We start from the raw sequence: 116,248 nt of genomic DNA, 5'->3' as shown, positions 1-116,248 counted from the left end.
GTTGGATGGTTTTCTTACTGAGTTTTAGAAAGAGGATATAGGAAGGATTAGTCTGTCTTAAGTCTTGATGATATACAAATAAAAAATTGTAGAATTCTAAAGAATTTTAGAATTTTAAGTTCTAAAGAATTTTTAAATTAAAAAAAAATTTTTTTTTGAGACAGAATCTCACTTTATCGCCCTCGGTAGAGTACTGGGGCGTCACAGCTCACAGCAACCTCCAACTCCTGGGCTTAGGTGATTCTCTTGCCTCAGCCTCCTCAGTAGCTGGGACTATGCTATTTTTTGTTGCAGTTTGGCTGGGGCTGGGTTTGAACCTGCCACCCTTGGTATATGGGGCTGGCGCCCTACCCACTGAGCCACAGGCACTGCCCTAAATTGTTTTTATATCTTATTTTTTGAAGGAAATAAACTGTCAAGAGATACAAAAGGTATTACATGAGCATGCTCCTTCCTGTCCTAGGCCTCAGTTTCTGAGATCTTGGGTAACTGCCATCAGTTTCTAAACTGTGATTTTTACATATATATAAGCAATTATTAACATACATTTTAATTTCTTTTTAAAATACGTTATACTACATGTACTGCTCTGTATTTTGTTTTTTCCACTTGAACATCCAAAAGATCATTTGATTAGTATGTCAGTATATAAAACCTTTCCCCATTTTTTTTTTTTTTTTGAGACAAAGTCTCACTTTGTTGCCCCTGGTAGACTGCTGTGGCATCATAGCTCACAGCAACCTCAAAGGCTTGGGCTCAAGCGATTCTCTTGCCTGTTTTTCTATTCTTAGCAGAGATGGGGACTTGATTTTTGCTTGGGCTGGTCTCAAGCAAAAATTGGGTGAACTTGGGTGAGCTAAGCAATCCACCTGCCTCAGCCTCCCAGATTGCTAGGATTACAGGCATGAGCCACCTTGCCTGGTCTCATTCTTTCTTTTTCTTTTTTTTTTTATTTTGTAGAGACAGAGTCTCACTGTACTGCCCTCGGTAGAGTGCCATGGCATCACACGGCTCACAGCAACCTCTAACTCTTGGGCTTACGCGATTCTCCTGCCTCAGCCTCCCGAGCAGCTGGGACTACAGGCGCCCACCACAACGCCCGGCTATTTTTTTGTTGCAGTTTGGCCGGGGCTGGGTTTGAACGCGCCACCCTTGGCATATGGGGCCGGCGCCCTACTCACTGAGCCACAGGCGCCGCCCCATTCTTTCTTAATGATTGTATAGAGTGGTTGTCCCAACTGCCCCTTATAGATGAACATGTAAACGGTTACCAATCTTGCCATTATGATGAAATGAATTACCTTATATACACTTAGGGCATTTTGCACATATGTAAATAAATGTGTCTGTAGGATAAATGGGAAGATTATGTGCACTTGTGATTTCTAGCTAAAGTTAAATTTACATTTAAAGTTATTTCAGGTGGCTGTAATCCTAGCACTCTGGGCCGCCGAGGAGGGTGGATTGCCTGAGCTCACAAGGTGGAGACCAGCCTGAGCCACAGCAGAGACCTCGTCTCTAAAAAATAACTGGGGGTTGTGGCCGGCACCTGTAGTCCCAGCTACTTGGGAGCTTGAGGCAAGAGAATCACTTGAATTCAAATTCAAATCACTTGAATTTAAAGTTGCTGTGAGCTATAAGGCCATAGCACTCTACGAGGGGCAACGAAGAGAGAGACTTGTCTCAAAATAAATAAAAGTTATTTCATAGTTTGCACCAACAATGTAAATGCCATTTCCCAGTAGCCTCACCAGCACATGGCAATAGCAATCTATTTTTTTTTTCAATTTTTTTCTTTTGCCCCTTTTACCTTTTTTTTTTTTTTTAAGTACAGTGCCGATAAAACCCTAGATGTAAAAGTTCAAAATGACCCTCAATAAGCAAATTTTCATCTTACCATAACGGAAACGCACTGAAGACAGGCGAGTTGCCCTCTCCCCACGCACCCTCCTTCCCGGGACTGTGCAGGGAGGAGGGAAGGTGCAGAGAGTCTTCCTCACGACCTGAGCACGTCCCTCTCAGTGGGGCGGGCCGTGACTTTCATGATCATAATTTCCTCAGCAACTGAGGAAACAGCTGTTTTAGAAATTAAGCCCCTCATCTGGAGCCCTCAAGAAGTGCCAAGTTCTGGGAGTCCAGCAGGGAACATGTCAGGAAGACTGTAACATGCTCGCACCACGACTGCCCCGGCCCAGGAGAGTTCTCACCTAAAGATTCAGCAGCAGCGGGGGCTCAGCCTGTAGTCCCAGCACCGTGGGAGGCCGAGGCAGGGGATCCCTGAACTCAAGAGCTGCAGGCCAGCCGGGACAGCAGGGTCAGACCCTGTCTCTACTAAAAATAGAAAAACCGCGGCGTTGTGTAGGGCGCCTGCAGTCCCAGCTACTCAGGAGGCTGAGGCAAGAGGTTGCTGTGAGCTAAGACGTCGTGACATTCTACCAAAGGCGACCGAGTGAGACTGTTACCAAAAAAAGAGAAAAATAAAAGTCAAAGCCCAAATATTCATGGAACAGCCCCCACGTTTCCGGGCCAGTGCTGACCCTGACCTCCTTCAGTGCACTTGGGCCCTGTCTCCCCAGAGCTGCGGGGACGTGCGGACCAGGGTCTGTCCCCTTAAAGCTGCGGGGGACGTGCGGACCAGGGTCTGTCCCTCCAAAGCTGCGGGGACGTGCTAACTGGGGTCTCTGCACAGAACCCAAAGCCACATCTGATTCGCAGTAAGTAACCGAAAGCTGCCAAACCACCGAATTTCAGGCTTCCTTAGTCGGCTGAACGACACGGTCAACTGTATGTAATTCAACAAAACCGCTAAAAACACAGAGCTTCCAAAGTGGAAAAGGAAGAGGGCAGAGACTAAAGTCAGATCCGTGTCAACGTCTCGAAGTTGAAGTGACGGCCGCTGGTAGAACAGCGGGAACGCAAGGAGGCACGGTTACCCCACCTCACAGCCCTCTAGGAGGAAACACCTGCAAGGGTCTTAAGTCCCCAAAAGAGCGATTTGACTTTGAGACAATAAAAGACTAAAACGCAGTCGGTGTCCTTTTTCTCCTCGCTCTCGTCTTTCACTTATACTTTAGTGATATTCAAGTGATCACAATTTGCACCCGGGAAATACCTGCTGTGGCCAACAACGCCGGAGAGCGCGCCGCACACCCCGCGCCCTTTCCAGCTCCCGCCGGCTCGGGCGTGTTTTCTCGCAGACACGGCGCCTTCGGGGCCGACAGAGGGCGCAGCCGCGCGGGGCAGAGTTCCGAGGCTCCCGCCCCCCGGGCGCCCCATACCTTGTGCTGTCAGTCTGGCACGCAGCTCCCGCCCACGCCCGGGGGACCAAGTCGAGTCAAGTATCCACTTGACTGGGGTGGCCTTGAGAGGCTCGGGCTCCGCGCAGCTTCCTGCCCGCGCCCAGCAGCCCCCGCGGCCCGGGGCGAAGGTCTGGGAGCTCCGCCTGCGAGTCCTGGGGAGGGCGCGGATGGGGCCTCGGGCGGCGCGGCCAGCAGGTGCAGCAGGAACAGCGGCCCCGCCTCGCCCACCGCACCCCCACAGCCCTGCCAGCCTCTCCCCTGCTACCCCGCGGTGACCCTGCCTTCGACCTCCGGGCTCTAGAGTGACAACCTGCCTAATTAAAAAATAAAACACAAGTCTGTTAGGCCGAGGCGGGTGGATTGCGTGACTCACAGGTTCGAGACCAGCATAAACCAGAGCGAGACCTCGGCTCTAAAAATAGCCGGGCGTTGTGGCAGGCGCCTGTAGTCCCAGCTGCTGGGGAGGCTGAGGCAAGAGAATCGCGTAAGCCCAAGAGTCTGAGGTTGCTGTCGGCTGTGACGCCATCGCACTCTACCAAGGGCGACAAAGTGAGATTCTGTCTCAAAAGAAAAAAGGTATTCTCTTGTGAGGTGGCCTTTTTCATGTTTAAGAGTATCTTCATTTCCTTTTCTATGGACTGTCTTCATATCCTCCTCCCATTATCCTTTTTCTTAAAAATAAAACCCCAAAACTTTACTATGGAAAATTTTAAACATACAAAAATATAAGTGTGGGCGGCGCCAGTGGCTCAGTGAGTAGGGCGCCGGCCCCATATACCGAGGGTGGCGGGTTCAAACCCAGCCCCGGCCAAACTGCAACAAAAAAATAGCCGGGCGTTGTGGCGGGCGCCTGTAGTCCCAGCTGCTCGGGAGGCTGAGACAAGAGAATCGCGTAAGCCCGAGAGTTAAGAGTTAGAGTGTGAGCCGTGTGACGCCACGGCACTCTCCTGAGGGCGGTACAGTGAGACTCTGTCTCTACAAAAAATAGAAGTGTAATAAACCTCCCACATAACCGTCAATTACCAGTTTATGGTCAATTTTGGTTTTTTGTTTTGTTTTTTGACAGTGTCACTCTGTCCCGAGTAGAGAGCTCTGGGATCATAGCTCACAGCAACCTCAAACTCCTGGGCTCAAGGGATCCTCTCTCAGCCTCCGTAGTAGCTGGGAATCCAGGCACCAGCCACCATGCCTGGCTAGTTTTTCTATTTCTAGTAGAGACCCGGTCTCATTCTTGCTCAGGCTGGTCTCCAACTCCTGAGCTCAAGGAATCCACCTGCCTCAACTTCCCAGAGTGCTGGGATTATGGCCTTCTATCCACTTTAATTAATTTCCTCATTAATTTTAAAGCAAATCCTAAACCGCAACATTTCATCTGTAAATATTTCACTATGCCTTTCTTTAACCGAGGACTTAAAAAATAATCATTCCTAAAAACATTAATTTCTTGCCATCAAATATCTAGTGATCTGAAATGTCATTAAAAAAAATTTATTTGAATCAGCACTGAACAGTCCACGCAATGCAACTGAATACTAAGCTTATTTTTCTCGGCAACATTTTTATTTTTTTAAATAAAGAATTGGAGAGGGGGCGTGTAGCTCCCGCCTGTAATCCCACCACTCTGGGAGACCCAGGCAGAAGGATGCCTGGGATTAAGAGTTGGATGGAAACCAGCCAGGGCAATAGCAAGACCTCATCTTTACTAAAAATGCCCCTGCACTCGAGCTGGACCAACACAGTGAGACCTGGTCTCAGATGAAAAGAAAAGCTGAATTCTCTACATGCATATACCCAACTTAGATTTTATACGTATTAAAACATTTTGCCATGGCTTTTTCACACACCCTTCAATTTTACCTCTTGTCTTGATGCATGTCAAAGTTGTGGACATATATTTGACTCCTAGGCTTTTCAGTATACTTGTCACTAGAGGTGTTTTTTTTTTTTTTTTTTTGAGGGAAAACTTACAGCAGGGTGAACAAATGTTTGGGTGCCACTTGGTGAGTTCTGATGTGCTGCTGTGCAACCCACCCCTAGCAAGCAATGGAGCTTTTCCATTGGCACGTTAGGCAATTGCTGTTAGGATTTTGTTAACCACAGATTAATTTTCCTAATACACAACTTCATATAAATGGAATCATATAGCATGCATGCCCATGTTTCTTTCCCTCAGCACATTTTGATACTTATTTGGATATTTCAGCTTTTTGTTCATTTTATTGCTGAGTGGTACTCCATTGCCACAATTTACCTTTCACCAGTTAGGTGAACAATTGATGAAAGACGGGCTTTTTCTAGTTTTTGGCTATTTTGAATAAAATTGCAATAGGGGGCAGGGGTCCTGCCTGGTTCCCTGAACCCAGCTGACCTAGTTCATTGCCGAAAGTTCAACCAAGGCACAGTGGGAATCAAGAGCAAAAGTAACCCAGTACAAGTTTCAATCTAACAGAAATTTAAGAACAAAGAGAAAGCTTAGAGGACTTCCAGAGTTGCAAGTGGGTCCCTCTCATGAAGCAGAAGTGAGACAGAGTCACCAAGTCCAGGTAGAGGTACACTTTCTTTCTCTCGGTTAACCAGTGGCAACTTTCATTGGCCTCTGAGCCTCTAGGCATTATTGCCTTTTTTTACTGATTATTGTCTCTATTGCTTATTGGTTACCTCACACCCACATCTTTCCCCATTTTTGGTGGAGTTGTTGATGGGGGAATGTTGCCTGGGCCTCCAGATTTTTCCCAGTTCTGCAGGCCAGGCTTCCTCCCACACCCTCGAAGCCCCTTTTTTGCAACTAATTTATTTTGGGTAGGTACTTATAAGTATCCTGAGTTGTAATACATATTTTAAATTTTATTAGACATTGACAGACCTTTTTGCAAAATGGTAATCCTAATTTAAATTCCCACAGAATTCCACATCCTTACCATTTGGTGGTAAAGGGCCCACATCCTTACCATTTGGTGGTGTTTAGAATTCTAGGTGTTTGGTGCTTTAGTCTGTAATTGTGTAGTGGTATCTTGGCTTTAATTTCTCTGACAATTGACACTGAGTACTACTTTTTTCATAAGCTTATGGCCAAATATCGTCTTTATGAAACTGAAGTGCCTGTTTCTTATTTATCTCAACTGGTTTTGCTATCCATTCATTTTTTTCTTATCTGATGAGGAAATAAGATTAATTTCCAAAGTTCCATATCTGAATTTTGCTGATTGCCTCTGTGATGTTATTGGCCACTTTTCCGTTGGGTTTGGTCTTTTAACTAATTGGCAGGAGCCCTTTATTCTTGTGGTGAGCTTTAAATACCTTTCCTCCCACTTTATACTGTTTGTTCATCTTGGCAGAAATTTTCATGTGGCTGAATTCTTCAATCTTTTATGTTTTCTGGGTTTTGTGTCAGGACATCTTATGACACTGAAACTACTGTGATAAGGCATGCAGGGTATGACCAAGGTGAACTCTAGAACATACACGGACTCATAGGAATTATCATGAATCTGGAAGTAACTTTGGTTAATATCGGTATTTTAACAATTAGTTAAGTCTACAAACATATCTTCTTTTAACTTTGCCTGGCAACATTTTGTACTTTTCATTGTATCTTTCACCTCTTTAAGCTGGAAGTATTTCATTCTTCTTGTTGCTATTGTGAATGATGGAAAGCAGTTTTTTTTTTTTAATTGAGACTGTCTGGTTTTGTCACCCTGGGTAGAGTGCCATGGCGTCATAGCTCATAGCAACCTCAAACCCTTGGGGTCAAGTGATCCTCTTGCCTCAGCTTTCCTAGCAGCTGGGACTACAGGTGCCCATCACAACGCCGGGCTATTTTTTTGTTTAGCAGGCCCGGGCTGGGATCAAACCCACCAGCCCCGGAGCGTGTGGCTGGTGCTTTAACCACTGAGCAATAGGTGCCCAGCCTGGAAAGCAGTTTTTAAAAACATTAAGTCAAGGCACATGGTCCTGTGCTTTTGTGGGAGGCAGCACTAACTACAGATCTTGGGCTCTGTTAAAAAAAAAAATTATTTTAAAACGGCCCAATAGCGAGTGGCACCTACGGCTCAAGAAGTAGGGCACCAGTCCCATGTACTAGAGGTGGTGGGTTCAAACCTGGCCCTGGCCAAAAACTGCAAAAAATAAAAAAATAATAATGATAAATAAATATGAAGGAAGCTTAAAAAAAAAAAAAAAGCTCAATAGCTATGTGCAATTCTGAGTAGAATCTCCAGTGACTGCAAGCTTACTGTTCCTTACACTACACGATAGGAAGCTGCCTGTTGTAGATCTAACTCAAAACTAATTATAAAGTCACTTTTGCTTCTCTTCTTCCTTTGATGGAGAAAAAAAAGAAAAACAAAAAAGTTTGCTAATTTAGGAATTCCCATTTTATCCATTTTTGTTCCCTATGTTATGTGTAGCACCTAAAACAGCACCGGCTCCTCTAGGACAAAAAATAAGGAGAATGAAGACTCCCAAAAAATATTTAAGGAAAAAAAGGACAATCAACAAACTAGGCCAGCATTATTAGATTTAATTTTTTCTTTGCATTCTTAAACTTCAGCTTCATCAAGCAGAGGCCAGACTTCTGGAATGACAATTGTTTCCCAGGCTATAAACCATTTCAGGAGACAGAATTTATCTACTAATATTGTTCCAGATTATTTCAACCCAAATTCTAAACTAGTCAATCTGGACATAAGTAACATAATTGAAACAGTATATACCATTTCCTTCCTTCCCTGGTGAATTAACTTCCCTCTTTTCCCCCAAAGAGTCTGTTACCAAGAGACTTGGTTTGAGTATGGTCAGCTCCCCACATCTACCAGTTCCACATCCACAGATTCAACCAGCTGCTGATCACAGTTCCAGAAAAGCAAAGCTTGAATTCGGTGAGTATCAAGCACTACGTTGAAGTCACGCAAAGGAGATGCTGTGTAGGCACTGTCCTGGGCGTTACACGTAACCTAGAGAGAACTGGAGGACGCGGGAGACGTGCAGGACACACGCAGATGCTGCACTACGCTGTGTCAGGGACTGGAGCACTCGTGGACTTTGAATCTGTGGGAGGTCCTGGCACCAATCACCAGAGATAACAAGGGTAGCTCTGTTGCCCTTTCTAAAAAGCTTGTCTACCAGCTCTGATTCTGGGCTCACAATAAGGAATCTCTTATTCAAGAAATAATTTAGTATACTATTGGATCTGTTGGAAAAGAAAAAAAATAATTTAATATTCTGAGGTAATTGTTCTCAGGCATCAACACATTAAACTTGTTTTAATCTATACTTTTGCTTTAATCAATACCTGCTATTTGCAAAAGCCAAACCCTATGTATAAAACAATTTCCTTTATGATTTGGGAAGGGGAAGGAATTAGGGAAGGGGGTGGTTTGTTTCGTTTTAAGATTCTGAAAAGGGCAGATAGTTACTTTTGAAGTCATTAAGTGAAAAAGTCACAAACGTTTTTTCTTTTTCTGATAATGAAAACCCTTGTAGACCAAGAGCAGGATATTCTGGTCTTGAAATTTTACTTTTTTTTTTTTTTGGCTGGGGCCGGGCTAGAACCTGCCACCTCTAGTATATGGGGCCGGCGCCCTACTCCTTGAGCCACAGGCACCGCCCCTGATCTTGAAATTTTAACATATTACAATATTGTTTTTCATACATTCAGAACTTACTCTTTAATTTCTTTTCCCTGAGCTTGGGTTCACAGCGTGATAGAGATATTTTAAAAGAGGTAGTTAGCAGGGATAAAGAGGAAACATTGCTTGTATCTAACAGCACCCAGGAAAACACCTAACATCTGTTCTTTTGATCTCAATGAACATTTCTCTGTGTACCTTGACTCCGCAAATACAAGCAGGAGATGAACATATTCCTTTTTATTCTTACCTGCTTGGACACCCTCCTATTACATCCACCCCAGTAGTATCATCACTACTCAAAAAATGAATAGCCCTTCCAAAGAGAGGCTACAAAATAAACCATCCAAAGTGGGGTTGTTTAGAAGAGAAAGGCTCAAGTGAGTAACTTTTAATTCATACAGTCATTAGGGAAAATGAGCAAAATTTCCAACACCCCCAACTGCCTTTTCTCCAGGACCCAGTTACTGCAATCATTCCTATTGTGTCTTAGTTGACTCCCAGGCCTGGGCTCTAGGGGACCCTGACATCTGACACAGGCTGACAAAACTGCCTGCGGGAATGTTCCGGCGCAGGTCTCGGCCTCCATCTCATGATGGGCTGGTGGAATACTGCTTCATGAGACGCTTGTGACAGGGATTGCAAACTCGCTCTGGCTTGATGCTTGAAGGAAGAGGCAGTTTGTGTGTGGAGCAGGCATCACAGAAGGTCCCCGTGCAGTTCTGACACACGTGCTACGAGGAGAAGGGCAGGTCAGGTGGGCGCCGCAGAGGGGCCAGGCCAGGGGCGCAAGCGCTGGAAAGAACCGCGCCCGGTGCAGGCTCTGTGAAGCTCAGAGCGCAAGAAAGGACAACACAGAAATTACTCGTCTCTGGAATAACTTCCCAATTCTGTTCCCTGTACTCACTTTTGGGTGGACTAATCCTAAAGTTAGTTGCCTCCTCTGCCTGAGGGTGCAGTGAAGGGGAGACGTATTCCAAAGCCAAGAATTTTCCTCTGACGCAGTGAAGTTATTTTCACGGCCAGAATTTCATTAGCAGCTTCCTCCATTTTGGAACACGTTTTTATGAACAGCAGCTTCTAACTCTGTAAGGGTGGTTCATTGGCATCTGATTTTTTGAATTTAAGACTCGGTCATATTGTAATCTCACTTGTTCAAGTTAACATGAGCACACCGGCAGTGTGCGGGCCGCAGCCTCCCAGCGCAGGTTCAGACCCACGGCACACAGCGCTGCCGGAGCAGCCCCCGGGGGCGGCCCTCTGAGCACTCTCTCCAGCTGCTCTAGGACAGCACCGCGAGGGTGTAACGTGCACGGGAAAAACAAGTGGTCTTGTGGAGAGAGCCCTTTCCCTCTGCTCTGAGCAGGTGCAGGGCCAAGAGGAGTGCCCTAACTTTGGGAAACGCACTCACATCTCTTGAGCTCAACGTTTTTAATCTATAAAGCAACTCTTAATCTATAAAGCAACGAAGTACACGAACTTCTCAATGACAGACTTGGTCTCCTCTGTTCACTACTCTACTTCCAGCACACATTAACAGCACTTTCTATACAGCAGGAACTCCGCGCATGTCTAATTTGTTTATTCACACTACTCATTTTAACATGTCTATGTAGTCACAGTCATTTATGTTTATTTTAATGGGATTCATGACATGTACTGTCACTAGAGACATCTGCCTGCCCCACCCCCCAACTGTGCACTCTCCTGGGGAGCCAGTGTGCAGGGCGGTCACCCCAACTAAGAACCTGCTAAGAACTTCCCACCAGTCACCTTTGACAGGCTGCCTTCATCCTGGCATAGCTGACACACCTGGGGATCTTCAGAGAGCGGTGGCTGGTCCTAAACCACAGTGAGCCAGTTAGTGTCCCTTAGTGCCAGAAATGTAAATACTTTCCTAATACACATTCCCAGCAACAAAATTAATACCACCACAATACAGACTAGAAACAAATTACATACAGTTCTACGGCTTTAATACAACCCTGATAGCTAATCATTAACTTTCTACCCCTTCTAATTTATACAAATAACATGTAACTTTATTTCTAAACATAAAATTCAAGCATGTAGAAATGTGAAGTAAAAAGTTTTATAAACTGTCCCATCCTGGCTAGGCAAGGTAGCTCACTCCTATAATCCCAGAACTTTGGGAGGCTGGGATGGGTGGACTGCTTGAGGTCTGGAGTTCAAGACCAAGCCTGGGCAACACAGCAAAACCCTGTTTCTCTCTCTCTTTTTTTTTTTTGGAAAAGAGTCTCACTGTGTTGCCCCTGGGAGAGAGCTTTGGCATTACAGCTCATAGCAACTTCAAACTCTTGGGCTTAAGTGATTCTCTTGCCTCAGCCTCTCAAGTAGCTGGGACTACAGGAGCCCGCCACAACACCCGGCTATTCTCTTTTTTTTTTTTTGAGACAGAGTCTCACTCTGTCACCCTGGGTAGAGTGCTCTGGCATCAGCCTAGTTCACAGCAACCTCAAACTCCTGGATTCAAGTGATCTTCCTGCCTCAGCCTCCTGAGTAGCTGGGACTATAGGCGTCTGCCACAATGCCTGGCTACTTTTTTCTATTTTTAGCAGAGATGGAGAATTGCTTAGGCTGGTCTTGAACTTCTGAGCTCAAGGGATCATCCTGCCTCGGTCTCCTAGAGTGCTGGGATCACAGGTGTGAGTTGCCACACCCAGCCCTATGTAAGCTTATTTTTAAGTGATCAAAACATTTTTTCCTCTATTTTGTGTAAGGGAAAACCAGAGGAAAGAGAGGGACAGTGAGCTCTCCTAGGTTTCCTAGTATGTCAAAGATAATTTCAAGTAAGTGAGAGTGGCTGTTTACTTAGCAAACTGCTCCAAGCTGGGCTACATCCTGTGAGAGCTTCAGCAATAGTTTGTTGGGGTTAAAAGGAAGCTACAAGGAGGACAAGCTCATCTGTCTGTCTTCCTCCTATGTCATGTTGTTACTGGCTAGGCACGATACACCCAACTTCATAGTTTATATGAGATTTTGTAAAACAGGAGGCTCTGTTACCTGTTCATGCGTAGGACGAGGCTGTAGCCTGCAATGGAGAATTAGAGATAGTAAAAAATAGCAAGTTAGTAACTATTTCTATTTATATCATCTCAACAGAAATCTCAGAAGACAAATATTTTATCAAACAAGTAATACTGTAATTCTATTTTTTTTTTTTTGGCCGGGGCTGGGCTTGAACCCGCCACCTCTGGCATATGGGACCGGCACCCTACCTGTTGAGCCACAGGCGCCTCCCTGTAATTCTATTTTTTTTTTTTTTTTTTTTTCTTTTTTTGAGGCAGAGTCTCAAGCTGTCACCCTAGGTAGAGGGTTGTGGCGTCACAGCTCACAGCAACCTCCAACTCTTGGGCTTAAGCAATTCTCTTGCCTCAGCCTCCCAAGTAGCTGGGACTACAGGCACCCACCACAATGCCCAGCTATTTTTCGTTGTTGCAGTTATTATTGTTGTTTTAGCTGGCCCAGGCTGGGTTCGAACCCGCCAGCCTCTGTATGTGGCCAGTGCCCTGGCCACTGAGCTACGGGCACCGCCGTAATACTGTAATTCTTTAGTATAATTGGTAACAACATTAATTATTCATTTTGACTTCCAAGAAGAATTTCTTTTTTTTTTTTGAGACAGAGCCTCAAGCTGTCGCCCTGGATAGAGTGCCTCGGCATCACAGCTCATAGCAACCTCCAACTCCTGGACTCAAGCAATTCTTCTGCCTCCGCCTCCCAAGTAGCTGGGACTACAGGCACCTGAAACAACGCCCGGCTATTTTTTGGTTGTAGTTGTCTTTGTTGTTGCAGGCCTGGGCTGGATTCGAACCTGCCAGCTCAGGTGTATGTGGCGCCTTAGCCGCTTGAGCCACAGGCACCAAACCCCAAGAAAAAATTTTAGTAGTTAAAGCTGTAACTAGAATCTGACTCTTGGTCCTGACATTATGGTTCTCATTTAAGAAGCGATTTGAAGTAATATTTTACATTTCCTTTTTACTTTCAAGAAAATAGCTCATTTATGTTTCCCAATATGTAAAACTCCAGTGGCCCACTGGCCATATATTTAGCAACTTCTTTTCTATTTGATATTATGGAAATCTATCCATTATCATGTCATGTGTTAGTTTCCTCTCCAAAAAAAAATAGTGAGCTTTAGCAAACTAATCAAGGAAAGGGAATGAATGAGACTGTTGCACACAAACCCACTCAAGCTGAAATCTTTCTTTGTGAGACCGAGCTGAGCTAACCCTGACCTTCCCAACATGAAGCAGTGTCTAAGTGAGAGAAGCAAAGCCCACTCTTGGTTCTGGGGAGCAGGCAGCCCAGATTATAATGGCGCCTCCTCTCCTGGGTTAAATGGCACTGCGACCACTAGACATAAACCAAGGATGACCAGGTTTTCATATGTTCCTTTGACCACAATCCCAAGAAGACTAGTATGTTTTATTATTCCAGTGCCGGCCAGAACAGGCCCTGGAAGCTGCTGTTATGTAGTACCAAGACAAAGCAACTTAAAGACAGAAGACGTGGTAAGCAGAGGCCACCTGGCATGGCACACAGACTCTTGTGAGCTGCACAGTCTCCCCTCTTAAAGCAGGAATAGACACATACTTCTAAAGAAAGAGAACTTGGAACTAACTTTCTAAGCTGCAGAGCCCAGTACAGATAAAAGGAAGAATCGTCTTATATTCCCAGGGCCTAAATCAGAACTCGACATTTAATAGACTCCTGATTATTCAAATAAATGATCTCATTTCAGTCTGCAACTAGGCTGACCCTGGAAGGCACAAGGAAGCCCAGGTTAATTTATGGCTGTTCTAGCTCCTTTCCCTGTGGCCTGATCAGTCTGTAATGCTGAGTGGGCTGAGGTCTAAAGCTGACTGACCACACTCTTTGGGAGCAAAACTGAAGACTCTGGAATCACTCTGGCCTCTAAGGTAAGGCAGGTGCATGTAAGAGCCTGCACAAGTAGCCTGCTGTCGGGCTGTGGGAGCTCTCCTCCCACAGCTGGTCCAGCTCCAGATGACACACACCTATTTTTAAGGTGACAAAACCTGGATAGGGATGGCTGACTCGAATAGACACTCAAATTTTGAGTTCTTGCAAATTTTCTCACCACTAACTTCCTGACCCCCCCCTTATTTTTTATTTATTTATTATTTATTTTTTTTGGTAGAGACAGAGTCTCACTTTACTGCCCTTGGTAGAGTGCCGTGGCGTCACACGGCTCACAGCAACCTCCAGCTCTTGGGCTTACGTGATTCTCTTGCCTCAGCCTCTGAGCAGCTGGGACTACAGGCGCCCGCCACAACGCCCGGCTATTTTTTTCGCTGCAGTTTGGCCGGGGCTGGGTTTGAACCCGCCACCATCAGTACATGGGGCCGCCCCCCACCCCTTTATTTTTGCCTTTATTTTTAAAGTAGTTTTAGGTTCACAGCAAAACTGAGTATAGAAAGTAAAGTGTTTTCCCTTATACCACCTGCCCCACCCCAGAATCTTTATCAACACCCGCACCAAAGTGGCACATTTGTCACAACCACTGAGCCTGCAGTGACCAGTCTCATCCAGAGTCCCTGGTTGACTCAGGGTTAACACTGGGAGCTGACACTCCAGGAGTGTCTCACCTTACTGCCCTGAAACTGCCTCTGTGCTCTGCCTGTTCACACCCATTCCTCTAACCCAGTGTTTTTCTTTTCTTTTCTTTTTGAGACAGTCTCAACTTTATTGCCCTGGGTAGACTGCCAGAGCCTCACAGCTCACAGTAACCTCAAACTCTTGGGCTCAAGCGATCCTCTTGCTTCAGACTCCCAAGTATCTGGGACTATAGACACCAGCCACAAAGCCTGAGTATTTTTAAAGACAAGGTCTCTTGCTCAGGCTGGTCTCAAACCTGTGAGCTCAGGCAATCCACCTACCTTGGCCTCTCAGAGTGCTAGGACTACAGGCGTGAGCCAGCATGCCTGGATAACCCAGTATTTTTCAACCTTTTTTATCTCATAGTGCACTTGAACCTATAAACCTCCACGGTACACTTAAATATGGTGATCAAATAAAAAAAAAAAAGTTAAAAAAAGAAGATACTTACTGTGTGTGCTTTAAACTTCTTTCAAAAATAATGATCTTTAAAAATTTTCATGGCAAGGCTGGGCATGGTGGCTCAGGCCTGCAATCCCAGCACTCTGGGAGGCCAGGGCAGGTGGATTGTTTAAGGTCACGAGTTGGAGCCCAGCCTGAGCAAGACTGCAACCCTGTTTCTAGAAATAGGTATTGTGGTAGGCATCTATAGTACTAGCTACTCAAGAGGCTGAGGCAAGAGGATTGAGTAAGCCTAAGAGTTTGAGTTTGCTATGAGCTATAACACTATAACACTCTAACCCAAGGGCAAAAAGGGAGAATCTGTCTAAAAAAAGAAAAAAGAATTTCATGACATACCCAAGATCCTTTCATGGCACACGGCTCTAACAGTGAAAATCACTGTTCTAATCCCTGGCAAACACTGATTTTTTTATTTTTTTCATTGTATCCATCATTTTGCCTTTTCCAGAATGTCATGCAATGGGATCTCCCTTATTTTTTTAATGCAGTGGGACTATGCAGTATTTTGTTGTATTTCTAACCCGCTAAACTAACTGTTAAAGGTCAGCATCCTTGAAACAATCCTATGCTCTTCACAGTAAGCAAATAAGATGAGTTAAGGAAAAGGAATGAAGTTAAGCTGTCTGAGATTCTTACAAAAAGGAGAAATGAAATGAGGGAAATGAGAATACTTACATGAAATTTAACACATTGGCAGAAACAAGTCAAATCTATTAAGAACCTAAGAAATGCAATAACTTATGCTTCATTCGCTTGAGTACTAATTCAGTAAAGGTAAGAAATAATCTTTTAAGTGAAAATCTGAGTTTGAGGATTAATCAGGGAAGAATTGGAGGACAGCCTGATTACCCTTCTTTATTCTGCAGTCGCCTAAGGTGTCTGGTTTAATACATTTTTTTTTTTTTTTGAGACAGAGTGTCACTTTATTGCCCCTGGTAGAGTGCTGTGGCATCATAGCTCACTGCAACCTCAGACTCTTGGGTTGAAGCAATTCTCTTGCCTCAGTCTCCCGAGTAGCTGGGACTAGGGGTTCCTACTACAACCCCTGGCTATTTTTTTTTTTTAAGAGATGGGGTCTTGTTCTAGTTCAGCCTGGTCTTGAACAGCTAAGCTCAAGTGATCTGCCCACCTTGGCCTCCCAGAGTACTGGGATTACAGGTGTGAGACCCCGTGCCCAATCTAGCTTAATACATGTTATTTGGGTTATTATTTAATTCACTTTCCCTTCAAAATGTCTTTCTTCTTCTTTTTTTTTTTTTCCACTTGGCAAGTTATCAAAATGTCTTTCTGGTATATTAACATCCGACGTCATAGATGGGCCTACGTCTATGTCAGGGGACATCAGAAGCTCCCTCCTGCCCACCCTCCAAATTAACTTTATGGCTCAGGTGATGGTTCATCAACAACACCTGTGGTTTTCTTCCAGCAGCTTGTTTAGTTTAACATTTTCATCTTGAATTTTGTGCTTCCCAACCTGCCAAAAGAAAATAACCCAGTTTGTTTATTTATTTATTTATCTGAGACAGAGTCTCAAGCTGTCGCCCTGGGTAGAGTGCCATGGCTCTCTACCAGCTCACAGCAACCTCCAACTCTTGGACTTAAGCAATTCTCTTACCTCAGCTCCCAAGTAGCTGAGACTACAGAGCCCCAACACAATGCCTGGCTATTTTTTTGTTGCAGTTGTTTTTAGTTGGTCCAGGCCAGGTTCACCCTTGGTGTATGTGGCTGCACTGTAACCATGATGCTACAGGCGCCGAGCCAATAGCCCAGTTTATTAATCAGTCAGAATGCCAAACAATGATACTGCTGCAGACAGACATTGTTTTCTGTAATGCCTTAGTTTCAGGATAAAGCTAAGTAGCTTTTAGAAGGAAGGGAATATAACTTGTTTTCTCATTCTCTGCTCCAAGTACTGTTTAACTATTCTGATAGTTTGCAATATATGATTTTCAGAGTAGATATTTTCTTAACTTCCTGAGATTCAAATAAAACTCAGAATGTATTCTATTTTCTTACAAAGTGGGCTCAAGATATTACTTACTTTTTAAGGGAAATACATGTTTTTCCTGAGTGAGTTCGGAAAAACTGGTAAAACAAGCACAGCCACATCCAGCAGAATATGTAACCCTCTGGACATTAATCAAGATGCCCCAGTGCTTCAACAGCTTCTATAGCCTGCACAACTCACAGAGTTTTCTACTCTAAATGACCAGTCTAAGTTCCAGATTACATTTCTACCAAAACTCTTAAGCCCTGCCTAGGAAGCTTTAGGGACAAACTCTTTCTGTGGCACACACACATTACTGCCTGCCTTGCAATACTATCCACATGCAAAAGTGAAAGGATGCGGTCTTTTGTTCTTGCTGCGCTCAAACTCCTGGGCTCACATGAGCCTCCTGCCTCAGCCTCCTAAGAAGCTGGGATTACAAGTGTGTGCAACTGTGCCCAGCCTGAATGTGTGTTCTCAGACCACCCAAGCATCACGAAACAGAGGTCAGTGCAGTGTTTGCCCTCCTAGAAACTCCACTTCAGGCAAATTAAAGACTGAAAAACCTTATTAAAAAGCCATACTAAAAAATAAGATCAGGCATGGCACCTGTAACACAGTGGTTACGGCTTCAGCCACATACATCAAAGCTGTAGGATTCAAAACCTGCCTGGGCCAGCTAAACAACAATGAAACTGCAACAAAAAATAGCCAGGCATTGTAGTGGGGCCTGTAGTCCCAGCTACTTGGGAGGTTGGGATAAAGGAATCGCTTAAGCCTAAGAGTTTGAGGTTGCTGTGAGCTGTAACGCCATGGCACTCTACCAAGGGTGACATAATGAGACTCTGTCTCAAAATAAATAAATAAATAATAGGATCAGATAGGCTAAGATTTTAATTAATTTAATTTTAATTAAAACTCTGTAAGCCCTTTAGATTTTTTGTTCACTAATTGAAATAAAAAAAGACAGCATGCTAAACAGAGTAGTTCTCCACACACTTCAAATTATTACTAGTAATCATCTGTTTCTCCTCTTGTCTAACATGCTCATGGCCACAGGAAGAAGTATGTGACCCACAGAAGAACACTATAGGCCCATCAAAGTTGCCTCTGAAATCAAATTAAAATTAAGCAAATGAACAAGAGAATAACAAATATTACCATCTTGGGTTCTGGTTTCTGGGAATTCTTTCCTGAGATGATATTGCTGTTTTGTAATCTTTTTTCTTTTTCCTGTTTTAGTTCTAACTCAAGCTGGTTCCTGGGACAGGTAGAAGAAAAAGATGAAAATTTAGATTTCTATACCTACATTCTTTTCTAAAGTTCAGTAATTAAATGTTAATACTTGATTAATAACAGCTTACCAGGCACGTAGAGACAATCAGCTTTAAAGTAATAAAATACAATAAAACCATTAACACCAAGCTAAATAAAACATGGATGATTAAGAATGTACTTTAGGACCTCCCAGTGCCTGAAGGTCACTACTCTGAATATCAGTATTTTATATTAACAAGCAATAGGATTGGCTATAAATAAAATACAGTATTTCTAAATTTTTGGCAAGATACAGTATGAAAATATAGACATTACAGTCCATTTCATATCAATGAACTGTGTACCATGAGAGTCCTTAGTGGCTATTCACGTGCCTTATAGCCAACAGAAGTCTATTCTGAAGTCAGTGGCTTCAGCACAGAAGCAGGTCTCATTTAGGTATAAAATGGAAAAATGATTAAGGGTGTGAAGCTACAGGTATTTATTTATTCATTTATTATTTGTTTTTGAGACAGTCTCACTTTGTCGCCCTGGGTAGAGTGGCGTGACGCGCATCTTAGCTCCCAGCAACCTCAAACTCTTGGGCTCAAGCGATTCTCTTACCTCAGCCTCCCAAGTAGCTGGGACTTCAGGTGCCTACAACACCCGCTATTTTTTTAGAGATGGGTTCTCACTCTTGCTCAGGCTGGTTTCTTAACTTTTGAGCTCAAGGGATCTACCCACCTTAGCATCCCAGGTGTGAGCTAGGATTACAGGAGTGAGCCACCGTGCCCAGCTTACAGAAACAGGTTTTTAAATGGTAGTGTTACCACTTATTAGCTTAACTGTATGATTTGGACATATTTAACCTCTATAAGCTTTTTTTTTTTTTTTTCTTGAGACAGAGCCTCAAGCTGTCACGCTGGGTAGAGTGCTGTGGCATCACAGCTCACAGCAACCTCCAATTCCTCAGCTTAAGAGATTCTCTTGCCTCAGCCTCCCAAGTAGCTGGGACTACAGGCGCCTGCCACAATGCCCAGCTATTTTTTCGTTGTAGTTGTCATTGTTGTTTGTCAGGCCCAGGCTGGATTCAAACCTGCCACCTCTGGTGTATGTGGCTGGCGTCTTAGCCACTAGAGCTACAGGCACAGAGCCTAACCTCCATAAGCTTTAATTTCGTTTGAAGGTGGTAGTAGTGACATCACCAACTAGGGATGATGTGAAGATGTTTGGAGAGACTGCACATAAAGTACCTGCCATACAGAATCAGCAAACAGTAACTGATGATCAGTGTTTTGTTGGCTACTAATCACTATTTATCTGGGACCCTGGGCTCTAATTTCCCAATTCTTCAATCACAAAGGCTGTTTCCAGGACTTGGGAAATGGGGGTCCACACTGAGCTCTCTGAATCCCAGAGAAAGGGTGCTGTGAGGACAGAGCTAACACTCAGAGTCAGGAACCCCTTCCCCTGCAGCCTGACCTCCGAAGCACATAGACCACCCTGTGGCTCTAGTTGCCCCCTCACCGATGCCTGGTAAGCTCCTCCACTTCCAGCTGTAGACTGTTAATTTTGTCTCCGAAATCCTGCTTGAAGAGCCGGTTGTCCAACTCAGCAGACTGGCGGTCTCGCTCAGCCTGGCGCAATCTGGATGTGAGCCACATGAACTTGTGATAAAAAACAAAAGCCACGGTGGGGAGGAAGACCAAGTTCACAACACAAAATAAAGTAACCCAAGGAAGAAGGCGCAGAGACTGAGCAAGGAAAAAAATGAAGGACAGAGGGGAAGAAATCAGGGGGGGAAAAGATGGAGAAGAAATAAATTCTAAAGAAAAACAAGATGAAGGTGAACCAGGCAGAGGAAAGCTGATTTCCACTTTTTTTTTATTCTAGTGCTACAGTTTACAGCCATCAGATGATAAACAATAAAACATCACTTTAGAAAATCCATATCCAAAGCCAACCTCAAGTACACAATAATTTAAGTTAAATCCACTTTTGTGTTTTATTTCCTAATAGATTTGGTACTTTTTATTTCCGCTTAACACACATAACTGGAACTTGCAAATAGGTAACTACCTTCTTACATGTTGAATTGTAGTGTTTCTCTTGCCCTTTCTCCAAACCATATATATCTAACCATGAAACTTTGTACATCAGCCCCTACCCAGGCTTTGGGTTATTCTATAATGAAAACATTCTGTCAGAGTTTGGCTGTCTCTTTCCTTTCCATCCCATTAATACCAAGTGGGTCTGACTGTGAGGACAGAGAACTGAGCCCTGGCCCTGACCACACTCCGGGAGATCTGATGGACGCTTCCTTCTAAACATCTTACACCTCTGCACCTATAAAAACATGTGTTTTAGAAGGTAAAGCATTTGGGACTTTATATAATAGAATTTAGAACTATAATGTAGTCTTCACAAAGTTTTATTTTGGTGTTTGATCACTCCTTCCAAATGCTCATAGCAAAGGCGACTCATTACCACAAAAGGTTGAAGATAGGAACATATACTAAGAACTTTCTTTATATAGGTGCAAAATTGTAAGAACTAAAGCAAGTTCAAGAACACAGACCTTCCACAAAGTGGTTCTAAATGTATGTTACTTGACTTGATTTTGATTCAAGTCTGTATAGGGACCAACGCAAGCACACAAGAGTTCTAACTTACTCTCTTAATTCTGGTTTTGCCAAAAAGGCAAAGAAGGTGGAAGCAAACGGGTCATCTTTGCCCCCACCTCAGCATCTGAAATGCTGCAAAGCATACCAGAATGAGAAAAAAGAAAAACCCAAATATTTTGCCAAGGCCTTTTGAAGGAATGAAGGCTTATGTGAAGCCTGTCTGTCCAAACCAAAAAAAATCATCCTAAAATATCAAAGTATTTATAGGATTATTTACAATGTAAAGCCTAGAAAGGGTTAGGTATGTGGTCACTTAGAAAAAGCAGCCCTGCTAATATTGCTTGTGGGTATCTACTGAGAATCTTTATTTTCATACTAAATGATAACAAAGAATAAAAGTTTATCATGTATCTACTTTCTACTCTGAAATATTTTTTTCAATAGTGAGACTATTTGTTTTCCAGGAACTTTAGCAAATCCTCATCTAAACAAAAAGTAACAGAAACTCTTAACTAAATGCTTGTCAGTAAGGACTGACGGGCAGGGAGTGCCAGTGACATCTGCACCTTGCCCTCTGCTTCAATAGGGAAGGCAGGGTAGGTCTGAAACCGTGTGATGTGCTTACTACAGGAGAGAAGTGCTTTTTTTGAAATAATTCTCTCTGAGCTACTTAGGTCGGAAGTAGAACTGCAGGAAATGGCAAAGGCAGGCGATGACAAGTCTTAGGAGGGTCCCCAAGCTTCCATGTTATTATGTTATCACAGGCTACCTAATCACTAACTTCATCTCTGTGTACTTTAAAGAAACGTAGGGTGCTGTTTTTTAGTTCTTTTTTGAAGTCACTAAGCTAAACAGTTGTAAGCAGTCTTGGTTACCTGAGACAGGACTGCAGGGAAGTAGTAAGCACTCATCCTTGGCTTAGGGACTAAATCTATAACCCAAGTAAAAAGGGGTCATGACCTTGCAACAGGAGCAACATTAGAGCAGGGGCAGCTCACCTGTAGCCCCTCCAGCTCATCACACTGCAAGAGCAGCACAGGCTCACTAACGTGGACATGCACACCTAGAACCCACATCCCCAGGACTGGCTTGTAAAGGCATCATGAATGTTATGTACAGAGCTTCAATTCCCTACGCTTTGTTTTTTAATGATGTCTTAATTTATTGGTCAACTCAGAAGTAATTTCCCAGTTTATTTAGAATTTAGTTAGGAACTTATATCATTTTTCCTAATTTTTCCTAATTTTCTAACTCTGGGGAAAAAATAATAAAAAACCATATATCCAAGTGTTTTTTTAAAAGTCGGACAAATTCTAAGTCAAGTTTTGGTAACATTTTGTAAAGAATGAGAGCCTAAACATAATAACTTTCAGATTTCTTCCTTTTGCAAGTTAGATGTGGTATTGACTTGCAAGGCCACCAATGGCACCTTGCCTAATGATGTTTTGGGATCAGCTTATTTGCTGCACTATTTAAGGTCTTTGCCTGTTTCACCAAATCCTTCTCACTAAATAAAATAAAAATGAGAATGGAGTGAAAGGGGAATGAGAAAATGAATAAACATGAGACACAAAAATAACAAGAGAATAAGTCAGCTTATACTCGAAAAGATATGTCATTATTTCAGTTGTTTTAAATTCTAACTCAAAAAGCCACTAACAACAGACACATTTGAACACTATCTATGAACACTAAAATTGATGATATATCATAAACATGTAACTGCTTATGAGCAAGTACTTAATAACTTACTTTCAGAGACTGATAACCTTTTATCAGCCACACTAGAGTTAACTGCAATTAACTTTTGAATTAACATTAATATGTACTGTTGTTCAGGACTCTTCCGGGTTAAGAATTAGATGAGTAAAATGAGTCACCCACTCATCCATTCACTCGTGTGTCTGAGGAATGAGCACCTGTCCATTCCAGACACTGTGATAGGTGTAATGGGGAACAAAGAAGATTAGCAAAGTAACGAGGAGGAGCTTGCACTCTCCTTAGAAAAAAAGAAACACACACAAAGGGCTGCAAGGTAGCCCAGGCAGGGAGAAGTGCTCTACACATCACAGGAGAGGTCTGCATGTAAGGGATGGGGATTCCATCTACCTGGAGTGGCATTTGACCTGACCATAAAAAAAGTGTCTGAAGAACAAGGAAGGGCATTTTTTTTTTTTTTTTTGTAGAGACAGAGTCTCACTTTATGGCCCTCGGTAGAGTGCCGTGGCCTCACACAGCTCACAGCAACCTCCAACTCCTGGGCTTAAGCGATTCTCTTGCCTCAGCCTCCCGAGTAGCTGGGACTACAGGCGCCCGCCACAGCACCCGGCTATTTTTTTGTTGCAGTTTGGCCGGGGCTGGGTTTGAACCCGCCACCCTCAGCATATGGGGCCAGCGCCCTACTCACTGAGCAACAGGCGCTGCCAGGAAGGGCATTTTTAATTGGTGACTGAGTGGGCATTAAAGGCAGAAACAGCCAACAATGTGAGTGGTGTTGGATTCAATCTCGAGGTCTCAGACACTCCTCTTGGCTGCTGAGGCACCAGCAGGAACATGCTGATTTCAGACCAACAGGAGAAGTAGAGAGCAGCAGGGGAAGGTGGGATTTGGGAGGACTGAGCTGCAGACCCTGCGGGACACACCCGGCAGGGCATGAAAACTCTAGACCAGTCTCCAGATGAAGCTCAGAGCTGGAGAAGCACACTAGAGGTGACAGTGACAGCTACAGGACTGTTCAGGACAGAGCAGAGAGAAAAAAGAGCAAGGAGAGAGAAGACAAAAGGGTTAAAGTTAAGGAAGGGAGAGAAAGAGCCAGAACAGATCCTAGGCAGGCACCTATCTCCGTGTCCCAAAGTATCCAAAGACTTTAGTGATGAATAAGAAGATCACAGAATCACAAACAGGCATTTAAAAGTCCTTTCATCCTTCTAAGTCATCTCTTTCTAACACATGACACTGACATGAGTCAAGGATGAGTTCTGATGTTTAAAACAGTCATGAAAAATTGACATTTCTTTTTTTTTTTTTTTTTTTTGTAGAGACAGAGTCTCACTTTATGGCCCTCGGTAGAGTGCCGTGGCCTCACACAGCTCACAACAACCTCCAACTCCTGGGCTTAAGCGATTCTCTTGCCTCAGCCTCCCGAGTAGCTGGGACTACAGGCGCCCGCCACAACGCCCGGCTATTTTTTGGTTGCAGTTTGGCCGGGGCCGGGTTTGAACCCGTCACCCTCGGTATATGGGGCCGGCGCCCTACCGACTGAGCCACAGGCGCCGCCCGAAAAATTGACATTTCTTAAAAACATGTTCAGTCATATCTTAGAAAACATACACTAACTTAATTAGCTTTCTTTCTACCAGCACGCTGATGCTGAGTTGGAAGAATCTCATATGCTTTCTATTTTCCGAATGCATACCACATTCTCTTCACTTCCCACACACACAGCCCCAAACATTTCACGTTTACCTTTGTTCCAGCTGTTTAATGGTAGCAGCCATCTGATTAGTCTTTTCTTCCAAGCGACTGTTTAGTTCACTTTTCTGTTTTACTCCTAAGTCCGAACTCTGTTATGGAAATGAATTATAAATGACCTATATAACATAAAATACTGAAATATAATTCACATGTCTTTTTTTTGAGACAGAGTCTCACTCCACCCTGGGTAGAGTGCCATGGTGTCACAGCTCACAGCAACCTCAAACTCTTGGGCTTAAGCCATCCTCTTGCCTCAGGCTCCCGAGTAGCTGGGACGACAGACGCCCACTAAGTTTTTCTATTTCTAGTAGAGACGAAGTCTTGCTCTTGCTCGCCTAGAACTCCTGAGCACGAGCAATCCACCCGCCTCAGCCTCCCAGAGTGCTGGAATTACAGGCATGAGCCACCGCATCAGGCCCATACATCCCTTTTAAACCTAATAGTATGTGGGAAAATACAAAAATAAAAATGCTCATATGTTTATTAGATAAATCTCAAACAGAAAAAAAGCAATTTGTTTACAATCGGTGTTGCTTTATGCAGTCTTACCACAGAATCAGAAGGTCCACTGACTTATATTCCAGTATATAAGCTAACAGAACATATAACTCAGTATGTTAGGCTGGAGAACAGAAATTCTACAGGATAAAAAAGATCCTCACCCCCTATTACAATGTGAAAAGTGGCCAAGGCTTTCCAGAATAGTAGTACAGGACCCCATGAACAGTCTGACTCTTAAAAGTTGTTTATTGGAAGCTAGCATCAAGATGAGATGTGACCCTTCCCTCTTGTGTTTAAAGGGTGATTCTAGTGAACAAGAAGGGTAGAGTGAAGCCCCAGGAGCTTGGAAAGCCACTGACTCTGATCCTCAACTTTCTCCTACCTGCAGCTTAAAGGCAAGTTCATGCTTGAGAGCCCTGAGGTCATCCAGCTGCTGCCGCAGAGACACCAGGGCGTCCTGCTTCTCACAGACATCCTTCTCCAGCATCTTCATAGCCAACTCCATCTCTTGTCTCATGCTGATCTGGATCTCCAGTTCCTTTTCAACATCCTGTCCCCAAAAATAGATAAATTACTTACACTCTCTTTCCTCAATTGAGTACCAACCGTAATATTTCACAGGAAAAGACACACAGAATTTCCCAGGCCTGAATGTTCTGGCAAAATAGTTGTAAGTTATCATTCATTTTCAGAGACATTAATAATGATAATAATTAGCATATACAAGATCTACTCAATAATGTACAAATCTGACAAACTTGCTAAGCCAGAAAGTGCTGTTTAATGTCTAAAATATGCACATAGTTGATGCACTCTGTTAGACATTGAGACAACCGAAGTCACGTCCAACTGTAAATACAGATGAAGTGTCATGGTAGTCAGCACAAAGTCCAGCAGCTGATTCTCTAAATTTGAACACTGTGTGTATTTAAGAGCCCTGGGAACTTAGAAGACCCTCTTAGTACCAAGGGTAACATGGCAATTACTAGAAATAGCCAATATGGCTTAACAGAATTTTTAGATTCGCTTCACATGAAACCCCCTTTTGTTTGAACATTCTTACAGCTACATTATTCAGATGATCAAAGATACATAGACCTGAGGTCCTTCTGTGACCACACTCTACTCAGGGCACATCTAAGACACTGTCTGCTTTCTTAATTTCCTCCATTCCTAACAAACATCTTATTGTGACACAAGGATATGGAACATTTTAAGATTTTTATCATGTACTACTTAACTGGGACTCCCCCCTCTTTTGCATGATTATTAGTGTGACAGAAAATCAAACATACCACTTCTTTCTTTTTGGAGAAAGGTTCTCACTCTGTCCCCTCGGCTGGAGTGCAGGAGCCTGATCATAGATCAGACTGTAACCTCAAACCTCAGGGCTCAGGTGATTCTTTTCCCTCATCCTTCTAGTAGCTAGGACTATATCCCCAGCTACATTTTTTTTGCAGGGGTAGAGACAGGGTTTTGCTACATTGTTCCGGCTGGTCTTGAACTCCTGGCCTGAAGTAATCCTCCCACCTTGGCTTCCCAAAGTGCTAGGATTACAGGACTGAGTCATCACACCTGGCCTGCTCTCCTAGCTTCTATCAGAACAACTTCTTAGATTCCATAAATGAGTGAGATCGTACAGTATTTCTCTTTCTGCACCTGGTTTATTTCACTTAACACGATGTTGTCTAGTTTTACCCATGTGACTACAAAGTAGAGACTTTCACTGTTTATCAAGGAGGAATGTGTTCCTCTGTGCACACACCAGATTCTTATACATTCATCTACTGATGAACATGAGGTTGGTTCCCTGTGTTGGTTATTGTGAACAGTGCTGCAATACAGATAACTCTTTGATATACTGATTTCCTCCTTTTGTATATATACTTAGTGGTAAGATTGTTGAATCATACAGTACTTGGTAGTTCTATTTTTAATTTCAAGTAATATCTGCACTGTTTTCCATTGAACAGTGTCAATGTTCCCTTTCTCCACGTCCTTGCCAATACTTACCTTTTGATTTTTTGATAGTAGCCATTCTGACTGGAGATTATACTTCATATTATAAATTTATATATATATTTAATTTCTAAAAAAATTAAGGCTAATACTAGTTGACAAATTTATCCATTTATATCTAAGACCAAGAAATGACAGCTAAAAAATAAAAATATAATTCTATATTATTGGTTCTTTTTAAGAAGAAGAGGAACTGTCCGCTCCAAGGATACATATCACAATCTTTGCAGGGATGAGGATGAGGCAGGAGTGGGGATTACATAATTTAAAAAAGTAGATTCTATACACCTAATGTTTCTATAATACAAACTATAAAGGCAAAAAGGTAAAGAGTGGCAAAATATTATCACTTTTGAGAATACTCAGAAAAGAACTGAGAAAACATTACGGGGAATGTGGGTTGAAAAGAAAAACAGTTTTATAGGATCTACACAAATTTTTCAAAACACTACTGATACCCCTAATCTTAGCCTGAACAATCAAACCTCAAGTAGATCAGCAGTTCTCAACCTGTGGGTTGCAACCCCTTTGGGGGTTGAACGACCCTTTCACAGGGGTCGCCTAAGACCATCCTGCATATCAGAAATTTACATTAGGATTCACAATAGTAGCAAAATTACAGTTATGAAGAAGCAACGAAAATAATTTTATGGTTGGAGGTCACCACAACATCAGGAACTGTATTAAAGGGTTGCGGCATTAGGAAGGTTGAGAACCACTGAAGTAGAGAGTCACCTTTTCCTGTGCTCCTCAACTATTTAAACTTAGCAAACCTCACCAGTCGCAACTGGGTCTCCTCCTTTAAATGCTTCCTTGCTTCACTCAGTGCTTGGCCTTCTGGCATTCTGTCTTGCTTAGGACCCTTGAAAAGATAATAAAATGGTACATATTTAAGGATTTAAATAACCTACTTGGAATTTGCAGACACTACAACTGCTCTCTAGTTAAGGATCACATCTAAGCAGGTATAACCTCAAGACAATTTGAAGAAAGTGAATAAGTCTAGTAAATTTTAAAAGATTAAGAAGACAGTTTCCCACCACTTTACTTAAAATCCTAAGATGTGTCACCAAACCAGGTGGTAGTAGTTTTAAAAATCAGTCTTGTGGCAAACAGGAGTTGGGCCCAAGTCACTCCCCAGACACCTGACACCTGGCATCTACAGCTGTGCAGAGACCACAGCTAAAAATAAGTAGGTCAACAAACATTCTTCTGAACGATCCCAGCTTCCTCCACTAAGTCAAACATGTTCCCCATGAACTGCTTCAGCCCCAGCCAGAGCCTGGGGACAGTGCAGGAGCAGTTCTGTAACTTTGGATATTTGTATTCTCAGGTTAGAAGCATAAAGACAAAGAGAAGTGAAAAGACTTTTCTAGTGATAGCAGTACTAGTGGTAGTAAAAAGTATAGCATGAACTCACAAAAGGCAGGAGGAAAAACACCCACAGCACTCAGAAAGTATTTGAGGGTAAGTGTTAGAAGTGCATCAGTTTTAACAGCCTTCCAAAGTAGTATTGTTACAATTGAGTACAAATTGCCAATGTTGATAAATATGATCTTGGCAATCATAAACAGCTAAATGTGTTAAAAATTATGTCCTTAATCAAGAAGGTGTATGGGCTTTCCTTGTTTTTAGAGGGAAAAAAAGAAGGCTTGGAGTTGTACAGCACATAAAAGGTTTGTAAAATCAGAGTAGACAGGTATAAAAAGGCTGGTGCTCTAAGAAACTAAGTTATCTAGAAAAAATCACTTACATGGTAACTCTCAGTGACATCAAATGATAAGGTCTCACATAACAGTAACATGACGTAAAAAATAATGGCATTTATTTAACATAACAGACGTAATACTTAAATATAGCACAAATCATTAGTTTATGTAAACAAGACACTGAATTAGAGTATTTCTTAAAAGCCTCTAAACAGATGTGGTTGGCAACGAAGCCAAGTAGTACCTTGTAGAAAAGGGGTCCCCTGCCACAACTTCCATCATGCACCTGGGACATGACCAAGCCCAGCAGTGTGCTCCACCCAGACACTGCTGCTTCAGACAGTCCTCAGAGTGGCAGTCCCCAGCCTTCTTGGCCAGAGACCAGATTAATGGAAAACATTTTTTTCTGGAGAAGGTGGGGTGGGAGTGATGGGGAGATGGAAAGGTGGAGCAGGCAGTGATGTGAGCCACAGGAAGCAGCTATAAATACAGACCAGGCTTTGCTCACTTGGCACTGCTCACCTCCTGCTGTGTTGCCTGGGTTCCTAAGCTGTACTGGTCTATAGCCTAGGGTTGGGAACCGCAGCTCTAGAGATGGCCCCCTACTGCTAACACATGTTCTCTCTGAATATTTTATAAATCCAGTAAGATTAACCTTTCGATTGGATTCCAGTATGTAGGAACTCTCCTCCTTAACTCGTTCCATTTCTTCTTGCAAGGTAATAATCCTGTTGTTTGCAACTGCAAGCTGTTGATAAAAGTTCAAAAATAATCTTTTACAATTAACATAGTAAACGGTAAGTCATGATTTGCTAGGGCATAATTTTCAGTTTTGGATATCCTTAGAGGAAGAAAGCAAGCTCTCTATAACCCATCCAGAAGGTTCTAATACGGAACTCAGGAGAAATTTCCTTTTTTTTTTTTTTTTGAGATAGAGTCTCATTTTATTGCCTTCAGTAGAGTGCCATGGTGTCATAAGCTCACAGCAACCTCCAACTCCTGGTCTTAGGCAATTCTTTGGCCTCAGCCTCCCAAGTAGTGGGGACAACAGGCACCCACCACAACTCCGAGCTATTTTTTTGTTGCAGTTTGGCCCGGGCTGGGTTTGAACTCACCACTCTTGGTATATGGGGCTGGCGCCCTACCCACTGAACCACAGGTGCCGCCCAGGAGAAATATTTTTAAAGTACATGTATATGGGGCCAGTGCCCTACCCACTGAGCCACAAGCACCACACAAGAATATCTATTTCTAAAATGTTTAATAAAGAAGTCACCTCATGCCACGAGACCCATGTCACAAACCCTCCCATGAGACCTTTTATAGATATATATATATATGTATATATGTTTGAGACAGTATCTTACTCTGTCACCCTGGGGTTTGTTAGCCCAGCTCTTGGTAACCTCAAACTCTTGGGCTCAAGTGATCTTCCTGCCTTGGCCAAGTAGCTGGGACTCCAGGCACCTACCATGACACCTAGCTAGTTTTTCTATTTTCAGTAGAGAAGGGATCTTGCTCAGATTGGTCTTAAACTCCAGAGCTCAAGTGATTCTCCAGTCTTGGCCTTCCAAACTGCTGGGATTACAGGCATGAGCCATAGTGTCCAGCCAGATAATTTTAAGATTAAGAACCCAGAGTTCTCTAAAAGATCCTGTTAAGGCTCGGCGCCTGTGGCTCAAGCATCTAAGGCACCAGCCACATAAACCTGAGCTGGCGGGTTCGAATCCAGCCTGGGCCTGCAAAACAACAATGACAGCTGCAACCAAAAAATAGTCGGGGGTTGTGGTGGGCGCCTGTAGTCCCAGCTACTTGGGAGGCGGAGGCAGGAGAATTGCTTGAGCCCAGGAGTTGGAGGATGCTGTGAGTTGTGATGCCACAGCTCTCCACCCAGGGTGACAACTTGAGGCTCTGTCTCAAAAAAAAAAAAAAAAAAAAAAAATCCTGTTAAACACTGAAGAGACTTCACTTCAGCACCTAAAAAGGCGAGGTAATGTTATTAGCAGTATGCTGCTGAAAGTAACACCTATGTCCCCACTCCATAGGAGGGAAAAGAGTGGTGGAAAGGCTTTTGCTTCTCCACGCCTTCCAGACTCCCAGAAAATGTGAAGGCGCTCCCCTCAGCCAGTCCATTCCTGTTTCATCACCTCCTCTCTAGAGGGAGGTGCAGGCCTGCTCAGCTCTGGTGTGACAGGGAAAGTACAGAGAAGCCAGGCTTCAGGCAGGTTTTCTGGAAGCACACCTGGAAGCCCATTTCTCTTTTTGGTCTTTGGACCTAATAATATGTAGACCAGTAAGTCTGGGCCAGTAGGTCTGCCCTCCAGAGGCAAGCTCGCCCTCAGGCAGGTCACTCCAAGACCCTGACTGAAAAGAAAGTGTCAGGATACCTGAGGTGGCTGCAGATCCCAGGGGGCTTTTAATTCAACTTTACTGATAATCAAGTAGATTATTTGTATCTTATCTGCTTAATTCTTCACTTTGTCGTCCTAGTTCAGAGCACCTGAGGGGAGAACGTCTATTATCTTTTTTTACTAGTCCTCTTAAATCCAAAAATGGAAATAAGAACAAGCAGACCCAATAAGTTTACTTGTTCTCTGTAATGTGCACATGGTGCTCTCATCTCTACGTGTTCGGGGATTCAGAAAGTAAGTGTTGCTGGTAAAATAAACAATTATTCGAATAAATAAATATTGTTAGGGTAGTAAGTCTAAGTCAGAAGGACAAGTGTGACTGAGTGCTTATGATGTGTCAGGCCCCATTCCAGACCCCCACACATATTGAATCATTTAATTCATGCAACAACTTTCTAAAATAGTATTATTGTTACTCTCATTTTACAGGTGAGAGGAATAGAGTAGCGGTCCTCAAACTACGGCCGCAGGCCACATGCGGCCCGCCGAGGACATTTATTTGGCCCGCCGGGGTGTTTTTGCAGCTGCTGCCTGTCCTACTTAGCAGCCAACTTGTCCCGGGCCCGCAGTGCACATGTGTGGAATGTGAGCTGAACTCTCCGACTCCCCTGCATTTATATTCTGATTGCTATTCAGTTGTGTATGATGTTGTATGTTGTGTGCTGTGTAAGCCCCGGTTCACACTGTTGCAATCTCTGAGCAGTGCAAGTTCAGCCATATGCTTGTATGGCTGAACTCGCATTAGATTCGGAAGAAAAAAGGCATATGTGCCTTCTTTTTTCCTGCAGTGGAACCTGATCACAAGGGTCTTCTCACCCATGCGAACAGATTCCTGTACGAGTTCACAGATAGCAGTGCGGGTCGCACAGGGTGGTGTGAACTGGAAAGGTGGTGGAGGAACTGGCTCTGTAATCGTGCCAGTTTCCGCACTGCACCAGTGTGAGCCTGAGGTAAAAGTGGAGTTCCACCCGATGGGCACTGGCGAGGCTGAAATGATGTGGACTGGCAAGGCTGCATTGATGGACACTGATCAGACTGCATTGATGGGCAGTGAGGTCTATATGTCTCTGTGTGGGCAAAGTTATTGCTGGTATATTGTTTTTGGAGCACTGTATATATATATATTGATATTTTACTAATAGCAATTTGGAATCCCTAGGAAACAATGATATCAAGAAAGAGAAAAATTGAGTCAGAGTGTAGGATATTAAAAAAACAGTGGACTTATGATTACTTTTTCATATAGTACAAGGAAAGAGCTGTGTATTTGATATGCCAGAATATAGCGTCTGTGTTAAGAATACAATTTGCATCGACACTATCAAACTCAACATAAAGATAAATATGATTGTTTGGTTGGAGAAGTGAAAAAAGATAAAACATTAAAACTGAAAAATACATTGACAACTCAGCAAAATACTTTTGTGAAGCAGCAGCAGCTAAATATTTCATCACTGCGAGCAATTTTTCAAGTTGCCAAGCTAATAGCGTGCACTGGCAGACTATTCATGGAGGGAGAATTTGTTAAAGAATGCCTTCTTTCTGTTGCCAAAGAGATGCGTCCAGAGAAGGCCGATTTATTTAGTACAGTGAGTCTTTCAGAACCTACAATTACACGAAGGATTGAAGAAACGAGAGACAATTTGCATCAGCATTTGCAAAACTCGGCAAAAAAACTTTCCTATTTTTCCTTGGCACTTGACGAAAGTAATGATGTTCATGATTCTGCACAACTTCTAATTTTTATTTATGGGACAAATGACTATTTCAAAGTCACAGAAGAGCTTGCTGCACTGCAAAGCATCAAAGGAACAACTACAGGAGAGGATATCTATGAAAAGGTTTGCCAAACTGTGAATGGTTTGGAGCTGAACTGGGCAAAACTAGCCAGTGTGACAATTGATGGTGCTCCTAGCATGGTGGGGTCTAAGAAAGGAGTAAACCAAGAGATGGACAAACGTAACCATTCTCATCCAATAGCCATATACTGCCTCATCCACCAACAAGTGCTGTGTAGTAAATCACTGAAGTGGGACTCTGTTATGAAAATCGTGGTATCTTGTGTTAACTTCGTTAGAGCTAATGCACTAAACCACAGACAATTTCAGGAATTTCTGTCTGAGCTAAATGTTGCCTATGAAGATGTTCTGTACCACACAGAAGTCCATTGGCTGAGTTGAAGGGGAGTTTTGAAACATTTCTGAGTAATTCACAAATTACAGCTTTTCTGCTTTCAAAAAACAAAGAAGTACCAGAGCTCAATGATGCAGAATGGAAATGGCACCTTGCCTTTCTGACAGATGTAACAGAGCTACTCAACAGTTTCAATGTGCAACTTCAAGGAAAGGGGAAGCTCATCTGTGATATGCAATCACATGTGAAAGCATTTGAAGTAAAATTAGGCCTCCTCATCAAACAAGTGAAGGAGGAAAATTTCTGCCACCTCCCCACAACTCAAAATCCATTAGCGGAAAAACCATTGGTTACATTCCCAAACAAAACGTGTGGATTCACTGGAAAAGTTGCAAAAGGAGTTCCAATTTAGATTTAAAGAGCTTCATCTCCATGAACAGGACACACAGCTTTTCTGCAACCCATTTTTTTATTGACACTGAAAATGTGGATACGATTTACCAAATGGAACTGGCTGAACTGCAGAATTGTGACTCTCTGAAAGACACATTCAAGTCAAGCAGCCTTCCTAATTTCTATGCATCTCTCCCCTCTGAGACATATTCTAAATCTCAGGAACCATGCACTCAAAATGGAAACCATCTTTGGCAGCACTTATGTCTGTGAACAGACTTTTTCCAGAATGAAACATCTGAAATCTCCAACCAGATCTAGACTAACGGATGCACACTTGCATCACTTGTTACGACTAGCAGTGACGAATATGGAACTGGACATTGACCATCTCATTAGCCAAAAGCAGGTCCAGAATTCCCATTGAAATACTGGTAAGTTTGTTGATTTAACTTCACTTGTTCTTCATTTTAAATATTGTATTTGTTCTTGTTTTGTTTTTTTACTTCAAAATAAGATATGTGCAGTGTGCATAGGAATTTGTTCATAGTTTTTTGTTTTTTTTTTAAACTATAGTCCGGCCCTCCAATGGTCTGAGGGACAGTGAACTGGCCCCCTGTTTAAAAAGTTTGAGGACCCCTGGAATAGAGGAAAGAATAGAGGCTCAAGTAGTTGGCCCCGTACTGGAAAGCTCACAGGTGTCAGAGCCAGGTCATGAACCCGAGGAACCCAGCCCAGAGCCCAGCGAGTGGTCACATGCCTGGCAGGATGTTTCTGTGCTGAACACTCCCAAAAGCCAGTGGAATGATGTTCTGAGCATCATATCCATAAACTAAAATTTAAAAACTTTAATATGTATGTAAAATTTAAGAGTTTTCATCCAAAAATGAAGTCCACAGAGCTGAGTAATAAGAGAGGCATTTAAAAATTATAATAATGAAAATGTTCATTTTGAAGAAAAACTGGTTAAATAGCACTTTTCTAACTAGTGTTTTAATTTGGTTTCATTTAAGCCAAATTATCTCACTGTATGTAATAGGATCGTTACAATTAGAAATAACGAAGATAAACTCTTTGCCACCTTAATATCTTTCAAAGAAACATTTAATGCCATTTAATGAAAACACCCCTGTAGCTTATCCTTTGGTTTTTGTTAATCAGAAGTAAAACAGGAGGTTGTTTTTCTGCTGGGGAATTTTCACATACATGTCTATTTTTATCTGCTCTTCAGAGAATTACGAAGTTAAAAGGGAAGCAGAGGCAAATGCCGCCATCCTCCCAACCGGGCACGATGGTCAGGGGACTGTCAGGGGGCCTGGCTGGCTCACAGGCTGTGCATCTCAGTAGGCAGGATCACTATGCTCCTCATCTCATCTGTCTCATTGTCCCAAGGAGAAAACAAGGATGTAGGGGGTGAGAAGTCTGCCAGTCTGGAACACACAGATCAGGCCTGGCACATACCATCTCTGTCTGCTCTTGCATAGTACCCAAAACATTTTTTTGAATGAATAAATGACAAGTATCATGCTAGATGCTAAACATTGGCTTTAGGCTAGCCCAGACAAAAACTCACTCAAAAGAAACCAAGATGTTTGACCAGCCGGGTAAAGGAGACCCTGCCCACGTGCCCCCAGTGCAGTGATGGATACCCTGCATCAGGCTGACTGGCCCACTCAGCACAGAGCAAGGACTCACCCATTGCAGCAGCTGTCAGATGCCAAGTCCTTCAGGCTTGCACAGAAATTACTGGTTCTGCTAAGGTCCATTACTAAACTTTGTCAGTCAATAGAAGAATTTCCAAAATACTTACCTCCTCTGTCAGTTTAGTGTTGGATTTTTCCAATGCATCCACTTTTGCCTGGAGGTTATTTACAGTAGCACTATCAAGAGAAGAAAAACATAGGCTTCTTTTGAAAAACCAGAACAATACCCTCTATCTTCCTTTTCAGACACACTCAACACACTCATCACACACTATCGCTATCTAATGTCCACAATTCTTGACAGACTTACAGGCTCTGGGCTTACAAAGGGCACATCTACCTTACTAGCTGTATCTTTGAGATTGGAGTTTGAACTCAGTTAAGTATTTGTTCAGTGAAATAAAAAAGGAACTCACTTCACAGTGAACTTCAATCTGTCTGAATTCCCATCACAGTGAACTTCAAGCTGTCTGACCCTAACAGGCTGCGCAGATTTAGTGCTGACATGTAGCAAGCACTTTGCTAACTTACATGACTTGCGTTATTTCCTCTATTCCTTTCAACGACTCCCTTTTAGGTATTCACAAGTACAGATAAAAAAATCTGAGGCATGGAAATTGTAAATAATAGTGTCATCATTTCTATATCACTGTCAAGTGTAACCGTATCTTTGCTTGGCTAACTTCTCCACCAGTCATTATAATCATTAGCTCTTGGCCCCCAGAAAAAATGCTTACATTGTCCTTGAATTTGCCAGCTGGAACCAAGCCTACTCAAAATTTATATTGATACTAGTATAATTGTATTAGAGGTCTTATCAGAGGTCTTAAGTAAATTAAAATGGCTATCTTTCATAAGAGAACTATAAACAAGATAACTGATGAATGTATTAAAAATCACTCTTCTGAACTCTTCAGCAGTCTTTAGCATAACAAGAACATCAGAGTACCTAGGAATACCAATAGTTTTTGGACAGCCCTCCTCAGAAGAGAGAAAACTGTTCCATGCCTTGGACAGCTCTAAAATACAGTTCCCCTTATCCACAATGCTCGTTCTCCATAGTTTCAGGTACCCACTGTCAACAGTGGTCTGAAAACAGCTGAGTACAGCACAGTGAGACATTCTGAGAGAGGGGGAAACGCACACCACTGTTATGACAGTATGTTATTAAAATTGTCTTATTTTATTATTAATCTCTTATGGTCCCTAATTTATAATTTAAAGTTTATCATAAGTATGCATGTATAGGAAAAAGCACAGTGCACCAAACATTTGGGATTATCTGTGGCTCCAGCACTCAAGAAGGTCTTGGGAAGGATTCACTGCAGATAAAAGGGACTACTACTATACCTGGTGAATCACCGGTAGTGATACTGAAGAAGGGAAACTAATGTATCAATTAGTTTCTGCTCTTCAGAGAATTGGAAGTTAAAAGGGAAGCAGAGGCAAATGTTGCCATCCACCCCGGAAGGAAACCGGGGCCTCAGGTGGCCGACTGGCTTAGAGGCTGTGCAGTAGGCAGGGATCAATTCAACGTATAAATGAGAAATGCGAAGAAAAAGGATTAACCCAAAGGTACTAAAATAATGAGTGGTTTGCCCAAGATCAACCCTGAAATGTGTGGCTGTTATCTACTAAGCCAAAAGGGCCACCAATTTCAACTGTATGTCACATGATTTTTTTTTTTTTTTTGGAGACAGAGTCTCACTTTGCTGCCCTCAGTAGAATGCCATGGTGTCACAGCTCACAGCAACCTCGAACTCTTGGGCTTAAGCGATCCTCTTGCCTCAGCCTCCCAGGTAGCTGGGACTAGAGGTGACCACCACAACACCCAGCTATATTTTTATTTTTTATTTCTTTTGAGACAGAGTCTCAAGCTATTGCCCTGGGTAGAGTGTCGTGGCATCACAGCTCACAGTAACCTCCAACTCTTGGGATTAAGCTATTCTCTTGCCTGAGCCTCCCAAGTAGCTGGGACTACAGGCATCAACCAAAATGCCTGGCTTTTTTTTTTTTTTTTTTTTTAATTGTTGTAGTTGTCACTGTTGTTTTAGCTGGCCCGGGCCCTGGTTCTAACCTGCCAGCTGAGGTGTATGTGGCCAGCGCCCTACCCACTGAGCACAGATACCACCATTGGCTACTTTTTTTAGAGATGAGGTCTCGCTCTGGCTCAGGCTGGTCTTAAACTGGTGAGCTCAGGCAATCCACCCACCTCGGCCTCCCAGAGTGCCAGGATTACAGGTATGAAGCACTGGGCCCAGCCTTATGTCACATGATATAAAAATCCTTAATTGAATGGATTTTTTCACTACAGCTATAATTATATACTAATCTTAACTGCCTTTCACTAAAGGTTCCTAAACAGTTAAATGCTGTTTACTGAGTGAATAACTCAGTGCCTGGCAAGCAGGAATTCCGTATGCATCTGTTGAGTGTTGATGGAATTTATCCTCACTGCTCCACATTCTTCCCTTTCTTTTTCCCTCAACAATTTCAAAGTAATATATTTATTTATTACTTCAGGTGTCTGTTGAGTTCTTCTACATAGTTCTTCTGGTCCAGAATTGCAGTAATCTGACCATCTCTGTGAGAGAAAAAGAAGAAAAGATACAAATAAAGTAAGTAACATCAAAAATACCAAGATCCTGATACCCCTCCATCTTTTCATAAAACGCGAGGAAAAACCAGAAGATAGACCTGATGCATAATCCCCGTGACAAATCACCCAGAAAAACTCAAAAATTTAGAAACAACAACAAAAAAAACACATTAATGAAGCACTTCTTATAACTTACAAACCTTAATAATTTAGGTTATAGGGAGGACGTTATAATCTATCAGAGGCATTCTTCTTGTTAACAGGTTTTTCAGCTTTGCTTATATTATTTATAGTAGCAATTTTCCACTTGTCACAAGAATTGAATTAAGCTCACTCTAGTGGGCTCAGTGCCCGTAGCACAGTGGTTAGGGCACCACCCACATACAGCGAGGGTGGCAGTTTCGAACCTGGCTGGGCCAGCTAAACAACTGCAACAAAAAAATAGCCGGGCGTTGAGGCGAGGCTTGTAGTCCCAGCTACTTGGGAGGCTGAGGCAAGGGAATCGCTTAAGCCCAAGAGTTTGAGGTTGCAGTGAGCTGTGACGCCACAGCACTCTACCAATGGCGACATAGTGAGACTCTGTCTCAAAAAAAAAAAACCTCACTCTAGTGTAATAAGCTTGTTCTCAAAGGCTACATACTTGGCTTTAAGTGCTATTTACATTCAAAGTAAATGGTATAAAAAGCTTTCCCAAAGATCAAGTACTTTTATTACTTGACAAAATGAAGTATGGAAAAAGGGGGTTCATTTCTAGAACCAACTAACGTATAATAGGCAGAAGTTAAACAGCCAGGCTTTTCAACTAAAAGTCAAAATTAAGGTCACACACCTGTGCAATTACATAAAGAACAAGCGACATAATCTTAACTTACTACCCAAGGTTAGAAACGTTAGCGGAAGGCCAGGTGTGGTGGCCTACTCAGCACTCTGGGAGGCTGAGGCAGGAGGATCCCTTGAGCTCAGGAGTTCTGGACCAGCAAGAGTGACACCCTGTCTCTACTAAAAATAGAAAAACTAATAGGAAATGGTGGCAAGCACCGTAGTCCCAGCTACCGGAAGGCGGAAGCAGGAAGATCACTTGAGCCCAGGAGTTTGAGGTTGCTATGAGCTAGGCTGAGGCCATAGCACTCTAGCCTGGGCAACAGAGTAAGACTCTGTCTCAAAAAAAAACAACCAAACAAACCCTCATCAGACTAATTATACTTTAAACTCCTAAATTTATAAAGGGTATAAAATACGGTTTGGATTTTTGATTACTAAGCACCATAATAAGTATTTTTGAAACTTTTCATTTTGAAATAATTTTAGATTTACTGAAAGAGTTATAAAGGTAGTACAGAGATTTCCTATGGCCTTTACTCAGCTCCTCCAATGTTGATATTTTACATTAACTCCATCATGCATACTGCAAATTTTAAGCAAATGGATTTATGATGAAAATGCAAATCCTGGATGTGGAGAAGCAACACTTTTACACTGCTGGTGGGACTGCAAACTAATACAACCTTTTTGGAAGGAAGTATGGAGAATCCGAAAAGAACTCAAATTAAACCTCCCATTTGATCCTGCAATCCCATTAGTAGGTATCTATCCAGAAGAAACAAAAAAAATCCTTTTATCATAAGGACTTTAAATACTATCAAAGAGAAAAAAAGAAATGTAATCTTCTTTGTACGTACCCTTCACTCCCTTTACTGCTGTTTCCATCCTTGAGATACATTGAAAAATCTATAACTCCAACCTGCAGAGAGAATTTTCAGGATTAATATAAAATTAGACACTTTTACAAGGCATAACACAATGTCTCATTTTAGGCACTCAAAATAGTAACATAATCACGTCAATTAACAAGAATTTATCATGAAAATTTAATGTTTTACTTTCAGTATAATCAAGAATTGACAAGGAGAAGAATTAGGTAAAGATTCAAGATTAAGTCAACAAGGCCTAAAAGACTAGCTCATGATTAAGACAGTCAACAGAATACTTAATATAAATAAAGTTTAAAGTTTCTTTCTTAGCCAGGCACAGTAGTAGCTCATGTGTGTTATCCCAAAACTCTGGGAAGCTGAGGACGGAGGATTCCTTGAGTTCAGGAGTTCAAGACCAGCCTGAGCAAGAATGAGACTCTCTAATAAAAACAGAAAAATTAGCCAGCCATAGTGACCACTGCCTGTAGTCTCAGCTACTTGGGAAGCTGAAGCAAGAGGATTACTTGAGACCAAGAGTTTGTGGTTGCTGTGAGTTGTGACTCCACAGTACTCTACCCAGGGTGACTGAGACTGTCTCGAAAAAAGAGCAAACAAACAAAAAACAGTTTCTTTCTCTTTTGCTTATTTCAAATACCCTGCTACTGAATGGTCACATTTAGAAATAACATTTAAAAATTATAATTACGTGGGCGGTGCCTGTAGCTCAAAGGAGTACGGCGCCGGCCCCATATGCCATGGGAGGTGGGTTCAAACCCAGCCCCGGCCAAAAACTGGAAAAAAAAAAAAAATTATAGTTACAAAAAATACACATTCAGAGCTTGTAGCACAGTGGTTATGGTGCCAGCCACGTATACAGAAGGTAGCGAGTTCAAATCCTACTCAGGCCAGCTAAAACAACTGCAAAAAAAACCAATAGACGGGCATTGTGGCGGGCACCTGTAGTCCCAGCTACTTGGGAGGCTAAGGCAAGAGAATTGTTATGCCCAAGAGTTTGAGGTTACTGTGAGCTGTGATGCCACAGCACTCTACTGAGGGCGACACAGTGAGACTCTGTCTCAAAAAAAAAAAATACACATTCATCTATAGAAGTTTACAAAAAGAAAAAATATAAAATATCCATACTCTGAACCACCCTAAGATAACCACTGCTAATATTTTGGTATCTATTCCTGCAAACTTCCACTAATTCATGTCTCAATTTTTCAAAATTGGCATTTTATTATTTAGCTTATATCTTTTTAAAAATCCAGACCAAATATTCTACTTCCTTTTCCATTTTCCCAGAAAAAAAATAACAGAAGTTTGGTGTACTATTTCTTTTTTTTTTTTTTTTTGTAGAGACAGAGTCTCACTTTATGGCCCTGCGTAGAGTGCCGTGGCCTCACACAGCTCACAGCAACCTCCAACTCCTGGGCTTAAGCGATTCTCTTGCCTCAGCCTCCCGAGTAGCTGGGACTACAGGCGCCCACCACAACGCCCGGCTATTTTTTGGTTGCAGTTTGGCCGGGGCCGGGTTTGAACCCGCCACCCTCGGTATATGGGGCCGGCGCCCTACTCACTGAGCCACAGGCGCCGCCCTTTTTTTTTTTTTTTTAAGAGACAGTTTTACTTTGACACCCTCGGTAGAGTGCCGTAGCATCACAGTTCACAGCAACCTCCAGCTCCTCGGCTTAGGCAATTCTCTTGCCTCAGCCTCCGAGTAGCTGGGACTACAACAGCCACAACAGCGGGCTATTTTTTGTTGTTGTAGTTTGGCTGGGGCTGGGTTAGTACAATTTCTTACAGTAGGGTAAGAATTAGCTTTCTTTCTTATCTTTCTTTCTTTCGCTTTCTCCTCCCCCCCCCACTTCCCTTTCCTTTCTCTCTCTCTTTCCTTCTTTCTTTCTCTCTCTCTCTTTTTTTTTTTTTTTTGAGACAGAGTCTCAAGCTGTTGCCCTGGGTAGAGTGCCGTGGCGTCACAGCTCTTGGGCTTAAGCGATTCTCTTGCCTCAGCCTCCCAAGCAGCTGGGACTACAGGCGCCTGCCACAATGCCCAGCCATTTTTTGGTTGTAGTTGTCATTGTTGTTTGGTGGGCGAGGCTCGATTCCAACCCACCAGCTCTGGTGTATGTGGCTGGCACCCTAGCCATTTGAGCTACAGGCACCGAGCCAAATTAGCTTTCTTTATTGAGCAAGTAATATGTGTTAGACCCTATTCTAACAGCATTGCATGTACTCACTCCTTTATTCTTCACAATGACTCTATTAAATAGACACTTTTTAAAAATCCCAATATTCTGTCAAGGAATTTGAAGCAATAAGAAACTGAGCAACTGCAAAATATTTTCAGCTAGAAAAGGAGACGGCGAGAATGTAAGCCTAAGCAATTTGGCTTCCCAACCTCCTCACCTTTTTCTAACACATAAAATTGACAGGGTCTTCAGGCTCACGACTTTGCTGTGCTCCCTTTAGTTTGTATGGCTGGGCCTCCACAGCTGTAGGCCCTGGGACCTAGGGACACACAGGGCCACTGCAAGGGACTTGAGCGCCTGCACACTTGGGTGTCCACTGAGGCTCTAGAACAATACCCCTTTGATACAAGGGACAACTGAACAGCCACCCTTGAAGGACACAGTGTGAGCTGTGAGGGACACTGAGATATGGACTTTCCTCCTGTGTTGCCCTCCTCCCCTTCACCAGGCCACGTGAAGACCTCCCTGATGATCCACTTCCACTTAACAAATAGTAAATATATATTAGTAACAAATAGTAAATATATTTTTTCATCCTTATCATTTTCTTAGTGATATTTTCTTCTATCTCATTTAATGGTAAGAATACAGTATATAATACAAATACAAAATATATGCTAATCAGCTGTTTATGTTATTGGCAAGGCTTCAGTTAACAGCAGCCTATTAGTAATAAAGCTTTTAGGGAATCAAAAGTGGTATGTCTACCATGAGGGGAAGGAACCAATGTCCCCAACCCCCACACTGGTCAAGGGTCAGCTGTATATATGTATGTCTGCGTAGATGTCTCTCTCACACACACACACGCTCACCCCCACTTTACTGAGCTTCACTTTACTGCACTCTCCAGATATTCCAAGTTTTATAGATTCAAGGTCTGTGCAACCCTTCTCTGAGGAAGTCCATCGGCACCATTTTGCCAACAGCTTGTGATCAAGCTGTTGTGTCTCATTTTGGTGATTCTCACAGTACTTAAAACTATTTCAGACAGGCTCAATGGCTCGTGCCTACAATCCTAGCACTCTGGGAGGCTGAGGCAGGTGAATTGCTTGAGCTCTTGAGTTTGACACCAGCCTGCACAAAAGTGAGACCTTGTCTCTACTAAAAATGGAAAACTAAGGCAGGAGGATCGCTTGACCCCAGGAGTTGGAGGTTGCGGTGAGCTTTGACACCACGGCACTCTACCCAGGGCGACTGCTTGAGACTGTCTCAAAAAAAAAAAAAAAAAAAAAATTTTCATTATTATTATACCTGTTATGGTAATCTCTGATCAGTGATTTTTGATATTATTGTTGTAATTATTTTGGGGTACCAGGAACCACAGCCCTTATAAGATGTCAAACTTAACTGATAAACGTGTGTTCTGACTATTCCACTGACAGGCCATTCCCCCATCTCTCTCCCTTCTCCTCAGCCTCCCTATTCCTGCGTATCAATAAACAATATTAAAACAAAGCTAATTAATAATCCTATAATGGCCTCTCCGTGTTTTCAGTGAAAGGAGGAATCATACTTATCTCACTTTAAATGATTAAGCTCAGTGAGGAAGGCATGTCACAAGTCAAGATTGGAGCCGAGTATGGTGCTCAGCCTGTGATCCCAGCACTCTGGGAGGCCCAGGTGGGTGGAGCGCTGGAGCACAGGAGTTGGAAACCAGCCAGAGGAAGAGTGCAATCCCATCTCGACTAAAAATAGAAAAACTAGCCTGGTGTAGTGGCAGGTGCCTGTAGTCTCAGCTACTTGGGAGGCTGAGGCAAGAGGATCGCATGAGCCCAGAAGTTAGAGGTTTCTATGAGCTATGAAACCACAGAACTCTAGTCTGAGCGACAGAATGAGAAAAAAAGAAGTCAAGACTGGCCAAAAGCCAGGCCTTTTGTACTAGTTAGTCAAATATCAGTTAGTCAATTGAAAGAAAAAGTTCTTGAAGGAAATTAAAACTGCTACTGCAGCAAACAAATGAATGAGAAGAAAGCAAAACAGCTTTATTGCTAGTAGGAAGACAGTTTTAGTGGTCTGGACAGAAGATTAAACCAGCTACAACGTTCTCTTAAGCTAAAACCTAACCCGCAGCAAGGCTCTCCCACTCTCTAGGTTCAGAGAGGTGAGCAAGCTGCAGAAGTTGGAAGCCAATGGCAGCTGGTTCAGAAGGTTCAAACAGAGAGGGTGTGTCCATCACATAAAAGCACAGGGAAGCAAGGAGTGCCAGCACAGACTCCACAAGTTTCCCTGAAGGTCTAGCTGGGGTGGGAGGAAGGGGCTTCATACAGAACAGAGACCCCACTGTAGTGAAATCATCTTCTAGTGGAAGGTAATGCCTCTCAGGACTTACACAGCTCGAAAGAAGTCAAAGATGGCTTCAACAGGCTGACTTTTCTAAGTTGGAGCCAGTGCTCACAGCCATTCTGGAAATCCAAGGGCTTTAAAGTCATGCTAAATCTGCTCTGCCTGTGCTGTATTAATGCAGTGAAACGACTGGATGACAACACGTCTGTTTACAGCATGGCTGAAGCCTACTGCTGAGACCTGTTACTCAGATAAAAAGATTCCTTTCAAAATAGTACTGCTCATTAACAATGCACCTGGTTCCCAAGAGGTCTGAGTGACCAGGAGATGTACAAGTTGATGACCGTCTTTCCATGCCTGCTAACATAACATCCGTTTTATAGCCTAGAGATCTGAGAGTAATTCTGACTTTCAAGTCTTAGTACTTAAGAAGAAATACATTTTGTACGACTACAGCTGCCATAAATAGTGACTCCTCTGATGAAGCTGAGCAAAGTAAATTGAACACATTCCAGATGCCACTAAAAACAACTGTGATTCATGGGAGGAGGCCAAAGTAAAAGCGATGCAATTTGGATGTCTGGTTGCTCCAAATCTCACGCTGAAATCTGTTCTCCAATGGTGGAGGGTAGGCCAGTGAAAGGCGTTTAGATCATGGGGAGGATCCCTCCTGAACTGCTGAGTACCTTCCCAAGGTAATGAGCTCTCGCTCAACAGTTCATGTGAGAGCTGACTGTTGGAACAGTGTGGCACCTTCCCCTCTGACGGCTGAAAGAGTGTGGCACTTTCCCCTCTGCCCTTATGCCAGGCCTGCTCCCCATTCACTGTCCACTTGATTAGAAGCTCCCTGAGGCCCCCCCAACAAGCATATGCTGCTGCTGTGCTTCTTGTACAAACTGCAGTACTGTGAATGCAATAAACCTCTCTCCTCAAGTATTCATTCCTTTACAGCAATGCAAAATGGACCAACATAAACAAAATTAACAGCAGCCTGGAAGAAGTTGATTCCAACTTTCATGACTGACTTTAAGCAGTTCAAGTCATCAGTGGCAGAAGGAACTGCAGATGTGGTGGAAAGAGCAAGAGAACTAGAATTAGAAGTGAAGCCTGAGGGTGAGCCTGAATTGTGAGAACTTGAACGGATAGAATTGCTTCTTAGAGCTGAGCAAAGAAAGTGGTTTCTTGAGATGGGATCTATTACTGGTGAAGATGCTGTGAACACTGTTGGAATGACAACAAAGGATTCAGAATATTATGTAAATTTAGATAACAAAGCAGTGGCAAGGTCTGAGAGGACCAACCCCAATTTTGAAAGAATGTTTCACAGGCTACCCAGCATCATATGCTACCCAGAATCTTTAAAAGGAAGAATGTTTCATATGCTACCCAGAGATGTTTAAAAGGAAGTCAATCCATGTGGCAAACTTCATTACGACCTTATTTTTAAGACACTCAAAGCCACCTTAACCTTCAAGCAACCACCATCATTTGGCAGCTATCAACATCAAGGCAAGATCATCCACCAGCAAAAGATTGAAGGCTCAGATGATTGTTAGCCTTGTTTAGCAATAAAATACTTTTATTAAGATATGCACTTTTTTTAGACATAATACTATTGTTCATTTAACAGACAATACAGTATAAACATACTTTTATAGATATTAGTAAACAAAAAATTTGTATGTCTGTTAAAAAATTTTTAATTAATATATCCTTTACCTCATTTACTTAATTATTGTGTTAAGACATTTATACTTTATACCAGTGGATCTCAACCTGTGGAACTGTATGAAACAGTCGTGGCATTAGGAAGGTTGAGAACCACTGCTCTATGCTTAATAGATCCGACATGTACCCTTGCAATAAGCACCATAGGTGTGACCCCACCATTCACCATTCTCAAGAAATAAATAGTAAATAAAAAAATTTTTTTTAATTATCTTTTTTTTTGAAACAGTTTTACTCTGTCACCCTAAGTAGAGTGTCATGGCACAGCTCACAACCTCAAACTCTTGGGCTCAAGTGATTCTCTTGCCTCAACCTCCTGAGTAATTGGGACTATAGGCACCTACCACAAAGCTCGGCTAGTTTTTAGAGATGGGGCTCTCACTCCTGCTTAGTCAGGCTGGTCTCGAACTCCTGAGCTCAAGCAATCCACCCGCCTCGGTCTCCCAGAGTGATGGGATTATAGGCACGAGCCACTGTGCCCAGCAGTGTCTCATTTTATTGTTATATTCACTTTATTCCAGTGGTCTGGAACCAAACGCATAGTATCTCCAGGAATGCAGCTTATGTACGTGTGTGTACACATATGCATATCTATATACACACATACATGCATGTTATGCACATATGTGTATAAATGTGTGTATGTTTAACAAGGATCTCAGCCAAGATAAGAATTCGAAAATTATTCATAAATTAGCCAAGTTGGAAGGAGAAATAAACATTTTTTTTTTTTGAGACAGAGCCTCAATCTGTCACCCTGGGTAGAGTGCAATGGCATCACAGCTCACAGCAACCTCCAACTCCTGAGCTCTAGCGATTCTCCTGCCTTTTCCTTCCAAGTAGCTGGGACTACAGGCACCCGCCACAATGCCTGGCTATTTTTTGGTTGCAGTCATCATTGTTGTTTGGCGGGTCCAGGCTGGATTTGAATCCGCCAGCTCAGGTGTATGTGGCTGGCGCCTTAGCCGCTTCAGACACAGGCGCTGAGCCAAAAAAAAAAAAAAAAAAAAAAACATTTTTTAATGCTCATATTGAAGTTAAAGAAAATCCTACCATGACAGAATCACTCTAATTTGGTTGGTATGGTATAATCAGTCCAATTCTGAGATAAAGGAATTCAGAGCAACACTTGGTAACTGAGCATTTTTCCCGTACCTGAGAGTCCAGATCTTCTCCTTTCATACAGAAGTTGGCATCAATGACATTCAGACCTACCAACAGCCCAGCAATTATGGCTCCTTCTTCTTCCATCATGAGAGCATTGGGTTCATAGAATTCACTGACAGAGAAATACACAGAATTCTTTATTGTAATAACCCCCCAATATCTAATGATATAATCATGAGATGAGAAAAACGCTTGCTTCAAGGTTGAATATGGCCATCTATGATACTAGCAAAAGAGTTATAAGAAAAGGCTCTGGTAAATATTTTATTTTAGATAATAGGTGCATAAATAGATTCCTTAGGTAAGAGCCTGGCTATGCAAAATGTGATCAGAACGGTACTGTGGTTGAAGCCTAATGTCCAGGTTTTTCTGACATATTTGTGTTTATAATCCACCACAGAATAATTTTGCAGTTTTTTATGAATCTTAAAAAATTTACACGGTTTATCTTGGTCAGGAAAGAGACCATGCTGGAACCCTGGAACCCTGCTTTCTCTTTCTCTCAATCACTACCCCTTGCCTTCCCAACGTAACCATTACCCTGATTTCTATCATTGTAGTTTGATTTTACCTATTTCTGAACTTTATATAAATGAAACACATAGTACATACTCTTTTTTTGTGTCTGGCTTCCTCTGTGCAGTATTTCATTTGTGTGGTTTAAATATATTGTATATAGCTGTGGCTTATGTGTTTCCACCACTAGACAGCCTTCCATGGTAGGAATTTACTACAATGTATTTGGGCTATTTATCATAAATAGACATTTGGGTTGCTTCCCATGCCTTTTTTTTTTTTTGAGACATAGTCTTACTTTGTTGCCTTGGGTAGAGTGCCATGGCATCACAGCTCACAGCAACTCAAACTCTTGGGCTATGTGTGCTGAGCCAACTTAAGGGTTTTCTAATACTAGTAAGCCATAACATTTTTTTTTTTCGGTTAGGCTGCCCAAAGGTCTTGTCCTTAACTTGGGCTTAAGTGATTCTCTTGCCTCCACCTCCCAAGTAGCTGGGACTACAGGTGCCTGACACAATGCCGGGCTGTTTTTAGAGATAAGGTCTTGCTCTGGCTCAGACTGGTCTTGCACCCATGAGCTCAAATTGCTGTGCCCAAGCAAGGTTACATATAAAGAGGTCTCTGCCAGGTCCCATGAGACTGAGCTCAGTAAACCTGGTGCTGTCCTGGGACAAACAGCCGGTTCTTCAGATTCCACCTAGAGCCACATGATTCTGATCGAGGACACTCCCCTGTTTCAAGGCTGGGCTCTGGCAAGTTGAGCTTTCCTTCTGTTGAAGTTCTCCTAAACAGTTCCTATTTCTTTCTCCCAATCAGATTGTCTTAGGCAGGACAACAGCAGTCACTGGCACTTGTAACTGCAGCAATGTGAAAACAGAGCCCCATTAGGACCTGGATGGCAATTTCTTGGGAAGTGCAGCTGTTTCTTTAACTTCTCTCGCACTTTTCTTCCCACATTCTTTCTCAGAGGGAATCTACTACATGTGAATTTACTATGGTAAATTTTAATGACCTATACAGCATATATACAGAAATACCCAAATATTACTGTACATATCAGTGTATCTTCTTTTTTTTTTTCTTTGAGACAGAGTCTTATTATGTCACCCTCGGTAGAGTGCCATGGTGTTACAGCTTACAACAACCTCAAACTCCTGGGCTTATGTGATTCTCTTGTCTCACCCTCCCAAGTAGGTGAGACTAACTACAGGGGCCTGACACAAGGCCTGGCTATTTTTTTGTTGCAATTATCATTGCTGTTTAGCAAGTCTGGGATGGGTTTGAATCCGCCACCCTGGGGAATATGTGGCTGGCACCCTACCCACTCAGCCACAGGTGCCGCCCGATCAGTGTATCTTAATAAAGAGAACATACTTGTGTACTCAGAGTGAGAAATAATATGTTTCTGGAAGCCACTTTGGCCCTTCTGCTCCCTGTTCACAATGGAGGCCTCTTTCCCATCACAGGTGATTACTTTTGTAAGTTCCCTGTCGTCTTTACATAAATGAAATAACACACGATGTGGCCTATGCTCTCTTCTGCCCAACATTATGCTCGAGAGACTGGCGCATGTTGTCGTGTAGCTGCTATGTGTGCCTCAACACACCACGACACGTCCTCCTCTGTGGTGAACGGACACCTGGGGTCCATCACAATGTCTGGGTTACTACACACACTGTAACCCCATGAACACTCCTGTTCACGTCTTTTGTTGAATGTAATTATGCATTTCTTATAATTATGCAATTATAGGTATTGGATATAATGCCTATAATTATCGGGTCATAAGGTACACTTATGGTAACAGATAATGCTAAATAATTTCCCTAAATTTCTGTACCAACTAACTCTGTCCCATCAACAGAGCACTGAAGTCACTTTACACCCTCCTCAGCACTGGTATCACCCGTCTTTGTCACGTTAGTGGTTTTGGTGGATGAATAGCAGTATCTGCACTGACATGACGGCTGGGAAAGCTGAGTACCCTTTTATGTTTACTGGCCAGCCAATGTCCTCTCTTGTGGAATACAAGTTTAAGTCTTTTACCCATTTTTGTATTTGTTTATATCTCTTTTACTGGAAGTATATATTCACACCCTGAATATGTATCCTTTGTTGAACATATATGCTATGAATTACATAGTATACATCTTTCGCCCTAGGTGGTGCCTTTCACTGTTAATCTTGAGTTTCTTTTGAACAGAAGTTCTTCACTTTAATGTGGACAATATACCCACTTCTTGCTTTGCACTTTTTACATCCTATTTAGGAAATTTTTGCCTGCCTATGTTTTCTGCTAATGTTTCATTGTTTTGCCATTCCTGCTTATATCTACGATCCACTTAGAAATACTTTTCACTCTGTATTTGAATTTAATGCACGCATGGATCTAAGCCTGGGCACATGCTAAGTTGCGCTTCCTGTTTTCTGAAGCTAAGCCTGGCCTATGTGCGCAGTGACAGACAACACAAAGGACACAAAACATCCATTCAGGAGCATGAGTGTGTGAGGTGTGGGAGAAAGTATTAGTGCCACCGTTATGAATTACATTGTTTCTAATCTACAAAAAGTGGCAAATTTATATGGTTCAATTTTATATGATAATGAAGATACCAAGAAAAGAATAAAGTTCACCGAATTCATACCTGAGAAGTTCTTTCTTATTGATCAAAGCTTTCATATATTCTGAGAGTTTCTTTTGCATTAATGCCAAACGAAGCCAGGCTCTTCCTCTGCCTACTGGTGTCCTGCAAAAACACAGAAACAAACAACTAAAAACTTAAGGAAGAGGGGCTACAGTGGGACAGACTGGAGTCCTGCTGCTGACTGTCTCCCACACAGCCAGCACACCAGCCCCTCATAGCCCCACTCAGCACGCCTCTGCAAGGAAATCTATGGAGGCTACTGGACCCAGAAGTGCTTGGGACAAATTCTTGTGTGACCACAAGTTAAGGACAAGATCTTTGGGCAGCCCAACTGAAAAAAAAATGTTCCAGCTTACTAGTATTAGAAAACCCTTAAATTAGTTCGGTGCTCATAGCTCAGTTTTATGGCGCCAGCCACGTGTATAGGGGCAGGCAGGTTCAAAACTGACCTGGGCCTGCTAAACAATGACAACTACAACAAAAAAGAAAATAGCCTGTAAGTCCCAGCTACTTGGGAGGCTGAGGCAAGAGAATCACTTAAGCCAAAGAGCTGGATGGAGGTTGTTGTGAGCTGTGACACCACAGCACTCTACCAAGGGTGACACAGTTGAGACTCTGTCTCAAAAAAAAAAAAAAAAAAAAAAAAAAGAAAACCCTTAAGTTTTGTGTGAGTTACATAAGTACCCAAGCACTAAAGTGAACACAGGCAAATTAGGCTCTATCTGATTTAAACTAAACAAATCTCATCTGGGAAGGTGATCACTGTTCTTTTTCCGGTTCTAAGGCAGACTGCAGGCTCCAGATCCTGAGGTTTACTTGACATCTGTTTTAATCTTGACTCTCGACTCTCAACCTCCATCAAATACATTCTTTCCCTAAGTCAAGTCTGGGATGCCACCTCCCTGGGTCGAATTTCTTGAGAATCACTAACGGAGTCTCACAAGTACTTTAAAAAATAAGGAAATGTTTGGTGTGTCACCATAAAGACAACCTCTCAGATGAATAATCACCCCTCAAAGGCACACTTTTCTCAATGTTCTCTGTACAAGTTCTCTCACAACAGAGCCCATTCATAATGACATTATACATTTTGAACTGTCATGAAAGAAATTATTACAAACATCATTCCCTTTAGTCTCACTCTTCATGGATTTTAATTAGTAAGAATGTTGTTCCTGAGAAATAGAATTCAACCTTTGACTTACTTAAGTCCTGGAAGATCTTTAACACTCGCTGTTATCTCTGCAGCTTCTGGAACAAGCTTTTCTACCAGTTCTAGAGGCCCCCAGAAGGATTTATTTTGTCCAAGAAAAGTTTTCTTAGCTAAGATAACAAAAACAAGCAAAATTTTAACATTCTCTACAGCATAAACACTCTCTCATAGACAGAGACACACTCCTCTTCCATCTACTCAACGTCCTTTTCAGAAAACCAATCCTGGTTAACAGATGGTTTTAGAATTATTCATGCTTTCAGAATACATAACATGTTGTGAAAATAAAAAATTCTCTACTTAAGACTCAGTCCTTCTTTCAAAAAGAACCTATGACCTTGCTTTATAATAATACAATAAAAATATTTTAATAATATAGTATTTAAAACCTTATGGTATTAATGAAGAAACAGTTCAATGGAAATGAATATGTAATCCAGAAATAGGGCATTAAATACTGGAAAGGAAGTAAAAGGAAGCAAAGGGAACAAAACCAGGTCCTGCCCTCAAAAGATTTCACTGAAGCAGGAGCCAGGATGCCGAGTTCTAGCACTTGTGCTGCCCCAACTCTTGGTGTGACCTGACAAGCCCTACCCCACCCCCGGCAGACCCACTTCCACCTGACAACAGGACTGCCACACTGGACTCGTTACTCACGATGGCCTTCCAACTGAGAGTCACTCATCTGTATGTTTTAAGCCCTGTAAGTCCTTTAAGTCAACCGTATGCCTGTTCACATACAGCTGCACTCCAGGGAATTTGTGTTACCAACTCAAGCCTCCTACTCTACAACCCCACAGAGAATGTGCTCTCTCTCTCTCCCCCCGGCTGCCAGGAACACTGGTGCCTCTGCACGCTGGTGCAGCCTACCTTTTAAGCCGTGTTTCAGACAGTGCTCCATTACCACAAAGAATTGCTGCAGAGGGGCGTAGTCGGAGTCCAGGGTCCTCCCCAGGTTCAGTGCCGACTCGATCAAGCCCTTGATGCTCAGCTTGGCCATGTTCATCAGGTTCATGCGCTCGTTGGCCATGAGATAATTAGGATCTACAGCCATGGCGGGGGGAGAGGATAAAGCATGTTACTGGAAAAAACACATCTTAAAATTCAGTATTTTCTCACTATGTTAACATTTGTACCAATAGCACAAAAGCAATGATGGGTAAGGCTGTTGGTGCTTTGTGGAGAATCAAGGCAGTGGCTCCACACCATGATATTAGCTGTATTCTCTACCAGGCACTCACTGTGAAAAAATCACGTGGCTCGGAGCCTGTGGCTCAAGTGGCTAAGGCGCCAGCCACATACACCTGACTTAGCTGGTGGGTTCGAATCCAGCCGGTGCCTGCCAACAATGACGGCTGCAACCCAAAAAAACCAGCCAGGTCTTGTGGCGAGCGCCTGTAGTCCCAGCTACTTGGGAGGTGGAGGCAGGAGAATCTCTTGAGCCCAGGAGTTGCAGGTTGCTGTGAGCTGTGATAACACAGCACTCTACCCAAGGTGACAGCTTGAGGCTCTGTCTCAAAAATCATGCCACTATTCCTTAAGAATATCCTTAAAAAACTAGTAAGAATGATCTATTTTATCAAGCCCCAAGCCTTGAGTCCAGCCTTTTAACATTTTCTCCACTGCCTCTGCCAGCACCCTGACCTGGTACTCATCACCATCTTACTGGGCTCCCAGCACACTCTGGCTTTCTACCCCCTCATTCTCTACCCAATTTATGAAGTGATCTGAACATAAGCCAAAGTAAGCAAAAAAGTTTGCTTAAACAAAATTTATTCCAGGTTCGGCGCCGGTAGCTCAGTGAGTAGGGTGCCAGCCACATACACCACACCAGGTTCGAGCCTGTCCCAGGCCTGCTAAACAACAAGGACAACTGCAAACCAAAAATAGCTGGGCGCTGTGGTGGGCGCCTGTAGTCCCAACTACTCGGAAGGCTGAGGCAAGAGAATCACTTAAGCCCAAAAGTTTGAGGTTGCTGTGAACTGTGATGGCACAGCACTCTACCGAGGGCAACATAGTGAAACTCTGTCTCAAAAAAAAAAAAATTATTCCAAGTATGCTATTTGTATGAGAGTCTTTATACCATTTAGGACTGTTACTATTTAAACTACACATTAACATTATTAGTATAATGCAGACTAAATCTTAATCAAACTCCCACAATTTTTAAGACTTAGCATTAAGTCTTAAAAGCATGAGTATGTGGCTCTCCCCAGTCAGATGGATACATTATTTCAGGAGAGGACGGAGGCACCCCATCTCACTGCACTCTGACCAACACCACAATTTCACAGGGAAGGTAAATGAGACTTAAGAGAATCAAGTTCTGGGCAGTGCCTGTGGCTCAGTGAGTAGGGCGCCGGTGCCATATGCCGGAGGTGGCGGGTTCAAACCCAGCCCCGGCCAAAAAAAAACACACACACAAAAAAAAAAGAGAGAGAGAATCAAGTTCTGGCGGCGCCTGTGGCTCAGCGAGCAGGGCGCCGGCCCCATATGCCGAGGGTGGCGGGTTCAAACCCAGCCCGGCCAAACTGCAATAAAAAAATAGCCGGGCGTTGTGGCGGGCGCCTGTAGTCCCAGCTACTCAGGAGGCTGAGGCAGGAGAATCGCCTAAGCCCAGAAGTTGGAGGTTGCTGTGAGCTGTGTGATGTCACGGCACTCTACCGAGGGCAATAAAGTGAAACTGTCTCTACAAAAAAAAAAAAAAAAGAGAATCAAGTTCTAATTGCTCTGCCCTGACTCACCATGTGGCCTGGGCAAAATGAGAGACCACCTCAGAGCCAGAGTCCCACGTCTGCTCCAAACCCCATGCTCCTGCTGACTGTCATGCTCTTATAAACGACGACTCCAAGTAACGTCTGTCCTTCCCTCCTGTCCATCACTTACGTGTCTAGCTTATTTACTTATTCTCTTATTACTATCATTTAAGTATTCTCCCTTCTTCTTCTTCTTTTTTTTTTTTTTTGAGACAGAGCCTCAAGCTGTTGCCCTGGGTAGAGTGCCTTGGCATCACAGCTCACAGCAACTCAAACTCCTGGGCTCAAGCAATTCTCCTGCCTCAGCCTCCCAAGAAGCTGGGACTACAGGCGCCTACCACAATGCCCAGCTATTTTTTGGTTGCAGCTGTCGTTGTTGACGGCCCTGGGCTGGATTCGACCCCGCCAGCTCAGGTGCATGTGGCTGGCGCCTTAACCGCTTGAGCCACAGGCACTGCCTATTCTCCCTCCTTTTCAGATGCTGAAGCAGGACCATAACAGTTAAGTGGCCAAGGTCAAACAGTCCCCAAGTGATAGTATTTGGGCCTGAACCTGATATGAAAGCTAATGTCTGTGTCATTATGCTATGTGTAACAGCCCAAACATTAAATACATCTAATTTATCAAATTGTCACAAAAAACTAAAAAAGGCCTAGTGCTCTAAGAAGTATTTCGCCTCTTCATAAGAGTATTAAAAGTACAAATAAAATTATGCTTCTGTAATAAAAATAAACCAATTAATACAAAACCGACTATTTTATGCAAATTATAGCAAGTAATTTTCTTCAGTGTTTTTATTTATACCTAAGTTCCAAGTTAAATGAGCAGAATCAAAAGGTCATATTCTAAATTAATCATCTTCTCTGTTAAGTTTAAGGACTTACAGTTTTAAAATTCCAATAACATAAATTTTAACTTTGTTGGAGTATTCTTTGGGGTGCTATTTTTAGAGAAGTACTTTTTTTTTTTTTTTCAGAGAAGTACTTTTTATAAAAGTCAAAATTGGTATATATTACCAATAATTCTTTCTCATATAGCAACAAAATGTTTGTAGGGCCACAGCTCAGATGTGGCTATCACTGCTCACAGAAGGCCAACTTGTCAAGAATGGAATAAGCTCACAAGGGGACAGTCAAATACACAAAGATCCTTCTCAAGGACAGCCATGAAGGAGAACTTTATCAGACATTAATTTCCACTAATCACCAGCATGTACATACACAGTGTTTCTGACCTCCCATGATTGCTGGAGCAAAGGAGCAGGGCAGTGTTAGGCGTGTCTGTGGACAGCAGCTGGTTTCTTGCCTGTGACCTCCCCACAGATGGCAGCAAACTAAGCTGAGGGGATTAGAGGGAATGGCTCGTAAGGTGTGCTCACTCTGCCTCAAGCCAATAATTTAGGAGCTAATAACAAAATTAAGCATGCTACCCTTATTCCAACCTAGTGAGAACTAGTCATGCAGGGAGAGAGAGATTTGGATTAAGTAAAAAATACCATGCTTTGAGACACAGTCCAGAAGTAGTAGTCGGTTTGCATACCAACCCATCAAGGTAATCAGTAGGAGAAATATGGATGACATCTGGTTGGGTGGGGTCTAGAGCGCAGAGAGATTAACTGGCCTGCAGAAACTAAATTCCTGATACCTATTTAAACTAACCTCCATCAAACACACACACAAAAACGACTCACCCATTCTTTAGAAAATACTGTTCCCAACCTTGGCACTATTGACATCTTGAGCTAGTTAATTCATTTTTTACGGGGGTCTGTTTTGTAAATTAAGTTGAGCAGTACCCTGAGGCATCTGTGGAGAACTACTTCTCTAAAGTGAAAATCAAACAAAAAAGAATGTAAATTGTACTATGGAAAACAGTAGGGAGGTTCCTCAAAAACTAAGCACAGAACGGCCACGAGGGGGCAGTCCCACTACCGGACATTCATCCGAAGGAGCGGAGACCAGCATGTCCTCCCAGGGCTGCTGCCGCACAAGTCGTGAAGCCACGAGATGGGATGGGCACGAGCGCCCAACAATGGGTAAATAGACGAAGTGTGGTGCGTATGCATACCAGAATATCACATGGTCACAAAAAATGAAAGCCTGCTGTTTGCAATAGGACTCTGACAGCAAATGAACTAGACCCTGGCTGCTGTGTGGTCCCAGAACTTCAGCTCTGCCTCATGTGGAAAGCTTCCAGAAGCCGAAAGTCTCAGGCCCCACCAGTACCACAGAATCAACTTCTGTACTTTAACTGTCCCCCCCAACCCCGAGGCAATATGTATGTACAGTATAGCTTGAAAATCCATCACCCCATGACTCTCCTTGCGCTAGCATATCATAATTCCATGATTTCACAGTTGGCTTCTTCAAAAGCAACCAATATACAGCATGTTCATATATATATATAAATCAGTAGAAAGCCCTTGAAGGAAGAAAATAATAAAGATCAGAGCAGAAATAAATAGTAAAAAAAACTACTGACACAATCAACAAAATATAAAGATGGTTCTTTGATAAGAAAACCAACTTTCACATTTTGCTAGACTGACCAACAGAAACAGACAGAAAGGGCTCTGTGCCGTAGCACAGTGGTTATGGGGATAGCCATATGCACCAAGGCTGGAGGGTTTGAACCCAGCCCAGGCCACCTAAACAATGACAACTGCAACAACAACAAAAAAATAGCCGGGCGTTGTGGCGGGCACCTGTAGTCCCAGCTACTTGGGAGGCAGAAGCAAGAGAATCGCTTAAGTCCAAGAGTTGGAGGTTGCTGTGAGCTGTGATGCCACAGCACTCTACTAAGGGTGACATAGTGAGACTCTGTCTCAAAAAAGAAAGAAAGAAAGAAAAAATACAGAAGGTCCAAAATACAAAAATCAGAAATGAAAGAAAGGACATTAGTAGTGACCTTACAGAAATAAAGAGGATTAAAAGGGAATACAGTGGGCAACTGTACACCAGCAAATAGATAACCTAGAGGAAATGGACGATTTCTTAAAAAGACACAAACTGACACAAAAAGAAATAAAAAATACAGACCAACTTATAACAAGTAAAGATACTGAATTAATAACAACAATAATAAAAAAACTCAGATGGGGGCCAGGACTCTGCAGATAGCTTGTTAAATTCTACCAATCACTTAAAGAATTAACACCAATCCTTCACATACTATTAAAAAAAAAAAACAGAAGAACGGGGACCATTCCAACTCATCCTATGAGACTAGTATTACCTTGAGATTGGTCATCAAAGATACTACAAGAAAAAAAAAGATACTATAAGAAAACTATAGATTAAAACTCCTCTAACAAAAAAAATAAATAAATAAAAACTCCTATAACTGTAAATGAGAAAATCCTTTTTTTTTTTTGTTTTTGGCCGGGGCTAGGTTTGAACCCACCACCTCCGGCATATGGGACCAGCGCCCTACTCCTTGAGCCACAGGCGCTGCCCAAGAGAAAATCCTTTTTTTTGGAGACAAAGTCTCACTCTGTAAGCCTGGGCAGAGTGCTTTGGCTCCTCATACCTCACAGCAACCTGAAACTCTTGGGATCAAGTGATCTTTCTGCCTCAGCTTCCCAAGCAGCTGAGACTACAGGCACGCGCCACAATACCCAGCTGATTTTATTTTTTTAGTAGAGACAGGGTCTCGCTCTTGCTCTGGGTGGTCTCAAACTCCTGAGCTCAAGCAATCTATACCTCTTAGCCTCCCAGAGTGCTAGGATTACAGGAGTGAGCCAGTGCACCTGTGCCCAGCTCTGTAAATACAAAAATTCTTAACAAAATACTGGTAAACCAAATTTGTAATAGTAACAACCCAACCCAGTAGGATTTATCCCAGAATGCAAAGTTGGTCCAATATATAAAAATCAACCCAAGTAATACACTAATTAACAAAGTAGTGGACAGTTACCATATGATCATGTCAGGAAAAGCAGACAAAGCATTTGGCAAAATCCATGATACAAATATCAAAAATTAATGATACAAACATTCAACAAACTAGGAAGACAAGGGGGACTTCCTAATGTTATAAAAGACATCTATGGAAAACTCAAGCTAACATAGCTAGTGGTGAAAGACTGAAGGCTTTCACAAAGATCAGGGACCAGACGATGACTATTGTCACCTCTTCTAATCAACAATGTACAGGAGCGTCTAGCCAGGAGAATCAGACAAGGAAAAGAAACAAAAAGCATCTAGATAGGAAAGGAAGAAGTAAAGCTATATTTGCAGATGACATGATCTTATACATGAAAAATCCTGAGCAATCCATACACACAAAAAAGCACAAACTAATAAATTACTTTGGCAAGGTTACAGGGTGTAAGATCAATTATCAAAAGTAAACTGTACTTTCACAATGTAAAGGTGTTTGGCACACCTCCGGTGAAGGACTCAACTACAACTTGAACTTTATCTTAGAAATGGAAAACATTTGACCCTCATTATCAATATAAAAAATAATAATAATTGTAATTCTATACATTAGCAACAATTCAAAAAGGAAAATTATGGGCAATGCCTGTGGCTCAACGAGTAGGGCACCAGCCCCATATACCAGAGGTGCTGGGTTCAAACCCAGCCCCGGCCAAAAACTGCAACCAAAAAAAAAAAAAAAAGGAAAATTAAAAACAATTCCATTTACCATAGCACCAAAAAGAATAAAATATTTACAAATAAACTTAATAAAAGCACAGACTTATACAATAAAAATTACAAAACATTGTTAAAAGTTTAAAAAGATCACAACAGACACCTGATGTTTACAGAGTGAAAGACTTAATATTGCTAAGTTGATAATACTCCTCAAATTAATACAGAGATTCAAAGCAATCCCTATGAAATCAGTAGCTGTCTTTGCAGAAACTGACCACCTTATCCCAAAGCACAAATGGAAAGGAAAGGCACTCAAAATAGACAAAATAGCCAATTCTTTCTCACATTCTGAGAAAGAGTATGTTTGAGGGTTAACACCTCCTGATTTCAAAACTCACTCCAAAGCAACAGTAATCAAGGCTGTGTGGTATCATCCTAAGGACAGACACACAGATAGATGGAACAGTCCAGAAGTGAATGGCTGATAGACAACTGATTCTCAACAAGGGTACCCAAACAGTTCAACTGGGAAAGAATAGTCTCTTCAACAAATGGTGGTAGAACAACGGGATATGCACATGCAGAAGAATTCTTTAAAAAATTAACTCAGGGTGGCACCTGTGGCTCAGTGAGTAGGGCGCTAGCCCCATACACCAAGGGTGGCGGGTTCAAACTCAGCCCTGGCCAAACTGCAACAAAAAATAGCCAGGCATCGTGGCAGGTGCCTGTAGTCCCAGCTACTCAGAAGGCTGAGACAAGAGAATCGCCTAAGCCCAGGAGTTGGAGGTTGCTGTGAGCTGTGTGATGCCATGGCACTCTACTGAGGGTGAAAAAGTAGGACTCTGTCTCTACAAAAAAAATTAACTCAAAATGGATCAGATACCAAACTGTAAGAACTAAAAACTATGTAAGTCATAAAAAGCATAAAAGTCTCAATCTTTATGACCAGGGGATAGGCAATGGTTTCTTAGATATGATAACAGAATCGATTTTAGTTTTGTAAAGTTTTCCAAACTTCTTGAGATACCTTTATCTGAAGAATGCCATGCCACAGAAGACACCTCCCATGGGAGCATTCAGGAGCTGGGACAACAGGCAGCCTTCTTTGTTTTGAGACAACATAAGAGTTCCAGGTGATTGGGTGGCGCCTGTGGCTCAAAGGGGTAGGGCGCCGGCCCCATATGCCAGAGGTGGTGGGTTCAAACCCAGCCCCGGCCAAAAAAAACAAAAAGAGCTCCAGGTGATAAATACAATTTAAGAGTTCCCTGCTTTGCTCAATTTATTGTACAGCAAATAATTTAAATGGATATTAGGAGGTAACATTGTAATCAAAAACAGATTTCTCAGGCTGGGTACAGTGACTCATGCCTGTAATACCAGCACTCTGGGAGACTGAGGTGGGTAGATGGCTTAAACTCAGGGGTTCGAGACCAACCTGAGCAAGAGTCAGACCATATCTCTATAATTAGCCGGGCGTGGTGGCAGGCACCCGTAGTCTGAGCTACTCAGGAGGCTGAGCCAAGAGGATTGCTTGAGCCCAAGAGTTTGAGGTTACTGTGAGCTATGACCCTGTCTCAAAAGAACAAACAAACAAAACCCCCAGATCTCTCCTCTAGAAGAGTCAGAGCTCTGTCTTTCTCTTACTTCCTGAGTCATGTTGGGGGAGACAATCCTCCTTGGACCTCTGGTGCCCCACAAGTCTTTACTGGGATGTGTTAAGACCGTAAGGCCCTGACCACTCTCACCTAGGCCATTTCTCAGCGCTGTTGACATAAATAATAACCGCGAGAGATGGGACTTTCCTACTGCTTCCTATAAAAGCCAGGGACCCCCCAAACTCAGTGTTCTTCAGACCCAACACAAACATCCAATATACATCGCATGTCCCAGAGCCAGTGTCACTCTGTGGGATTCTGGTGCAGACATGCTGGTGCTCAGGCTACTTGCCATGTTATGAGTGATAATGTCCTTTCCCCTGACCCAGAAGCTGTGTGTCTTTTGCCAGCATCCAAGAAACAGAAACGGGCTGATTTATTAGTTTGTAAAAGTAGGGTAAACCCTAGAATTGACAAAAATAGGAGTAGGCTCAGCACCCATAGCTCAGTGGTTAGGGTGCCAGCCGCATATACTGAGGCAGGCAGGTTCGAACCCGGTCTGGGCCAGCTAAACAACAATGACAACTGTAACAACGACAAAAATAGCCGGGCACCTGCAGTCCCAGCTACTTGGGAGGCTGAGACAAGAATCGCTTAAGCCCAAGAGTTGGAGGTTGATGTGAGCTGTGACACCATGGCACTCTACCGAGGGTGACAACTTAAGACTCTGTCTCAAAAAACAAACAACAACAAAAGAAAAACCCAAACAGGAATAGTCTCCATTCTTTTTTTTTTTGTAGAGACAGAGTCTCACTGTACCGCCCTCGGGTAGAGTGCCGTGGCGTCACACGGCTCACAGCAACCTCCAACTCCTGGGCTTAAGCGATTCGCTTGCCTCAGCCTCCCGAGTAGCTGGGACTACAGGCGCCCGCCACAACGCCCGGCTATTTTTTGGTTGCAGTTTGGCCAGGGCTGGGTTTGAACCCGCCACCCTTGGCATATGGGGCCAGCGCCCTACTCACTGAGCCACAGGCGCCGCCCAGGAATAGTCTCCATTCTTAGTTTAAATCCCTGGAATACTGCACTCTTATGCTCCAAAAAAGATAACACCAAAAGTAATATGAATAAAAGCAAGATCAGGGGTGGCACCTGTGGCTCAATGAGTAGGGCACCGGCCCCATATGCCAAGGGTGGTGGGTTCAAACCCGGCCTCAGCCAAACTGCAACCAAAAAATAGCCGGGCGTTGTGGCGGGCACCTGTAGTCCCAGCTGCTCGGGAGGCTGAGGCAAGAGAATCGCGTAGCCCAAAAGCTGGAGGTTGCTGTGAGCCGTGTGACGTCATGGCACTCTACCGAGGGTGGCAAAGTGAGACTCTGTCTCTACAAAAAAAAGAAAAAAGCAAGATCAGTCTCAACACACCTTAGGACTTGAGGTCGGAGCCTAAATGCTGTGGCATCACAGAACACATGAAGGAGTGTGGCAAATGGTGACAATGGTGTATGAAGTCAGGTGGGAAAAATAAGAACGGAATGAGGCGTTCTAAACAGGAACTAGAAAACACAGGTGAGAACGAGTCAGACAAAGAAGTCTCTGAAACTAGACTTGTATATTAATGCAGCACACAATGGGAACCACTGTATGTTCGAGCAGAGGATCACTATGATTAAAATTGTTTGGGAATGGGCTTTGCACCCTCTGGCCACATACACCGAGGCTGGCGGGTTTGAACCTGGCCCAGGCCTGCTAAATAACAATAAAAACTACAACAAAAAAATAGCCTGGCGTTTTGGCAGGGTCGCCTGTAGTCCCAGCTACTTGGGAGGCTGAGGCAACAGAATCACGTAAGCCCAAGAGTTTGAGGTTGCTGTGAGCTGTGACACCACGGAACTCTACCCCGGATGACATAGTGAAACTGTCTCAAAAAAAAAAGAAAAAAAAAAAAAAAACATTGGGAATGAGTAATCTGAGGATTATGCAAAATAAAACCAGAGGAAGAGGATCAAAATGGTCTGCCATGAAGAACTATGATGATTCAAGTTTAGACAGTCATAGGGAAGTAATCTAAGAGTATCTATTAAGGAAATGGAGATTTAAGAATAACTCTAGGTTTCTGCCCTAAGAGACTAGAATAATATTGCTACAAACAGGAGTGAAAAAAACTGAGCAAGTGTTTCAGAAGTAAGGGAAAAAACAGTCTTGGTTTTTTTTTGAGACAGTCTCTCACTACCTTGCCCTCAGTAGAGTGTGCCGTGGTGTCACAGCTTATAGCAACCTCAAACTCTTGGACTTAAGCCAGTGGTTCTCAACTTTTCTAATGCCACGGCCCTTTAGTACAGTTCCTGAGGGTCACGACCCACAGGTTGAGAACCGATGGCTTAAGCAATTCTCCTGCCTCAGCCTCCTAAGTAGCTGGGACTATAGGCACCCACCACAACGCCTGGCTATTTTATTGTTGTTGCTTTTGTTGTAGTTGTCATCGTTGTTTGGCAGGCCCGGGCCGGATTTGAACTTGCCAGCAATGGTGCCTGAGGCCAGCACCCTAACAGCTGAGCTAAAGGTGCTGAGCCAACATATTTTTGATCACATAGCTGCAAATGGAAATTAAAAGTTTCAAGCTGAAGATTCATCAGCATAGGGATAATAGCAGCAATTATACCTTTTCAGATGCTTTCACCAGGGGAGATGGTTTAAAGAGAAATAGAATGATGCAGGGTTACTACCTAACCCTGTAAATTGTGCCAAAACAGTTGTTTCATAAAGGTTATTTTTGCACACACCTACAGAGTGGCTAGAGATCAACTGGATATATGCCAGAGAGGCAGCGTGGGATACGGGAATGCTTTTTAAACTGAAAGTCATAAAATTGATTTAGTGTCCTCTGTAGTAAGATTACATATCATTCCATTAAACTTTTATTTTAGACTTGTACAAATAAATGATGTGGTTCTTGGGTCAAGTAAGTTTAAAGAACCTTGGTGCAGTGGCTGAGAGCTCAAGCTCTTGTCTACAGCAAGTCTATAGAAGTCTGAGCTCTACTCAAACCCTTCTGAGCTGTGACTTGGGGAAACGCCCCCCGCCCCTCTCCCTTTGAGATAACTGAGTATTCATCTGAAATTGTAATCATACAGAGAGATACCTAATACTTTTAACCTAGTTCCCCTCAAGATAGCTCCCAAAATTACAGTACATTATTGCATCTAGGATATTGACAATGAATTAAAGACATGGAACTTCCTTCACCACAGGACCCTTCATATCAACTTTTTATAGCCACACCCACATGCCTCCTCCCCGCACCCCATCCTTAACCCATGGCAACTATGAATCTTCCTTTTTATAGTTTCATCACACTAAGAATGCTATCTAAATGGAATCACACAATAATGTATAATGTAATATTTTAAATTGGCTTTTTTTAACTGAGCTTAATTCTCTGGAGAGTCATCCAGGTTGCTACATATTATCAGTAGTTTGTTCCTTATAATTACTGAGTAGTATTCCACTGAGAAAGTTTCTTAACCTCTCTCTGCTTCACTTTCCTCACCTAGAAAATGATGTTATAGGGTCTTGAAGATTAAACAAGTTCAATGTGGTAAGCATTTACAAGTGCTTAAGCATGCTAAAACCCAGAAATTGTCAGTTAATACACTTCCTCCAGTCTTCCACAAATACAGCAATTTTATTTAATTCAGTAAGTTTTCATGTTCACCATGGGGCCCAGTTCTAGAAGCTAAGACAATGCCTCAGGTATGTTCTTTCTGTTTTCCAATAATAGTGAACATAATGTCTTAACTCCATCCCCCTTCCCATGTCAAGGAGTAAGAATGAAACTCTGTAGGTAATATTTTACACAGGTATATTATTTCCTAAATTCAAGCGGCGTCTGACCATTTCAATCCTCAGAGAGATGGGTAGAAAGCAAATTCACAAAACCTGTTTCAAAGTTTGTAATGAGAGTAGATAGGAATTAAATATTTACTGAGAAACTAAAAGTAATAAACTACGTGCTTTTTGTTATCTAATTTAATATTCATAATTTTCCTAGTGAGTTTCGAAACATTTTTTTCTTTTCGTTTCTTTTCTTTTTTTTTTGAGACAGGGTCTTGTGCTGTCACTCAAGATAGAGTCCCAAGCATCAGCCTAGCTCACAGCAACCTCAAACTCTTGGGCTCAAGCGATACTCCCAGGTAGCTGGGACTACAGGTTCCCACAATGCCCAGCTAGATTTTTTATTTTTTGTACATGAGCTTTCACTGTTGCTCAGGTTGATTTCGAACTCCTTGCCTCAAGTGATTTGCCCATTTTTGAAACATTTTTGGACACAAATTACTAACATGTGAGGGAGTGAGATGTAAGATAATCGAGCAATGCTACCCTATGAAGACAATAGCTCATATTCTACTAGACACAGCTTATATGCACATTGAACATGAACCAATTACCACTGTAAGAAACAAATTCAAACACAAGTTTCAACCTTGCCAAAACTTGGGGGCAGGGGGGGGAACTAGTTCAAATCTACAGCTGACTAGAGGTTATTTTAAAGAGCAATCTTTCAGGAGGCCAGAACCTAGTGTTAATACTTCACCTAATAAAAAGCCAATAATGGCACATCCATAGTCACAGATGAGAGACTGAACCGCAACAATCCCTTAGTGAGGGTCTCCTGCACGAGCAGCACCCGCATACGTCCTTGGCTCAGGGTCTGAAGCCAGGATTCTCCCCAGCCTGAACTGCTGTGCACGCCTGTCACATGCAGGCAGCTCTCCACAACACGAATCTCCTCTTACTGCTACTCATTCACGGAATCTGAGTTATGTAATACAGTAAAATTCTAGCATTTCATGTAACTATGATTGAGGCCATGAGTTGAGAGAAGTAAAAAATGATATAAGGAAAACAAGAATGAAATGACTCAAAAAGGTTTAACAAGTAAAGCTATTCTCCTCCCATTCTGATTTTTTTTTTTTTTTTGAGGCAGTCTCACTATGTCACCTGGGTAGAATGCTATGGTGTCACAGCTCACAGCAACCTTAAACTCTTGGGCTTAAGCAATTCTCTTGCCTCAGCCTCCCAAGTGGCTGGGACTACAGGCACCCACCACAACACCTGGCTATTTTTTGTTGCAGTTGTCATTGTTGTTTAGCTGGCTGGGCTGCGTTCGAACCCACCAGCCTTGGTGTATGTGGCTGGCACCACAACCACTGTGCTACGGGTCACAAGCCTGATTTTTTTTTTTTTAAACTCACAATTAACCATTTATTAAATCATAGCTGTGTACATTAATGCAGTCATGGGGTACAGTGTACTGGTTTTATATACAATTTGAAATATTTTCATCAAAGTGGTTAACATAGCCTCCATGGCATTTCTTAGTTATTGTATTAAGACATTTATATTCTACATTTAGTAAGTTTCACATGTACCCTTGTAAGACGCATCATAGGTATAGTCCCACCAATTACCCTCCCTGATTTTTTTTTTTTTTAAAGAACTATATTCCAGGAAGACTATTTCATACACACTATCCTGACCAGCAAAGCTAGACACCCACATGACTGGTAATTTACTAAGACCACCAAGGTACTGACACAATTCACATCTCCTGGGTATTTTATGTACTATACTATTAAAACTATTCACAAAAACTCAAGCAAAAACAAAATGAAAAAGAGGAGGCTGGTCTCACAGTAGGCTTGACTCTGGCATTTGTGCTCTGTATTAGAGAAAAGGAACTCTGCCCGTGTTGAACTATGGGGACGAAGTCCTCAAGAAGGGCACAGATTTTACATAGCATTTTTCTTTACTATCTAGTCTATTAAACCTGATAGTGCCCGGTAAATGATGATGATGATGATGATGATGTAGCGGCTAATGTAATAGTGAATATTCTGCACTTTTGTTCAGGTATATGAACTGTCAATCAGACAACAGTGACTGGTTGTCTCATGGAATTATATATAATCAATTATAAAAGCAGAATCAAAGATGGCATAAAATGTAGTTTGACCACCGGAAAGGAAACAAACTCAGGATCATAGCTTAGTCATTCAAAGGGAAGTGCTAAAGAGACACTGCTGAGCGTCCCAAGGAGGGAAAGTGCCTGTGCACTGTGATCCTGAAGGGAAACTGCCCCATGTTACGTGACTGGGGAGGGAAAGTGCCTGCCAAGACCAACATACTGAGGACAGCACCACCCTAGTCTGATGAGGATAATGAGAAGCTTAAGACAGTCTCTGCCCTCACTTTGCCTCGGCAAAGCGGGAGGATGTATGATATGGTAAAGTGGACAGCAACCCCAATTTTTCTATTAATATGGAGTATGTAATTCACCCTATGCTCCCTAAAGGCAGATGCCATGACAACAGAAGAAGCAATTATTGGTTTGAGGTAATTGACACAATAGAACATATGAGCTGCTTTTCACGACAATTCCAGCAGAAAAGAAGGCTATTACATGACAAAGTTAAAAGTGTATAGGGTCATGGAAATACACAAATCAGAGCAACATTTCAGATCAAACATTTTAGATTCCTGAGATGTTTGTTTTTGACTCCTATGAAATTTAACAAACATATTTACATGAGTAATAAAATCTACACCTTTTCAACAAATGAAAAAAAAAAAGCCATAGAAAAACTTGATATAATTTTGAAATAATGTCCCCTTTATACACTTTATTCAACAAATATCCTAAAAAAACAGTGTAAATAAACATTAGCCATTTTACTTGGAACCATAAACACAAAGATTTCCCAGTTACTGCCATGGGAAATAAAAATTGAAGCTGACATTCCCTCTTATGGAAAACCAATTAAAGGTGATTAGAAAATTTTAAAAACCAAGGGTAAAAAAGCTGAAAGATGTTGGTGTGGCACGCACCTTCTGTATCATCACGCATTTGCTCCACCAAATCTGTCAAATCCTCCCAAGAGTCTTTGCAAACGGCAAAAAGAAAGGAAAAGAAAGAAAAAAATGTCATGCAAGCCAAGAAAGAAAAGTGCTATTAAAAACAAGATTTCCAAAGGTATAACTGAAAGGGGTGGGGGGTCCCAGTACTCTTTCCACTTAACACAGAGGTTAACAGTCAAAAGGGCTAGGAATCCAACAAATACCAGAGCAGAAATACCAACTATCTCTATTAGGTAACGGCTTTCCATGCGCAGAGCCACAAATCCACGTGCAAATGTGCATCTCTGTTCCCTTTACCGGAAATGTATTACTTTGGTAGATGTACTTATTCTGAGTGTACACAACAGTAGCCTATTCCAACATTTATTCTGATCACTTCAGCAAAGCTGAAAAGCATGTGGAATATTATATTAGATTCAAGACAAATGTCATGATGCAAAATAGTGGCTTTTCTTAAAATAAAATTTAAAAAAAGTAAACAACTTTTATTCTTCTTCTTCAAAACAAAGGATGCCACCTGAAGACAGACAAAATAAATCACTTATAATTCAATAAAGCTAGATGTTTACTCAACATTCAGAACCAGTAGCATCTGGGGTGGCACCCCATAATCAAGCACATTCATATTTCATCAAGAAAGAAATGAATATTCAGATTAAATGGGATAAATAAACACTATAAATAGCCTTAAGTAAATTCAGGTCATGTTTTATCATCTAAATGAGTTTAGACAAATTTATGAAAAATGCTTTTAGTTTCCAGAACTTTTTCTTTTTTGGATCCTGAGTCTCAATTTTGTCGCCCTTAGTATAGTGCCGAGGCATCATAGCTCACAGCAACCTCCAACTCCTGGGCTCAAGCAATCTTCTTGCCTCAGTTTTTCGGTAAATTCTTTTTTTTTTTTTTTTGGTTTTTGGCTGGGGCTAGGTTTGAACCCGCCACCTCCGGCATATGGGACCGGCGCCCTACTCCTTGAGCCACAGGCGCCGCCCCGTTGCCTCAGTTTTTCTATTTTCTTTGTCACGAGCTCCAGCAATCCACCTGCCTTAGTCTCCCAGAGTGCTGGGATTACAGGCATGAGGTACCATGCCTGGCCTTAGAACGTCTTTACCTTTTTTTTGAAATTGTGGATCTGTATATGTAAAACATTTAGAAACTGTCCCACACAGAAAAAAACATACAGTATTGATTGCTACTATTTTTTTTTTTTTTTGTAGAGACAGAGTCTCACTTTACTGCCCTCGGTAGAGTGCGGTGGCGTCACAAGGCTCACAGCAACCTCCAGCTCTTGGGCTTATGTGATTCTCTTGCCTCAGCCTCCAGAGCAGCTGGGACTACAGGCGCCCGCCACAACACCCGGCTATCTTTTTGTTGTTGCAGTTTGGCCAGGGCTGGGCCTGAACCCACCACCCTCGGCATATGGGGCCGGCGCCCTACTCACTGAGCCACAGGCGCCGCCCTGATTGCTACTATTTTTACAGGACTTAGTGCTAAAATATATGACATATAGATATATTTGCACATGTCATTTTCTGGCATAATCCTCTGATCTGTAGTAAGTTAAGGATCTATACTATGTAGGCCATAGATTCACAGGACCATGAACTTTTTTTTTTTTTTTTTTGAGACAGTCGCCCTTTATAGAGGGATGTGGTATCACAGCTCACAGCAACCTCAAACTCCTGGGCTCAAGTGATCCTCCTGCCTTAGCCTCTGACGTAGCTGGGACTATAGGTGCCCATCACAATACCTGACTAAGAATCATGCTCTTTTAACAACCATGAGTTGCTCTACAGACTTGCTTTGTGGCCTTGCAAAAGTCAACACAGTAGATACTGTCATTTTACTTTTTATTTAATTAGAAACTATATCTTCATCTAATACAAATACAAGTCTATTTTTTTTTTTTTTTTTTTTGAGACAGAGCCTCAAGCTGTCGCCCTGGGTAGTGTTGTTGCATCACAGCTCACAGCAACCTCCAACTCCTGGGCTCAAGCAATTCTCCTGCCTCCGCCTCCCAAGTAGCTGGAACTACAGGTGCCCACCACAATGCCCGGCTATTTTTTGGTTGCAGTTAGCCGTCATTGTTGTTTGGCGGGCCCGTGCTGGATTCGAACCTGCCAGCACGGTGTATGTGGCTGGCGCCTTAGCCACTTGAGCCACAAGCGCCGAGCCTAAGTCTATTTTATTAAAGCAAAATAGAAAGCTCCTCCCATAGTTGTACATATAAAGCTCGGGGAAGTGAATCCCTAGCTGGGAATGTGTGATAGGTCCCTGGCCTGACCTGACTTTTTCTTTTGCATGTTCCTTTTAGAGCATTTTTCTGCTCTAACCAGACATATTTTCTGTTTTCTTTTCTTCTTCTTTTTTTTTTTTTTTGTTAAAGACAGAGTGTCACTTTATCACCCTTGGTAGAGTACTGTGACGTCACAGCTCACAGCAACCTCCAACTCTTGGGCTTAGGCAATTCTCTTGCCTCAGCCTCCAGAGTAGCTGGGACTACAGGCACCCACCACAATGCCAGGCTATTTTTTCTTGCAGTTTGGCTGGCGCTCTACCCACTGAGCCATAGGCACTGCCCTCTGTTTTCTTTTTAAACAGGGTTTAAAGTTTTAAGTGTCAGAGTGATGAAAGCAAAGAGAATCCTCCTCCCCGAGAAAAGTCTTTTCCCTTTGAAGTTATTCTCCATGTTACCTCGGCATGCTCAGGGATTTACTGTAATAAAGGATAAGCAACATGTCATTATTTTATATATAATCACTGAAGGATTTGTAAAATATTTTTAAGATTGTGCCTTCTGGGGTATGTTCAAATATTAAAACAACCATGTCTGAAATGTCAAAGAGCCAGATGGCAGCATGGACAACTATTATCTCTTTCCTGGAACATTTAATATTTTCTACAGATAATACTTTGTTGTCGTGAGAATATTTTTTGCTGGGTTTAAATAACTATATTAACATTAATTTATAGCATAACAATACACATTCACAAATTACAGAGAGGAGCAATCAAAAGGCCTTTTTTTGCTCAACACGGGGTCTCACTCTGAGTGTAGTGGCTTCTTCACACCTCACAGCAACCTCAAACTCCTGGGCTCAAGCGATGCTCATGCCTCAGACTACTAAATAGTGGGGACTACAGGTGCCCACCACTTAGGCTCAACTAATTTTTCTATGTTTTGTACAGATGCTCTTGCGTAGGCTGGCCTTAAGCAATCCTCCTGCCTCAGCCTCCCAAATTGTAAAGATTACAGGTGTGAGCCACCACACACAGCTAAAAGGTCTTTTAGGTCTTTTACTTAGACACAGTAAAGAGGTCTGATTTATACTTTGCTATAGATCATGCATAATTCAGAGTTGTACTGATCAGACGCCAGATGTACACTACATATGTTAAAGCTCACGGTAAAGGGGAGCTCCCAATGTTACTCTGGCTAAATAGACAGCCTCAGTTCCCACTCACATCACCTACCCGTGAGGGAGAGAGGCCAGCTCAGAGCCGCTGAGTGGACGGCAGCACGTGCGGTGCCCAGCAGGCAGTAATGAGACGCCACAACCACCACTCCAGATGTCTGGATTAAATGGTTAAAAATGATGCACCTAACAGAATTTGGTAAACTTTTAATTTTATTTTTACTTTAATAAGTTTTTTAAATTTTCAACTGATACGTAATTTTATATATTGAAGGGATGCGATATTTTGACACATGTACACAATGTGTAATGATCAAATCGGGGTAATCAACATAGGCATCACCTCAAGCATTGTTTTGTGCGTGTGTTAGGAATGATCAAAATCCTCTCTTCTAGCTACAATCCTAACAATGGGGACATGTTGGTAACTTTATTTATTTATTTTTTTTGCAGTTTTTGGCCGGGGCTGGGCTTGAACCCACCACCTCTGGCATATGGGGCCAGCGCCCTACTCCGTTGAGCCACAGGCACCGCTATTTTTAAGATGCATAAAAAACAAAGTTTTGTTTTAGTCAGAAGAGAGACCAGGTTTGGTATAGTGGTGATGCCTGTGGTCCCAGGAACCTGAAAGGCTGAGACCAGAGGATCGCCTGAGTCTAGGAGCTCAAGGGCAGCCTGGGCAACATAGGGAAACTCCATCGCTTAAAAAATATGAGGTAGGGGTGGTTAAATTGTACAAGGGACCCACATCAGGAAACAAAGCTTATTTAAGGTTTATTTTTACTTTATTATTTTCTTGTTTATCACTCTGTTTCAGGTCTAAGAATGATTTAACTGGTCGACTATATAGCCCTGGAAATATCTAACCGGGTGATACTGTAGACGCCTGCTCTTAAGGCACAAGGTTAATCAGGGATGGCAGCAGTGTAGTGGAAGAACCGGGCCCTGGCACCGTTACTGAGACAGACCTGTGAGGGAGCCATTGCTCCAGGATGGTTGTGGCACCTACAATACTACTGTACTTTTTTCTCTGGAGGAGGGAATTGGCTGATGCGGCTTTTCTTTAGTTGTACTTGAAGTTCATGCACTTTAAGATTAAGTGCTTGAACGGGCTCAGAAAGTTAATGTCCTTTAATTAAGTGGCTGTGGCTGTAAAATCTCTCCTCTTGATATAGCTTTTCTCCAGCAGTATTATTAAAAGCAAACAAGTTACAGTCAGATTTTGCCAGGCCTGGGGGTCATTTTGTTTCCTTGAAGCCAAATGTCTTTACTGTTTAAAGCAGTTTGGCAATGTGTAAAAAAAAAATTTTTTTTTTGAGACATATTCCCACTGTGTCGCCCTGGGTAGAGTGCAGTAATGTCACAGCTCACAGCAACCTCAAACTCTTGGGCTTAAGCGATTCTCTTGCCTCAGCTTCCTGAGTAGCTGGAACTACGGGCTCCCCCAACAATGTCCCGTTGTTTTTTGGTTGTAGTTGTCATTGTTGTTTGGCAAGCCCGGGCTGTATTTGAACCCGCCAGCTCCAGTGTATGTGGCTAGCACCCTACCCGCTGAGCTACAAGCACTGAGCCTGTGTAAAACATTTTTAAATATTATTATTTAAGAAATTCTACTTTTAACATTGGTAAAATGTTTAAGTGATACACCTGATGTACCGAAACTATGATAGCTAAATTTAGAAACAACCTAAATACCTATAATAAAGGAATAAAGAAATCATGCCACATCCAAACAACTGAAGACATTAAACAAAGTGACACAAATTTCTATTTACTGATGTAGGAAGATACTGCAAAGGAAAAAAGTGAGGTCACATAGCACAGGCACAATATGATCTCATATATATAAAATTGTATGTAAGTGAACTATGTATGTTTGTATAAATTTATTAAAAGGCAGGGTCTTGCTGCTGCCTAGGCTGAAGTGCAGTGGCGTGATTACAGCTCACTGCAGCTTTGGACTCTGGCTCAAGGCACACTCCAGAGTAGTTAAGATTGACTATAGGTGCCAATTTTTTCTTATTTTTTGTAGACATAAGGTCTTGCTATGTTGCCCAGGCTAGTCTTGAACTCTTGGCCTCAAGCAATCCTCCCACTTTAGCCTCCAAGAAGGTTGGGTCTACTACATAGGTATATACTCTAAGGAGAATCTGGCTATTAAATTGTAACAGTGGTTAGCTCTAGGTACTAGAATTTTAGGTGAATTCTAATGAGGCCACCTCAAAATAAATTTAAAAAACTATTTTGTAGTTTATACTTTTCTGTACCCTATGACTTTTACAATGCAAATATACCATTTCTATAACCAGAAGAAGTATACAATACTAAAGATATTTTCTTTAAAAAAGCATTTATTTTTTAAGATAGAATCTCACTTGTCACTCTCAGTAGAGTGCTGTGGCATCATAGGTCACAACAACCTCAAACTCCTGGGCGCACGCGATTCTCTTGCCTCAGCCTCCCAAGTAGCTAGGACTACAGGCACCGTCACAACACCCGGCTATTTTTAGAGGTGAGGTCTCACTCTTGATCCTGTGAGCTCAGGCATTCCACCCACCTTGGCCTCCTAGAGGGCTGGGATTACAGGCATGAGCTACCTCACAGCCTTAAAAAGCATTTTTAATACATTGACACATTAAGTTTTATTTTGAGAATATTTAATTATGATGAAAAATAAATGTTCAGGGGCTATTTGGGGACAAGTCTGTGTTCTCAGGGAAAGTTCACACACCAAAAATTATAAAGGAACAACAAAAAAAATTGTAAAGGAACAGATTTTAGTATTTACACCTCAACAGCACTTCACAGAGGTCACAATGCACTGGTAGGGACTAGAGGAACCACAGTGGGAAACTTGTCCAGTTATCCCCACTAAGGCATACCTTCAAAGAACAAAACAATGTAGACCCGCATGAGGGGCAGAGTGTGTGATGGGTGCTCTCAAACGACACTCTTGGTCTTTCCAGCCAGATCTTGGTGCCCAGGCATGGTTGTGACATCATGGATGCTGTTCAGAGCAAACACTGTGCTTGTTTAATCATGACAGAAAGCTATAATTAACTGGATTCCTTAAATCTGGCTTATATAATTGTATGCACACACACACACATATCCTGTGTGTGCACAGATGTTGTATTAAATACAGAAAGGACATTCACAGTTCAGTTGATACTTCTTATACCATTAACATGTTTTCTTATGAAAATATTATAGCCTTGATTTTCCATCGACTTTAGCTAAATGGTTCATTTAAGAACTTTTGAACATTATGCAGCTTTAATTTTCTTGGTAGAAGAAACACATGCTCATCAACAAAAGGATAAGGCTGGGCTTGGTGGCTCACCCTGTAGCCCCAGCACTCTGGGAGGCTACGGCAGGAAGATCGCTAGAGCTCAGGAGTATAAGACAAGTGCCAGCAAGAGCAAGACCCCATCTCTACTAAAAATAGAAAAATTAGCTGGGTGTCGTGGCAGGCAACCACAGCCTCAGGTACTCAGAAGGCTGAGGCACGAAGATCACTTGAGCCCAGAAGTTTGAGGCTGCCTGGCAGAGAATGAGCCTCTGTCCCAAAACAAACAAATAAATAAACAAACACAAACAATGAAACGATCAGGGAAGGGTCATACATAAATTAATGAAGAGTCTAATCAGAAATTTGCATATTTATGGTATTCAATATTAAGAATAGTTGTTTCATTTTTCTACCAATTGGAGAAATGGTTATTAAGTCTTACATAAGAAAACTATTAAAATTCATGTTATCGGTGGCACCTGTGGCTCAGTGGACAGGGCACCAGCCCCATATACCAAGTGTGGTGGGTTCAAACCTGGCCCTGGCCAAACTGCAACAAAAAAAAAATAGCTGGGCGTTGTGGCAGGTACCTACAGTCCCAGCTACTGGGGAGGCTGAGGCAAGGGAATCGCCTAAGCCCAGGAGTTGGAGGTTGCTGTGAGCTGTTGTGACGCCACGGCACTCTACCATGGCCAATAAAGTGAACCTCTGTCTCTACAAAAAATTAAAAAAAAAAATTCATGTTATCATATACTTGACATGTTTATTTTATTAAACTATAGACGTAAATGTACGTACATAATGAACTTATTCACCATTAACCATTACAATTTTTAATTTTAAAAAATTAACAAAGTACATAACCAGAAGAGAAAAATATGCTACTTTATCACTACCCCTAATATTTTGTCCCTTGTGGAACAAGGCTATAAAACTACTTCTGATTGGGTGGTGCCTGTGGCTCAAAGGAGAAGGGCGCTGGCCCCATATACCGGAGGTGGAGGGTTCAAAAACACGGCCCCAGCCAAAAACTGCAAAAAAAAAAAAAAAAGACACCAAACTTCTGATCATTTACTGGAAAGGAAATTTGTAAAGAGGCTGAAAACACATTTTGAAAATCTACTTCTGGCATTTGGATCTCTGCAAGTGCAGTTCCTCCCCTCTCCTTCCACTCAACCTTCAGCTTAAGCCCAGATAACTCCTGAACATCTTTTAGGCCTTGGTGTAAACATTACTTCAGTAGAAACCTGGAGCCCCAGGATAAGATGTTTGCTCATCCTGTAAGGCACTGGACTTCCCACTGTAGATGTACTACAAACCACTGTACTACAATTATGGCCACTTTACTTTCTAGAGGGATCTTGAGAGCACCCACACTTGTGAATAAGCTCAGAAAATATAGTGGACCGGGCTTGTTCACTGCGCCATTAAATTGGGACAATAAACTGTTGGCTGACGGGCTGATCTGATCTTATAATGATAAAAACTTCATGTTTTAAGTATTCCCTTTTTTCTTTTGTTCAAATGGACACTAGACATTTTTCTCCCAGAAAAAAATACAAAGATAAAAAATTTTACATACAATTCTTGGGATCATGAGCCCCAGGTTTAAAAGCCCCTGAACTAGACTGCAGTGAATTCATGCTATGAGGTCTCCTGGGAAACAGCCATTCAGTTTCCTCTGCTAAAATGCCCACTGAGTCATATACTTTTTTCATTAAAATATATGCAGGTCCCAGGTAGGATGGGGGTTCGATCATTAGTGAGGAAGCCTGCATTAGCAAGAGCATTCCACACTCAGTAGAAAAACCTGACCCCACACCTGCACCCGTACTGTCCCTCAGGAAACGTGGTCATGCTATGTACCATCTGGCTTTGAATTCCATGTTCCAGTTTCCAACAGGATTGTCCTTTGGCAACTAGGTAGTTCATACATGTTTTGCAGCAGCCTCTGGCATTTTAGTTTTTCATCTTTTCACCTTACCCAGCAACTCACCAAGAGCAAGGGCGGACAATTTCCTAGCCCCTAGTTCTGGACTTTGCATCAAGGTACCCAATCAATAATTACAACCAATTAATAGACCAGAACACACTCACTGCCTGCAGTGTACCACTGTTACTCTGTTCCCAGGTATCTCACACAAACTTCTCCTTACATATCACAGTATAAATGCTAGATGCTGCAAACGGACACCAAAACAAACGTAGCTCCCAGAGAAAACTGCAGAGCTATGTAGTGACAGCACGTGTGAACTTTGTCACCTGCACTTCTCCACAGTAGCTCTGAGCCTAAAAACTAGAGCTGGAAGGTTCTTTTCTCAGTACATCAATCTGACAACACAATTTCTTTATAGTCTGTTTCTTATTACCTGTTTTTAAGAAAGAAGTTAAAAAAGTAATGTCAACATTTATAGTTGCTTTTGTGACCCAATGACATATTTTATATTATAGAGATCATCTGTGTATCACCTCTCAATGCCAGATTCCCTACCCTAAAAGGTTAATAGAAAAGCACATAGTTCTTGATAACTGATAATTTGATAATTTTTAATCAATTATTTTCTTGTTTATAGAGATCTAGGAAAGAACAATACTAAAATTTCAGTGTAAGTAAGGTTCACCTTTAGTCTGTCTAATAAACAACTAATTTAAATTGCTCCCTAACGTTAATATAAAAGTAGAAATACAAATTAAAATGGTGATATATTCGAAAGTGTGGCTTAAATTGCTGTGGCTCCAATTACTGCTTCATGAGTAACTAACTGCTGCCATATAGAATGCTTTACATTAATTATTTCATTTAAGTCTCCTCACTTACCAAGTAATAAGTAGTTACGACTAATATCCAGAATTAAGAGAAGAGGAAAACTCAGGCATGAAGTGATTAAGTAAATTACATGAGGTCACAGGACTAATGAACAGTGGGACAGGGGACTGCATCCAGACCCAAGACACAAAATCCCCCATTATCTCTGAAGTAGTGACCCTCACAGTAGCCCAGTCAACCTCGTTACTGTAATAACTCCTTTGTTGTTCTCAGATATACCCATAGGGAGAGCAATAAAGTTTTCCACATGCTAATGAACGGCCCACTAAGTCTAAATAGACTCAGTATCCAGATTTCTTTACAATCATTTCGAATTTTTGTAACAAAATCTTACTTAGAAATTTCTAATTCTCCACATTGAATATCCTTGTATAATCAGAAAAAAAACTTATTTAAAAAAATCAACTTCAGGGCGGCACCTGTGGCTCAAAGGTGTAGAGCGCAGGCCCATATACCGGAGGTGGAGAGTTCAAACCTAGCCCCAGCCAAAAACTGCAAAAAAAAAAAAAAAAAAAAATCAACTTCAGGCCAGGCATGGTGGCTCACGCCTGTAATCCTAGCACTCTGAGAGAGTGAGGAAAGTAGACTGAGCTCAGGAGTTCAAGACCTTGTCTCTTAAAAAAATAAACAAACCAGGCATTGTGGCGTGGGCCTAGCTATCTGGGAAACTGAGGAAAGAGAATCGCTTAATCCCAAGAGTTTTAGGTTGCTGTGACCTGTGATGCCGAGACACTCTACTGAGGGCAACAAAGTGAGACTCTGTCTCAAAAAAAAAAATCAACTTCGACCTACTTTAATATGAACACAAAAAAGATTTTAAATTGAGCGTTTTTCTTTGAGACAGAGTCTTACTATGTCTCCCTCAGTAGAGTGCATAGCGTCACAGCTCACAGCAACCTCCAACTCTTGGGCTTAAGCGATTCTCTTGCCTCAGCTTCCCAAATAGCTGGGACTACAGGCACCCGCCACAACGCCTGGCTATTTTTTTGATGCAATTGTCATCCTTGTTTAGCTGGCCTAGGTGGGATTCAAACCCACCAGCCTCAGTGTATGTGGCTGGTGCCGTAACCACTGTGCTACAGGCGCCAAATTTTAAATTTATTTTTAAATTTGAGACAGAGTCTCACTTAGTTGCCCTTGGTAGAGTGCCTTGGCACCACAGCGCACAGCAACCTCAAACTACACTCACAGCAGCTCAAGCAATCCTCTTACTTCAAGCTCCCAAGTAACTCAGACTATAGGAGCCCACCACCACACCTGGCTATTTTTAAAGACTGGGTCATGCTCTGGCTCAGGCTGGTCTGGAGCTCTTGAGCTCAAGCAATCCACCTGCCTTGGCCTCCCAGAGTGTCAAGATTACAAGTGTGAGCCACCGTGCCCAGCCTTAAATTGAGCTTTTTAACTTATTTGCCATCCATGCTCTAACAAGGCTGCAGTGACAGTGAGCCACATGGTCACAAGGATGAACAAGGGCACCTAACACATTACCAGACGAAATCACCCGCCCGTAGGCTAATGGGTGGGGCTAACCTGTGATCCTGTGATGTGCTCTAGGGTAGGTCCATTAAATGTTTTTTCAATTTGGGATACTGCAACTCAGGCTGGGTTTATTGGAACATAACCCTATCTGAAATCAAGGGGCACCCGTAATCACCCGTGAGACAACACGTGGAAGGCTCAGGACTTAATTCTTTAATCTCTTTAACGTGTCAAAGATTTCCGTCAACATGCAAATTGTTATTTAGCTAAACTCCCTATAGAGTAAACTTACTATAAAATGAATCACAACTACAGTTGAGTTTGTCACTGTTACGTATCTGAAAATATTTAAGTATAATACTATACTTTGCCTTTCATGGGTGTGCACTTGTATAGGTACACACATTCATTGACAACTTTCTGAAAAAAATTATTTTCCTGATCCTGGAATTGTCTGCACATACTTGTTAGAGAATGCTACTCCATGGAATTCAGATGCAATGAGCACACGATTTAAGACAAAAACCCTTAAATATGTATCGATTCCTCTCAGTAGTGGCACCATTTCTGAAATTCCTACAAAAGTGCTTAAAGGTCTGAGGTATCTGGCTTCTATTATTGAGGAAAAGGGCACATGTCTTCTAAATATTTCATGGACCTTAAAAGGTCCTTTATTTTGAAATTCCACTGTGCTGTCAAAATACCTCTGAGAATTCATTTCAATGGTGATACATGTTTTTCAAAATCAGAAAAATTCAAGATGAATTTTTTTTTTTTAAGAGACAGAGTCTCACCTTATCACCCCCGGCAGAGTGCCATGGCATCACACAGCTCACAACAACCTCCAACTCCTGGGCTCAAGCGATTCTCCTGCCTCAGCCTCTCAAGCAGCTGGGACCACAGGCGCCCGCCACAACGCCCAGCTATTTTTTGGTTGCAGTTCAGCCGGGGCTGGGCTTGAACCTGCCACCCTCGGCATATGGGGCCGGCGCCCCACCAACTGAGCCACAGGCGCCGCCCTCAAGATGAATTTTTTATGTACAAGGCTGCTCTTTTAATGTTGACAGGACAAAAGGAAAGTGAGCCACACCCTCAAATCTCTGAATGTCCATATCCATCTCATGCCTTTCCTCATCCCCCTCCCAAAGTGTGAGAACTCGAACTCACTGGAAGTTGGGGTACATCATAAAGCTTCTATCATCTGGAAAAGTGTAACCAAATTTATGCTTCTTTGGAAGACTATACTGAAGGAGTGACAGTGTTCCTTTGGTTAGTCATAATCTATTAGCATCTGGGACGCAAACTTTCTCTTCTTTCTGCATTACTTCCTGGTGAAGGGAACTAGGACCTAAAGCCAGAAAATCGGGATTTAGCATAGCATTGCCTGAGCCTTGTCCTCTAGCCATTCCACCTCCTTAGACATCATACCTTCTCCTTTCCCAGTGACTGTCCTTCCATCAGTACCTTCTGCTTCCCCAGTGACTGTCCTTCCATCAGTACCTTCTCCTTCCCCGGTGACTGTCCTTCCATCAATACCTTTTGCTTCCCCGGTGACTGTCCCTGCCATCAGTTGTTCTGCTTCCACAGTGACTGTCCCTTCCCATCGGTACCTTCTGATTCCATAGTAACTGTCCATCAGAACCTTCTGCTTCCACAGTGACTATCCCTTCCCATCAGGTACTTTCTGCTTCCCCAGTGACTGTTCCTTGCCTTTTTATTCACTGTCCTTGCCCTTCTTGTGTGTGCACATGCGTACATGCACACAACATTTATTTAGGAACTTCTGAAAAAACAAACTTATTTTCCTGATCCTGGAGTTACATGCATATACTTGTTTCGAACTGTCATCTCTTACCTGGTCCATATTAACAGTCTCAATTAGGGGGCCCTGGAGAGCTTATAATCTTCCAATCTACCCACCCACTGCTAGCAGCCAGAGTAATCATCCCCATGGCTTCTCGGCCTTTTGGCTAAGATCAAGTGCAGAGTAATCATCCCAGAATAAATATCTTCATGTTATTCCCATTCCTTGAGCACAAGGAGCTTTTCACTGAAGAATCAAGTCCAGGCTTAGCAGTAAGAGGAAGAGTCCCACAGTCCAGCCCCTGCTTCTCTCTCCAGCCCTGCACGCTGCTATACTAACCACAAGCCAAGTGTCCTCCCATTTGCTGTTCCCTGTCTTACCAACTTACTGTATGTACTATAAGTCATGCCCTGCCCCTTGTCTGTCTATTAATCACCCCAAGTCCCATGAACCCTCTCCTAGGCTCTTGGATTGATTAGAGGAAATCTGATTTGTAATCAAAGTTGTATATTTGCTCCTAGTTTCAGAGAGGGTGATCTCCTATCTGACCACTAATAAGCAGTGAGATAATGAAGTGAACGTTTTTTATTCCCACATATTTAGGAGTTAAGGTAAGCAGAGACTACAGACCCAGGTCTACACTGTGGATGGTCCAGTGACCGGTAGGAACTGTTTTCAGAAAACAAAACTTGGGAAGCTTCTACTGTTGAGGCCATACACGGTCAGTGTGTCATCATTTTAGCAGAGTACGTTATGCTTTTTGCCCCTTTTGTGGATTCAGAGGCTACAGTGCAGTATTTGTCCCTCCATGAACCAGCCTGCAAAGTAGTCTGAACTCCTGTGTCTCCAGGCACCACGAGCTCCACTGTGTAGACAAGGTGAGATTGATATAATCACTGACCACCACTTAAATGATTGTAGCTAAATTAAATCTAGGAATTGTCACTGGTATTAACATTAAAGCAGACATTTCCTGGGACCAAATGGCTGTTTAGACCAGAATTTGATCCATAATTAGCCAGTGGAATAAGGAAATAAAACTTCTATACACCACTACCATGCTTTACTAGACCATACTTTCATGAGGCTGTTCTTTCACTATTTTCATTCCTAATAATTTGAAATAATTGTTTCTTTTGCCCAATTTAAGGCAAATTTCCAAAATTTGCTGTTGGCATGTCTCTGTTTTCCTACAAATCCTCTATAGTTGATCAAAGGTTTTGGAAACTTCTTATTTGTCTGATTTCCTTAATCAAAGAATTAAGCTTACAGTTTATACCCTAGACAGCATTTCTTAACATTTTTTCATATTAATAAGAAATGTGCTGCTACAGATTTCTCCATGAAAAACTCAAGCAGCACTGCTATAAATGCTTACCAAAGAGCTCACTTTCGATTCCCTTAGGTATCTTGGTCAAAAAACAAATATATACTCTAAGTACTAAAACAGTTAAAAATTATTTTTGAGACAGTGACTTCAAAATGGCTGGGAAATTTATATTGTTCAAGCAAGACATACAAATGATAAATCTGCACATGCAGTTGCTAAAAGATTTCTTGAGCCTTTCTAAAACTGTATTTTTCTTCCCTGAAGACTTTTACAGCTTTAGAGAGTGTTTTAAAAAACAGTACTGGGATTGTACAGAATTTCAGCTGATGTCTTTTAACTCTCTTGTACATTTTTTAACTTAGCGCCAAAGGAAACTATCCAGTAAAGACAGTCTTAAACACTACTTCGCCATCATTCTTAAAAACTACTTCACCATCACACCCACCTTTGTGTTCTGTGCTGTTAGCCACTACCTCTAAAACTTTCACAAGGCTATATCTGACTGGGAAGATAAGATCCTTATCAAACACACTGGGTGAAATCTGAGTCATGACAAGATTGTAACACAAGGTCAAGGGCAAGAAACCACTTTTCCTAAACTCTTCTGGTATGTGCAATTTACTTCACGGTCCTCTGTCCTGTAGATATGCCTAATTATCAGGCATTTGCTTATTATGAAGAATTTCTCCTGACATCCAAGCATTTTTGTCTTCATTAGTTTGAAGGGAGAGAATAATCACTAGCTAAGGAGTCCCCATATTAAAAACAAAAGTCTTTGTTGCTATTTCAAATAAGTCATAATAGCTACCACAAATAATTTATAAAAAGAAAATGGCCAAGAGATTTCAGTATTACTTTCCTATGGTAATAATCTAAAAGGAATGCCATAATAATCATGTTTAATCTTTGCGAGGAATCATGCTTTTTAAAAGAGTCCATAGTCAGTGAAATAATCGCTGCCCCTAAAACTACTTTCTCATCTAACCCAATAATCCACATTATTTAGAAAAATAAGTATTTTGTCAAATACTTCCTAGATGTCAAAGTCAGTTTAACTTTATATCCTGATGATAGGATACCCTTCTTGTATTTTTCATGTATAATCCTATCATTATAGTCATGTTATCCTATCTTATTTTGTTAAGAATCACGATGATTTCTGTAAGATTTTCATATATGAACAAAATTAGATTTTCATATATGAACAAAATTAAAAGCTTTTCCATTATCTATTAGGATCAGATGCGGTAAGTGACCTCAACCATTCTTTTTAGAGATTCAAAGACAAGTCTAAACAAGCATCAGCCTGTTTGAAAGGACGCCCGAGGGAACAGGAAAAATACTTTTTTTCCTAGTAAGCAAGAGAGGGAGCTGTGGGTGGGAGGCAGGGGCGCAAGGTTTCCAGGACTGCTAACAGACGCAGAGGTCCTCCGGCTCCTCCCCGCGCCCTCCTCCCCGTGACGGTGGGCTGCGGGCCGGGCAGGGCCCACCGTACCTTCATGGGTAGGCTCCGGGTCGGGGGTGAGCGAGATGTCATCCAGCTCTCGCAGGCAGAGCCACTCCCCGTCCATGGACACCCGGAACTTGCACAAGTAGATGGTCTCCATGGCAGCCTGTGTGATCTTGTCGGTGGTGGGGGTGGGCATGTCAGTCGGCGGCGTCAGGGCAGACATGATGACTCAGCCGGGATCTCTCTCTCACACACACACACCTCGCAAAAATAGAGAGGACTCCTCACAAACCCCCAGACCAAAGCTCCGAAACAAAGCTTTCAGGAAAAGGCGTGGGATGGTTAAAATACCACCACCAAGGTTCTTACAGTTTAAGAACCAGCTGCTCAAGATCGCACGATCTTCCTATAAACGGGTCCTACCACATATCAAATAAGACGACTTTAGTTTCCTCCCAGTTTCCTCGCCTTTTATCTTCCCTTCCTTACGCTTTTTCCTCAGCTGAACTATAGGCTTTGAATCCTGCTGGGCCGATGCTCCCTTTCCTGCTTTAAACACCGGCCTCAGCATGAATACGTGGAAAAACCTTCTTTGTGCAGCAAAAAAATCCCTCAAAAAATGAACGAAAAATAAACCTATATTTTCAATTTAGCATACAAAAAAAAAAAAAAAATCCTGAACCGCAGATAGCACTTCCAGGATGCGCTTGGACCACCCCTGATGCCGAGGGCTCGCTGGGCGGGCCGCGGCGGGCAGGGTGGTGACCAAGATGGCTGACGGTGGGCGGGGCCGGCGCACGTGACCGCGGCTCCACCAGCCGCCGCTCCCAGGGTGCTCCACGGGCGCTGCGGGAGGACAGAGAGGCCGGTCCACGCACGCACGGCTCCCAGCACGGCCCTCGACCCCGCACCCCCCACCACAGGCCCTCGGCACCAGCCCCGCCCCTCTCACAGCGCTCGGCCCCGCCCCCCGCGCGGCCCAGCACAGGCCCTCGGCACCAGCCCCGCCCCTCCACAGCGCTCGGCCTCGGCCCTCCCCCCGCACGGCCCTCGGCCCCGCCCCCCCACCTCGCGCGGCCCACCAAGGCCCTCGGCACCAGCCCCACACAACCTCACAGCGCTCGGCCCCGCCCCTCCCACGCCCCCCACCCCGCGCTGCACTCCGCCTTCAGACCTGGCCGAGAGCTGACTGCTCGCGGCCCCTTAGTCCTCTCACCTGGGGACGCGCAGGGTGATAGCAGGAAGGTAGTAATTCTGGATGGTACTCCACAGCAAAGGTGGCAACTGAGGCAGTTAGGTTAATTTGACTAGAACATAATTCACCTTTATCTTTTATCTTTATCTACACAGCTATTAAAATTCTTTACTATGCTAAAGGTGATGTTTTAAGAAAAGCTAAGGTGGATATTCAGTTTAAGTATCTTACTCTCAGGCATTTATAATATCCTTCTCTAAGAACTTGACTTTTTTTTTTTTTAGGCTAGGCAGAATTGCAAGAAAAAAATCATTAAGTTAGGCGCAGTGGCGCGCGCACATAACCCCAGCACTCTGGGAGGCCCAGGCAGGTGGGCTGGCCCAGGGGCTGCCTGAGCTCAACAGTTTGAGGCCAGTGTGAGCAAAAGGGAAGACCGCGTCTCTAGTAAAAAAGAAAAAAACCGAGGCAAAGGGATTGCTCGAGCCAAAGTTGGAGGTTGCTGTGAGCTATGTCGCCATAGCACTCTACCCAGGGTGACAGCTTGAGATTCTCAAAAAAAAAGTAAAATCCTTCCCAATGAATGGCAATTTCCCTCCCTTTCTGATATTGCTGTATTTACCAAGTTTCTGCATAAAACATGAAATATATTTCTAAGCAGAAGATAAAATCATATTATAATTAAAAGATCCCCCATCCTGGAATGTACTAAACACACAGTATCATATTTTTTCCTAAACTAACCAAAACACTCATACGCCTGCATTATCAGAGGCATTTATACCTTGCTAGCAAAAGGGAAGGCATTTGCTCTCCGAGCTACATAAATAACAGAGATGAATGATAAGAATTTCCTTTCAAAATGTTTTAGAAAATTGAAAGCGTTTTTCTATTTAAGGAGGAACATATAACTTCAACAAATATAACCAAAGACTATTTATTCTCATATATGGCTTCTCATCTGAGGAACACCTTAATTTACCTACTTTTTTTTTTTTTTTTGAGACAGGATCTCACTCTGTCACCATGCATAGAGTGCCGTGGAGTCATCATAGCTCAGAAACACCTCAGACTCGAGCTCAAGGGATCCTCCTGCCTCAGCCTCCCACCCAGTAGCTGGGACAAGAGGTGCCCGCCACCATGCCTAGCTAGTTTTTCTAATTTTTGTAGAGACCTGGTCTCACTCCTGTTCAGGCTGGTGACCTCAAGTGATCCTCCTGCTTTGGCTTCCCAGAGTGCTAGGATTACAGCCTTGAGCCAATGCACCTGGCCTGATTTACCTAATTTTTGAAAACTCAAAGACAAAAATCCTCCTCAAATACTATAATTACTTTTTTTTTTTTTTTTGGAGACAGAGTCTCACTATGTCACCCTCGGTAGAGTGCCACTGCATCACAGCTCACAGCAACCTCTAACTCTTGGGCTTAAGCGATTCTGTTGCCTCAGCCTCCCAAGTAGCTGGGACTATAGGTGCCCGCCACAACTTCTGGCTGTTTTTTGTTGTTGTTGTAGTTGTCATTGTTTTTTGGCACACCTGGGCAGTGTTAGAACCCGCCAGCCCTGGTGTATGTGGCTGGCACCCTAGCGGCTGAGCTACAGGAGCCAAGCCTCTCCTCAAGTATTATTAAAACCTCATAATTGGTTCACTCTAATTTGAGATCAAACTCAAAGAAAAAAATGCTCAGAACCAGATTCTGTAGATAAACTGATGTTTTTGTATTCTTAGAAGGAGGGTAGCCTCTAATCCCAGCATTTTGGGAGCCTGAGGTGGTTTGAGACCAGGCTGGGCAACACAGCAAGACCCTATCTCAAAAAATTTTTTTACAATAGGAGGAGGGCAAACTGGAATAATGTTAGAACCTGTGTATACATATGCTTATTTATAATCAGGGAAAAATCAGCAGGTTACTAAGGAAAATAAAGTACTTTCGGTTTATTTATTTCTATCTCACATGCTAGTCAAGTGTGCAGGCACTGGGCATGTAACACTAAGATAGGATTACCTTTTCAAGGAAGCAGAGCTTATATTAAGTGCTGGACCTAGCCTTCATTTAATGACATGTTCACATTTAATTACAGTTCCATGCCATTCAAGCCAAGCATTCTGTACTTCCATCTTATACATTAAAACATAGATGGAGGACTTCTTGAATAATATCTCCAAAGCACCAAAGCACAGGCAACCAAAGAAAAATCAGAAAAATTGGATCACATCAACCTAAAAAGCTTCTACCCAAGTAAGGAAATAATAAACAAAGTGCAGAGAAAATCCACAGAATCGGAGAAAATATTTGCAAACTACCCATTTGGAAAGAGATAAATAATTAAAATATATAAGGAGGTCTAACAACTCAAAAGGAAAAAATCAAATAATCCTGTTAAAAAATTGAGCAAAGGATCTGAACAGACATTTCTCAAGACTTACGCATAGTTAAGAGGTATATGAAAAAATGTTCAATGTCATTAGTTGTCAGAAAAATTCAAATCAAAACTATGGTGAGGTATCATCTCGCCCCAGTGAGGATGTGGTGAAAGGATAATCCTCTCACCCTGCTGTGGAAATAGAAATTAGTACAGAGACTATGGAGGATAGTATGGAGGCTCCTCAGAAAACTAAAAATGGAACTACCATATGACCCAGGAATCAAAGTAAATCAGTATATCAAAAAGGTATCTGCACCCCTATGTCTAATACAGCACTATTCACAAAAGCCAAGATTTGGAATCAGCCTAGGTGTCCATAAGGGGTTGAATGGATAAACAGATTGTGGTACACATACACAACAGAATATTATACAGTCACAAAAAAGAACGAAATCCTGCCATTTGCACCAACATGGATGACCTGGAACTGGAGAGCACTATGTTAAATGAAATAAGCCAAGCACAGAAATACAAAACTGCCATGTTCTCACTCATATGTAGGAGCTAAATATTAAAAATGATGGATCTAGGGTGGTGCCTGTGGCTCAAAGGGGTAGGGCAGCGGACCCATATGCTGGAGGTGGTAGGTTCGAACCCAGCCCCAGCAAAAAAAAAAAAAAGAAAAAGAAATGATGGATCTTATGGAGATGGAGAGCAGAATGATGGTTACCAGAGGCTGGAAAGAGTAGCTGGGGGATACATAAACTGGGGGTGCTTAATGGGTGGAAAAACAGAGTTAGAATGAGCAATATTTGATAACACAACAAAGTGACTATAATTAACATGTTAGGGTATGCTTTAAAATAACTAAAGGAGTAGAATTGAAATGTTCCTAACACAAAGAAATGATAAATGAGGTGATGGATATCACAATTACCCCGATTTGCTTAATTCACATTGTATGCCTGTATCAAAGTATCACATGTACCTTATAAAGATATACAACTACTATGTACTCATAATAATTAAAAATTAAAAATTAAAAAACAAGGAGATGATTCATAGTTGTGCTTATACCATATAATACTTCAAAATGTATTAATAGTCAATTAAAACCTTCAAATTACAATGAATAGTTCCTGGAACCACAACTCTAAACAGTGCTTGTAACATCAAATTCCAAGTCACTGATACATTAAAAAAAAAGATAAATAAACGTATATATACATATATATCTATATATTAATTTCATTTTAGAGGCAGGGTCTCGCTCTGTCACCCAGGCTGGAGTGCAGTGATGCAATCACAGCCCACTGCAGCCTGGAACTTGTAGGCTCAGCGATCTTCCTGTCTCAGCCTCTCCAGAGGCCAGGACTACAGCTGTGCATCACCACGCTTGCTGGTCTCATTGTGTTGCCCAGGCTGGTCTTGAACTCCTCACATGAAGGAATCCTCCCACGTTGGCTTCCCAAAGTGTTGGAAGGACAGGTATGAGCCACAGCGCCTTGCCAATACTTAGAACAATGAACACACGACTAAATCTGAATGCTTTCTCATAGCCAGGGGTCTAACACCTGAATTCAGCCTTCTGCACAAATCATGACAGTCTCTTCCCTAACACCAAGCCTTTACTAACCCTGAACAGAAGATGTGGGCTCATTACAACACACCAGCACCACAGGGACATCTGGACTAGTGAGCAAGAACTATGGTTACCCTTCTAGAGAGGGAAGCCCAAAACACACAAAGTGTTTGGCAACAATGGAGAAACCTGCTTGTGCTGGTTACCTGGAGTTTCCCACATCTGCCAATTGGAGGAGGTGTCAGCAGCTATTTCAGTAATAGGAACTCAGGTGGGAAAGGAAACATGTACTTGTACTATTTAAGTTCTACCTGTTCTTCGGGTAAACACCATGAAGTTTTCAGCACAGTTACTCATTGTTCTATGAAAACAGCACTACTTATAGAAGACTAATAAAAATAATTGTAAATATTACTTAGTACTGGTTTTACATTTGGGTCTTTACTAAGTAAACGATATCTTCGAATATAAAGATAATACTAAGCCATCGATAGGTACACAAGCCCTGCCTTTTTTCCTCATATGACACTATTACATAAGTTGTACTGAACTCTTTTCTCATTTGACCCCACTGATGAATAATGGCACATATTTAATGATGGTTGTAAGGAAGACGTTTGTAGTCTGTGGCCCTAACACAGAATCAAGAGGCCTGTGTTCCACCTGCTTAAACAGATTGAATTTTCTACATTATGACCAACTCAAAGCAAACAAGATACATGTTTCAAAGTTACAAGTTACATTCCTCTTAAAGTATATTCAGCTGATACTATTATAAAACAAAGATCAGGCTCCTTGAGCCTGTGGCTCAAGTGGCTCAGGCACCAGCCACATACACCCGAGCTGGCGGGTTCGAATCTAGCCTGGCCCGCCAAACAACAATGATGGCTGCAACCAAAAAAATAGCAGGGCGTTGTGGTGGTTGCCTGTAGTCCCAGCTACTTGGGAGGCAGAGGCAGGAGAACTGCTTGAACCCAGGAGTTGGAGGTTGCTGTGAGCTGTGATGCCATAGCACTCTACCCAGGGCAACAGCTTGAGGCTCTGTCTCAAAACAAACAAACAAACAAAAAAAACCAAAAAAACAAAGATCAATTTATCAGGCTCATTGTCTCTGTTATAAAATTACTTAAGGTTGGGTGGCACCTATGGCTCAAAGGGGTAGGGCGCCGGCCCCATGTGCCAGAGGTGGCAGGTTCAAACCCAGCCCTGGCCAAAAACTGCAAAAAAATATATAATAAAATAAATAAATAAATAAAATTACTTAAAGTAGCTATCACTTATTGAAAGCTTTCACAAAACACTGCAAGGTAATGCAGCTCCTCTTTACACACAGGAAACAAAGCACAGCCAAGTAACTGCCCAGGACCCACAATTAGCAGGTGGCAGATCTGTTGTTCTAAGCACCAAAAAAACACATATCCTTCTCTACTCTGCAACTTCAGCCCTCTAACACTTCCCTGCTCATTAAATTTTACTCAGAGAAAATAAAAACCAAAACAAAGTAACACAGGCAAAGTCCTCATGAAATTTCCTAAACATGAGTTTCAACGAATTTAAGATTTGAAGAAGAAATTTTGTCAGCTTTCACACTTTACACATTCATGCTTCACAAACCATATCTTCCGACAAACTGAGAACCCAGCATGCATTTTTCCTGGTGTTTCCTGGCAAGCGGTAAACCGAATTCTTCCTGACCATCATAAAAGACCACACTGCTCCACTCTGCCAACGCGCTGGCAGAGAGCTGGGAAAACCATCTTCCTGAGTTCTTTCCACGTGTATTTACTAATTGGACACATTGGGGACACTTGATATATCCAGCAATGGGCAAGATACGAAGAGGGTAACCATTTTCTAAAATGACTGATTCCGTTTCAAAGTAGCAAACAACATGTGATTTTAATTTTTTTTAAGAATATAATTGATGGGCGATGCCTGTGGCTCAGTGGGTGGGGTGCCGGCACCTTATACTGAGGGTGGTGGGTTCGAACCCAGCCCCGACCAAACTGCAACAAAAAATAGCCGGGCATCTGTAGTTCCAGCTACTCGGGAGGCCAAGGCAAGAGAATCGCCTAAGCCCAGGAGTTGGAGATTGCTGTGAGCTGTGATGCCATAGCACTCTACTGAGAGCGATGAAGTGAGACTTTGTCTCAAAAAAGAAAAAAAAGAATATAATTGACATCTGTGAAATCACCGCTCCCCTGGAGGAATGGACCAACAACTTACACATATGTACATGCACCTTCTTCTTTCCTAAACTGCTTATCCTTGTAATGCAACCACCGCTGCATTTTTAAAAAATCATCTTATTTTGAAAATGTTATTAGGAATACATGGATGGCTAAATGACATATTTAGCTTCAGTTTTTTCCCCCTTTATAGAAAGGATTTCACTCAACACTGTATTTTGTAAGATTCTTTAATACTATAACTGTAGTTTATCCTTTTGGTTGCAGTACTGTAAGGTAATGTTCCACTGTATGTATTAATATAAACAATTTTGGGCTCTGCACCTGTAGCTCAGCAGCTAAGGCGCCAGCCACATAAACAATTTTGTTTACTTTTGTTTTTTGAGACAGTCTCACTTGTTGCCTTTGGTAGAGTGTTGTGGTATCATAGCTCACAGCAACCTCCAACTCTTAGGCTCAAGCAATTCTCTTACCTCAGCCTCCCAAGTAGCTGGGACTACAGGTGCCAGCCACAATGCAAAGCTATTTTTTGTTTGTTTGTTTTCTTTAGATGAGGTCTCACTCTGGCTCAGGCTGATCTCAAACTGATGAGCTCAGACAATCCACCCACCTTAGCGTAAGCCACCATGCTGGCTTTTTTTTTGAGATAAGAGTCTCTACTGCCCTGGGTGGAGTGTGCTATGGTGCCACAGCTAACAGCAACCTCAAATTCTTGGGATCAAGTGATCTTCTGGCCTCATCCTCTTAAGCAGCTGGGACTACAGTTGCCTGCCACAAAACCTGGCTAATTTTTCTATTTCTAGTAGAGACAGACTCTTGCTCTTGCTCAGGCTGGTCTCAAACTCTTGAGCTCAATGATCAGGTGGCTGTCTTGGTCTTCAAGAGTGTTGGGATCACAGGTGTGAGCCACCTAGCCCGGCCAACAATCTTCTGATTTATTTTCATGCAGGTGGGCATTTGGGTTATTTCTTTTTTTTTTTTTTTTTTTTTTAATTTGGCCGGGGCTGGGTTTGAACCCGCCACCTCCGGCATATGGGACCGGCGCCCTACCCGCTGAGCCACAGGCGCTGCCCCATTTGGGTTATTTCTAATTAATTAATTTATTTATTTATTTTAAGACAGAGTCTCACTATGTCACCCTTGGTAGAGTACTGTGGTATCACAGCTCACAGCAACCTCAAACTCTTGGGCTTAAGCGATTCTCTTGCCTCAGCCTCCCAAGTAGCTGGGATTACAGGCACCCACCACAACCTCTGGCTATTTTTGTTGTTGTTGCAGTTGTCATTGTTGTTTAGCTGGCCCGGGCCAGGTTCCAACTACCAGCCTTGGTACATGTGGCTGGTGCCATAACCACTGTGCTACAGGCCCGAGCCTCTAATTTATTTTTTGTTTTAAAAGATATTACTTCTCAAAAATAGATTTATAGGTTTCTTACAGATATGCCAATTCTACCTAACAGGTTTGAGGAAAAGAGCCATCTCATTTGTTTTTCTTTTTTCTTTCTTTTTTTTTTCTCTGAGACAAGGTCTAACTCTGTTGCCCTAGGCTAGAGTGCAGTGAAACCATCAAGGCTCACAGCAACCTCTAACTCCCCGGATCAAGGGATCCTCCTGCCTAAACCCCCTGAGTAGCTGGAGCTGTAGGCACCTGCTACCACCTCATTAATTTTTCTTTTTCTTTTTTTTTGTACAGAGTAGAGATGGGGGGTCTCCCTATGTTACTCTGGCTGTTTTGAACTCCTAGCCTCAAGCATCCTCTAGCCTCCATCTCCCAAAGTGCTGGGATTACATGTGAGCCACCATATCCAGTCTGTTTCTTTAATAATTAGTTGTCTCCTCCTATTATTTCGTTCCTATTTTGTGTACAATGGTACTTTCTAAAATTTGTCAACTTGTGCAACTAAATCAATTTCTAAAGGTCACAAAGTTCTGTTTCCTGAGGCTTCCTGGATCATGGTTTCGTAACTTAAAGAGAAAAATCTTGTTTTCCCCTTTTTCAGTAGTTGTTGGCACAAAAGGGTATCCTTGATTAGTTATCATCAAGATGACACTGGTGAAAGTCCAGATGTTTTTGCTAAATTGCAGGATTATTCGAATGAATAATCATGATTATTTCACATGCTTCCCTCTCCCCTCCCACTGCCCACTTTTTCTCAGAGCCATAACCTATTTCGTCCACCCCTGGTCCTGAGATGTCTTATATTTTAGTTTTATGTGGTTGGTAGGCTCAGTCTTACTTCATAGGTATTTACTCGTGACAATGAGTAACTAAAAAATGATTATCCATGTACCCAGGCAGCTGAGTTATTTTGTTAGAAATAAGTACCACCATGGGTATTACAGCCTTTTACTTGTTAGAATTAACCAGCATAAGACTAGAAATAACTTCTACCTTCAAAAGTAAAACTGATTTCACGTTCAGTGACAGTAGGCAATGAGTTACAAATATAAAGTTACCAACTGGAGTAGATGACCTTGGGGAATGTATCCTCCTTTTGCCTGACTGACTTAGCTGTAAAATGAAACTAAATACCTAACTTCACAAAGACCACAGGACCCAGGAGAAGAAAACTGCCTGTTTTGCACACCAGTTATACATCAAAATAGTACCTGTCAAATACCAGATGCCCCATAGACACTTGTTGGTAAAAACATGTACATATTCTTGCAATGATATTTTTCCACTGTCCTGTGTTACTTCAACCATGAACACTCCCAAGTTTTATGAAATCAAACTATATTTTTGTCATTCTAACGTAGGCTTTCTCTGTGTTCTTTTTTTTTTTTTTTTGAGACAGAGCCTCAAGCTGTCACCCTTGGTAGAGTACTGTGGCATCACAGCTCACAGCAACCTCCAACCCCTGGGCTCAAGCGATTCTCCTGTCTCAGCCTCCCAAGTAGCAGGGACTACAGGCACCCACCACAACGCCTGGCTATTTTTTGGTTGCAGCCATCATTGTTGTTCGGCAGGCCTGGGCTGGATTTGAACCTGCCAGCTCAGGTGTGTGTGGCTGACACGTTAGCCACTTGAGCCACAGGTGCCGAGCCATTCTCTGTGTTTTTGAAACAGACTCATTCATTTAACATGGACAGGGCACTTTCTACAGGCTAGATGTTAGGGTACGGTGGGGAGGACAAGGTGTAGACAGGAAACAGACATTACAGGGGCTTAAGAAATTCATCATTCTGTCATAAATGGACTCGTCAGTGTTGTCATACTCATAATCTTTTTTTTTATACACATAGTTGTTTTCTCTATCAAACTGGTGACTTAAATTTCATTCATTCAGTTTAGCAAGTGGGGTTTTAGTGAGTAGAACAAGGAACAAGAAGGCTGTTGTCCCCGATTCCAGTCACGGGGTGAGGAAGGAGCTGGCAGAGTGTGACCCCTGGAGTTAGAACACCCAGCCACACCCAGGTCAGCCCCTTAGACACTGAGCAACCTTGGCAGATGAACTTGTCTCTGCGCTGCGTTCTTCACTGACAAAATGGAGATCAAAATATTAACTGTTCCAGAGTTAAACGAAGTAAAACGCTTAGCCTGGCTCTTGAGCAAACGGTACTTTAATAATTGTTCTGCCTTTCAGAACTCTGGGGAAAGCCTCTCAGTCACATGAAATCAGTGAGTGAGGGTGAATGTTTACGGGAAAGTCAAAAGTCTCTCTGGTTTTTGAGGAAGAAGAGCCAGAATTTTACCAAGCATTCACATCAGGTGACCTGAATTCCTAAGTTCATAAAAAAAAGGGAGGGGGCAGCATAAGTAGATAAATGCCCACGGAGAGTCCATGATCAGACTCTGAAGGCAGAAAAACCACACTCTGAAGGCAGTTCTCTAAAACGGCTTCCTCCTTCTACAGGCCACTAGCTGCCTTGGCTCTTCTTTCCTACTGGTCATGAGCTTCCCACCCCTTCCAAACTTTCTGCCACTTTCTTTGACACATGCTGAGTGTCAAAGGGCAGTTACTAAAATAGGCTTACAAAGAAGAACACCACCTAGGCCAGTTGCGGCCAGAAGGTTTAGGAAGACAAGTCTTTTTTGCCATTATTCAAACACAGCTGCAGTAGAGGGTATGGCCATACCGACAACATCTAAGGCATCCCCACTTCATTCCTTTCACATAACTTCAAACCAGTTTTTAATGCTTATGGGGCACTACTGACTCCCAAAACAAAGGAGAGGCTCATGCATGGGCCACTTCACCCAGCAGGGCTAAGTTTTAACATTAATAAGGTTTGGGTAAAAAAAATCTAACAGTTGTCATGTCCTGAAACAGTCATTAGATGGGTTCATTAGGGTTCGCTTTTATTTTTATGGTGGCTGTAGGGTGTCTACTGTACCATAATAAAGGGGCAGCCCATCTTTTAGTCATGTCTTTTATTTATATACCCTACACCAGAAAAATATGTTCTCTTAGCTTTTTGATAAAATCCTATCTCTTTAATGCATATATTTCTGTGAAAAGTCAAATGAAAAGATGCATGACAGAACACAGGTGAATATGTTTTGAGATCAGCACTTGCCTTTTACTCCCCAAAGGTGCTCCCTTTGCTACCTCCCCTCTGCTGTCCCTCCCACCCAGCAACCTTTACTGCCCTCCCCCAGACTGGTTTTGTTAAGGCCTTGCTGAAGCAGCACACAGCTGTGGACACAGTTTGCTCAAGAATAAGGATTCATCCTCTGGCCTTCGGTTCAAAAAATATTATTACATGTTAAGTCTTCAGCTCTCTCTGCATTGCACACACAAAAAAAATTCTACAAATGATGGCCACTATTATCATGCTAGTCACATCCTATAGTGATAATTGTTTGAGTTATAAAACTACAGGAAAACTTTTGTTATGTAATGAAGAACCTTTTAGGATCCACTAGCATTTAGACTGAGAAGAAAAAGGAGAACTCTGTACAGAATGAAGCTATGATTATCAAGAAGAGAGCAACTCCTGTAATCCTAGCACTTGGGAGGCCAAGGTGGGTGGATTGCCTGAGTTCACAGGTTGGAGACTAGTTTGAGCCAGAGTGAGACATCATCTCTAAAAACAGCCAGGTGGTGTGGCGGGCACCTGTAGTCCCAGGTACTGAGTCCCAGGAGGCTGAGGCAAGAGAATCACTTGAGACCAAGAGTTAGAGGTTGCTGGGAGCTATGACACCAAAGCACTACTGAGAGTGACAAAGTGAGAATGTCTCCAAAAAAAAAGAAGGGAGTAACCAAAGAAGGACAGAGACTCAAAGAGTACATCCAACACTCCAAACCCAGTTACTCTGACAGTAAGAAGTCTGATTTCTGATAATGCCAGGCCAGAATTGGTGAAACAAAATGAAGGAGGCAGAGAGGAGCCCTGAGGGGGAAAACACACAGTAAAGTTCAGGCAGCAGTGCTGGTAAAAACAAAATCAGGAGGCAAGCAGCAGACAGCTGAGTCACAAGGAAGGCAGGGGGGCATGACCCAGCCGCTGGAGCCACGTGGCTGGGGACACCACAGGTCACTTCAGCCGTGTGCAGAGGGAGCCACCTGCAGTGAGACGCTCCGAGCCCCAGTCTCTGGTGGTCACTCATGGACAGTTACACATTGTCAGAAGACACTATGTTTCGGAGGGTTTTTTCACCTTTCTTTTCTTTTGGTACGGATGCTTTCATCTGCTATTTGACAAAACAGCATTTAATGCTTCAGAAATGGCTCCTGCTTTCTTAACACAGTTGGAAGGAGCTGAGGGTCAAGAGATGTGTGAATCATGGTAATGCACATGGGGGCACTAATCTGTATCGAACTGCTAAACAGCAGTCTTTTAAAGAGTCACAAACCACTCTCTTTTTTGAGACAGAGTCTCACTCTGTCACCTAGGCTAGAGTGCCATGGCGTCAGCCTAGCTCACAACCTCAAACTCCTTGGGCTCAAGCAATCCTCTGCCTCACACTCTACTATTTCAAAAACGACTAGCCTGCAAATGAATGCCAAAACCTTTTGGTCTTTGATTGTTTGTTTGTTTATTTTTCCGAGAGAGAGCCTCAAGCTGTCGCCCTGGGTAGATTGCCGTGGCATCACAGCTCACAGCAACCTCCAACTCCTGGGCTCAAGCGATTCTCCTGTCTCAGCCTCCCAAGTAGCTGGGATTACAGGCGCTCACCACAACGCCCGGCTATTTTTTGGTTGCAGCCATCATTGTTGTTTGGCGGGCCCGGGCTGGATTTGAACCCACCAGCTCAGGTGTATGTGGCTGGCACCTTAGCCGCTTGAGCCATAGGTGCCAAGCCAAGGTCTCTGGTGGTTTGATCCTCCATCTGTATCTTCCAGCTTGGCCAGAAACCTCTGTATTTACAAACAGAATAAAGTACTTTTGCCTTTTCAAAATTAAAAAAAAGCGTATAGCGGCTAGGCGAGGTAGCTCACGCCTGTAATCCTAGTACTCTGGAAGGCTGAGGTGGGCGGATCACCTGAGCTCACTAGTTTGAGACAGCCTGAGCAAGAGTGAGATCCTGTCTCTAAAAAACAGCCCTGCATTGTGGCAGGTGCCTGTAGTCCCAGCTACTCAGGAGGCTGAGACAAGAGAATTGCTTGAGCCCAAGAGTTTGAGGTTGCTGTGAGCTGTGATGCCACAGCACACTACTGAGGGCAACAAAATAAGACTCCATCTCAAAAAAAAAACCAGATGAACTGATTAATATGTATTTAACTCCTTACAGGTATTAATGTATTCTAAAGTACTTTTTTTTTTTTTTGAGACAGAGTCTCACTATGTCACCCTCAGTAGAGTATCATGGAGTCACAGCTCATAGCAACCTCAAACTCTTAGGTTTAAGCGATTCTCTTGCCTTAGTCTACCAAGTAGCTGGGACTACAAGTGTCCGCCACATGGCCTGGTTATTTTTTTTTTTTTTAATTGTAGTTTTCATTGTTGTTTAGCAGGCCCGGGCAGGGCTCCAACCTGCCAGCCCCAATGTATGTGGCTGGCACCATAACCACTGAGCTATGGGCACCGAGCCTTAGAGTACTATTAAAAAATTAAAAAAGAAGAGAGAGAATAACAGAAATGTCTGTGGAGGATATACTACAATATAGATATATTCATACCTACACATAATATAACTGTGTATATATATATATACACACACACAATGCATACATACAAAATAATATATGTATACATATCTGGATACCTGTGTGTATGTATACACATATAAATGAAACTGTGAACATGAAGTTGGTTTTCTCTGCTCAGCGCCCATAGGTCAGTGGTTAGGGCGCCAGCCGCATACACTGGGGCTGGCAGGCTGGCAAGTTCGAACCAGCTCAGGCCTGCTAAACAACGACAATGACAAAAAAAAAAAAGAAAAAATTGATTTTCTCCCTTTAAATATTCATTCTTGGGTTATATGTAAATTTGGAAGTTCCTTCCCCACATGATAGATTCTTCAGGTGCCTCAGTGAGAGACAATCAAATGCTTCTAGATGTCCCATTCTCTGCACTATTGACAGCACTCGCTGTTAAGTGTACTCAACACTGAAATGGGCAGTTGTAGTAACACTGCCAGTCCTCTCCAAGATTCTTTTTCTTCTTTCTGTTTCTCTTTCAGCCCTCCTTCATCTCACAACAGCACATACAAATACAGAAGGTAAGTTGCTTCTTTGTGAGTTGGACACTGTTGTAATTGGGAGAGAAAGACAAGGTCAGCGATGTGGACCACTTGCAGTGTTGCCTTAACCGTGAACGTGCCCTGCTCCTCTGGGAGCCGAAAGAAGAAAAGAGTAACTGTAAACAGAAGCTGGGAAAAGTGCAGGGAGGGCTGGAAGCTCACACCTGTAATCCCAGCATTTTGGGAGGCCTCAGTGGGAGGATCATTTGAGGCCAGGAGTTCAAGACAGCCTGGGAAACAGCAAGACCCTATCTCTACAAACAGAATGCCAAAACCAAAGCAAAAACAAAAAAAAGTTGGTAACCAGGCAAGTGGCAGAAGTGCCTCTTCCATCCAACACTAAAGAGAAGCCATTTCTTGTTCACCTTGTCTATCCACAACACAACTCCTGGTAGGATGGGAAAGGAAGGGGCTGTAAGTACTACACCTGGCACAAAAGTTCCTGATACACTACAGCTGGTGAGCACCTGGCTTGGGGGGGTCACCCCAGCATGAGAGCTCCTGGTACACTAGGGCTGGTGAGCACCTGGCTTGGGGGTGGGGTCACGTGCCAAGGGGAAAGGCCATGAAACATGACCTTGAAACATGAAAACACAAATGTAGGGTGGCGCCTGTGGCTCAGTTGGTAAGGCTCCGGCCCCATATACCAAGGGTGGCGGGTTCAAACCTGGCCCCAGCTGAACTGCAACCAAAAAATAGCTGGGTGTTGTGGCGGGCGCCTGTAGTCTCAGCTACTTGGGAAGCTGAGGCAAGAAGAATTGCTTAAGCCCAGGAGTTGGAGGTTGCTGTGAGCTGTGTGATGCCATGGCACTCTACCGAGGGCCATAAAGTGAGACTGTCTCTACAAAAAAAAAAAAAAAAAAGAAAGAAAACACAAATGTATACAAATACATGAAGAAAACTCACTGAACTAAAAAATAGGTTCTTTAACAGAGGATAAACCAAACACCCTGGGTAAGGATGTTGAAGATTTACAAGGAGGCAAGTTCATTTGTACTGGTACTTTTGTATTATAACACTAAACAAGGCCCACCGTGGAGGCTCATGCTTATAATCCCAGCACTCTGGGAGGCTGAGGCAGGCGGATCAGCTGAGCTCAGGAGTTTGAGAACAGCCTGAGCAAGGGCAGGACCCCATTTCTACTAAAAATAGAAAAACTGAGGCAAGAGGATAGCTTGAGCCCATAGGTTTTGCTGTGAGCTATGATGCCATGGCACACTACCCAGGGCGACAGCTGGAGACTCTCAAAAAAAAAAAAAGGCGGCACCTGTGGCTCAAAGGAGTAGGGCGCCAGCCCCATATGCCGGAGGTTGCGGGTTCTAACCCAACCCAGGCCAAAAACTGCAAAAAAAAAAAAGATAAAAATAAAAACTTAAGAGTCCAAAACAAGAACTACTTCATGTCAGTTTTATATTTTAGATCTGAATAAAATATGTAGCAGTGATTTTTTTTTTTTTTTTGGCCAGGGCTGGGTTTGAACCCGCCACCTCTGGCATATGGGGCCGGCGCCCTACCCTTTGAGCCACAGGCGCCACCCAGCAGTGATTTTTTTTTTTAACTAATGTAAAATGTCCTTAGTTACTGGTCTTTAAGAGCAGGAAAAACGGGATGTGTGTATTTTCCCAGTAATTTTTCTGAGCATTTATACCCAATAAACTACAGGTATTTCCTAAACAAAGACCAGAGGAAATACTAGAACTCAACGTGCTAATAAATCCCATCATACATTTGCTACTATTATAAGGTAGAAACTAAGAGATTGCATTCATGAAACTTTAGCTTTAAATCTCCCATTCCTAATTTCGATTATGCCTAGGCTATAATATTAATACAAGTAATGCAATATTGTTATTTTCTAACACTACTTAAGCAAAAAAAGTCAACCTTTAATAAGAGGAATCAAATAAACTAAAATTCAGATAATCCTCACAACTGATACTAACGAACAGTTGAAAAACTCTGTGTCAAGAATTGACAGGAGTGTCATGATTCCATGGTAATGCGGCTAATAAACAGATTATACAGAAATAGAAAACTTTCAGGAGAAAAAAAAGAGGCTGTGGTTAAAGTACACAGTCGAAGAATGAGAGGTCTCCTTGAGAAGATTCTTTTCTTTGCCCACCTTGAAGTATTAAAAGACTAATTTCTGCCCCATCCAGACAGACGTTCCTCCGGACCTTGGTGCAGACCACTCCCACACACTAACTGCGGCCTGACTGAGGCTTAGTCATGGTCAGAGTCGGCCTGCTCTCTAAGCAAGCAACAAGAAGGTAACACCAGACTACCCCCAGCTGGAGCCAACCGACCCTCAATTCAACTGCCACCACGCCTCCCCGAGTCTCACACTTGTGTCGCCCTGTCCTCCCAAACAGAGAATCTGGGTCAACTGCATTCCTGCTCCTAAGCTGCTACTTAGGACAAATCCTGTAATGGCACAGTTGTGCGCCAGCTGAGAGAGCGCCATCATAGCCGGCTCTGTGCGGGTATCCACCTTGTTAACCGCACACACGCGAGCAGGAATCATCGGCAAATGTCAGCCTCTTCTAAGGGATGGGTGGGGGCGAGACCGTGAAGCGGGGCTCCTGGCAGTGCAGAGCCGCTGACAGCTTTGCAATGGCGCTTTGAAAAACGTGACCAACAGAGAAAGGTGTCAAGGGGTCGCCACCTCCGGCAACTTCCCGTCTCCCTTTAGAACTCACCCCGTACAGCAAACTATTTGGCATTCTAGACTTCTAGGACGCACTGTATCCTCAGCTACATTTCCATACGGGAAGATCTTGTTTTTTAAACCGATTTCACACTCTGTCAAGACTCTTTTTATACCCATTGCCTACTCAAGCGTCCTGCTCATCGGCCAGCAGCAACACACATTAGTTGACTGACGATCCAGCCGCGGTGGGGGGAGGGGAAGGGGAGAGGGCCAGAGGGGGGAGAGGTAAGAGGGAAGGAGAGGAGAGGAGTGGAGGGGAAGCGGTAAAGAGAGAGACAGAGAGAACAGAGAAATGACAAGGTGGGCGGAGGACAGAAGAGAAAAGAGGAGAGAGGTTCCGGAAGGCGAAGCCTCGCCCTCACACACTCCAACACCGGCCCTCCAAGCCACACGTCCCCCTCGTGTCGTCCCGCCACCACTCCGGATTTCTTTTCCCATGGGGAGGGAGGTTGTGTGTCGCAGGAACACTCGTAAAAATTAGTCGGCAACAGCTCCGGGGCAGCCGCCCCCGCTCCCCGCCGCCCCGCCGGCCGCGCGCCGCCCCGCCCAAGCACGTGGGAGGCCGCGAGGACGCGCGCCGGGCGCGAGGGGAGGGAGGCCGGGCTGGGCAGGCGGCCCGGGGGCTCGGGGTCAGTGACCGGCTCCGGGACGGCAGCTGAACCAGGCCCAGCCCCGGCGCCCCCGCCTCGCGGCCGGCCGGCTCCAGCCACCCAAACGGGAGGCTTGGCTCCGTGAGACAGGCCGGGCGGTCCCCGCTAGTGCCGGGTCCCCGCCGAGCGCCCCGCCCCTGCCAGTGACCGGTCCCCGCCAGCGTCCCCGTCCCACTCACGCTGCTTGCCGCCGCCACCGCCGCCGCCGCCGCCCGGGTAGCTGAGCAGCAGGAAGGGCAGCGGGGAGCCGGGCGACGGCGGGGTCCTCCAGGCGCGCGGCGGCGGCGGGCGCGCCGTGAACCCGGCGCCTCCATCGCCCGGGTACAGCAGGAAGAAGGGGGCGGCCACCGGCGAGTCCGGCTCCGACTGCCCGGCCCGGGAGGCCGGCTGCGGCCGCGCGTCGCCCTCTGGATCCGTGACCGCGGCCGGAGCGCGGCGCGGCTCCTCCGGCCGCCTCTCCCCGCCCCTCGCCGGCTCCTCGCGGCAACTTTCCGCACCGGCCGCGGGCGGCGGCGTCTCAGCCATGCTCGCTGCTTGTCTTCGCCGCGCCGCCGCGTCTGCCGCTGCCTCCTGCGCCCAGGCCCGGGCGGGGAGCCGCCGCCGCCGCCTTCCTCTTCGGCTGGGGCCCGGCCCAGGGCGCCACCACTCGCTCCGCAGCCCGCCCCACGGGGCCCGCGCCAGCTGGAGGGCGACCCCGCCCGACGGCGCGGACTCCCGCCCGCCCCTCCCTGCGGCCCCGCCCGGCGGCCCGCGGCTTCCCCAGCGGCGGCGCCCCAGCTTCCCCGCGGGCCCGTCCCCTCCCGCCTGGGCCCGGTTCTTACCGCCCGCGCGGCCCGCCCGGCTCCAGGTCCGGGGCGGTGTGTGGCCGCCGGCTTCGCGGCGAGGCTCACCTCAGGTTGAAGGAGCGACAGCTGATCTTAAAAAGGCACCCACCCCACAATGTTAAGCTGTGCTTGACTTTGACACATGGGAACTTGAACCATTTATTCACGGTTTTGATTCATGAGCTTTTTATTTGAGAAACCATGGGTGGGTGTCTTCATCCCACCGCCTCTTTTGTTCAGTCATGTGCGCTGGGTGGAAATCGACTGTTTCCTTCACTTTGCTCCCTGGTTTTCTAGCGGTGCGCATGGGCTCATATTAAACCAAACAGCTTACAATTTGTATGACAAGTGTCAATTACAGGACCACAGCTTTCGCAGTGCCTGCGTCTCACTAGTAATTGGCCACACTGTTCCTTTATTTTGAATATTTGAACCAATGCCTACTGATCCAGTAATTTCCTCCAGTAAACATTTCTCTAATAAAGACAATCTTCAGTTAGTAGTACAGTCTTCTTCAGCCTGGATTCCTACTTGATTAACTTTTTGTTTGGGTTGCAAATTGCTGGCATAGAATCCATGTTGACTCATAATTAAAATCTCCCTTGTAACATTTTGCCGACTTGCTTTTCCCTTTCTCTGTTCAGTCTTTCCCTCTGTGGAGGAAGTTATACTTAGAAACGAAAAGTAAACCTTTTAATTCTTATTCTCTATAAATCATTTTTTAAATTAGGACCAAAAATTACCATGAGATTTCTGATACTGTTCTTCACTGCATCTTTTAAACAAGAAGCATGAAAAGGGGAAATATTTACAAGAAGGTAATTTCTTAGAAAATTTCCTAGTCACTTTTCAGTTTCTGGAAGTTCCCTGGCCTGTTGATCCTAGGCCTATTACCTACCTGAGTAAGGTAATGTCATCTTCTGTAAAATGATTGCATTACTTACTCAGATGTCTGTGAGGTTTAAATAAAATATAAGTAAAGCCATTAAAACAAAGTCTAACATAGGGTTTTTGTTTTTTTCTTTTTTGAGACAAGTCTCACTATGTCACCCTGGGTAGAGTGCCATGGCATCACGGCTCACAGCAAACTCAAACTCTTGGGCTTAAGCTATGGGTATATTTTATCATTTTGGCAAAACGGGATAGAATGTACGATGACAAAAACAGAGTTGGGAAGAAAAGGTTTTGCTATTTTGGAGGTTTGTTGGGCCTTTTCCTTTCACTCTATTGGTAAGGGTGAATCTTGACAGACATACTTGCCTTTTAGGAATTGCAAACCATACAATACCTTGAAAAGAAAAACTGAAAGGTCCCAGATGTATTACATGGTTTTAACACTCAACTGGACCTTTTATCCTGTTTTTGTATGCAGAAACTCCTAAATATCATTACATTCTTGTCAGTTTCTGTCATAGAGATGTTTTGCAATGTTTCACTGAAGAATTTGACAAGAATCTATACTTATCCCATTGTAGGTAGAATAAAAGAACAGCCCTCACGAATCATTCTTGAGAAAGGCCAGTAATAAATAAGCCAAGAGAGTCACCAGCTTAACAAGGTATGAGATGCTATCTAGTCTAAGATGCCAGATTTCTCCCTTCTTATCAGCCAAGATACTTGTACATAAACAAGGACATGCTGTGGGATAGTTCACTGTTACTTTTTTTGTGCCTCTGCTTTAAAAAGCGTTCTATGTAAATTTAATCCCACCAATTGAGTGGCAGTAGAATGACACAGAAAATCAGCTGAAATATGAGTCCTTTAAAATTTATAGGCAAAGCTATTTATAAACTGTTTCTTTAAAAGTGGATGGTACTCCAAGTTCCCTTTTTCTTAATTGCTTTTAGCTTTTGGATTAATAATAAAATCACAGCTCTGCATTACCTTTAGTGACATAATGGGCTGATTCAGCTGCTACACACATTTAAGAAAAATAAGATTATTAAAACAAGCCTAAACATGTTGCTCCCTGAAAATACAGACCATCTTCCTATATTGTTTTAAAGAAACAAAATTCAAGCACTATAATTAGAAAGAATTTTCTTGTGAAATAAGGCAGAAAGTGCTTTTCAACTTTCTCTGCATTTTTAGTTATCCATGTTGTGTTTTTGATACTCTTTGGTGATCTTAAGGCTGCATACTTAGCATATAAACAAAATATCTTAGAGATCAATGTCATGGATGATAATGTATTTTTTGTACAGTATAAACTCAGAGCTGTGGACAGAAAATAAGGTACTGCTTAAAAAGGTTATTTTTTCAGTTGTGCACATAGACTTCATAATGAGTCTAAAAATAATGGGTTTTGTAAGCGATTTGTTTTACATTGTGTGCTACTTGCAAAGTCTTATTTGAAAATAATGCACTCATTTTAAGACTTCATGTTAAACTTAGGGAAAGGCGACACCTGAGGCTCAGAGGGTAAGGCGCCGGCCCCATATACCCAGGGTGGTGGGTTCAAACTCGGCCTGGACTAACTGCAACAAAACAATAGCTGGGCGTTGTGGCGGCACCTGTAGTCCCAGCTACTCCGGAGGCGGAGGCAAGAAAATCCCTTACGCCCAGGAGTTGGAGGTTGCTGTGGGCTGTGACACCACAGCACTCTACCCAGGGCGACAGGTTGAGGCTGTCTCAAAAAAGAAAAAAAAAAAAAAAGGAACTTATCATAATTGCTGTGTATTTAAGTGTTTAATACCTTAACAATGGTAGTGAAGCTATTTGATTTGCTTTTTCTTACCTGCCATGACTGTATCTAGTTTGTGCAACTTCTCATGCCCTCACCTTTAAATTCTCGTAAATTTCCATTAAATCTTTTTTTTTTTTTTTTAGAAACAGAGTCTCACTTTATCGCCCTCGGCAGAGAGCAGTGGCGTCACAGCTCACAGCAACCTCCAGCTCTGGGGCTTAAGCGATTCTCTTGCCTCCCGAGTAGCTGGGACTACAGGCGCCCGCCACAACGCCCGGCTATTTTTGTTGTTGTTGTTGCAGTTTGGCCGGGGCGGGTTCGAACCCTCCACCCTCGGTGTATGGGGCCGGCGCCCCCCCACTGAGGCACAGGCGCCGCCCATTTTCCATTCAATCTTTTTAATTTGTCCCCTCTGCTTTAATTTAAAACTTCATCTTTTCTTGCCAATGTTGTTGCAGAGGACTACTAGGTGCCTCTAGGTTTTTGTTTTTGTTTGAGGTAGGGTCCCACTACATTTTCCCAGGCTGGTCTCACGTGATCCTTCAGCAGGCCACCGAGAAGCTAGACTATAAACGCAAACCACCAAACCTGGCTTCCTTGGCTCTAGTTTTAATCCATTCCATTTAGAATGGATTAGTAATTTACTTTTCTGAAAGTTGACATAAGTATGTCACGTTTTCTTAAAACTTTGGTTGGCGGGCGGCGCCTGTGGCTCAGTTGGTAAGGCACCGGCCCCATATACCGAGGGTGGCGGGTTCAAACCCGGCCCTGGCTGAACTGCAACCAAAAAATAGCTGGGTATTGTGGCGGGCACCTGTAGTCCCAGCTACTCGGGAGGCTGAGGCAAGAGAATCGCTTAAGCCCCGGAGTTGGAGGTTGCTGTGAGCTGTGGGATGCCACGGCACTCTACCGAGGGCCATAAAGTGAGACTGTCTCTACAAAAAAAGAAAAACTTTGGTTGGCTTCTTCATATCCGGGATAGCCATCTAAGTACCTTAACTACCTAGTAAGGCCTTTCACTATCTACACTCCACCCCTTCTGATACTGTCTCCTACTATTCTGCCTCAACCCTGGGCTAAACTCTGGCAAATTTGGCATTAATCCTATCAAGATACCCACTCTTCCTTAAATTCTACTCAAAGATATTTGTGACATTTTCTCTGCTTTCCCTACAGAGAGACACATGCAACTTTGAGTTCCCCTGGCATCCTATTTAAGCAGTTCATTTAACTTTAACTTTAATGGGTCTGCGCCTACTCCAAAAAGCAGAGGTCTTTAAGCTTCTTCTTCTTTTTTTTTTTTTGCAGTTTTTGGCCCAGGCTGGGTTTGAACCCACCACCTCCAGTATTCGAGGCTGGTGCCCTACTCCTTTGAGCCATAGGCACCGCTCTTCAGCTTCTCCTTTTTACAAAGCACAAAGGATTTATTTCTCTAAGTAGTTCTTGGCCCCCTTCACTTTATTTTAAAGCTCCTTTCTTCTTTTTAAGATTCTATAGAAAATGTTTTTTGATCTTGTCTATGCCTATTAGGGCCTCTGAATAGAAGTGATTCAGAAAAGTTAGACTGAATATGAAGTTATTTGGCTTCTATTTCTCTATTTTATTGAGACAGAGTCTCACTTTGCTGCCCACTGCACCCAGCCTATCCCTGTTTTATGAATGTTGAAATGTGGTGTTAACAAAAATGCCAAGTGTCTGAAAGAGGTCATTTAATAAATGTTAAAAAAAAAACTATATGCTAATAAAATTGTTATATACATAATAAAAGTAATTCCCTCCCCCACACATGGTAAAATAATCTGTTCATATACATGGGCATATTAAAACAGGCCATATTAAAGCAATGCTTAGAGTAAAATGTACCTTCCCCTAGTGTAGTTTCCTAGCTGAGGTCCACTGACTCCTGGCTTCAGGAACCCACTGATGTGATATGTAAAATGCAGGAATTAGGACTATGCTATGGTTCTAGAGGGTCCATTGCTTTAAACAGAGTTTTTGAGGGTTACTTTCAGGAGCTAGCCTCAAGGTTTTGTAGTCCCATGGTAATATAACGTATTTCATTTTGTATTTAATTTCACTCATATACCAAATGTTATTAGCTGAGGGCCTCTCAAAGTGCTAAGATTACAGGCATGAGGCACTGCACCTGGCCTGAACTAAAATATCAAATCCAGCAACTTCGTTTGCTATTAACTCACATTAGACAAGGGCATGTTTTATGCTTAATACAAGATAGCACTATCTACATCCTAGCTACCCCCAAATGATGAATACTTGTAAAGTGTTGTAAAGTCTCTGAAGGAATGTATTTGGAGAAATATTTAACAGACTTTTTTCCGCTTTCCAAAATGAAACGTATTTTTTTTTCTCCCCGCAACTCTCCCACTCTGTATATATGGCAAGGATTTGACACAGAACTAGAATTCTTTCAAAATTTCTTGATGTATTTTTTGGGGGGGACTGATCTCACTGCATTGTGGACTTTGGCCCTGAACTTTTTGAGCTCAAGCAATCTTCCAGCCTCAGCCACCCAAGTTGGGACTACAGTGAGTGCTACTGCACTTGGCTGAATACCAAATACTTTCAACCTCTAACTTAGTAGGCCCCACCCTTTGCCTTGTCCTAGATTTCCTATAGCTCTTAATGTACTTACCAATGCTACCCTTTCCTCCTTAACTCCTATTAGGTAATTACTGTATAACATATTCTAAGGGCTTTATGTATGTTACTCTCCATAATAACCCTATGAAGTAGGTATTACTATTATCCCTGTTTTAGATTTTAAAAAAACACCAAAAACCTGAGGAATAGAGAAATCAAGTAACTTAGCCAAGTCAGATACCAAATGCTAGAGCTGGGTTAGGAACCCAGTAATCTGCTCTTAACCACTGTTTTACGGCTTCTCGAAGAGCATAATAGAATCATACAGATTGAGACAATGAAATTGAGATTGACTAACTGGAAATTGCCATGATAATTTAATACCCAAACCAGTACTTTTTTTTTTTTACTGTATCAGAAGTGTAAGGTGAGGTGCAATGGCTCAGGCCTGTAATCCCAGCATGCTGGACGGCTGAGGTAGAAGGATTCCTTCAGGTCAGGAGTTCCAGACTAGCCTGAGAAAGAGGAAGAACTTTCTCTACCAAAATCAGAAAAAACTAGCCCGGTCTAATAGCACATGCTAATAGCCCCAGCTATTTGTGAAGATGAAGCAAGAGGCCCAAGAGTTTGAGGTTGCTGTGCACTATGATGATGCTATCAAACCCTAACCTGAGCAATAAAGTAAGACTCCGTCTTAAATTAAAAAAAATTAAACTAAAAAAAAAAAAAAAAAGGAATGGCTTGGCACCTGTAGACCTCAAAAAAGGTCTTAATTGTGTGTGTGATGCAGAGTAGTTAATATTTGTTAAGCACTTGCCTTGTGTCAGTTGATCCTTTATAACATTGTGACATGACACTGTTCTTTCACAAAGGAGGGTGCTGAAATCTGAAAGACTGACTTTCTAAAGGACATGGGGTTTGGGCTTGGTGCCAGTACCTCATTGGTTAGGGTGCCAGCCACGTACACTGGAGCTGGCAGGTTCGAATCTGGCCCGGGCCTGCCAAACGATGACAACTACAACCAAAGAATAGCCAGGCGTTGTGGTAGGTGCCTGTAGTCCCAGCTACTTGGGAGGCTAAGGCAAGACAATCACTTAAGCTCAAGAGTTTGAGGGTGCTGTGAGCTGTGATACCACAGCATTCTACCATTGGCAACAAAGTGACTGTCTCACAAAAAAAAAGGAAGTATAGGATTGGGTTATGAAATCCCGGCTATGCCACTTAACAGCTATGTGACCTTGAGAAGTTACTTCTCTTTGCCACAGCTTCCTTATCTTTGAAAAGTGGGTAATAGAATTCGCCACATTAGGTAGTTACGAGGAATAAAGGAAAGAAGTACAAATAAAGTGTTCAGAAAAGTACCTCAGTAACCATTTGCAGCTTCTTTTATTTCCAACCTCTTTTATTTATCAGAAAATAAGATAATTTGTTCTGTGTGCTACTGAGGAAGCAGATGTAAACCAAAGACTGAGCAAGTGGTCAAATCAAGTTGGTTTGGGTTCAAATCAAAACCCCTTGTCATCTTTTTTTTTTTTTTTTTTGAGTCTCATTATGTTGCCGTGGGTCACAGCTCACAGCAACTTCAAAGTCTTGTGCTTAAGCAATTCTTTTGCCTCAGCTTCTCAAGTAGCTGGGACTACAAGGCAGCCACCACAACACCTGGCTATTTTTTTTTTTTTTTGCTGTTTTTGGCCGGGGTTGGGTTTGAACCCGCCACCTCTGGCATATGGAGTCGGCGCCCTATTCCTTTGAGCCACAGGCGCCGCCAACACCTGGTTATTTTTTTGTTGCGGTTGTCATCGTTTAGCAGGCCCAGGCCGGGTTCAAACCACCAGCCTCAGTGTATGTGGCTGAAGCCCTAACCAGTGAGGTACTGGCACCAAGCCAAAACCCATGTCCTTTAGAAAGTCAGTCTCTCGGATTTCAGCACCCTCCTTTGTGAGAGAACAGTGTCATTTCATAATGTTATCAAGGATCAACTGACACAAGGCAAGTGCTTAACAAATATTAACAACTCTGCATCACACACACAATTAAGACCTTTTTTGAGGTTTCCTTTACTAGTCCTCTCATTTTCTTTCCTGACATCCTCCTGAATATGTTAACATTTCCCCTTTAAGATAAAGACCAAAGTAACTGTAAAGAAAAATGTAACCTTATTAGCACTTGAATTGCCACTTACCTAGTAGTAACCACACCAAATCTTTTAGTGAATGGAATATGGGTTCAAACAGCAATCACTGAAAGTCACCAGTAGAGAAGGGGAAATGGAATTCTTACCTTATTTACTACATGAAGAGCTGTTGGAAAGTGCTTATAGTTGATGTAATTCAACCTATCTTTTCTTTTGTCTTTTAACTGAAATTCCTCTTCCCTCCTAAGCTTTTAAACCACACAGAATGTATGAAATCCATGTTAACACAAAACCCATGTATTAACAAGTATCTTGCTCAAGAATTAAAGATAAGTTAGGGACAGTACCTGTAGCTCAGTGGGTAGGGCGCCTGTCACATACACAGAGGCTGGCAGTTCAAACCTGGCCCAGGCCAGCTAAAACAACAATGACAATTCCAACAACAAACATAGCTGGGCATTGTGGCAGGCGCCTGTAGTCCCAGCTACTTAGGAGGTTGAGGCAAGAGAATTACTTAAGCCCAAGAGTTTGAGGTTGCTGTGAGCTGTGACACCACAGCACTCTACCCAGGGTGACAGCTTGAGACTCTGTCACAAAAAAAAGAAAGAAGAAAGATAAGTTAGGTAAATGAAATGTGTTGGAACTATTTTACAGGTGACCTTACAAGTAAGACTGTTAAAGGTGCAATCTTTTTGTGCAATTCTACATTCTAAGTTTGACTAATGTTCCATAATTAGCTGTCAAGTTTTCCTATGCTAACACATGACAGAATATTGGAGAACTTTTTCAACACTATCTCTTTTCTCAAGCACCTTCCCATTGCTCCCATAGCTCTCAGTATGACCTTAATATAGGACAAACAAATTGAGCAATAACTCAAACAAATCTCCTCACTGACAAGAATTTTTAAAATTTAACTTTAGGTATTACATATTGATAGAATCACTTTAGTTAAGAATAACATTTATTGACCTAAAATTATTGTCAAATACCTTAAATTATGTATAAACACTTCATTTAAGTTTAATGCTCTTTTTAACTCCAGCACGAATGCCAGATAATTCACCACTGTAACGTTGCTGTTCTCTACGAACTTCTCGAACCTGGCCTCTTCTTCGAATTTTGGCTCTTCTGAACTTCTCCCTGTGTTTGACTCTGGGATTGCGATCAATCTTCTTCCTTCGAGGAGTAAGTCCCCTATTTTTAGCAATCTGATAGGTAATGGCTCTCTTCGCATTTTGATCTTGAAGAGCTTGTTCTTCAGTACTATTTTCTTCTTTCTTCCTCTTCAACTTTTGCCTGTCTTCTATTTCTTTATAATATTGCAGTTCAGCCCCTTCGTCAAAATCAGAATCATCAATTAGATCTCTTACAGCAGAGGCAGCAGCAGCAGCAGAAGTCTTTGAAACAGACTTCGGTTTGACTTTGGTGGATTTTGCTTTTAGATTCTGTCCTTTCTTTACAGCACCATCCTTAAATGTGAGTAGACTACGAATTTCTGAGGACAGTTTCTGATCCACAATTGACAGTTTGTTGATCAGATTTCGGTAGGTAACAAGCCTTTCTATGACAGGATGTCCATGTGCGGGGACTCTCCTAGCTTTCAGGATCAAATAGAAACTGATGTTGGAGCAATAATTCAAGTAGAGGTTGTACTTGGTCGTTAAGTACTGGCTTCCTCTTCCGGGTGGAATGATCCCTTGCTCCACCAACTGTAACAACGGCTCCAGCTCATCCTTCAATTCTGTCAACTTGACTTTAAGGTCTTGGATCAGCTCCAAGAGCTCTGGTGATTCCTTTCGCAACATTTTCAGCTTCTCTTTCACTGAAATTTTAGCCAAATCCTTAACGACCCGTGTCTCAGCCTCATCTACCTGAGGCACAGGTTTTGCAAATGCTTCTACCCATTCCACCCCAAAATCATCCTCATGCAGGGCCTGGGCTAGGCGCCGCTGAATGACCTGTGCCTCCTCTTCTTCTTCTCTTTCCTCCTCCTCCACTTCTTGTTGACTCTGCCGGCCTTGGGCCTTGGAACCATAGTCCGTGTCATAGTAAAGTTTTTTTCTCTGTCCCCAAGACAAACTGGGATCCACAGAGGCCTCGGCCTCACTCTGCACGGAGCTCCCACCATCACCATCATCATCACTAGCACCATTCTCCTCATTCCCCGTACTCTCTCCATCTTCGTCAACTTCACCGTCTATATCTAGGGCTAGCACCTCCTCCTCATCGCCATCCTCGTCTCCACTTTCTACTTCGTTCCAGCCCTTAACCAATGCAGCCCGCGATCGCGCCTCGTGAAAGTCATCTACCTGATCCTGGTAGTAGCTGGAGTCCCCTGGTGAGGGTGGCGACCCTAAATCATCCTCATTTTCGTCCGCAGGGGTACGACATGCGTTGGCTCGCACAGCTGCCCACTTGGCTGCTCCACGCCGCCGGGATCTCCCCACCATGGTTTGCACGGGGAAGACTACACAGACACCACACTTTTGGTCACCTCTGACCTTGAAGAACCAACCGCGGGGCCCAGAAACAAGAGGTCTAAACACACTCGAGCTTACGCACGCCGGAGCCGGATACAGGAAGTTTCCACCTGCTTCCGGCCCCCAGTATGCTCTGCGCAAGGAATGGGAACAGGGACTTCCGCTCAGTCAGATAGGCGCAGCCACATTGATACTGCCTTACCTTTCGCTATGCCCTTTAACGCCAATCAATTCGGTGAATTAAAATCTTTCCGTGTAGGAACAATAGGTTAGATTAGTTCCGTTCCTCCAAACCCTTTACTGAGATTTCAGCACTGTCTCTTGAGCCTGGGAGTGGCTGAGGGACAAAATCCTACGCACCGCCGGCCGAGGTCACGGGGCCAGCAGGGGACGCTGTACTTCTGTGCCGGGAGAGGTCCCGGGGCGGGCTCGTGAGCTTCATTGCGCATGTCCCGGGCGCCTGCGCCTGGGAGCCGGCGGGTTTGGTTTTTCTGTAAATGAACTGAATTTTTCTTTTCTCTGCTTATTACTCTGGAAGTTCATCAGATAGTTGTTCTCCTTTTGTTTTTTCCCGCAGCAACTTCCAAATATGGCACCGCAGCCTGGGGTGGCCGCGGGTCGGCCCAGCTCGGCGCTTCCCTGTTCTGCCCTGCTGGCCTGGTCTGCGGAGATGGGAAAGCCCCGGTGGCCCCGCGCGGTGGCGGCGGGACGCTGGGCCCGCGGTCGTGTTGCCACTTCCCAGGGAACTCGGTGGATCGCCAGGTCGTGTGGTGGCGACGGGGAGAGGCGCTGCGGTTCCGCTTCGTGTGCGTGGGAGAGGCGCGCCCTTTAAGATCTGCACTCAGAGGCGACCCTTTATTCTTTCTTTTTTTTGAGACAGTCTCATTACGTCGCCCTGGGTAGAATGCTGTGGTGTCACAGCAACCTCAAACTGTTGGTCTTAAGCGATTCTCTTGTTTAAGCCTCTCAAGTAGCTGGGACTACAGGCGCCCACCAAGACGCTCGGCTATTTTGTTGTTGCAGTTGTTGTTTAGCAGGCCCGGGCCGGGTTCGAACCCGCCGGCTCCGGTGTATGTGGCTGGCGCCCTAACCACTGAGCTACGGGCGCCGCGCCTATTTCTTTATTCTTAAACATTGATTTTTGTGTGCTAGGCAGCGTGCTTGGGCTCTGGGAGGACAGTGGCGGGCACATACGGCCCCCGCCGAGCTCGCCGCCCCGCGGTCGCCACGTGACCCGCGGAGGGCGGGTGGGTCAGGGCGTGCGTGGTAGCCGGCCGGCAGCCGGTGGACGCTGGGCTTGTCTTTCCTTGTGCCTTTGGACACGACGTGTCCCCTAAAAATGGTTTATTACTTCCGCCCACCCTGGGGGGATTGCTGCTGCCTGCAAGAGACAGTGTGAGAATTGATTGATTGTGTGAGATTGATTACTTTAACGATTAACAAACACTGATCTCGTTAAACTCCCTTAGTTACCTTTCCCTGTTTCATATCATGTATCTACAAACGCTGGTATTTCAACACCTTGTACAGTGCTTGGCACAGAGTAGGTGTCGAATCAGTATTTGCTTAGTGAATATGTATTGAAATTACAGTGCAGTTCCCTACTTACAATGTTTTGACTTAACATTTTTTTTAACCTTTAAGATGGTAACCAAAAATGCTGGGAGTGTGCTCCTGGACCTATGATGGGGCTACTTCCAGGCAAACCCATCATAGGTCAAGAAGATCATTTCAAAAATACCCTCAGTGGTGGCACCTGTGGCTCAGTGAGTAGGGCGCCGGCTCCATCTACCCAGGGTGGCGGGTTCAAACCCGGCCCCAGCCAAACTTCAACAAAAAAATAGCCGGGTGTTGTGGTGGTCACCTGTGGTCCCAGCTACTTGGGAGGCTGAGGCAAGAGTATCGCCTAAGCCCAAAAGCTTGAGATTGCTGTGAGCTGTGACACCACAGTACTCTACCAAGGGCGACTAACTGAGACTCTGTCTCTAAAAAAAAAAATAATAATAAAAATAACCTCAGGTTGGGTGCAGGTACTCAGCCTGTAGTCCTAGCATTTTGGGAGGCCCAGGTGGGAGAATCACTTGAGGCATGAGACCAACCTGAGCAAGAAGGGGATCTCCTGTACACAAAAAATTGAAAAATTAGTCCAGGGTTATGGCGCACACCCATAGTCTCAGGTACTGGGGTAGCTTGAACCCAGGAGCCTTGAGATTATGGGGCCACTGTACTCTATCCCAGGAGACAAAGCAAGAGTCTGTTTCAGAAACCATAAAAACTACGCACTTATTTATTATTATTTTTTGACACAGAGCCTCACATTGTTGTCCAGGTTAGAGTGCCATGGAGTCAACCTAGCACACACAAACCTCAAACTCCTGGGCTCAAGGCATCTTCCCGCCTCTGCCTCCCGGGAGTACTGGGATTATAGGTGTGAGCCACCGTGCCAGGCCAGACTTATGCACTTTCAATTTAGGATATTTTTCAGTTTATGATAGGTTTATGGGGAGGTGACCTCATTGTAAATCAAAGAGCATCTGTATTTGATTACCTGTCTCAAGTGCTACATAAAGCTGAGCGAGTGATACATAAGTCTGTAGACATTTCTAAGGGAGACAACCTGAGCTGGAATGTATTTCAGGAATCATTAGCCTCAAGTGCTTTGATTTTATACATGTGGAAATAGATTTGGGGAGATTACACTTCCAGATCTGGCATAGAAACCAAGGGCAGAGTTTCCACACCAGGCATTCACATTGAGCTGATAGCAGTCTTTTGCCCTTTTGATGTAAATGAGTTTCGGGCCTTTCCCAGGAGGGTAGGTATTGCTGGGTGGATAAGAAAAACCTAAAGCACAGATTAAAGGCAGTAATAAGGGAAAAATTAGTCAAATAGGTCTCTAAAAGTATTAGGGCTAGATGTATGAAAGGATTGCCCTGTAATCTCAGAGTAATTCAAGGTGTAAGTATCAGAAATTAACATATGAATGGTTCAGAGATTGTATATATATATATATATATATACACACATATGTAAATATATATATATTTATTAAAATGGAGTCTCTGTCACGTTGCCTAGGGTGCCATTGCATCAGCATAGCTCACAGCAACCTCAAACTCCTGGGCCCAAGTAATCCTTCTGCCTCAGCCTCCCAACTAGCTGGGACTACAGGCACCTGCTACAAAGCCAGGCTAGTTTTTCTATTTTTAGTAGCGACAGGGTCTTAATCTTGTTCAGGTTGGTCTCGAACTCCTGAGCTCAAGCAATCTACCTGCCTCAGCCTCCCAGAGTGCTAGAACTATAGGCATGAGCCACCATGCTTAGCCAGAATTAGTATGAGACCTTTAAACATAGGGCCACTGGAAGTTGGACTTATGAAAATGTCATTAAGTTAAGAAAAATGATATGGGCTGGGTGTGGTGGTTCATACCTATAATCCTGGCTCCTTGGAGAGGCTGATTGGGGAGTACTGCTTGAGTTCAGGAGATCAAGACTAGCCTGACTGAGAGTGAGATTCCATCTGTAGAAAAAATAGAAAAATGAGCTGGGTGTGGTTTCTGTACCTGTAGTCCTAACTGCTCAGAAGGCTGAGGCAGGAGGATTGCTGGAGCTCAGGAGTTTGGGGTTGTTTTGAACTGTGATGACACCACTGCACTCGAGCCAGAGTAACTGAGTAAGGCTGTCTTAAAAACAACTGAGGCCTGAGCTCAGGAGTTCGAGACCAGCCTGAACATGAGCCAGACCCCATCTCTACTAAAATTAGAAAAACTTAAGTAGGTGTTATGGTGGGTGCTTGTAGTCCTAGCTACTGAGGAGGCTGAGGCAGGAGGATTGAGCTCAAGAGTTTGAGGTTGCTATGAGCTATGATGATACCAGGGCAGTCTGTTCAAGAGTGTTGGAGTGAGACTCTGTCTCAAAAACAAACAAAAAGCAAAAACCAAATTTTTAGAAAAGTCACACTTGGAACTGAATAATATTTTTCAAAGTGCTTGAAGTTTTCTTAAGCATTTTTTTTCTTTGCTTTTTGAGTTAGGATCACTCTGTTACTTGGGCTAGAGTGCAGTGGCACCATCATAGCTCACTGCAACTTCAAAATACTGGCCTCAAAAGAGCCTCCCTCCTCAGCTTCGAAAGTGCTAGGGTTACAAGTACGAGCCACTGTACCTGGCCAAGTATTTTATTTTATTTTATTTATGTTTTGAGACAGAGTCTCAAGCTGTTGCTCTGAGTAGAATGCTATGGCATCATAGCTCACAGGAACCTCCAACTCTTGAGCTCAAACAATCCTCTTGCCTCAGTTTTTCTATTTTTTAGTAGTGATGGGGTTTTGCTTTTGCTCAGGCTGATCTTGAAATCCTGAGCTCAAGCAATCCACCCTCCTCAACCTTCCAGAGTGCTAGGATTACAGG

The 116,248-nt window shown here is 43.1% G+C and overlaps 2 protein-coding genes across 15 annotated transcripts; both read right to left on the bottom strand.

Moving 5' to 3' along the window:
* Positions 1–7,798: 7,798 nt before the first annotated feature.
* On the bottom strand, positions 7,799–101,779 carry RUFY3 (RUN and FYVE domain containing 3). 14 transcript variants are annotated; one of them, XM_053605917.1, is made up of 19 exons: positions 82,841–83,673; positions 67,168–67,221; positions 52,204–52,377; positions 51,326–51,443; positions 50,121–50,222; positions 46,948–47,071; positions 39,518–39,579; positions 37,758–37,823; positions 35,347–35,416; positions 29,255–29,347; positions 27,669–27,752; positions 25,254–25,421; positions 24,362–24,459; positions 19,800–19,919; positions 18,177–18,276; positions 16,438–16,502; positions 11,951–11,978; positions 10,700–10,768; positions 7,799–9,660 (listed from the first exon to the last, which is right to left on the bottom strand). In XM_053605917.1, exons 1-19 carry the CDS (start codon positions 83,016–83,018, stop codon positions 9,517–9,519), a joined length of 1,917 nt encoding a protein of 638 aa, XP_053461892.1. In that variant the 5' UTR covers positions 83,019–83,673; the 3' UTR covers positions 7,799–9,516. The 14 variants fall into 14 exon arrangements, 10 of the variants coding, with proteins under 10 accessions (XP_053461892.1, XP_053459897.1, XP_053463354.1 ...); XM_053603922.1 differs by lacking the exons at positions 67,168–67,221; positions 82,841–83,673 and adding an exon at positions 101,291–101,778; XM_053607379.1 differs by lacking the exon at positions 67,168–67,221 and having other exon boundaries at positions 82,841–83,671.
* Positions 101,780–101,999: 220 nt separating this feature from the next.
* UTP3 (UTP3 small subunit processome component) lies at positions 102,000–111,943 on the bottom strand. Its single transcript, XM_053558434.1, has 2 exons — positions 110,349–111,943; positions 102,000–102,588 (listed from the first exon to the last, which is right to left on the bottom strand). The coding sequence occupies exon 1, from the start codon at positions 111,807–111,809 to the stop codon at positions 110,370–110,372; it is 1,440 nt and encodes a 479-aa protein (XP_053414409.1). The 5' UTR covers positions 111,810–111,943; the 3' UTR covers positions 102,000–102,588; positions 110,349–110,369.
* Positions 111,944–116,248: the final 4,305 nt, after the last annotated feature.

The sequence above is a fragment of the Nycticebus coucang genome, chromosome 1 (genome assembly GCF_027406575.1).
Source record: "Nycticebus coucang isolate mNycCou1 chromosome 1, mNycCou1.pri, whole genome shotgun sequence".
Taxonomy (NCBI): domain Eukaryota; kingdom Metazoa; phylum Chordata; class Mammalia; order Primates; family Lorisidae; genus Nycticebus; species Nycticebus coucang.
This window is presented reverse-complemented; position numbering and strand designations above follow the sequence as displayed.

Excerpts from the sequence above, each read along its gene's own strand:
- UTP3 (XM_053558434.1), bottom strand. The coding sequence starts at position 111,809 with ATGGTGGGGAGATCCCGGCGGCGTGGAGCAGCCAAGTGGGCAGCTGTG.
- RUFY3 (XM_053603922.1), bottom strand. The coding sequence starts at position 101,636 with ATGGCTGAGACGCCGCCGCCCGCGGCCGGTGCGGAAAGTTGCCGCGAG. Across the intron at positions 50,223-51,325 it reads AAAGATCTTCCAGGACTTAA|GACACCAGTAGGCAGAGGAA; the intron begins GTAAGTCAAAGG and ends GTGTTTTTGCAG. Across the intron at positions 16,503-18,176 it reads AGAAACCAGAACCCAAGATG|GTTGGGAAGCACAAAATTCA; the intron begins GTAATATTTGTT and ends TTCTTTTGGCAG.